We start from the raw sequence: 144179 nt of genomic DNA on the forward strand, positions 1-144179 counted from the left end.
GCAAGCAGGCTCTGTGTCTAGTGCTGGTCCTGGAGACGGTGCATCCTCATCTGCACGTGGCCGTGGGACACGCTTGGCCTTTTTTTCGGCAGCTGGCCGTGTTGAGCCACAACATGTGGAAGACTTGGTCGAGTGGATGACCAAGCCATCCTCATCCTCCTCATCCTCTCTCACCCATGCCCAGGGTACTTTGTCTGGCAAAGCAGCGGCCTCTTCCCTCGGCTCAATGTCATCAGTGACTCATTCCCTAGCCCCACCATGTCCTCCTGAGGAGTCCCTCGAACTGTTTGACCACAGTGTTGGGTACATGCTCCAGGAGGATGCCCAGCGTTTGGAAGGCTCTGATGATGATACTGAGCTCGATGAAGGCAGTAACATGAGCACGGATAGAGGGGGTGCCCAAGAAGGACAGCAATCTGGCAGCCATGCTCCCCCTGCTGCAGCATACTGCCAGGTTTGCTCCAGTGATGAGGAGGGAGGGGATGATGAGGTCACTGACTCAACATGGGTGCCTGATAGGAGAGAGGAGGAGGAGGAGGCGGCACATCCCCAACGAGGCAGGATGCCCTCCAGGGGCCAGCCTAAGGGCAGCACATTGACTGCATCACATCCCAAAGCTCCACATGTGCAGGGCGCTGCAGTCTGTGCGCGTTATTCAAAAAGTTCTTTGGTGTGGGCCTTTTTTGAGACGAGTGCATCAGATCGCACCGCTGCTATTTGCAACATATGTCTGAAGCGTATCTCGCGTGGCCAAAACATCTCCCGCTTGGGTACCACATGCTTGACCAGACATATGTTGACCTGCCATGCAGTTCGTTGGCAAGCGTATCTAAAAGACCCACACCAAAGAACAAAGAGGACCTCTCCTTGCTCCTCATCAGCTGAGATCTCCAACCCCACTATACCTTCAGTCCTCTCTGAGACCTGCACTGAGAGGAATGAAGGTGTAGAATTAGGTGTGTCACAGCCAAGTACTTGTGGGCAATCTGCTTTCGGTACACCGACATCAGATTGTACCAGGCAAATTTCCCTGCCCCAGCTGCTGCACCGCCGAAAGAAGTTTGCTCCCAGCCATCAACATGCCCAGCGGTTGAATGCTAGCTTGGCAAAATTGCTAGCACTTCAACTGCTGCCTTTTCAGTTGGTAGACTCTGCCCCCTTCCGTGAGTTTGTGGAATGTGCGGTTCCTCAGTGGCAGGTACCCAAACGCCACTTTTTCTCACAAAAGGCGATTCCAGCTCTCTACCGGCATGTGGAAGGCAATGTCCATGCCTCGCTGGACAGGGCGATCAGTGGTAAGGTGCATATTACCGCTGACTCATGGTCCAGCAGGCATGGACAGGGACGTTACCTAAGTTTCACTGGGCATTGGGTGACTCTGCTGGCAGCTGGGAAGGATATAGGACAAGGTGCAGTAGTGTTGGAGGTTGTTCCGCCACCACGCCTCCAAAATGCTAATGATTGTGACACACCTCTCTCCTCCACCCCCTCCTCTTCTTCTTCCTCCATGGCCTCTTCCTGTGCTTTGTCCTCGGAACCAGCGGTGCTCTGTAGCCGTTCAAGGGACTGCGCAAGTACGCAGGCCAAAAGATGCCATGCAGTGCTTGAGCTGGTGTGCTTGGGGGACAGGAGCCACACTGGGGCAGAGGTTCTGTCAGCTCTGCAGGGGCAGGTTCAGAGGTGGTTGACACCACGCCAACTTAAGGCAGGAATGGTGGTTTGCGACAATGGCACCAACCTCCTCTCTGCCCTCCGACAGGGACAAATGACCCATGTGCCCTGTTTGGCTCACGTCCTTAACTTGGTGGTGCAGCAGTTCTTGGGCAGGTACCCGGGCTTACAGGATGTCCTGAGGCAGGCCAGGAAAGTCTGTGTGCATTTCCGCCGGTCATATAGTGCCAGTGCTCGGCTGGCGGACCTCCAAAAGGAGTTTAACCTGCCCAAGAACCGCCTAATCTGTGACATGCCCACCAGGTGGAACTCAACATTGGCCATGCTGCAGCGGCTGCACACGCAGCAGAGGGCCATCAATGAGTACCTTGCGACTATGGCACCAGGACAGGGTCAGGGGAGCAGTGACAGTGCATGCATCAGTGACACTGTCCCCCTTGTCCACCTGTTGGAGCACACGCTGCGTGGAATAATGGACAGGGCACTTGAGGCAGAACAGAGGCAGGAAGAGGAGGACTTCCTTAGCTCTCAAGGCCCCCTTTATCCAGACAGTGTTCCTGCGTGCCCGCCGATCACACAGGAAGAGGACGAGGAGGAGGAGGAGGAGGATTGTGTCAGTATGGAGGTGGAGCCTGGCACTCAGCATCAGCAGCAGTCTTTAAGGGATCAGTCCCAAGAAACACATGGACTTGTACGTGGCTGGGAGGAGGTGGCTGCAGACCATGTCGTTCTTAGTGACCCAGAGGACTCCGGACCGAATGCCTCAGGAAACCTACGCTGCATGGCCTCCCTGATCCTGCAAAGCCTGCGTAAGGATCCTCGTATTCGTAGTATCAAGGAGAAGGACCAATACTGGCTGGCAACCCTCCTTGATCCACGATAATGTTGCGGACCTTATCTTGCCATCGCAGAGGGAGCAGAGGATGAAACATCTTCGGGAGTCCTTGCAGAAAGGTCTGTGCAACGCATTCCCAGAGACTGGGAGGTTACAAACTCCTGTTTCTGGACAACGTGTTGCCGAGGCTTCGGTCAGTCAAAGAAGGGGCGGTGGAGAAGGTGGCCGTCTGACCGATGCGTTCAGACAATTTTTTGGTCCACAGCCCCAAGGTATGATCGGTTCCAGCAACCGTCGCCAGCGCCTGTTTTACATGGTGCAGGAATACCTAGGGGCAAGATCTGACTTGGACACCTTTCCCACCGAAAATCCTCTGGGTTACTGGGTCTTGAGGATGGATCACTGGCCAGAGCTTGCACAGTGTGCAATTGAGCTACTGGCCTGTCCTGCATCCAGCGTTCTTTCAGAACGCACATTCAGTGCTGCTGGAGGCTTTGTAACCAATCACAGGGTGCATCTGTCCACCGACTCGGTCGATCGACTGACCTTCATAAAAATGAATCAGTCTTGGATCACCACCAGCTACCAAGCACCTGATGCTGATGTAACCGAATTATTTTTTTTTAAATCTCAGATCCCTTCAAAGACTGCCTATGCTGATGCTGAGTGACTATCCCTGAGTAATTATCCTCTTCTTCCTCAATGATCACGCTGATAGCTTGTAAGAACATTTTTGGTTCTGGGCGCCACCACCAGTGCCTAAGGCCCTATTTTTCAGCCCTTGTTTAACAGGGGCGTGTAATTACAATTTTTGATGCAATACTTTGCAGCAGGGCTCGTTTCTGCGTTACAACTAGAGTATCTGTGAGGGGTTGCAGTGTTGTGGCACCAGCACCAGTGCCTAAGGCCCAATTTTTCAGCCCTTGTTTAACAGGGGCGTGTAATTACAATTTTTGATGCATTACTTTGCAGCAGGGCTCATTTCTGCATTCCAACTAGAGTATCTGTGAGGGGTTGCAGTGTTGTGGCACCAGAACCAGTGCCTAAGGCCCAATTTTTCAGCCCCTGTTTAACAGGGGCGTGTAATTACAATTTTTGATGCAATACTTTGCAGCAGGGCTCGTTTCTGCGTTACAACTAGAGTATCTGTGAGGGGTTGCAGTGTTGTGGCACCAGCACCAGTGCCTAAGGCCCAATTTTTCAGCCCTTGTTTAACAGGGGCGTGTAATTACAATTTTTAAAGCAAAACTTTGCAGCAGGGCTCATTTCTGCGTTCCAACTAGAGTATCTGTGAGGGGTTGCAGTGTTGTGGCACCAGCACCAGTGCCTAAGGCCCAATTTTACAGCCCCTGTTTAACAGGGGCGTGTAATTACAATTTTTGATGCAATACTTTGCAGCAGGGCTCGTTCCTGCGTTCCAACTAGAGTGTCTGAGAGGGGTTGCAGTGTTGTGGCACCAGCACCAGTGCCTAAGGCCCAATTTTTCAGCCCCTGTTCAACAGAGGCATGTAATTACAATTCTTGATCTAATATTTCACAGCAGGGCCCTGTGAGGGCTTACAGTGTTGTGGCCACAACAGCACCTAAGGCCCAAAGTATATAGGGCAGGCCCCTACTTTCAAACATCTAACTTACAAACGACTCCTACTTGCAAACGGAAGGAGACAACAGGAAGTGAGATGAAATCTACCCCTAGGAAGGGAAATTCTCTCCTGTAAGATTCAATATGGGAAAAACATTTCTCCTTTCCACTGATGCTTTCCAATCCTTGTTCCACAAAAAACCCCAAATTTTCAAAAAACATTTGTCATTGGGACAAAAAGTGAGGTGAAATCTTCTGAAGAGGAGGACAGACAGCAAAACAGATGTCACAGGGGTGATAACCCTTCCCTATGTTTTCCAAAAAGCTTAAAAAAGATTTTTTGGCTGGAGCTAAACACGTTAAAAATGTACCTGTTCAAAATTACAAACAGATTCTACTCAACAACAAACTTACAGTCCTTGTCTTGTTTGCACCGCCTGTATACTGCTGTTCACAGTATATAGGGCCTGGTGGCCCCACACCTTTCCTTTTTTTAATTTGGGTGCGGGGTTCCCCTTAATATCCATACAAGACCCAAAGGGCCTGGTAATGGACTGGGGGGTACCCATGCCGTTTGTCTCACTGATTTTCATCCATATTGCCAGGACCCGACATTACATTAAACCCGCAAGCAGATTTAAATGAGATTTTTTCCTTTAAAAATGACATTTTGTGCTGGGACTGTTCTAAACACGGGAAACATGCGCCACTTTACAGGCATACTATAGACACACCCCAGGTACGATATTTAAAGGAATATTTCACTTTTTTTTTTTTTACTTTAAGCATCATTAAAATCACTGCTCCCGAAAAAACGGCCGTTTTTAAAAGTTTTTTTTGCATTGATACATGTCCCCTGGGGCAGGACCCGGGTCCCCAAACCCTTTTTAGGACAATACCATGCAAATTAGCCTTTAAAATGAGCACTTTTGATTTCGAACGTTCGAGTCCCATAGACGTCAATGGGGTTCTAACGTTCGTGCGAATTTTCGGTTCGTTCGCAGGTTCTGGTGCGAACCGAACCGGGCGGTGTTCGACTCATCCCTACTGGAGAAGGGACGCTTGAGAGGGGATATGATTTCAATTTACAAATACTGTACTGGGGACGCCACAATAGGGATAAAACTTTTTCGCAGAAGAGAGTTTAATAAGACTCGTGGCCACTCATTACAATTAGAAGAAAAGAGGTTTAACCTTAAACTACGTAGAGGGTTCTTTACTGTAAGTGCGGCAAGGATGTGGAATTCCCTTCCACAGGCGGTGGTCTCAGCGGGGAGCATTGATAGCTTCAAGAAACTATTAGATAATCACCTGAATGACTGCAACATACAGGGATATACAATGTAATACTGACACATATGCCCTGTACACACGGTCGGACATTGATCGGACATTCTGACAACAAAATCCATGGATTCTTTTTGACAAATGTTGGCTCAAACTTGTCTTGCATACACACGGTCACACAAAGTTGTCAGAAAATCCAATCGTTCTGAACGCGGTGACGTAAAACACGTACGTCTGGACTATAAACGGGGCAGTAGCCAATAGCTTTCGTCTCTTAATTTATTCTGAGGATGCGTGACACTTTGAGCGTCGGATTTGTGTACGCACGATCGGAATTTACGACAAAGGATTTTGTTGTCGGAAAATTTTATAGCAAGCTCTCAAACTTTGTGTGTCGGAAATTCCTATGGAAAATGTGTGATGGAGCCTACACATGGTCGGAATTTCCGACAACAAGGTCCTATCACACATTTTCCATCGGAAAATCCTATCGTGTGTACGGGGCATTAATCACACACATAGGTTGGACTTGATGGACTTGTGTCTTTTTTCAACCTCACCTACTATGTAACTATGTAACCATGTAACTCTGGCAATCCTTGGGGAGACCCTGGATACGATCGGCTCTACAAAATTCTGCCCCTCAGTAACCACTTCAACCAACGTTTTGCAGACTTGTTTACTCCCTATCAAATTGTCTGCGTTGATGAGTCCCTGATTACGTTTTCTGGCCGCTTGTCAAGGGTCAAGATGTATAAGCTCTGTGACAGGGCCACAGGCTATATATGTAGTTTTATGGTTTACGAGGGAAGAAATAGTCACGTAGAGCCGCCGAACTGCCCATATTACGTAGGGAGCGCTGGCAAGATTGTGTGGGACTTGGTGTCACCCTTATTCGGAAAGGGGTACCATTTGTATGTGGACAATTGTTACACGAGCGTGCCACTTTTTAGTCACTTGTTTGATCATCAGATTGGCACATGTGGCACCGTGCGATATAATCGCTGGGGCTTACCCCAGAGGTTTGTAGATTCCCGTCTTAGGCTGGGGGAGAGAGCCTGATTGAAGTGTAATAACTTGCTCGCTGTGAAGTGGAGGGATAATAAGAATGTCTTCATTCTTTCCTCCCTTCATGCAGACACGACAGTCCAAATTCCTACGGTGACTGGTGTTGTGGAGAAACCCCTCTGTGTCCACGAATATAACCAAAATATGGGAGGGGTGGACCTCAATGACCAGTTGTTGGCGTCATACCTAGTTGCCTGTAAGGCCAGACGCTGGTACAAAAAAGTGTCTGTTTATTTATTTCAATTGGCTTTGCTGGACGCTCATGTGCTATACAGAGCTTCAGGATGGACTGGATCCTTCCTTAAATTCCAGGAAGAGATTGTCAGAGCCCTTCTGTTTCCAGTTGGTACTCCACCTCACTTTCCCAATCCAAATGCAGTAAGCTGGCTGCATGAGAGGCATTTTCCATATGTCCTCCCAAGTACCCCTACCCAACAAGCCCCCCAAAGAAGATGTCGCGTCTGCAGCAAGCGCGGATATAGGCGTGTCCCTCCTGTCCTGACAATCCTGGTCTTTGCATAGGTGAATGTTTTGAACGCTACCATACACTAGTTGAGTATTAGCGAAGGGTACAGCACTGCACAGACTAGGACACTTTCACAGGGTCTCTCAAGATGCCATTGTATTTTCAGAAACCCGAACCTGGAACCGTTACAGTTACAACCGTTACAGTTACCAAAAAAAAAGTGTAAAAAAAAAAAGTAATAAAAAAAACACAAAAAAAATATAAAATGAAAAAAACAAAAATAGTTGTAATTTTATTGTTCTTTCTCTCTCTATTCTCTCTCTATTGTTCTGCTCGTTTTTACTGTATTCTATTCTGCAATGTTTTATTGTTATTATGTTTTATCATGTTTGCTTTTCAGGTATGTAATTTTTTTATACTGTAATGTTACTTTGTTTTATTGTTAACCATCATTTGCTTAGCAGGTACGCCATTCAGTTGCAGCGCAGATTTATTTATCTTGACAGCAACAGCGTTTGCTCCCACGATACATAAAGCTGTGACTCCATCGCTGTAGGAGGTGATTTCACCACCACAGTTAAAAACAAAATGGTGCATGAATGCCCATCATTAGAAGTGATGGATGAAGAGAGATTTTCTAATGGTGGGCATACCCACTGATCAATCTCTTTTTTTCATTCAGCCCACAGGCTGCATGAAAAAAAAGATTACAATATATGCCCAACAAGGACCAGCAACATACTGGTATGTTTCTGGACTGTGAGTGGTTATACCAGAGTGATGACTGCAGGTTTAGGTATCTTCTTGGTATCATTCTTTTCAGCCAGCGGTCGGCTTTCATGTAAAAGCAATCCTAGTGGCTAGACTGCTTTTACAAGCAGTGGGAGGGAATGCCCCCCTCCCCCACTGTCTTCCATGGTTTTCTTTGGCTCTCCTGTCCCAACAGGGAACCTGAGAATGCAGCTGGTGGTTCTGCCAGCTGACCATAGAGCCGTTCGGGGACCCGAATGGCTCAAATCACCTCTATGGCCTAAGAAACCGAAAGCTACAAGCATTTCATGACTTACATTTCGCTGGATGTAAACAGCACCATTGGGAAATTGGGAAAGCATTTTATCACACCAATCTTGGTGTGGTCAGATGCTTTGAGGGCAGAGGAGAGATCTAGGGTCTAATAGACCCCAATTTTTAAAAAAAAGAGTACCTGTAACTACCTATTGCTATCATAGGGGATATTTACATTCCCTGAGACAATAAAAATGATAAAAAAAATGAAAGGAACAGTTTAAAAATAAAATAAAAAAGCAAAATAAATAGCACCCCTGTCCCCCCCTGCTCTAGCGCAAAGTCAAACGCAAGCGTCGGTCTGGCGTGATATTTAAACAGCAATTGCACAATGCATTTCAGGTATCACCACAAAGGTCAGATCGAGGGCAGTCATTTTAGCAGTAGACCTCCTCTGTAAATCTAAAGTGGTAACCTGTAAAGGCTTTTAAAGGCTTTTAAAATGTATGTAGTTTGTCGCCGCTGCACATTTGTGCGCAATTTTAAAGCATGTTGTTTTTGGTATCCATGTACTCGGCCTAAGATCATCTTTTTTATTACATCAAACAGCTGGGCAATATAGTGTGTTTTATTGCATTAGAATTAAAAAAAGTTTGTTTTTTCCAAAAAAATGCATTTGAAAAATCGCTGGGCAAATACTGTGTGAAAAGAAAAAGAAACACCCACCATTTTAATCTGTAGGGCCTTTGCTTTAAAAAATATATAATGTTTGGGGTTCAAAGTAATTTTCTTGCAAAAAAAAATATTTTTTCATGTAAACAAAAAGTGTCAGAAAGGGCTTTGTCTTCAAGTGGTTAGAAGAGTGGGTGATGTGTGACATAAGCTTCTAAATGTTGTGCATAAAATGCCAGGACAGTTCAAAACCCATTTTGGAAAGTAGACACCCCAAGCTATTTGCTGAGAGGCATTCTGAGTCCATGGAATATTTTATATTGTGACACAAGTTGGGGGAAAAAGACAATTTTTTTTTTTTTACACAAAGTTGTGAGTAAATAATATATTGCTCAAACATGCCATTGGCATATGTGAAATTACACCCCAAATATATTCTGTTGCTTCTCCTGAGTACGGGGATACCACATGTGTGAGACTTTCTGGGAGCCTAGCTGCGTACGGGACCCCGAAAACCAAGCACCACTTTCAGGCTTTAAGGGTGTAAATTTTTTATTTCATTCCTCACAGCCAATCCCAGTTTCGGAGGCCACGGAATGCCCAGATGGCACAAAACCCCCAAAATGACCCCATTTTGGAAAGTAGACACCCCAAGATATTTGCTGAGAGGTATGGTGAGTATTTTGCAGAAGTCGCTTTTTGTCACAAAGTTTTGAAAATTGAAAAAAAAAAAGAAAAAACATTTTTCTTTTCTTTCTTCATTTTCAAAAACAAGTGAGAGCTGCAAAATACTCATCATGCCTCTCAGCAAATAACTTGGGGTGTCTACTTTCCAAAATGGGGCCATTTGGGGGGTTTTGTGCTATCTTGGCATTTTATGGCCTTCGAAACTGTGATAGGTAGTGAGAAGTGAAATAAAAAATTTTCGCCCTTAGAAATCCTGAAGGTGGTGATTGGTTTTCGTGGCCCAGTACGCAGCTAGGCTCCCAAAAAGTCCCACACATGTAGCATCCCTGTACTCAGGAGAAGCATCAGAATGTATTTTCGGGTGTAATTACACATATGCCCAAGGCATGTGTAAGCAATATATCATTTAGTGACAACTTTGTGGAAAAAAAAAAGTTTGTCGTTTTCCCGCAACTTGTGGCAAAATATAAAATATTCTATAGACTCAACATGCCTCTCAGCAAATAGCTTGGGGTGTCTACTTTCCAAAATTGGGTCATTTGGGGGGGTTGTGCCATCTTGGCATTTTATGGCCTTCTAAATTGTGATAGGTAGTGAGGAGTGAAATAAAAAATTTACGCCCTTAGAAATCATGAAGGCAGTGATTGGTTTTCGGGGTCCTGTACGCGGCTAGGCTCTCAAAAAGTCCCAAACATGTGGTATCCCCATACTCAGGAGAAGTAGAAGAATGTATTTTGGTGTGTAATTCCACATATGCTCATGGCATGTGTGAGCAATATATCATTTAGTCTCAACCTTGTGCGAAAACAAAGTTTGTCATTTTCCCGCAACCTGTGGCAAAATATAAAATATTCCATGGACTCAACATGCATCACAGCAAATAGCTTGGGGTGTCTACTTTCCAAAATGGAGTCATTTGGGGGGTTTTGTGCCATCTTGGCATTTTATGGCCTTCAACACTGTGATAGGTAGTGAGGAGTGAAATCAAAAATTTTCGCTCTTAGAAATCCTGAAGGCGGTGCCTAGATTTCGGGGCCCCGTACACGGCTAGGCTCCCAAAAAGTCCCACACATGTAGTATCACCGTACTCAGGAGAAGCAGCAGAATGTATTTTGGGTTGTAATTCTACATATGCCCATGGCATGTGTGAACAATATATCATTTAGTGACAACTTTGTGCAAAAAAAAAAAAAGTTTGTCATTTTCCCGCAATTTGTGGCAAAATATAAAATATTCCATGGACTCAACATGCCTCTCCGCAAATAGCTTGGGGTGTCTACTTTCCAAAATTGGATCATTTGGGGGGGTTTGTGCCATCTTGCCATTTTATGGCCTTCTAAACTGTGATAGGTAGTGAGGAGTGAAATAAAAAATTTACGCCCTTAGAAATCCTGAAGGCAGTGATTGGTTTTCGGGGTCCTGTACGCAGCTAGGCTAACAAAAAGTCCCACACATGTGGTATCCCCATACTCAGGAGAAGCAGCAGAATGTATTTTGGGGTGTAATTCCACATATGCTCATTGCATGTGTGAGCAATATATAATTTAGTGACAACTTTGTGCAAAAAAAAAAGTTTATCATTTTCCCGCAAATTGTTGCAAAATATAGATTATTCCATGGACTCAACATGCCTCTCAGCAAATAGAGTGTCTACTTCGGATGTCTACTTTCCAAAATGGGGTCATTTGGGGGGGCTGTGCCATCTTGGTATTTTATGGCCTTCTAAACTGTGATAGGTAGTGAGGAGTGAAATAAAAAATTTACGCCCTTAGAAATCCTGAAGGCAATGATTGGTTTTCAGATCCTGTACGCAGCTAGGCTCTCAAAAAGCCCCACACATGTGGTATCCCTGTACTCAGAAGAAGCAGCAGAATGTATTTTGGGGTGCAATTCCACATATGCCCATGGCATGTTTTAGCAATATATAATTTAGTGACAATTTTGTGCAAAAAAAAAAGTTGTGGCAAAATATAGAATATTTCATGGACTCAACATGCCTCTCAGCAAATAGCTTGGGGTGTCTACTTTCAAAAATGGGGTCATTTGGGTGAGGGTTGTGCTATCTTGGCATTTTATGGCCTTCTAAACTGTGATAGGTAGTAAGGAGTGAAATAAAAAATTTATGCCCTTAAAAATCCTGAAGGCGGTGATTGGTTTTCAGGGTCCTTTACGTGACTATGCTCCCAAAAAGTCCCACACATGTGGTATCCCCATACCCAGGAGAAGCAGCAGAATGTGTTTTGGGGTGTAATTCCACATATGCCCATGGCATGTTTTAGCAATATATCATTTAGTGACAACTTTGTGCACAAAAAAAGTTTGTCATTTTCCCGCAAATTGTGGCAAAATATAGAATATTCCATGGACTCAACATGCCTCTCAGCATATAGCTTGGGGTGTCTGCTTTTCAAAATTGGGTCATTTGGGGGTGTTTTGTGCCATCTTGGCATTTCATGGCCTTCTAAACTGTGATAGGTAGTGAGGAGTGAAATCAAAAATTTACACCCTTAAAAATCCTGAAGGCGGTGCTTGGATTTCAGGGCCCCATAAACGGCTAGGCTCCCAAAAAGTCCCACATATGTGGTATCCCCATACTCAGGAGAAGCAGCAGAATGTGTTTTGGGTTGTAATTCCACATATGCTCATGGCATGTGTGAGGAATATATCATTTAGTGACAACTTTGTGCAAAAAAAAAAAAGTTTGTAATTTTCCTGCAATTTGTGGCAAAATATAAAATATTCCATGAACTCGACATGCCTCTCAGCAAATAGCTTGGGGTGTCTACTTTCCAAAATGGGGTCATTTGGGGGGTTTTGTGCCATCTTGGCATTTTATGGCCTTCAAAACTGTGATAGGTATTGAGGAGTGAAATCAAAAATTTTCGCTCTTAGAAATCCTGAAGGCAGTGCTTGGATTTCGGGGGCCCCGTACATAGCTAGGCTCCCAAAAAGTCCCACGCATGTGGTATCCTCGTACCCAGGAGAAGCAGCAGAATATATTTTTGGGTGTAATTCCACATATGCCCATGGCATGTGTGAGTAATATATCATTTAGTGAGAACTTTGTGCAACAAAAAAAAAAAGTTTGTAATATTCCCGCAACTTGTGGCAAAATATAAAATATTCCATGGACTCAACATGCCTCTCAGCAAATAGCTTGGGGTGTCTACTTTCAAAAATTGGGTAATTTGGAGGAGTTTTGTGCCATCTTTGCATTTCATGGCCTTCTGAACTGTGATAGGTAGTGAGGAGTGAAATAAAAAATGTATGCCCTTAGAAATCCTGAAAGCGGTGCTTAGTTTTTGGGCCCCGTACACGGCTAGGCTCCCAAAAAGTCCCACACATGTGGTATCCCCATACTCAGGAGAAGCAGAAGAATGTATTTTGGGGTGTAATTCAACATATGCCCATGGAATGTGTGAGCAATATATCATTTAGTGACAAGTTTGTCATTTTCCCACAATTTGTGGCAAATTATAAAATATTCCATGAACTCAACATGCCTCTCAGTAAATAGCTTGGGGTGTCTACTTTCCAAAATGGGGTCATTTGGGGGTGGGATTTGCCATCTTGGCATTTTATGGCCTTCTAAACTGTGATAGGTAGTGAGGAGTGAAATAAAAAATTTACGCCCTTTAAAATCCTGAAGGTGGTGATTGGTTTTCGGGGTCCTATACGCGGTTAGGCTTCCAAAAAGTCCCACACATGTAGTATCCCCGTACTCAGGAGAAGCAGTAGAATGTATTTTGGGGTGTAATTCCACATATGCCCATGGCATGTTTAAGCAATATATCATTTAGTGACAACTTTGTGCAAAAAAAAAAAGTTTGTTATTTTCCCGCAACTTGTGGCAAATTATAAAATATTCCATGAACTCAACATGCCTCTCAACAAATAGCTTGGGGTGTCTACTTTCCAAAATGGGGTCATTTGGGGGGGTTTGTGCCATCTTATCATGTTATGGCCTTCAAAACTGTGATAGGTAGTGAGGAGTGAAGTAAAAAATGTAAACATTTAAAAATCCGGAAGCGGTGATTGGTTTTCAGGGTCCTTTACGCGGCTATGCTCCCAAAAAGTCCCACACATGTGGTATCCCCGTACCCAGGAGAAGCAGCAGAATATATTTTTGGGTGTAATTCCACATATGCCCATGGCATGTGTGAGTAATATATCATTTAGTGACAACTTTGTGCAACAAAAAAAGTTTGTCATTTTACCGCAACTTGTGGCAAATTATAAAATATTCCATGAACTCAACATGCCTCTCAACAAATAGCTTGGGGTGTCTACTTTCCAAAATTGGGTCATTTGGGAGGGTTTTGTGCCATCTTGGCAGTTTAAGGCCTTCTAAACTGTGATAGGTAGTGAGGAGTGAAATCAAAAATTTACGCCCTTAGAAATCCTGAAGGCGGTGCTTGGATTTCAGGGCCCCGTACACGGCTAGGCTCCAAAAAAGTCCCACATATGTGGTATCCCCGTACTCAGGAGAAGCAGCAGAATGTGTTTTGGTTGTAATTCCACATATGCCCATGGAATGTGTGAGCAATATATCATTTAGTGACAACTTTGTGCAAAAAAAAAAAAAGTTTGTTATTTTCCCACAATTTGTGGCAAAATATAAAATATTCCATGAACTCAACATGCCTCTCAGCAAATAGCTTGGGGTGTCTACTTTCCAAAATGGGGTCGTTTGGGGGTGGGGTTTGCCATCTTGGCATTTTATGGCCTTCTAAACTGTGATAGGTAGTGAGGAATGAAATCAAAAATTTACGCCCTTTAAAATCCTGAAGGCGGTGATTGGATTTCGGGGTCCTGTACGCGGCTAGGATTCCAAAAAATCCCACACATGTAGTATCCCAGTACCCAGGAGAATCAGCAGAATGTATTTTGTGGTGTACTTTCACATATGCCCATGGCATGTGTGTAAGCAATATATTATTTAGTGACAACTTTGTGCAAAAAAAAAAAAGTTTGTCATTTTCCCGCAACTTGTGGCATATTATAAAATATTCCATGAACTCAACATGCCTCTCAACAAATAGCTTGGGGTGTCTACTTTCCAAAATGGGGTCATTTGGGGGGGGGGTGGTGCCATCTTGGCATGTTATGGCCTTCAAAACTGTGATAGGTAGTGAGGAGTGAAATCAAAAATGTACACATTTAAAAATCCTGAAGGCGGTGATTGGTTTTCGGGGTCCTTTACGCAGCTATGCTCCCAAAAAGTCCCACGCATGTGGTATCCCCGTACCCAGGAGAAGCAGCAGAATATATTTTTGGGTGTAATTCCACATATGCCCATGGCATGTGTGAGTAATATATCATTTAGTGACAACTTTGTGCAACAACAAAAAAAAGTTTGTCATTTTACTGCAACTTGTGGCAAAATATAAAATATTCCATGGACTCAACATGCCTCTCAACAAATAGTTTGGGGTGTCTACTTTCCAAAATTGGGTCATTTGGGTGGGTTTTGTGCCATCTTGGCATTTTAAGGCCTTCTAAACTGTGATAAGTAGTGAGGAGTGAAATAAAAAATGTATGCCCCTAAAAAATCCTGAAGGCAGTGATTGGTTTTCAGGGTCCTGTACATGGCTAGGCTCCAAAAAAGTCCCACACATGTGGTATCCCCGTACTCAGGAGAAGCAGCAGAATGTGTTTTGGGTTGTAATTCCACATATGCCCATGGCATGTGTGATCAATATATCATTTAGTGGCAACTTTGTGCAAAAAAAAAAAGTTTGTAATTTTCCCACAATTTGTGGCAAAATATAAAATATTCCATGAACTCAACATGCCTCTCAGCAAATAGCTTGAGGTGTCTACTTTCCAAAATGGGGTCATTTGGGGGTGGGATTTGCCATCTTGGCATTTTATGGCCTTCTAAACTGTGATATGTAGTGAGGAGTGAAATTAAAAATTTACGCCCCTAAAAAATCCTGAAGGCAGTGATTGGTTTTCAGGGTCCTGTACGTGGCTAGTAGGGATGAGCCGAACACCCCCCGGTTCGGTTCGCACCAGAACCTGCGAACGGACCGAAAGTTCGCACGAACGTTAGAACCCCATTGATGTCTATGGGACTCGAACGTTCGAAATCAAAAGTGCTCATTTTAAAAACTAATTTTCATGGTATTGTCCTAAAAAGGGTTTGGGGACCCGGGTCCTACCCCAGTGGATATGTATCAATGCAAAAAAAACTTTTAAAAACGGCCGTTTTTTCGGGAGCAGTGATTTTAATGATGCTTAAAGTAAAAAAAAAAAAAGTGAAATATTCCTTTAAATATCGTACCTGAGGGGTGTCTATAGTATGCCTGTAAAGTGACACGTGTTTCCCGTGTTTAGAACAGTCCCTGCACAAAATGTCATTTTTAAAGGAAAACATCTCATTTAAAACTGCTTGCGGGTTTAATGTAATGTCGGGTCCTGGCAATATGGATGAAAATCAGTGAGACAAACGGCATGGGTACCCCCCAGTCCATTACCAGGCCCTTTGGGTCTTGTATGGATATTAAGGGGAACCCCACACCCAAATTAAAATAAGGAAAGGTGTGGGGCCACCAGGCCCTATATACTCTGAACAGCAGTATACAGGCGGTGCAAACAAGACAGGGACTGTAGGTTTGTTGTTAAGTAGAATCTCTTTGTAATTTTGAACGGGTACATTTTTAACGTGTTTAGCTCCAGCCAAAAAATCTTTTTTAAGCTTTTTGGAAAACATAGGGAAGGGTTATCACCCCTGTGACATTTGTTTTGCTGTCTTTCCTCCTCTTCAGAAGATTTCACCTCACTTTTTGTCCCAATGGATTGGAAAGCATCAGTGGAAAGGAGAAATGTTTTTCCCATATTAACTCTTACAGGAGAGAATTTCCCTTCCTAGGGGTAGATTTCATCTGACTTCCTGTTGTCTCCTTCTGTTTGCAAGTAGGAGTCGTTTGTAAGCTAATTGTTTGAAAGTAGGGTCCTGCCCTATATACTCAGCAGAAATTTGGGCCTTAGGTGTTGCTGTGGCCACAACACTGTAAGCCCTCACAGGGCCCTGCTGTGAAATATTAGATCAAGAATTGTAATTACATGCCCCTGTTGAACAGGAGCTGAAAAATTAGGCCTTAGGCACTGGTGCTGGTGCCACAACACTGCAACCCCTCACAGACACTCTAGTTGGAACGCAGGAACGAGCCCTGCTGCAAAGTATTGCATCAAAAATTGTAATTACACGCCCCTGTTAAACAAGGGCTGAAAAATTGGGCCTTAGGCACTGGTGCTGGTGCCACAACACTGCAACCCCTCACAGACACTCTAATTGGAACGCAGGAACGAGCCCTGCTGCAAAGTATTGCATCAAAAATTGTAATTACACGCCCCTGTTAAACAGGGGCAGAAAAAATGGGCCTTAGGCACTGGTGCCACAACACTGCAACCCCTCACAGACACTCTAGTTGGAATGCAGGAACGAGCCCTGCTGCAAAGTATTGCATCAAAAACTGTAATTACACGCCCCTGTTAAACAGGGGCAGAAAAAATGGGCCTTAGGCACTGGTGCTGGTGCCACAACACTGCAACTCCTCACAGACACTCTAGTTGGAACGCAGGAACGAGCCCTGCTGCAAAGTATTGCATCAAAAATTGTAATTACACGCCCCTGTTAAACAGGGGCAGAAAAAATGGGCCTTAGGCACTGGTGCCACAACACTGCAACTCCTCACAGACACTCTAGTTGGAACGCAGGAACGAGCCCTGCTGCAAAGTATTACATCAAAAATTGTAATTACACGCCCCTGTTAAACAGGGGCTGAAAAATTGTGCCTTAGGCACTGGTGGTGGTGCCCAGAACCAAAAATGTTCTTACAAGCTATCAGCGTGATGATTGAGGAGGAAGAGGATAATTACTTAGGGATAGTCACTCAGCATCAGCATAGGCAGTCTTTGAAGGGATCTGAGATTTAAAAAAAAATTATTCGGTTACATCAGCATCAGGTGCTTGGTAGCTGGTGGTGATCCAAGACTGATTCATTTTTATGAAGGTCAGTCGATCGACCGAGTCAGTGGACAGACGCACCCTGTGATCGGTTACCACGCCTCCAGCAGCACTGAATGTGCGTTCCGAAAGAACGCTGGATGCAGGACAGGCCAGTAGCTCAATTGCATACTGTGCAAGCTCTGGCCAGTGATCCATCCTCAAGACCCAGTAACCCAGAGGATTTTCGGTGGGAAAGGTGTCCAAGTCTGATTAGGTATTCCTGCACCATGTAAAACAGACGCTGGCGATGGTTGCTGGAACCGATCATGCCTTGGGGCTGCGGACCAAAAAATTGTCTGAACGCATCGGTCAGACGGCCACCTTCTCCACCGCTCCTTCTTTGACTGACCGAAGCCTCAGCAACACGTTGTCCAGAAACAGGAGTTTGTAACCTCCCAGTCTCTGGGAACGCGTTGCACAGACCTTTCTGCAAGGCCTCCCAAAGATGTTTCATCCTCTGCTCCCTCTGCGATGGCAAGATAAGGTCCACAACCTTACCCTTGTAACGTGGATCAAGGAGGGTTGCCAGCCAGTATTGGTCCTTCTCCTTGATACCACGAATACGAGGATCCTTACGCAGGCTTTGCAGGATCAGGGAGGCCATGCAGCGTAGGTTTGCTGAGGCATTCGGTCCGGAGTCCTCTGGGTCACTAAGGACGACATGGTCCGCAGCCACCTCCTCCCAGCCACGTACAAGTCCATGTGTTTCTTGGGACTGATCCCTTAAAGACTGCTGCTGATGCTGAGTGCCAGGCTCCACCTCCATACTGACACAATCTTCCTCCTCCTCCTCCTCCTCCTCGTCCTCTTCCTGTGTGATCGGCGGGCACGCAGGAACACTGTCTGGATAAAGGGGGCCTTGAGAGCTAAGGAAGTCCTCCTCTTCCTGCCTCTGTTCTGCCTCAAGTGCCCTGTCCATTATTCCACGCAGCGTGTGCTCCAACAGGTGGACAAGGGGGACAGTGTCACTGATGCATGCACTGTCACTGCTCACCATCCTCGTGGCCTCCTCAAATGGTGACAGGACAGTGCATGCATCCCTGATCATGGCCCACTGGCGTGGGGAAAAAAACCAAGCTCCCCTGACCCTGTCCTGGTGCCATAGTCGCACAGGTACTCATTGATGGCCCTCTGCTGCGTGTGCAGCCGCTGCAGCATGGCCAACGTTGAGTTCCACCTGATGGGCATGTCACAGATTAGGCGGTTCTTGGGCAGGTTAAACTCCTTTTGGAGGTCCGTCAGCCGAGCACTGGCATTATATGACCGGCGGAAATGCACACAGACTTTCCTGGCCTGCCTCAGGACATCCTGTAAGCCCGGGTACCTACCCAAGAACCGCTGCACCACCAAGTTAAGGACGTGAGCCAAACAGGGCACATGGGTCATTTGTCCCTGTTGGAGGGCAGAGAGGAGGTTGGTGCCATTGTCGCAAACCACCATTCCTGCCTTAAGTTGGCGTGGCGTCAACCACCTCTGAACCTGCCCCTGCAGAGCTGACAGAACCTCTGCCCCAGTGTGGCTCCTGTCCCTCAAGCACACCAGCTCAAGCACCGCATGGCATCTTTTGGCCTGCGTACTTGCGTAGCCCCTTGAACGACTACGGAGCACCGCTGGTTCCGAGGAAGAGGCCATGGAGGAAGAAGAAGAGGAGGGGGTGGAGGAGAGAGGTGTGTCACAATCATTAGCATTTTGGAGGCGTGGTGGCGGAACAACCTCCAACACTACTGCACCTTGTCCTGCATCCTTCCCAGCTGCCAGCAGAGTCACCCAATGCGCCGTGAAACTTAGGTAACGTCCCTGTCCATGCCTGCTGGACCATGAGTCAGCGGTAATATGCACCTTACCGCTGACCACCCTGTCCAGCGAGGCATGGACATTGCCTTCCACATGCTGGTAGAGAGCCGGAATCGCCTTCCGTGAGAAAAAGTGGCGTTTGGGTACCTGCCACTGAGGAACCGCACATTCCACAAACTCACGGAAGGGGGCAGAGTCTACCAACTGAAAAGGCAGCAGTTGAAGTGCTAGCAATTTTGCCAAGCTAGCATTCTACCGCTGGGCATGTGGATGGCTGGGAGCAAACTTCTTTCGGCGGTGCAGCAGCTGGGGCAGGGAAATTTGCCTGGTACAATCTGACGTCGGTGTACCAAAATCAGATTGCCCACAAGTACTTGGCTGTGACACACCTAATTCTACACCTTCATTCCTCTCAGTTCAGGTCTCAGAGAGGACTGAAGGTCTAGTGGGGTTGGAAATCTCAGCTGATGAGGAGCAAGGAGAGGTCCTCTTTGTTCTTTGGTGTGGGTCTTTTAGATACGCTTGCCAACGAACTGCATGGCAGGTCAACATATGTCTGGTCAAGCATGTGGTACCCAAGCGGGAGATGTTTTGGCCACGCGAGATACGCTTGAGACATATGTTGCAAATAGCAGCGGTGCGATCTGATGCACTCGTCTCAAAAAAGGCCCACACCAAAGAACTTTTTGAATAACGCGCAGAGACTGCAGCGCCCTGCACATGTGGAGCTTTGGGGTGTGATGCAGTCAATGTGCTGCCCTTAGGCTGGCCCCTGGAGGGCATCCTGCCTCGTTGGTGATGTGCCGCCTCCTCCTCCTCTCTCCTATCAGGCACCCACGTTGAGTCAGTGACCTCATCATCCCCTCCCTCCTCATCACTGGAGCAAACCTGGCAGTATGCTGCAGCAGGGGGAGCATGACTGCCAGATTGCTGTCCTTCTTGGGCACCCCCTCTGTCCGTGCTCATGTTACTGCCTTCATCGAGCTCAGTATCATCATCAGAGCCTTCCAAACGCTGGGCATCCTCCTGGAGCATGTACCCAACACTGTGGTCAAACAGTTCGAGGGACTCCTCAGGAGGACATGGTGGGGCTAGGGAAGGAGTCACTGATGACATTGAGCCAAGGGAAGAGGCCGCTGCTTTGCCAGACAAAGTACCCTGGGCATGGGTGAGAGAGGATGAGGAGGATGAGGACGGCTTGGTCATCCACTCGACCAAGTCTTCCGCATGTTGCGGCTCAACATGGCCAGCTGCCGAAAAAAAGGCCAAGCGTGTCCCATGGCCACGTGCTGATGAGGATGCACCGTCTCCACAACCAGCACTAGACACAGAGCCTGCTTGCCCTCTCTTATTGGCTTGTGACTGTCTGCCTCTCCTTCTTGGCCTTCCAGACATACTAATGGCCTGTAGCTGCACTAAGCTGGGATATATATATATATATATATATATATATACATATATATATATGTACTGATACTGCAGCTAGCAAAATCAACTGCCTGCCTGTAGTATGAGAACACCACCAACCTTCTACAGGTAGCTTTAGCTGAACACTGTGAGGTGGACGCACCCCACTAACTTGTAGGTTTAGCTGAACACTGTGAGCAGGACGCACTGCACTAACTGTAAATAGTCTAGCTGCCTGACTGTGGTACTAATAGGATCAAAAGAACACCAGCAATTTTCTTCAGGTAGCTGTATTTACTGTAACAAGACAAGCCTGCCTGTCAGTAAGAAGATAACAGAAACGGATCTAGCTGAACACTGTGAGCAGGACGCACCCCACTAGCTTGTAGGTTTACCTGAACACTGTGAGGTGGACGCACCCCACTAACTTGTAGGTTTAGCTGAACACTGTGAGCAGGACGCACCCCACTAACTTGTAGGTTTAGCAGAACACTGTGAGCAGGACGCACTGCACTAACTGTAAATAGTCTAGCTGCCTGACTGTGGTACTAATAGGATCAAAAGAACACCAGCAATTTTCTTCAGGTAGCTGTATTTACTGTAACAAGACAAGCCTGCCTGTCAGTAAGAAGATAACAGAAACGGATCTAGCTGAACACTGTGAGCAGGACGCACCCCACTAGCTTGTAGGTTTAGCTGAACACTGTGAGGTGGACGCACCCCACTAACTTGTAGGTTTAGCAGAACACTGTGAGCAGGACGCACCCCACTAACTTGTAGGTTTAGCTGAACACTGTGAGCAGGACGCACTGCACTAACTGTAAATAGTCTAGCTGCCTGACTGTGGCACTAATAGGATCAAAAGAACACCAGCAATTTTCTTCAGGTAGCTGTATTTACTGTAACAAGACAAGCCTGCCTGTCAGTAACAAGATAACAGAAACGGATCTAGCTGAACACTGTGAGCAGGACGCACCCCACTAGCTTGTAGGTTTAGCTGAACACTGTGAGGTGGACACACCCCACTAACTTGTAGGTTTAGCTGAACACTGTGAGCAGGACGCACCCCACTAACTTGTAGGTTTAGCAGAACACTGTGAGCAGGACGCACTGCACTAACTGTAAATAGTCTAGCTGCCTGACTGTGGTACTAATAAGATCAAAAGAACACCAGCAATTTTCTTCAGGTAGCTGTATTTACTGTAACAAGACAAGCCTGCCTGTCAGTAAGAAGATAACAGAAACAGATCTAGCTGAACACTGTGAGCAGGACGCACCCCACTAGCTTGTAGGTTTAGCTGAACACTGTGAGGTGGACGCACCCCACTTACTTGTAGGTTTAGCTGAACACTGTGAGCAGGACTCACCCCACTAACTTGTAGGTTTAGCAGAACACTGTGAGCAGGACGCACTGCACTAACTGTAAATAGTCTAGCTGCCTGACTGTGGTACTAATAGGATCAAAAGAACACAAGCAATTTTCTTCAGGTAGCTGTATTTACTGTAACAAGACAAGCCTGCCTGTCAGTAAGAAGATAACAGAAACGGATCTAGCTGAACACTGTGAGTAGGACGCACCCCACTAGCTTGTAGGTTTAGCTGAACACTGTGAGGTGGACGCACCCCACTAACTTGTAGGTTTAGCTGAACACTGTGAGCAGGACGCACCCCATTAACTTGTAGGTTTAGCAGAACACTGTGAGCAGGACGCACTGCACTAACTGTAAATAGTCTAGCTGCCTGACTGTGGTACTAATCGGGATCAAAAGAACACCAGCAATTTTCTTCAGGTAGCTGTATTTACTGTAACAAGACAAGCCTGCCTGTCAGTAAGAAGATAACAGAAACGGATCTAGCTGAACACTGTGAGCAGGACGCACCCCACTAGCTTGTAGGTTTACCTGAACACTGTGAGGTGGACGCACCCCACTTACTTGTAGGTTTAGCTGAACACTGTGAGCAGGACTCACCCCACTAACTTGTAGGTTTAGCAGAACACTGTGAGCAGGACGCACTGCACTAACTGTAAATAGTCTAGCTGCCTGACTGTGGTACTAATAGGATCAAAAGAACACAAGCAATTTTCTTCAGGTAGCTGTATTTACTGTAACAAGACAAGCCTGCCTGTCAGTAAGAAGATAACAGAAACGGATCTAGCTGAACACTGTGAGCAGGACGCACCCCACTAGCTTGTAGGTTTAGCTGAACACTGTGAGGTGGACGCACCCCACTAACTTGTAGGTTTAGCTGAACACTGTGAGCAGGACGCACCCCATTAACTTGTAGGTTTAGCAGAACACTGTGAGCAGGACGCACTGCACTAACTGTAAATAGTCTAGCTGCCTGACTGTGGTACTAATAGGATCAAAAGAACACAAGCAATTTTCTTCAGGTAGCTGTATTTACTGTAACAAGACAAGCCTGCCTGTCAGTAAGAAGATAACAGAAACGGATCTAGCTGAACACTGTGAGCAGGACGCACCCCACTAACTTGTAGGTTTAGCTGAACACTGTGAGCAGGACGCACTACACTAAATGTAAATAGTCTAGCTGCCTGACTGTGGTACTAATAGGATCAAAAGAACACCAGTAATTTTCTTCAAAATACTGTAACAAGACAAGCCTGCCTGTCAGTAAGAAGATAACAGGAACGGATCTAGCTGAACACTGTGAGCAGGACGCACTGCACTAAATGTAAATAGTCTAGCTGCCTGACTGTGGTACTAATAGGATCAAAAGAACACCAGTAATTTTCTTCAAAATACTGTAACAAGACAAGCCTGCCTGTCAGTAAGAAGATAACAGGAACGGATCTAGCTGAACACTGTGAGCAGGACGCACTGCACTAAATGTAAATAGTCTAGAAGATAACAGGAACGGATCTAGCTAAACTGAATACAGTGTGTATATATATATATATGCAACACCAGGGATGCATATATATAGACAATACACTTTAAGTGCAGCTAACTGACTGACTGTCCTGCCTAATCTAGCTAACTCAAATGAAATGACACTGTCTCTCTCTCTCCCTATTTCTCAGCACACCGGAACACACTGCACAGGGCCGCCGTGCAGGCGGCCTTATATAGTGTGGGGCGTGTACTAAATCCCCTGAGCCATAATTGGCCAAAGCCTCCTTGGCTTTGGCCAATTACGGCTCTCTGTTAAGGCGGCGCTGTGATTGGCCAAGCATGCGGGTCATAGTGCATGCTTGGCCAATCATCAGCAAGCAATGCACTGCGATGCCGCAGTGAATTATGGGCCGTGACACGCCACACGAATTTGGCGCGAACGGCCCATATCGTTCGCAATTCGACGAACGATCGAACAGCCGATGTTCGAGTCGAACATGGGTTCGACTCGAACACGAAGCTCATCCCTAGTGGCTAGGCTTCCAAAAAGTCCCACACCTGTAGTAGCCCTGTACTCAGGAGAAGCAGCAGAATGTATTTTGGGGTGTAATTCCACATATGTCCATGGCATGTGTAAGCAATATATCAATTAGTGACAACTTTTGTGCAAAAAAAAAAAGTTTGTCATTTTCCCGCAACTTGTGGCAGAATATAAAATATTCCATGGACTCAACATGCCTCTCAGCAAATAGCTTGGGGTGTCTACTTTCGAAAATTGGGTCATTTGGGGGGGTTTTATGCCATCTTGGCATTTTATAGCCTTCAAAACTGTGATAGGTAGTGAGGAGTGAAATCAAAAATGTACGCATTTAAAAATCCTGAAGGCGGTGATTGGTTTTCAGGGTCCTTTACGCGGCTATGCTCCCAAATAGTCCCACACATGTGGTATCCCCATACTCAGGAGAAGGAGCAGCATGTATTTTGGGTTGTAATTCCACATATGTCCATGGCATGTGTGAACAATATATCATTTAGTAAAAACTTTGTGCAAAAAAAAAAAAAAGTTTGTCATTTTCCCGCAACTTGTGGCAAAATATAAAATATTCCATTAACTCAACATGCCTCTCAGCAAATAGCTTGGGGTGTCTACTTTCCAAAATTGGGTCATTTGGGGGAGTTTTGTGCCATCTTTGCATTTCATGGCCTTCTAAACTGTGATAGGTAGTGAGGAGTGAAATCAAAAATGTACGCCCTTAGAAATCCTGAAGGCGGTGATTGGATTTCGGGGTCCTGTACGTGGCTAGGCTCCCAAAAAGTCCCACACATGTGGTATCCCCATACCCAGGAGAAGCAGCAGAATGTGTTTTGGGGTGTAATTCCACATATGCCCATGGCATGTTTTAGCAATATATCATTTAGTGACAACTTTGTGCACAAAAAAAAAAGTTTGTCATTTTCCCGCAAATTGTGGCAAAATATAGAATATTCTATGGACTCAACATGCCTCTCAGCATATAGCTTGGGGTGTCTGCTTTCCAAAATTGGGTCATTTGGGGGTGTTTTGTGCCATCTTGGCATTTCATGGCCTTCTAAACTGTGATAGGTAGTGAGGAGTGAAATCAAAAATTTACACCCTTAGAAATCCTGAAGGCGGTGCTTGGATTTCAGGGCCCCATAAACGGCTAGGCTCCCAAAAAGTCCCACATATGTGGTATTCCCGTACTCAGAAGAAGCAGCAGAATGTGTTTTGGGTTGTAATTCCACATATGCCCATGGCATGTGTGAGCAATATATCATTTAGTGACAACTTTGTGCAAAAAAAAAAAAAGTTTGTAATTTTCCTGCAATTTGTGGCAAAATATAAAATATTTCATGAACTCAACATGCCTCTCAGCAAGTAGCTTGGGGTGTCTACTTTCCAAAATGGGGTCATTTGGGGGGTTTTGTGCCATCTTGGCATTTTATGGCCTTCAAAACTGTGATAGGTATTGAGGAGTGAAATCAAAAATTTTCGCTCTTAGAAATCCTGAAGGCAGTGCTTGGATTTCGGGGCCCCGTACATGGCTAGGCTCCCAAAAAGTCCCACGCATGTGGTATCCCTGTATGCAGGAGAAGCAGCAGAATATATTTTGGGTTGTAATTCCACGTATTCCCATGGCATGTGTGAGCAATATATCATTTAGTGACAACTTTGTGCAAAAAAAAAAAGTTTGTCATTTTCCCGCAACTTGTGGCAAATTATAAAATATTCCATGAACTCAACATGCCTCTCAGAAAATAGCTTGGGGTGTCTACTTTCCAAGATGGGGTCATTTGGGGGGGGGGGGGGGTTGTGCCATCTTGGCATTTTATGGCCTTCAAAACTGTGATAGGTAGTGAGGAGTGAAATCAAAAATTTACGCATTTAAAAATCCTGAAGGCGGTGATTGGTTTTCGGGGTCCTTTCGCAGCTATGCTCCGAAAAAGTCCCACACATGTGGTATCCTCGTACCCAGGAGAAGCAGCAGAATATATTTTTGGGTGTAATTCCACATATGCCCATGGCATGTGTGAGTAATATATCATTTAGTGAGAACTTTGTGCAACAAAAAAAAAAAGTTTGTAATTTTCCCGCAACTTGTGGCAAAATATAAAATATTCCATGGACTCAACATGCCTCTCAGCAAACAGCTTAGGGTGTCTACTTTCCAAAATGGGGTCATCTGGGGGGTTTCTTGCCATCTTGGCATTTCATGGCCTTCTAAACTGTGATACGTAGTGAGGAGTGAAATCAAAAATTTACGCCCTTAAAAATCCTGAAGGCGGTGATTGGTTTTCGGGGTCCTTTACGCGGCTATGCTCCCAAAAAGCCCCACACATGTGGTATCCTCGCACCCAGGAGAAGCAGCAGAATGTATTTTGGGGTGAAATTCCACATATGCCCATGGCATGTGTGAGCAATATATCATTTAGTGACAACTTTGTGCAAAAAAAAAAAAAGTTTGTCATTTTCCCGCAACTTGTGGCAAAATATAAAATATTCCATGGACTCAACATGCCTCTCAGCAAATAGTTTGGGGTGTCTACTTTAAAAAATGGGGTCATGTGGGTGGGTTTTGTGCCATCTTGGCATTTTATGGCCTTCTAAACTGTGATAGGTAGTGAGGAGTGAAATCAAAAATTTACGCCCTTATAAATCCTGAAGGCAGTGATTGGTTTTCGGATCCTGTATGCGGCTAGGCTCCCAAAAAGTCCCACACATGTGGTATCCTTGTACTCAGGAGAAGCAGCAGAATGTATTTTGTGATGTAATTCCACATATGCCCATGGCATGTGTGAGCAATATATCATTTAGTGACAACTTTGTGCAAAAAAAAAAGTTTGTCATTTTCCCTCAACTTGTGGCAAATTATAGAACATTCCATGGACTCAACATGCCTCTCAGCAAATAACTTGGGGTGTCTACTTTCCAAAATGGGGTCATTTGGGGGTTTTTGTGCCATCTTTGCATTTTATGGCCTTCAAAACTGTGATCGGTAGTGAGGAGTGAAATAAAAAATGTTCGCTCTTAGAAATCCTGAAGGCGGTACCTGGGCCCACACATGTGGTATCACTGTACTCAGGAGAAGCAGCAGAATGTATTTTGGGGTGTAATTCCACATATGCCCATGGCATGTGTGAACAATATATCATTTAGTGACAACTTTGTGCATAAAAAAAAAGGTTTGTAATTTTCCTGCAGTTTGTGGAAAAATAGCTTGGGGTGTTTACTTTCCAAAATGGGGTCATTTGGGGGGGGTTTGTCCCATCTTGGCATTTTATGGCCTTCACAACTGTGATAGGTAGTGAGGAGTAAAAGCAAAAATCTACGCCCTTAGAAATCTTGAAGGGGGTGCTTGGATTTCGGGGCCCCGTATGCAGCTAGGCTCCCAAAAAGTCCCACACATGTGGTATCCCTGTACTCAGGAGAAGCAGCAAAATGTATTTTGTGGTGCAATTCCACATATAAACATGGCATGTGTGAGCAATATATCATTTAGTGACAACTTTTTGTAAAAAAAAAATTTTTTTTGTCATTATTCAGTCACTTGGGATTCAATGGGCTCAACATGCCTCTCAGCAATTTCCTTGGGGTGTCTACTTTCCAAAATGGGGTCATTTGGGGGGGTGTACTGCCCTGCCATTTTAGCACCTCAAGGAATGAGATAGGAAGTCATAAACTAAAAGGTATGTAAATTCCTGAAAATGTACCCTAGTTTGTAGACGCTATAACTTTTGCTCAAACCAATGAATATACGCTTATTGACATTTTTTTACCAAAGACATGTGGTAAAAAAAACAAAAATTGAGTTTATTGGATTTTTCTTATAACAAAAAGTAGAAAATATCATTTGTTTTCAAAATTTTCGGTCTTTTTCCATTTATATCGCAAAACATAAAAATCGCAGAGGCAATCAAATACCATCAAAAGAAAGCTCTATTTGTGGGAAAAAAAGGATGCAAATTTTGTTTGGGTGCAACGTTGCATGACCGACTAATTACCAGCTAAAGGAGCGCAGTGCCAAATTGTAAAAAGTCCTCTGGTCTTTAGGCAGCCAAAAGGTCCCGGGCTTAAGTGGTTAAATACCACCAAACAAAAGTTTTATCTGTCTGAAAAAAATGATAACATAATTTGGGTATAGTGTTGCATGAATTGTCATCCAAATTGTGACAGCTCTTAAATCCGAAAATTGGCCTTGGCAGGAAGGGGGGTGAGAGTGCCCAGTATTAAAGTGGTTAAACTAACCTATGTCACTGGCTTAATATGGCACATGCACTGGTGGCTCCTTACCATCCACTAGAAATTATAGGATTGGTTTCTTTTATGAAATCCAGATCTAGATAGTAATAAAAATAACTAACAAACACCATAAAGTATTTTTATATATATATATATATATATATATATATATATATATATATATATTTATTACATAAAATAAAATAAATATTTTTACACATATTTATTACAAAGAATATTAATCTATTTTAATAACAGTAATCACATAAAATATACATGTTTATTTTATGCCAGCAATCATCAATTATATGTGATTTATTTTCCAATATCCAGTAATCATGGTTTGATCTTCACAAAATAACAAGTACACATAATTATAAATAGATCATATTAAATGTATCCTATATGTGATGATATTATTTATTTATTTATTTCCTTATATGATAGAATATATTTATTTCTCCTTGAATTTATCATTCTTTTCATGTACTGTATCTCTTCACCTTGTCTAACAGAGTACCAATCCTAAATGCTTAAAATCTCAGTAATGTAAATATATATATATTTTTTTACTTGGGTCTTTATAATACCAATATACTGTACCTTTACTTAATTCCCTAAGTATATGATCATTGCATTAGTGATATGCGTCGAGTGTGACCACCCATTGACTTGAGAGAGAGACATATATTCTCCACAAGCCCTCAGATAGGTTGTCTTATCCCTGGATGAGTTTTCCACAACTTTTACAGATGTGAGTACAAGCACCATACTTCTACTGATCTTTTAGAAAAATCCTATAATTTCTGGTATTAATCACCAAATTTAGCTTGATCTCTTCCATGGTCTTTTATCCTCTTTTTATACTCTGTCTCCTGATGACTTGGATAAGTTCTGCTTATTACTCTCATAGCAGGTCTTTTTTAATTGTATGCAAAGGGAAGGGGGTGGCATACATAGACTCCTCTCACTGTGGGTTTATAAGGGGAACTCTAGGGTATCATGACCTGTCCAATCATAATATCCCCTTAGGAGCCACATCTTTGTTCAGGTACCTCCCAGACATGTGACTTCCCCCAATCTGGTCTTTTCTTAATGGATTAGATGACAGAGTCACATTTATGAGGGTCTTTGTCATGTCTTTGGGTCCCCCTTTGTATTATAACCCATCAACCCTACACCTCCTGAACTGTACTGGGAACTATCCAGGCTGTGTTTGGTGAAGACAATACTGCTGTTATCACCAATATCATTTTATGTTTGTGATTTGTATTTCTTAAGACCTGTGTCTGCTGATACAGAGACTGGTGGTGAGAGATCAAAAAGAGAGTCAGTGTGTCCTCATCCATTCACAGAGGAGAACTAGGATGAAAGATGGTGATCACCCCTACCATTCTCACTGCATTGTCACTGTGTGTTTAGTGTCTTCGACTTGTGTAGGATGAAGCTTTATGTCATGAACAGGAATTTCCCAATGTGCAGTCTCATCAGTGGTGGTGTGAAGATTCAAAAATCACATTTTATTTTGTAGTAATGAGTACATTAAGAAGTAACAATACAATATAAAATGGTGGAATTGGAGAAATGACAGATCGCTGCTCAAAACCTTCCAGAATAACATTCAGTAGGTATCTCTCAGTAGAATCACTCATCATCTGAATGTGAAGAAAAGGAAAATTATATGAATAATTAATTCTGATATAATTACATTCTGGACATTCTCTTCATATCAGGATTCATGCATTACCTGCAGAGGAGGAGACGGCTTCACAAGGACCATCTTCTTTCGTAAAAAAATTTAATCCAGTGTCTACCCCTTCATAGAAGAATAAAATGAGAGTGTTAGATCAGGAAACATGCCTGTTATGGATGGAAAAGAGGGAGCTTGTACTGTGGTCTGTAAGAAATTATGGTCATTTTTATACACACTAATGCAAACTATGTTTATGTCTTCCTGGAAATGTATGCAATGTGTAATGTACAAATCCTTATCTGTACAATGTCAGTGGTCTCCTATGCTGGGTGTAGATCTGAAGTAGTTTGTATGTAGATGGCGGGATGTGTGATTTCATCTCATCATAACCCCAGTATGCAAAAACACCAAATCATCCCCTCTGTCCTTACACTTTAGGGGTTTGAAAAGTGTCCCCAATTAATAGGACCTAATACTGAGGGTCTGTCACTATGGCAGGGGCCCACACACATTTATGGTTGTCCAACCATTGGGATACCAAATTGTATACCTAGTATGCTAGACTGTCATGTGTACAGGCAGAGAACCCACATCTGATTTTCTCAGTTATACTGACAAATTGGAAAGACAGCTGGGGATAGGGGGATTTTTGTTAAATTGAAGTAAAGTTATATTTCTTTAAAGGTAAAACCTTGTGGAAGATTGTGAGATCTGACTATTGGGATTAGCAATAAATTCACCATCATCTAGGAAATCTTTGACTGGCACAGGAAATCTCAATGGTCTCTTTTGTTATCTTTATAACTACAGAAACCTCCAATGAGTTCTAGTAGAAAATGAATAAAATGTTTGTCACCCAGTCCTTTGATTTTTCATTACAGTGAAGCCCAGGTTTCAGAAGATCGCACAACAATATCCCACTTCCAACAACTCATCAACATTAAAAATTGTGTACATTTTTCTATTCAGATTCTAAAGGCCCATACACACACACTTTGATTTGCTGACGTCAATTGTGTTACGACAACCGATTGTCCGCAAATCTTACTGTTAGTACGGTGCTTTCAAAAGCCAATTTCACTTTTTCGTCAGACAAAAGCTGGATGTGCAGACTATAAAATTTTTGTTGGATGTGGACTTAACGTCTGATTTTCGTTTCATTAGTATGGTTTTCATACAAAAAAAAATTGTAAGAGCAGGACTACGCATGCTCAGAAACGAAAGAGTACACACAAAACTATTCAACACATTACGTCACTTCTGACGTTGTATTCTGTCAAACGAAAATTCTCGTATTGTTAGTAACCTCTTCACTTTCGACATGAGACTAGCATGCCACAAAAAATTGGACGTTCTGTCGTCTGAAAATCAAATCGTGTGTACGAGGCTTAAGACTTAGTATGTGTTTTACCCCCGATATATGTCTCTATACACAGTGAAGCCCGCTTGTCGTAGGACCTCACAACAATGATCTACTTCTGAGTCTGACATCTTCTCATTAACATCCAATGTTGCCTCCAATCTGGTCAGAGTTCGGTTTGTGGTGATAGCTGAACAAAGATCATCACAGCACAATAATGTTGCTTTACTGTCACAGACTCTGGTGGGAAAAACAGGAGACAAACCTAAAATGTTTTTCCAGTGATTACAAAGAAAAATCAGCATTTGGATTATTAGTAAATGAGATGTTTGGACATTTGGATGAATTATTTCATGGAATATTGGTTGGATTTCCCCTGAAATGTAGGTGAGTTGTCACCCACCTGAAAAGTCTAAGTCTGTATTCACACTGTTCCATGTACAGTACATTGCAGCCTACGTGGTAGTTCATCTACATGGTAATACATGTTATGGGACCATATACTGTAGATTTCCACATATAACCAATGATGAACTCCTTAACCTTAAAACTGATTTGATAACCACACTTGGGTTTTTGGTGGGTTTAGCTCCGCTTTAATATTAAAAGTGGTGGGTTGGCAGTTTTAGCCAGGTGGTATAAATTTTTCATGCAAAATTCAGTTTTTTGAACCATAAATCAATGTGTGGCATTTGAACCATTGCTAGTAGGCTCAGAAGAGTTATTAAGGGGTCTTTTGGATAAACCAGTCCCCTCATTATAAAAAAAGAAGGGTCACAAATCAGCCATAATAGTTTTTTTTTTGAAGCTTCTATAGGGTAGGATGGGGAAAGATGGTTCACTTCTCAGGGAGAGATTATGGCAATCTAGAAAACTGTATTTTACCTTTTATTGCAATTTGTGGAAGCAAACCCTCTAGAGCCTTTTTACCCTATTGTCGGGCGCCTTTTTTTAAAATTTTAGTTTGTGATTGTTTTAAGGGGCGTAATCCCTTCTATGCTGTAAGGCTTTTCTTTAAAAACAAAGGGGGGCTTGTTTTGATGGTATTTTGAGATGTGATGATCTATTTTTCGGGTATATTGGTATTTGTTTTATATCAATAGGGACTTTTTATGTCTGGGTTGCTCAACACACAGCATTCTGTTGGAGCTGGCCATCTGTTCCTGAAGATGCATTTGTTTGCAGAATGCTACTGCATTATGTGAAAGAAAAAATAAAAAAAACTAGGCACAGGAAAAGTGTGCACCTAAAAGACCTCACATAATATGACTTACTTTCCCCATAGTAAAAATAAAAGTTAGGCATACACCAGTTAGTCCTATTCTCCATGATTAAAACTGTCCTGCCACTGGTCAGTTTACACTGCTGTATCATCTGTGGTCTCTTAATTCCTGCAGTTATATACCTACCTGAGCCTTGTGTCTCTAGTACATTTCAGACTCTTCTTGCTTACTTAAAATGTACTGGTGCTGGTCAGTGCTGCACTACTTTACCATCTGTGGTCTTTTAAAGGTTTCAGTAAAACATCTGCTTGTGTCCTTTGTCTCTAGTAGATTTTGGCTAATGCCGCGTACACACGGGCAGACTTTTTGACCGGACTGGTCCGATGGACTTTCGGCGGACTACCAACGGACTTTCCCAATGAACGGACATGCCTACACACGATCACACCAAAGTCTGACGGATTCGTACATGATGACGTACGACCGGACTAAAATAAGGAAGTTGATAACCAATAGCCAAAAGCTGCCCTAGCGTCGTTTTTTTGTTACGACGTAAAGATTTGAAGCATGTTCCAAATCTAAAGTCCGTCAGACTTTCCACAGAAAAAGTCCGCTGAAGGTCCGATGAAGCCCACACACAGTCGGATTGTCCACCGAATTCAGTCCGTTGGACCAGTCCTGTTGAAAAGTCCGCCCGTGTGTACGCGGCATTAGTCTTGTTTATTAAACCTGTCCTGCTGCTGGACAATTTTTCTCTGCTCTATCATATTCAGTCTCCTTATTCTTACATAGCATTAGAACCTGTCCAGCAGAACGACAATTTATTCTAATTACTATCCACCTTAAATGCAAGCTGATTAATACTCAATTAAAAATATGTGTTATTGTTAAAATTACCCATAAGAAAAAAAATATGCAAAAAAATTCAAACAATTGAGCCCAGGCAGATGCACTCCTCTCTAGTAGTCACTAAACTTCTGCTGCTCTAATTTACATATACTAGAAACATTTGGTAGGTCGGTGGATAGATTTAGACTTTGTTTTATTCGATGAGAAATGTTATCACGTTGGGCCAAAAAACCTTGATTTTTTTATTTTTATATCATCCAAGCAACAATCCAACGCAACACAGATAGTCAGGAGGGGGTTTATAACAATAGCAAGTGACCTGAAGGACTATGATGACAACTCTCAGTGCAACATGCCAAACAGCAGTCTGTCTTTGTTTAGCTTTCAGCTACATAACATCTCAGGATCCCTCACACAGAAGTTTTATTCGAAAATCCAGCAGAATATTATATCATAATAATATAAGTGCCACCTCATCTCCTCAGAGTACAGCATACAGTAGATCTTGGAGTCCCTTACACAGAAGGATTATTCCAGAGTTCTGGAAATTATTATAACATTTAGAGTAGTCAGTTTCTGCAGGGTACAGGATCTCTGAGTCCCTCACACAGAAAGTTTATACCCGAATCTAATAGTGTATATATGACGTATATAATTTGCAGTACAATGCTCACCTCAGTTCCCGTAGGATACAGCCTGAATGTTTAAGTCCCTCACACAGACATTTAATTCCAGAGTCTTGCAGATTAATATGTGTTAAATCCAGTTTGACAAGGGATCGGTTAGTGATAAGAATGGAATGGAGATCATCACAGCGCAAGGGGGCCAAATCACATCCATTGAAACTGCAGAGACAAATAGAGACACATGATAGTATACCAGAGAAATTGCCAAAAGAGCTTAGGGCATTGCCATCACAAAACTAATACAAAAAAAAACAAAAAAAAAAGAAGGAAGAAGACAGCAATGGTATCTCATCATCAAGGGGAGAAAAGTCAGCAAATGATATTCCAAGGAAAAATATTCCAAGCGATGATATTCCAAGGAAGAGTGAATGTAAATATCTTAAAGTGGAGTTCCAGCTTAATCCTAACTGCTCTTAAAACTGTCCACTCTCCCCTCATAACACCTATGTTTACTATAAAGAAAAAAAGAAATAACCGAGCTAAAAAGCTATAAAACACCTTAAATTGCAGCTGCAACAAAAAACACTAATAATGGTGTAATAGGCTAAGAAGAATATACTAAGTGTGCTTGCGATCCAGTGATCAGAAATGTGAATAAAATGTGACTGAATAAGTTATAGAATCAATATAAGGTGAGTATATTAATTACCAATAATAAGTATTACCAAGTTCAAAAAGCGCTTGCAAATAAATTATACAATCAAATATTGAGTGAATATACATTCAGTGATCTAACACAAAATTAATCAAATCCATAATTGCTAAATAAAAAAATTCCAAAGTTCATGGATAGCTAGTACACATCAGTGGATCCAGACGCCGCCATCCATCTGTCCCTGCAGAGGGCTGTATCTGCACACGCATAAAACCTTGCTATTAAGGAGGTCCACCATGTCTGGTAAGGGTCCATCCTTATTGTCCCCTGGATTCACTGGTTGATGGTATTCCTCTTCACACTTCCTTCCTCCCTCTCCACTCATATGGGCTGTGTCTAAACGAACTGTGGATATATGATTCCCCTCCATGTGATTGGTGTACCTTCACTGAACTCTCTATGAATGGACTGAACTTATCTCTACTACTACTACTTTTTAATATACTGGCTATCCATGAACTTTGGATTTTTTTTATTTAGCAATTATAGATTTGATTATTTTTGTGTTAGATCACTGAATGTATATTCACTCAATATTTGATTCTATAATTTATTTGCAAGCACTTTTTGAACTTGGTAATACTTATTATTGGTAATTAATATACTCACCTTATATTGATTCTATAACTTATTCAGTCACATTTTATTCACATTTCTGATCACTGGATTGCAAGCGCACCTATGTTTACTACCATATCTTGTGTAAAAAAGATGTGTATACTTACATATTTTCAGGCTGCTCCAGTCCGGTGACATGACCCTGCTCCCCTGTGTCAGTCAGCACTGGATGCAGGGGAGAGGAGTGAGCGCCAACAACGGATGGGCCATTAAAGCCTATGGGTGATGTCTCCACTTCAGGCTTTACTAGCCAGAGGTGAGATTATGTGACTAAACAGGAGTTGGCCGAAAATAGGAAAGTATATGCATCTTTCTTACACAAGTTAGTAAGCATAGGTGTTAGAAAAGGGAAGGGGATATTTTTAAGAGTAGTAGGGTTAAGCTGGCATTCCACTTTAAGCAGTCAATTGACTGTAGAAAGCTTTCTGTATGAATAAAACATGACCTATATTATTATTGAGTTCTACAAAGAGAAATAATAAGTGCATATTGAACAGGGGCAAACAAGGCCTACATAGGTGAAACTCAGGCAAAACTTGGTTAGGAAATGATTTACAGTGGGGACAGAAAGTATTCAGACCCCCTTAAATTTTTCACTCTTTGTTATATTGCAGCTATTTGCTAAAATCATTTAAGTTCAATTTTTTCCCTCATTAATGTACACACAGCACCCCATATTGACAGAAAAACACAGAATTGTTGACATTTTTGCAGATTTATTAAAAAAGAAAAACTGAAATATCACATGATCCTAAGTATTCACACCCTTTGCTATGACACTCATATATGTAACTCAGGTGCTGTGCATTTCTTCTGATCATCCTTGAGATGGTTCTACACCTTCATTTGAGTCCAGCTATGTTTGATTATACTGATTGGACTTGATTAGGAAAGCCACACACCTGTCTATATAAGACCTTACAGCTCACAGTGGATGTCAGAGCAAATGAGAATCATGAGGTCAAAGGAACTGCCTGAAGAGCTCAGAGACAGAATTGTGGCAAGGCACAGATCTGGCCAAGGTTACAAAAAATATTCTGCTGCACTTAAGGTTCCTAGGAGCACAGTAGCCTCCATAATCCTTAAATGGAAGAAGTTTGGGATGACCAGAACCATTCCTAGAGCTGGCCGTCCAGCCAAACTGAGCTATCGGTGGAGAAGTCCCTTGGTGAGTGAGGTAAAGCAGAACCCAAAGATCACTGTGGCTGGGCTCCAGAGATGCAGTCGGGAGATGGGAGAAAGTTGTAGAAAGTCAACCATCACTGCAGCCCTCCACCAGTCGGGGCTTTATGGCAGAGTGGCCCCGACGGAAGCCTCTCCTCAGTGCAAGACACATGAAAGCACGCATGGAGTTTGCTAAAAAAACACCTGAAGGACTCCAAGATGGTGAGAAATAAGATTCTCTGGTCTGATGAGACCAAGATAGAACTGTTTGGCCTTAATTCTAAGCGGTATGTGTGGAGCAAACAAGGCACTGCTTATCACCTGTCCAACACAGTCCCAACAGTGAAGCATGGTGGTGGCAGCATCATGCTGTGGGGGTGTTTTTCAGCTGCAGGAACAGGACGACTGGTTGCAATCGAGGGAAAGATGAATGCGGCCAAGTACAGGGATATCCTGGACGAAAACCTTCTCCAGAGTGCTCAGGACCTCAGACTGGGCCGAAGGTTTACCTTCCAACAAGACAATGACCCTAAGCACACAGCTAAAATAACGAAGGAGTGGCTTCACAACAACCCAGTGACTGTTCTTGAATGGCCCAGCCAGAGCCCTGACTTAAACCCAATTGAGCATCTCTGTAGAGACCTAAAAATGGCTGTCCACCAACGTTTACCATCCAACCTGACAGAACTGGAGAGTATCTGCAAGGAGGAATGGCAGAGGATCCCCAAATCCAGGTGTGAAAAACTTGTGGCATCTTTACCAAAAAGACTCATGGCTGTATTATCAAAAGGGTGCTTCTACTAAATACTGAGCAAAGGGTCTGAGTACTTAGGACCATGTGATAGTTCAGTTTTTCTTTTTTAATAAATCTGCAAAAATTTTGTGTTTTTCTGTCAATATGGGGTGCTGTGTGTACATTAATGAGGAAAAAAATGAACTTAAATGATTTTAGCAAATGGTTGCAATATAATAAAGAGTGAAAAATTTAAGGGGGTCTGAATTCTTTTCGTCCCCACTGTATATGGCTTCGGTGAAGTCACACATATGCAGATAGAACTAATAGCACAGACAGACATGTAGTTGAAAAGCACCTATAGCACAATCAGTACAGACTTTCTCCTGGATTGATGGAAACTTCTACATCAGTGAGGATGGAAGACACCCAAAGCTATAAGGAAACACACAAAGAGAAGAGCATTCACAAGATGTCACATTTCCTGATCACTCATAGATTTCTCCTACCATAACTTCCGAATTTTACTCTCAGGTTTAATCAGCCAGGAAATAGTAGAAGGCTTAATTTCATCTTCTGAAGAGGAGGGAACTTCTTCATCTTCTGCTTTGTCTTCTCCCATACAATTTTTACTGGAAATAATACAATCCTGAAATCTATAATACATTAATTACATAATAATTACCACCAAGAATGTATTATGTTTGACACAAAGAGTAAAATGTAAAATTAACATTTAACTTCAACATGGATGCCTTCCCTCTGAGTCTGCAATCTCATACTGTACCTAATGATGACTTTTCATTGATAGGTATGAACAGTTTTTGAATTCACACTCCATCCGAAACTTAAAGGAAGCCTCTGATATCTATTTATCTGTCTATCGATCTATACACTATATTGTCAAAAGTATTGGGACTCCTGACTTTACACGCACATGAACTTTAATGGCATCCCAGTCTTAGTCCATAGGGTTCAATATTGAGTTGGGCCACCCTTTGCAGCTATAACAGCTTCAACTCTTCTGGGAAGGCTGTCCACAAGGTTTAGGAGTGTGACTATGGGAATGTTTGACCATTCTTCCAGAAGCGCATTTGTGAGGTCAAGCACTGATATGGACGAGAAGACCTGGCTCGCAGTCTCCGCTCTAATCCCAAAGGTGTTCTATCAGGTTGAGGTAAGGACTCATTTGGTGGATGGGGGATTATGGTATGGGGTTGTTTTTCAGGGGTTGGGCTTGGCCCCCTAGTTCAAGTGAAGGGAAGAAAAAGATCCTGGACGGCCGCACACCATAGAATAAATTTAGGCTAAGGTATCAAGATAGACACGCATGTATGTGAAATATTGTGGGAGTCAATACTGACATAAATCAATCAATGTGTTGTTTGGATTGAATTGGGGATACACATGGGCATAACACAGTACGTATCTATTGATAAAAATGGGACACGTCCCATTCAAAATTGAGGCCAGTGGGACGTCTAGTGTTTAGATTAAAAATCCACCGAACCTCTTGTTTGCACAATATGCCAAATTTGTCCCCACCTCTAGGAGGCTTAACAATTTTTTCAATGCCTTGAATGGTCAGGCTGGATGTATCCTTAGGATGAATATCATTCCAATGGCGAGCAATGTTAGTGGCATGTTCCTTCTCTATGTCATAGAGGTGATCGTAAAGGCGATCCTTCAGTCTGCGAGTGGTCCTGCCAACATATTAAATAGAGCAAATGGTACACGTGATGACATAGACTATGTAACGCATATTACAGTTGATGAAGGACTGTATTTTATATGATTTGCCTGTTGAAGTAGATGTAACAGTGTCACCCCCTTTAATGAAGGGGCAATATGTGCAAGACCAACCACCGCATCTGTATGTTCCCTTAAACTGTAGCCAATGAACAGTTTGTTTTTTTCTAATGTAAAGGCTAGGGACCAAAGTCCACCTAGAGAGGGTGCTTTCCTTGATACCGTACGTATGCCTTTCTTTAAAATTTGAGAATAGATATGATCGTTAGACAACACCAGCAGATATTTGGTGACTATTTTCTTAATTTTAAATTTAGCAATGTACAGAGTGGAAAATGTTGGAACAAAATGGGATTTTTCTGAACTATTCCCTCTACTGTAGTTACTGGGTTTGTCCATTAGCAAATTAGCCCGAGGTGTTTAATTTGCAATGGACAAAGCCCTATTAATAGCTGATCTGGGGTCCAGTGAAGGGAAAGCTTAAGGTGTTAGCATACTAAGACATTTTGGACAATTTCATGCTCCTAACTTTGTGGGAACAGTTTGGAGATGGCCCCTTCCTGTTCCAACGTGACTGCGCACCAGTGCACAAAGCAAGTTTCATAAAGACATGGATGAGCGAGTTTGCGGTAAAGGAACTTGACTGGCCTGCACAGATTCCTGACCTCAGCTCAATAGAACACCTATGGGATGAATTAGAGTGAGCCAGGCTTTCTCATCCAACATCAGTGCCTGACCTCACAAATGCGCTTCTGGAAGAATGGTCAAACATTCCCATAGACACACTCCTAAACCATGTAGACAGCTTTCCTAGAAGAGTTGAAGCTGTTATAGCTGCAAAGGGTGGGCCAACGGATAATTCAACCCTACAGACTAAGACTGGGATGCAATTAAAGTTTATGTAAAGGCATGTGTCCCAATACTTTTGACAGTATGGTGTGTGTATATATATATATATATATATATATATATTTGTAGTCAGAGTCTTCAAGTGGGAGATACGAAACTCCTAAGAACCAAGGCCTGAGGTGTACCATGGCTTGGCTGGTCAGTATGCCTGAAAAGAGGGCATACCCTGAATGTAAGAAAAGAAAAGAAAGAAAAAGTACTATGAGTATGTATGAAGGCTGGGGGAAACGGGTGGGTGGGAACCCAGAAATGCCGACAACACCTTCCCTGACCGAGGAGGAGGATTAAATAGTCCTCTAAGACTTCTCCCACAAATACAGGCTAGCCTCCGGCCAGCCTTACACTTGTCAGTATGCCTGAAAAGAGGGCAAAAAGACACAAATTTAGGTGAAGAAGGGAAGGTAACAATCCATCAAGTGGAGTAGCGTGTGCCAGGATGGCAACAGTATGTATCTGGTGAGTGTCCGCTGTGACAGGAGAAACCCACCGACTCCTGACTTGGTGATGATAAGGAACCCCTATAGAATCTGCGAAGCTACCCAGAACTCAACTGAACGTCCTGTGAAAGATTGGATTGAGCCTGATGCCCGAGAGAACCCAAACATGAGAATGAACTGCTTGTGACTGAGAGAATACGTGGGGGAAAGGGAGTAAGGGTTGGCCCAAGGAGCCCCTGCAAAATGATGGCCGAGAAGATCGAAAACACACCAGTGAAGTAGCTCAGTGAAGTAGCTCAGTGAAAAGCCCCCAACCCCTGGCCTACCCATACTTGGTATGGGGGAGTGAGAGGGTGAGTGCAAAAGGACAACTTGCACGAGTGCAAAATGCTGGATACCTGATGGATGTGATGCGGGGCGGATAAGGCCCATGCGCTATGGCACTAAGCATTGTCAAACATGGAGAAACCATGCCAGACTCAGAACACTGGTCCCACCTGATTCAATCGTGACCTGACGACCGAGTCTGAACCCTAAACAGAGGAAGTTGGGCCAGACTCCATGCCGGGGAAATAGGTCCCATGGCATGATACAGTCACACCCAAAGTGACTGAAGCCTTCCCTACCTGAAACATGCTGGGGATCGGGAAAGATGACTGGACTGACGTCCTTGAGCAGTTCTCCAGGCAACATCCTAGACAAGAGATCAGAGCCGAGAGTGGAATCCAGAATCATGACGACGTTTGCCCAAACCTACCACTTAAGGACCGTCAAGGGGACGATGGATGCCAATACAGCCCAACCTGAGAACACAAACTAGAGAATGACAGACAACCAGACATGAGAACAACAACGCCCCTCTGTGCCTACCTGTGTGTGAGTGCGAGAAGTGTGAGAACATGAGCGACTCGAACATCGACTGTTTGATCGTTCGTCGAATTGCGAACGATATGGGCCGTTCGCGCCAAATTCGTGTGGTGCGTCACGCCCCTTAATTCACTGCGGCATCGCAGTGCATTGCTGGCTGATGATTGGCCAAGCATGCACTATGACCCGCATGCTTGGCCAATCACAGCGCCGTCGGTAGAGAGAGAGTAGTGTGTTCCGACGTTGAGAGACAGAGACAGTGTCATTTCATTTGAGTTAGCTAGATTAGGCAGGACAGTCAGTGAGTTAGCTGCACTTACAGTGTATTGGGTACATATATGCATCCCAGGTGTTGTGTATATATATATATATATATATATATATATATATATATATATATATATATATACTGTATTCAGTTTAGCTAGATCCGTTCCTGTTATCTTCCTACTGACAGGCAGGCTTGTCTTGTTACAGTATTTACAGCTACCTGAAGAAAATTGCTGGTGTTCTTTTGATCCTATTAGTACCACAGTCAGGCAGCTAGACTATTTACAGTTAGTGTAGTGCGTCCTCCTCACAGTGTTCAGTTAAAGCTACAAGTTAGTAACCTCTGCATAGTGTTCAGCTAAAACTGCAAGTTAGTGTAGTGCACAGTGTTCAGCTAAAGCTACAAGTTAGGGTAGTGCGTCCTCCTCACAATGTTCAGCTAAAGCTACAAGTTAGTTTAATGTGACCTCTGCACAGTGTTCAGCTAAAGCTACAAGTTAGTGTAGTGCATCCTCCTCACAGTGTTCAACTAAAACTACAAGTTATTGTAGTGCGACCTCTGCACAGTGTTCAGCTAAAGCTAGAAGTTAGTGTAGTGCGTCCTCCTCACAGTGTTCAGCTAAAACTACAAGTTAGTGTAGTGAGACCTCTGCACAGTGTTCAGCTAAAACTACAAGTTAGTGTAGTGCACAGTGTTCAGCTAAAGCTACAAGTTAGGGTAGTGCGTCCTCCACACAGTGTTCAGCTAAAGCTACAAGTTAGTTTAGTGTGACCTCTGCACAGTGTTCAGCTAAAGCTACAAGTTAGGGTAGTGCGTCCTCCTCACAGTGTTCAACTAAAACTACAAGTTATTGTAGTGCGACCTCTGCACAGTGTTCAGCTAAAGCTAGAAGTTAGTGTAGTGCGTCCTCCTCACAGTGTTCAGCTAAAACTACAAGTTAGTGTAGTGAGACCTCTGCACAGTGTTCAGCTAAAACTACAAGTTAGTGTAGTGCACAGTGTTCAGCTAAAGCTACAAGTTAGGGTAGTGCGTCCTCCACACAGTGTTCAGCTAAAGCTACAAGTTAGTTTAGTGTGACCTCTGCACAGTGTTCAGCTAAAGCTACAAGTTAGGGTAGTGCGTCCTCCTCACAGTGTTCAGCTAAAACTACAAGTTATTGTAGTGCGACCTCTGCACAGTGTTCAGCTAAAGCTACAAGTTAGTGTAGTGCGTCCTCCTCACAGTGTTCAGCTAAAACTACAAGTTAGTGTAGTGAGACCTCTGCACAGTGTTCAGCTAAAGCTACAAGTTAGTGTAGTGCGTCCTCCTCCCAGTGTTCAGCTAAAACTACAAGTTAATGTAATGAGACCTCTGCACAGTGTTCAGCTAAAGCTACAAGTTAGTGTATTGCGTCCTCCTCACAGTGTTCAGCTAAAACTACAAGTTAGTGTAGTGCGACCTCTGCACAGTGTTCAGCTAAACCTACAAGTTAGTGTAGTGAGACCTCTGCACAGTGTTCAGCTAAAGCTACAAGTTAGTGTAGTGCGTCCTCCTCACAGTGTTCAGCTAAAACTACAAGTTAGTGCAGTGCGACCTCTGCACAGTGTTCAGCTAAAGCTACAAGTTAGTGTAGTGCGTCCTCCTCACAGTGTTCAGCTAAATCTACAAGTTATTTTTTTTGCGAGCTCTTCACAGTGTTCAGCTAAAGCTACCCGTAAAAGGTTGGTGGTGTTTTCCTGATCCTATCACTATCGCAGGCAGCTAAATAAGCTACAAGTTATTTTTTGGCAAGCTCTGCACAGTGTTCACCTAAAGCTACCTGTAGAAGGTTGGTGGTGTTTTCCTGATCCTATCACTACCGCAGGCAGCTAAATAAGCTACAAGTTAGTGTAGTGCGAGCTCTGCACAGTGTTCACCTAAAGCTACCTGTAGAAGGTCGGTGGTGTTTTCCTGATCCTATCACTACCGCAGGCAGCTAAATAAGCTACAAGTTAGTGTAGTGCGAGTTCTGCACAGTGTTCAGCTAAAGCTACCTGTAGAAGGTTGGTGGTGTTTTCCTGATCCTATCACTACCGCAGGCAGCTAAATAAGCTACAAGTTATTTTTTGGCGAGCTCTGCACAGTGTTCACCTAAAGCTACCTGTAGAAGGTTGGTGGTGTTTTCCTGATCCTATCACTACCGCAGGCAGCTAAATAAGCTACAAGTTAGTGTAGTGCGAGCTCTGCACAGTGTTCAGCTAAAGCTACCTGTAGAAGGTTGGTGGTGTTTTCCTGATCCTATCACTACTGCAGGCAACTAAATAAGCTACAAGTTATTTTTTGGCGAGCTCTGCACAGTGTTCACCTAAAGCTACCTGTAGAAGGTTGGTGGTGTTTTCCTGATCCTATCACTACCGCAGGCAGCTAAAAAAGCTAAAAGTTAGTGTAGTGTGAGCTCTGCACAGTGTTCACCTAAAGCTACCTGTAGAAGGTTGGTGGTGTTTTCCTGATCCTATCACTACCGCAGGCAGCTAAATAAGCTACAAGTTAGTGTAGTGCGAGCTCTGCACAGTGTTCACCTAAAGCTACCTGTAGAAGGTTGGTGGTGTTTTCCTGATCCTATCACTACCGCAGGCAGCTAAATAAGCTACAAGTTATTTTTTGGTGAGCTCTGCACAGTGTTCACCTAAAGCTACCTGTAGAAGGTTGGTGGTGTTTTCCTCATCCTATTACTACCACAGGCAGCTAAATAAGCTACAAGTTAGTGTAGTGCGAGCTCTGCAGTTTTCAGCTAAAGCTACCTGTAGAAGGTTGGTGGTGTTTTCCTGATCCTATTACTACCGCAGGCAGCTAAATAAGCTACAAGTTATTTTTTGGCGAGCTCTGCACAGTGTTCACCTAAAGCTACCTGTAGAAGGTTGGTGGTGTTTTCCTGATCCTATCACTACCGCAGGCAGCTAAATAAGCTACAAGTTAGTGTAGTGCGCGCTCTGCACAGTGTTCACCTAAAGCTACCTGTAGAAGGTTGGTGGTGTTTTCCTGATCCTATCACTACCGCAGGCAGCTAAATAAGCTACAAGTTTGTGTAGTGCGAGCTCTGCACAGTGTTCACCTAAAGCTACCTGTAGAAGGTTGGTGGTGTTTTCCTGATCCTATCACTACCGCAGGCAGCTAAATAAGCTACAAGTTATTTTTTGGTGAGCTCTGCACAGTGTTCACCTAAAGCTACCTGTAGAAGGTTGGTGGTGTTTTCCTCATCCCATTACTACCGCAGGCAGCTAAATAAGCTACAAGTTAGTGTAGTGCGAGCTCTGCACAGTTTTCAGCTAAAGCTACCTGTAGAAGGTTGGTGGTGTTTTCCTGATCCTATTACTACCGCAGGCAGCTAAATAAGCTACAAGTTATTTTTTGGCGAGCTCTGCACAGTGTTCACCTAAAGCTACCTGTAGAAGGTTGGTGGTGTTTTCCTGATCCTACAAAAATGGCAGGCAGCTAAATAAGCTACAAGTTAGTTTTTTGCGAGCTCTGCACAGTGTTCAGCTAAAGCTACCTGTAGAAGGTTGGTGATGTTCTCATACTACAGGCAGGCAGTTAATTATATATATATCCCAGCTTAGTGCAGCTACAGGCCGTCTGGAAGGCCAACAAGGAGAGGCAGACAGTCACAAGCCAATAAAAGAGGGCAAGCAGGCTCTGTGTCTAGAGGCAACAGTGCTGGTAGTGGAGATGGTGCATCCTCATCAGCACGTGGCCGTGGGACACGCTTGGCCTTTTTTTCGGCAGCTGGCCGCGATGAGCCGCAACATGCGGAAGACTTGGTCGAGTGGATGACCAAGCCGTCCTCATCCTCCTCATCCTCTCTCACCCATGCTCAGGGTACTTTGTCTAGAAAAGCAGTGGCCTCTTCCCTCGGCTCAGTGTCATCAGTGACTCCTTCCCTAGCCCCACCATGTCCTGCTGAGGAGTCCCTCGAACTGTTTGACCACAGTGTTGGGTACGTGCTCCAGGAGGATGCCCAGCGTTTAGAAGGCTCTGATGATGATACTGAGCTAGATGAAGGCAGTAACGTGAGCACGGACAGAGGGGGTGCCCAAGAAGGATAGCAATCTGGCAGTCATGCTCCCCCTGCTGCAGCATACTGCCAGGTTTGCTCCACTGATGAGGAGGGAGGGGATGATGAGGTCACTGAATCAACATGGGTGCCTGATAGGAGAGAGGAGGAGGAGGAGGCACATCACCAATGAGGCAGGATGCCCTTCAGGGGCCAGCCTAAGGGCAACAGACTGACTGCATCACACCCCAAAGCTCCGCATGTGCAGGGCGCTGCAGTCTCTGCGCATTATTCAAAAAGTTCTTTGGTGTGGGCCTTTTTTGAGACGAGTGCATCAGATCGCACTGCTGCTACTTGCAACATATGTCTCAAGCGTATCTCGCGTGGCCAAAACATCTCCCGCTTGGGCACCACATGCTTGACCAGACATATGTTGACCTGCCATGCTGTTCGTTGGCAAGCGTATCTAAAAGACCCACACCAAAGAACAAAGAGGACCTCTCCTTGCTCCTCATCAGCTGAGATCTCCAACCCCACTATACCTTCAGTCCTCTCTGAGACCTGCACTGAGAGGAATGAAGGTGTAGAATTAGGTGTGTCACAGCCAAGTACTTGTGGGCAATCTGCTTTTGGTACACCGACGTCAGATTGTACCAGGCAAATTTCCCTGCCCCAGCTGCTGCACCGCCAAAAGAAGTTCGCTCCCAGCCATCCACATGCCCAGCGGTTGAATGCTAGCTTGGCAAAATTGCTAGCACTTCAACTGCTGCCTTTTCAGTTGGTAGACTCTGCCCCCTTCCGTGAGTTTGTGGAATATGTGGTTCCTCAGTGGCAGGTACCCAAATGCCACTTTTTCTCACGGAAGGCGATTCCGGCTCTCTACCGGCATGTGGAAGGCAATGTCCATGCCTCGCTGGACAGGGCGGTCAGCGGTAAGGTGCAAATTACTCATGGTCCAGCAGGCATGGACAGGGATGTTACCTAAGTTTCACGGTGCATTGGGTGACTCTGCTGGCAGCTGGGAAGGATGCAGGACAAGGTGCAGTATTGTGGAGGTTGTTCCGCCACCACGCTTTCAAAATGCCACTACTAATGATTGTGACACACCTCTCTCCTCCATCCCCTCCTCTTTTTCTTCCTCCATGGCCTCTTCCTGTGCTTTGTCCTCGGAACCAGCGGTGCTCCGTAGGCTTTCAAGGGGCTACGCATGTACGCAGGCCAAAAGATGCCATGCGGTGCTTGAGCTGGTGTGCTTGGGGGACAGGAGCCACACTGGGGCTTAGGTTCTGTCAGCTCTGCAGGGGCAGGTTCAGAGGTGGTTGACGCCATGCCAACTTAAGGCAGGAATGGTGGTTTGCGACAATGGCACCAACCTCCTCTCTGCCCTCCGACAGGGACAAATGACCCATGTGCCCTGTTTGGCTCACATCCTTAACTTGGTGGTGCAGCGGTTCTTGGGCAGGTACCCGGGCTTACAGGATGTCCTGAGGCAGGCCAGGAAAGTCTGTGTGCATTTCCGCCGGTCATATAATGCCAGTGCTCGGCTGGCGGACCTCCAAAAGGAGTTTAACCTTCCCAACAACTGCCTAATCTGTGACATGCCCACCAGGTGGAACTCAATATTGGCCATGCTGCAGCAGCTGCACACACAGCAGAGGGCCATCAATGAGTACCTGTGCGACTATGGCACCAGGACAGGGTCAGGGAGCTTGTTCTTTTTCCCCACACCCATTTCTGCGCCCATCAAGAGCGAGTGAGGACTTACAGTGTTGTGTCACCAGCACCACCACCAAAGGCCCAATTTTTCTGCCCCTGTTCAACAGGGGCATGTAACTACAATTCTTGATCTAATATTTCACAGCAGGGCCCTGTGAGGGCTTACAGTGTTGTGGCCACAACAACATCTAAGGCCCAAATTTCTGCTGAGTATATAGGGCAGGCCCCTACTTTCAAACATCCAACTTACAAATGACTCCTACTTGCAAACAGAAGGAGACAACAGGAAGTGAGATGAAATCTACCCCTAGGAAGGGAAATTTTCTCCTGTAAGAGTTAATATGGGAAAAACATTTCTCCTTTCCACTGATGCTTTATCCCCAATCCTTGTTTCACAAAAAAAAACACAAATTTTCAAAAAACATTTGTCATTGGGACAAAAAGTGAGGTGAAATCTTCTGAAGAGGAGCACAGACAGCAAAACAAATGTCACAGGGCTGATAATCCTTCCCTATGTTTTCCAAAAAGCTTAAAAAAGATTTTTTGACTGGAGCTAAACACATTAAAAATGTACCCGTTCAAAATTACAAACAGATTCTACTTAGCAACAAACCTACAGTCCCTGTCTTGTTTGCACCGCCTGTATACTGCTGTTCAGAGTATATAGGGCCTGGTGGCCCCACACCTTTCCTTTTTTTAATTTGGGTGCGGGGTTCCCCTTAATATCCATACAAGACCCAAAGGGCCTGGTAATGGACTGGGGGGTACCCATGCCATTTGTCTCACTGATTTTCATCCATATTGCCAGGACCCGACATTACATTAAACCCGCAAGCAGTTTTAAATGACTTTTTTTCCTTTAAAAATTACATTTTGTGCAGGGACTGTTCTAAGCACGGGAAACACGCGCCACTTTACAGGCATCCCATAGACACCCCCCAGGTATAATATTTAAAGGAATATTTCACTTTTTTTTTTTTTTTTTTACTTTTAACATCATTAAAATCACTGCTCCCGAAAAAACGTCCGTTTTTAAAAGTTTTTTTTGCATTAATACATGTCCCCTGGGGCAGGACCTGGATCCCCAAACCCTTTTTAGGACAATACCTTGAAAATTAGCCTTTAAAATGAGCACTCTTGATTTCGAACGTTCGAGTCCCATAGACGTCAATGGGGTTCTAACGTTCGTGCGAATTTTCGGTCCGTTCGCAGGTTCTGGTGCGAACCGAACCGGGGGGTGTTCGTCTCATCCCTAGTGAGCACGAGTAACCTGCAGTGCAGACAGGTAATTAAGCTGAAAACTCAGGGCTAGTGTACCCACAGGCCATGGTGGGTAGTCGTACAAGTGTGGTGAATGAACATGCATCGTATGATGTATGGTATACGGGCGAGAAGATTGTGGTCAACAATCATTAACAAATTAAACCTCAGCCCATATGGATCTGTAGACATGACAGATCCTGACATGTGAGCCCTAGCTAACTGATCCAGGTACAAACATGAACAAAGATACAATGAGACATGACAACCAATGAAGATGAAAACAGCTACTGGAGTATATGCCATGACTGAACAACAACGCCCCTCTGAGAAACAGTGAAGGCTGAAACACAGAGCCTGAAACGCTATGAGAGGAATGCTGAGACTGAACGCTGAGGCAGAAACGCTATGACAGAAATCCTGGGGCAGAAACGCAAGGACAGTAACACTATGACAGAAAAACGCTATGACAGAAATGCTGAGACTGAATGCTGAGGCAGAACGCTATGACAGAAGTCCTGGGGCATTAAACGCATGGACAGCAACGTTATGACAGAAACACTATGACAGAAATGCTAAAACTGAATGCTGGGGCAGAAACGAAATGACAGAAATCCTGGGGCAGAAACGCTATGACGGAAACGCTGAGACTTAGACGCTGAAGCAGAAATGCAATGACAGAAATCCTGGGGCAGAAACGCTGAGGCAGAAATGCCATGACAGAAATCCTGGGGCAGAAATGCAAGGACAGCAACGCTATGACAGAAACGCTATGACAGAAATGCTGAAACTGAACTCTGAGGCAGAAACGAAATGACAGAAATCCTGGGGCAGAAACGCTATGACAGAAACGCTGAGACTTAAACGCTGAAGCAGAAATGCAATGACAGAAATCCTGGGGCAGAAACGCAAAGACAGAATGCTGAGGCAGAAATGCAATGACAGAAAACCTGGGGCAGAAGCGCTATGAAAGAAATGCTCAGACTGAACCCCGAGACAGAAATGCTGGGGCAGAACACTATGACAGAAAAACTCCATGACAGAAATCCTGAGGCAGAGATGCCATGACAGAAATCCTGGGGCAGAAACGCTATGACAGAAATCCTGGGGCAGAAACACTATGACAGAAATCCTGGGGCAGAGATGCCATGACAGAAATCCTGAGGCAGAAACGCTATGACAGAAATCCTGGTCCAGAAACCCTATGACAGAAATCATGGGGCAGAAAACGCTATGAAAAAACCCTGGTACAGAAACGCTATGACAGAAATGCTGGGGCAGAACGCTGTGACAAAAATGCTGGGGCAGAACGCTGTGACAGGAATGCTGGGGCAGAACGCTGTGACAGAAATGCTGGGGCAGAACGCTGTGACAGAAATGCTGGGGCAGAACGCTATGACAGAAATGCTGGGGTAGAATGCTGTGACAGAAATGCTGGGGCAAAACGCTGTGACAGAAAAGCTGAGGCAGAACACTATGACAGGAATGCTGGGGCCAAACGCTACGACAGAAATGCTGGGGCTCAATGCTACGACAGAAATGCTGGGGCCGAACGCTACGACAAAAATTCTGGGGCCGAACTCTACGACAGAAATGCAGGGGCTGAACGCTATGACAGAAATGCAGGGGCAGAAAAACGCTATGACAGAAACCCTGATGCAGAAAAACGTTATGACAGAAACCCGGGGGCAGAAATGCTATGACAGAACTGGGGCAGAAACGCTATGACAGAAACCCTGGGGCAGAAACGCTATGACAGAAACCCTGGGGCAGAATGCTAAGACAGAAATGCTGAGGCAGAACGCTAAGACAGAAATGCTGGGGCAGAAATCGCTATGACAGAAACCCTGGGGCAAAAATGCTATGACAGAAATGCTAGGGCAGAACGCTATGACAGAAAAGTTGGGGCAGAACGCTATGACAGGAAAACTGGGGCAGAACGCTATGACAAAAATCCTGGGGCAGAAACGCCACAACAGAAATGCTGAGACTGAACGCCGAGACAGAAATGCCGGGCAGAACGCTATGACAGAAATGCCGGGGCAGAACGTATGACAGAAATGCCGGGGCAGAACGCTATGACAGAAATGCAGGGGCAGAATGCTATGACAGAAACGCTGGGGCAGAAAAACGCTATGACTGAAAAAACGCTATGGCAGAACTCCTGGGGCAGAAACGCTATTATAGAAACACTGACCAGAGAAACAAAATAACCAAGTAAAAGCAGCAATGTATGTGGTTTACATCCTCCCCGTCTTGCCAAGTCAAGCCCTGCTGACAATGACTGACTATATGTAAGCTTGAGAATGACATGCTACTAAAAACCACAATGAAAATTGATAATAATAAATGATAAACAATCCAGCATGGTACATCTACTGCAAGCCACAACAGACCCGTCACCTCACGTCTGGCCGTTGCCATGACTGCTGTGTGTAGGTCTGATGTCCTCTGTGGCTGTGCTGCAGCGATACCAATTTTGGGGTGAGAGGAGCAGGCGGGGGGGTGGCCGCCCAACCCCCGTGTGAGCACCGGGAGAAATGGGTGGGCGGCCCCCTCGTGGAGCCACATTAGGAGAGGAGCAGGCGGGCGGCTGGCTGATCACCCCCCCGCGTGAACACCCGGAGAAGCGGGCGGGCGGTTCCCACATGGAGCAAGATGTGCATGGGGAGAGAGGAGATGGCAGGCGGTTGGCCGATCAAACTGCCCCAGGGGGGGACCAGGCGGACGGCCCCCCATGGAGCTGGATGTGCATGGGGAGAGGAGTCGGCGGGAGGGTGGCCGATCACCCCCCCGGCGGGAACACCGGGAGAAGCGGGCGGGATGTTGTGGGATGTGCCCAGGGGTAACAAGGTGGGTGGGCAGGCAGACTCCCCAGTGGAGCACAGTGTGAGCACCGAGAGAGGCACCTCCACCATAATATCAGCAGACCGTGCACAGCAAGGACCCGGAAGTGAAGTGTCAGCCCCACCCCCTTCTGAACCCAGAAATGCCGACAACACCGGCCCTGACCAAGGAGGAGGATTAAATAGTCCTCTCAGACTCCTCCCACAAATACAGGCTAGCCTCCGGCCAGCCTTACACATATACATACACACACACACACACACACACACACAGTTGTGCTAACAAGTTTACATATCCTGGCAGAATCTATGATTTCTTGGCCATTTTTCAGAGAATATGAATGATAACACAAAAACTTTTCTTTCACTCATTGTTAGTGTTTGGGTGAAGCCATTTATTATCAATCAACTGTGTTTACTCGTTTTAAATCATAATGACAATAGAAACTACCCAAATGACCCTGATCAAAAGTTTACATACCCTGGTGATTTTCGCCTTGACCCAATGGCAGCCATAAACGTATCTATACATGTGACAATTGGCTTTACCCATACCCATCATAGTTTGTCACCATTTCCCACCTTGAATGCTAGATATATTTGTTGTTTATTAGCACAGTGTTATATTTTATATTTAATGGGGAGTTTGAAGATTATATTGTTTTTGTGTGCGCTAAAAATAATTTTACATGTCTATTTTAAAAAAATGCTGTGTGAATGTCTCAACATTTGTGCAAAAGTCCTAAATAATACCTTTAGTGTGTGTGTAATATGTGCTTCAATTCTTAACTAAAAAATGTTTAGGCATCAGTTTTGGCCCCTCAGCACCCTTTCACTTACCTGAGCCCTCATTCTATCCAGCGCTGTGCAAGTCTTCAGCTCTTCTCTCCCCTCACTTCCAGGTCTCACTGGCTTTGCTGGGGCATCAGGAGCCATTGGCCCCTGCTGCTGTCAATCACAGCCAGTGATGAGGGAGCGAGGGGCAGGACCAATTCCCGCTGTCTGTGTCAATGGACAGAGCAAGGGGGCTCAGGAGCAAGCACGCACGAGTGCCCCCATGGGAAGCGGTATCATCCTGATATAACCAATGAAAGCCCAGTACGTCATATGATGCCCACCCGGGTGAAGTGGTTAATAACCACTTCAGCTACGGAAGATTTACCCTTTTCATGACCAGGCCATTTTTTGTGATACGGCACCGCATTATTTTAACTGAGAGATGCGCGGACATGCGACAATGTACCCAAATAAAATGTATGTTCTTTTTTTTCCCACAAATAGAGCTTTTTTTTGGTGGTATCTGATCACCTGTGCGGTTTTTCTTTTTTGCGCTATAAAAGACCAACAATTTTGAAAAAAAAAACACAATATTTTATACTTTCTGCTATAAAACATATCCGATAAAAAAAAATAAAAAATTTAATTTCTTCATCAGTTTAGGTCAATATGTTTTCTGCTACATATTTTTGGTAAAAGGATCTCAGTAAGCGTCTATTGATTGGTGCAAAGTTATAGCGTCTACAAACTATGGGATATATTTATGGAATTTTTATTTATTTTAATTTTTTTTACTAGTAATGGTGGCAATCAGCGACTTATAGCGGGACTGCGATATTCGTGATAACAACATCACCCCTTTTATCAGAGGGCTTTGTTCTTATCCTATAGCGTTTGGCTTTTTTCTTTAGTGGTCATATATTCTGTACCTTCTCCAGTTGAATTTTCTGAAGGCTTTTTCTTTTAGAAAAGAATGTTAAGGAAAGTTTACCCTATAAAAGGGAATGGATAGACACGGACACATCACACATATTACAAACATTGTAGCGATTTTTCATAATGCATGCAAGGGTGCTAAAACATTTTCCCCTGAGTGATTTTTTTTTTACATGTTTTACAAAATTTTGTACAAATATCATGCGACATAAAAATGCAATGATCATCTTTTTATTCTAAATAGCAACAATGGCTTCTTATAACAAAAAAGTCCCTCCTATTGGTATTAATGAATTAACTCTCACAGGGTGTGCCTGCCCACGCACCAAGAAACCTAGGGACGACACCTAAAAATGTTTAGGACTTTATTAAAGTAGATTTGTTTGATGTGTGTTTTTTTACTTATAGGAAGGTGTAAACTGAGAGATACCTCTCTACCTCAATTTTCCATTCTCCTCTTAGTGGCTCTGTCTATACTGCAGTAAACAAATGAAGGAAGTACAAAAAGGAAGCATAAGGGTTCTAATCACCTGATAGCAATCACCCTACTCTATGCTCCCAACTTCATTCTATTACTTCCATTCTTCCTAGACTTAAAAAGCATCCTGACTGCAAATAAAATACTGACTCCTGGCCACTAGTAACTAGGAGATACGAGAACAATTTAGAAATAAAACCCCTCCCCACCAACCAAAATACCATATCTAAATGTGATAGTGCATCAAAACTCAATAAGAAAAAACAAAATACCCTACATGTTTCACTCTGAAAAAGAGCTTCATCAGGGTGGTATAAATGAAAAAAAAAGTGTTCAAAATGAAAACTGCTATAACCGCCACATGGCAAATGGCGGCTCTGCTTGTCTATAGCTTATATTTATACATCTCAACACAGCCATCTAGTGGATTTTAAATAGAATGTATTTCCCTACGGATTGATGGGGAAAAGAAATCTCTCACTCTCACCATTTTCATTCTTACTCATTCTATATTTCTACCACTTACAGTATCTCACAAAAGTGAGTACACCCCTCACATTTTTGTAAACATTTTATTATCTTTTCATGTGACAACACTGAAGAACACTTTGCTACAATGTAAAGTAGTGTGTGTACAGTTTGTATAACAGTGTAAATTTGCTATCCCCTCAAAATAACTCAACACACAGCCATTAATGTCTAATGTCTTTTGGCAACAAAAGTGAGTACACCCCTAAGTGAAAATGTCCAAATTGGGCCCAATTAGCCATTTCCCTTCCCAGGTGTCATGTGACTTGTTAGTGTTACAAGGTCTCAGGTGTAAATGGGTTGCAGGTGTGTTAAATTTGTTATCGCTCTCACTCTCTCAGACTGGTCACTGGAAGTTTAACATGGCACCTCATGGGAAAGAACTCTCTGAAGATCTGAAAAAAAGAATTGTTGCTCTACATATAAGAAGATTGCCAAGACCCTGAAACTGAGCTGCAGCACGGTGGCCAGGACCATACCAGACATGGTCGACCAAAGAAGTTGGGTGCACATACTCAGCGTCATATCCAGAGGTTGTCATTGGGAAATAGGCGTATGAGTGCTCAGACCATACCTCACACACTGCATCAAATTGGTCTGCATGGCTGTTGTCCCAGAAGGAAGCCTCTTCTAAAGATGATGTACAAGAAAGCCCGCAAAAAGTTTGCTGAAGACAAGCAGACTAAGGGCATGGATTACTGGAACCATGTCCTGTGGTCTGATGAGACCAAGATAAAATGATTTGGTTCAGATGGTGTCAGATGTGTGTGGTGGCAACCAGGTGAGGAGTACAAAGACAAGTGTGTCTTGCCTACAGTCAAACATGGTGGATAGAGTGTCATGGTCTGGGGCTGCATGAGTGCTGTCGGGACTGAGGAGCTACAGTTCATTGAGGGAACCATGAATGCCAACATGCACTGTGACATATTAAAGCAGAGCATGATCCCCTCCCTTCGGTGACTGGGCCGCAGGGCAGTATTCCAACATGGTAACGACCCCAAACACACCTACAAGACGACCACTGCCTTGCTAAAGAAGCTGAGGGAAAGGTGATGGACTGGCCAAGCATGTCTCCGGACCTAAACCAGACTGAGCATCTGCGGGGCATCCTCAAATGGAAGGTGGAGGTGTGCAAGGTCTCTAATATCCACCAGCTCCATGATGTCATCATGGAGGAGTAGAAGAGGACTCCAGTGGAAAACTGTGAAGTTCTGGTGAACTCCATGCCCAAGAGGGTTAAGGCAGTGCTGGAAAACAATGGTGACCACACAAAATATTGACACTTTGGGCCCAATTTGGAGTTTCTTCACTGTTGAGTTATTTTGAGGGGACAGCAAATTTACACTGTTATACAAGCTGTACACTCACTACATTACATTGTAGCAAAGTGTAATTTCTTCAGTGTTGTCACATGAAAAGATATAATAAAATATTTACAAAAATGTGAGGGGTGTACTCACTTTTGTGAATACTGTATATCACCTTCTAAATTTCTCTGTTGTAGAAATAATTCCTATGAGTCACCTTTAAAGGTTTACACACATCTATTACCATATCACTATATAGATAATTTGTAGACACTATCAATAACTATTCTCCCACCAAAGGTAAGTAGGTAGTAGTTGTCTACTGCAGTACAAACAGAACCACTAAGAGGAGAAGAGTTCAATGACAAATTCATAGCTCCCAACTGTTTCGAGGGACTGTCCCTGATTAGGTACAAAGTCCCTCTGTCCCTCTTTCCTCCTCATTTGTCCCTCATTTGGTCTGATCTATATAGTTGTATATAACATACACTATTTATCTTTCAAAAATGTGTTTCACATTGCTAAACCTTTCATGTAATTTCTAAATTGCTGCATTTGAAAATTTCAAAAGCCAATATAAAGGAATAGTAGTGGTAAAAAAGTACTTGTGAGTTTAACCAATCATTTTTTTTTTACAATTCTCCTTTAAGGGGGCATGGCAGGTGGTGTGTCCTATGCCTACATACTTTTGCTAATAGGTGTCCCTCATTCCTATCTAAGAAAGTTGGGAGGTATGCAAATTGAGCTAGAGCAGTATCTCTCAGTTCACCCCTTCTTATAAGTAAAAAACACAAATCAAACAAATCTACTTTAATAAGTCCTAAACATTCTAAGGCGTCGCCCCTAGGTTTCCTGGTGCTTGGGCAGATGCATTAAAATTTACAGATGGTCGCTTATTGGGCAGAGGACTACACGGGGCAGTTAGGGGTTGTTTGTATTGGTTGTGTCTGTGAGTGCTTTAAAATGTGAGGGCCAATGATGAAGGCTGTGAAAGGCCTTATGTAATGTATCATCTCTGCTTTTTTGCTTCATATGCTCTGTATTACTATTTTTATGTTAGTGTTCCACTTTCTTTGTAAATGAATAAGACCTTTGCTTCTTTGAGCATTGTGTTTATTTTTATGTTTATTTTTATAGCCAATATTGGTATTATATCAGTATCATTAATGTTATCAGAGCTTTGATAGACTAATTATAGGAACAGACAAGATAATACATATTTATAATTTAAGTAGGGGGAAGCCAAACCACCCTTATGTATTTCACTGCCTATTCTATGAATTCAGCTAGGATATCCTCATACTCACTTACCTGACCTCTTGACACCGGTGTAGTAATGGAGATAGATTTTTCTGGCACTCTGGATCCACAGTGAGCGATCCAAAATATAAAGACTGAAAACATTCACTCTTCAAAGTCTTCAAACAATAGCTCAGCTGCTTGGAATAATTAGTGTTCATCCACAAGTGACCAGTACGTGAGCCATGTAGCAATAAACTTGATTTAGACATGACACTTCTAATGATGTCATCATCCTGAGTCTCATAAAGACAGAAGATAACATAAGTAGGGAAAACCTTCTTAATGTCCTTCACAGTCCATTCTTTCATTGCAGATCTTGCTCGCAGTGAGATGTTGATGCCTGTGCTCTCTGAGAATGTCATAACCTGCTTTTCATTTAAGAGACCAAACAGGAATTGTACTGCTAAAGCTAAATGTGGGTAACCTGAACTAAAGCCATCTAGTGATTTCCCCTTACAAATCTCTGGAAGAAAAGTGCCTTTTGTAAATCCAAAACCATCATCCAGCACATAAAACAGAGCAGCAAGGAACTCCTGCACACTCAGATGGATGAAGCTGTAGCAAGTCTGGGTGCGAACTTCCCAGTCAAAGATGTTCTCATTCAAAAATACAGACTCCACCTCAGACAGAGAAAGTCCATGTCTTTCTAGATCTTTGTTCTCAAATAATATTTGTTGGTTCAAAATGCCCTCATTGGCCAGAGCACACAGCTTCTTCAGACAGATGTGTATGGCATGAGGTTTCTTGTGTACAGACTGGTCTTTCTTGCTGTGATGGGTTATTAAAACCTCCAGGTAGAGAAGGTAAATTGAAGTCATTGTTTTAAATTGAATTAAACCCACATCTTTTTTTATTTCTTGTTTCATTACAGTGCATGCAATCCAGCATATGATGGGGACAGCACACATAGTGTACAGAACTTCATTGTCTTTTAATATACCGAGAACCTTGTCTGCATCTTCTTTATTTCCAAAGAATTTATGGACATATTCCTCTCGATCTTCCCTTGTAAATCCCTGGATTTCCACATTGCGAGAATCATCAATGAATGTGTCAAGTTTATTTATAGCCAGTGACCTTGTAGTGATGATCAGAGAAGATTGTTGGAGAATCTGTTTCCTAAGCAGTCTTTTAAGAATTATTTCTTTGTGGGTTTCCTCAAAAACATCATAACAAACCTCAGATTCTTCCTCAACAGTCCACCTCAGTTCATCGAACCCATCAACTATAAAGAGAAGTTTTCTATGACTTTCAGGATCCTTCAGAATAGACACCAGGTCATCTGAACACTGTAGTCTGCAGGTTCTGGATAAAAGTTCCACAAGACTTATGTTTCTATTGATGGTGTTGATTTCTCTACAGCTCAAATAAAACACAAAGTCAAACTTGTCTTGGTAAAGATTTCCAAAGGCCCAGTCCAGCATAATCTTCTTGGAGGTCATTGTTTTTCCAATCCCAGCAGGTCCTTGTAACACCACAATGTTGGGGATACAACCATCTTCATCAGGATCAAAGAGGGCCTGGATTGTGGTTGGGTAGTATTCATCAGAAGGTCTTTTCTCCATGACCTGTAGATGTCTTCTGCCTGTACTCCTTATTTCTTGTTCTTTTTCTTTTTTATTTGGGGGTCCATTTCTCATGAATAACTTGGTGTATCTTTTCCGTAAATTAATAGCCTCTCCCATACGTGAATTATATTCTTTATTCCTCTGAAGTATCCCCTTCACAGACTCTCTGTATTCTTTTGGTAATTCTTTATGAGAGAAACAAGAATATTTTATTCTTCATGCAGACACAAAATAATATGTATAAGACAGAGATGTAATTATTGTATTTCAACCATAAACCCTGAAAGGTCACTATGAAAGAAAATATCCCATGAAATACATGGATATTGTAGAAGCTTTCAAACTAATACACATCATATAAGTTGAAAGAGAACAAATGATCATCCACAAGAGTTTTCATATCAAACATAGATTTTCTACTCACCTGATAATTTGTTGTTCTGTGTCATAGTCTTCATTTTAGCTAAAAAAAATTAGGTAACTGTTTAGTCTTGACAAACCTTTGAAATGTGTAAAATAATAACAAAGATAGATATGAGTGTAGCAGATACTCACAGACACCATAATCCCAACAACCCTATGAAGATTGAAGATTTATACAAAAATTTGTAAAATCCTTAATCCCATTTACCCCTGCAGGTGATGGGTAGGGTCTTTGTTTACTGAAAGAAAATAGTGTTGGGCTGTCAGGAAAACTTTGAATTCAATATACTGTGTATAACAAACAAATCAAAAAATAATAATAAAGTCCTATAAACACCGTGGATGTGGTGTATCTGGATTTTGCAAAGGCATTTGACACAGTTCCCTACAAACGTTTACTGTACAAACTAAGGTCTGTTGGCATGGACCAAAGGGTGAGTACCTGGATTGAAAACTGGCTACAGTGGCAGGTCTAAAGGGTGGTGATAAATAGGGAGTACTCGGAATGGTCTGGTGTGGTAAGTGGGGTCCCCCAAGGATCTGTCCTGGGACCAATTCTGTTTAATTTATACATAAACGATATAGAGAATGGGATAAACAGCTCAACCTCAATATTTGCATATGATACAAAGTTAAGCAGGCCAATAACTTCTTCACAGGATGTGAAAACCTTACAAGACCTAAATAAAATAATGGGGTGGGCAGCTACATGGCAAATGAGGTTTAATATTGAAAAATGTAAAGTAATGCATTTTGGTGCTAAAAATCTGAACGCAAGTTTCTCGCTAGGGGGAGAACCTCCAGGGGAATCTAGGATGGAAAAGGACCTGGAAGTCCTAGTACATGACAGGCTCAGCAATGGCATGCAATGCCAAGCTACTGCAAGCAAAGCCAACAGAATATTGACATGCATTAAAAAGAGGATTCACTCCAGAGATAAAACGATAATTCTCCCACTCTACAAGACTCTGGTCCGGCCGAATCTTGACTATGCTGTCCAGTTCTGGGCACCAGTCCTCAGGATGGATGTGCTGGAACCTGAGAGAGTCCAGAGAAGGGCAACAAAGCTAATAAAGAGATCAAAGTATCTCAGCTATGGGAAAAGACTACAAGCATTGAACTTATTCTCTCTGGAGAGGAGACGCTTGAGAGAGATATGATAGCGATGTACAAATAACGTACTGGTGACCCTAGCATAGGGAATTTTTTTTATGTGAAACAGAATTTAAAAAGTCATGTGGCCATTCACTGAAATTGGAAGAGAAGCGGTTTAACCTTAAACTGCATAGAGGGTTCTTTACTGTCAGAGCAGTGAGGATGTGGAATTCTCTTCCACAAGCAGTGGTATCAGCAGGGAGCCTCGATAGTTTCAAAAAACTATTAGATGGGCACCTTAATGACCACAACATACAGGGGTATACATTGTGCTATTGACATAAACACAAGCACACACACACCTACACAGATTGAGCTGGATGGGCTGGTGTCTTTTTTCAACCTTACCAACTATGTAACTGTGTTTAACTATGTAAGTGTGCATGCAGCTGCTATGGACCAACCACCAAGTGATTATAATACTTCTTATCAAAACTTTAGGCTCCATTCACAGGAAAGCGTTTTTTCATGCTTTTTGCAGAAACCCAGGAACCTCCTATGGAACACATTCTCATTAATGCATTTTTGTGCCTCTGCATTTTTGAAAAGGGTCAGGGGCTTTTTTCAATGCAAAACAAGACTTTTTGGTGTTTTTGGTTCAATAGACTTCAATGGAGAAGATGCAGAAATGCATGTAGTGCGTTTTTACCACGATTTTGCCACAATTTGCGTCTTGCATTTCTAAATCTTCTCAACAAATTTTTTAAAAGAAAAAAAAAGCATAAAAAATGCAAATCACTGCAAAATTGCGGTAAAAAAACCATGGAAACACAGCAAAAAGCACTGCAGAAACGCTCAAAAGCCACATGCATAGTTGTGAATCAAGCCTGAGGCTTCATTCACACCATGGTGCTGCAATTCTGGCAGCAATTCCTAATTGCCGCAAAACGCGGGACACACTTACAATTCTTGTTACTTTCAATGTCACCCAAATCGCAGCACATTTTTACCGCAATTTGTCGGGTGACGATTGCGGCAAAATAAATATGTTTTTTACATGTAGGAGAGGAATACCAGAATTTGCCCAGACTGGAAGTGGTTAAAAGATGACAGATCCTGCATAGATGAATGGATGGCATCAGCTCTCTTTCTCTCACACCTCAGCAAGCCTCAAGCCTCACTTTCTCACGAATGGCATGCCCCAAAAGTCTCAAAAAACTCTGTTGGCCCATGGAAGACGTCCCATCAAACTAAACATGTGTAGGGCAGAGTTTAGCGGTGATGTTATCATGTCCGCCCAGAGAGTCGGCGGTCCTGCACAATATGCTCACACAGATATTTATCAGGAATTGTTAGGAAATGGTCATTATAAACAAGAACTCACCATTTTGTGCTCTTCTCTCCTGGAGGTCATTTGCAGGTCCCATCAAATCAGTCAGTGTAAAGACTTTAATCATGACATCCAGAGCCCCTTCTTCTCCATATGTGTTTATCAGAACATCCTTGGTGGTGATCCAGTCCGCATTTTCTAGTCTTCCTCTGGGAATGGGAAGTTTATCTCCAAAGGGAAAATCAGACAATTTGTTCTTAAATTTCTTGAAGTCACATCCTTTGAGATCCTCCAGAGAATATATCATAAGATCTCCTGGGGTTTGTGGGCCCTTTCCCAGGACACCTGGATCCAACCCTGCAGAGCGGACATTCAGTAACCATAAACATTCATTCTGATTGGACAGTTTCTGATGCATTACAGAAGATATGTCTGTGCTGTGAGTTGGCTGCCTCTGACTCTGGCTGATGTTTCCCCTTCATTTCCAACTTTTGGGGTGGCTCTCCCCAAGAGTTGCATGGAATAGACCAAGTATAGTCTACATATATGACTCCAAGGACCTGAGATCCTATTGGGTGGACTGGGCCTCTCATGACCAGAGTGGATGGTTAAGTATCTTCTTACTATGCTGGGCCTATTAGTGCAAGTGACTTCCATTAGCTAGCTTGTGTCTCCCTCTCTGGGCAACTACAAGTTCTACAGTTTTGAAGTTTTGCATGATTTGTGTATATAACCTTGCTGGGAGGATTTAGAGTGTTCTTACCTTGGAGTTTCCAGCCTTATTTACATGTATATGACACAGAGCTTTTGGGACTAATAAGAGGTATGAGTGAGGCCTCTATTTGGGACTGGCCTGTTATCTCAATGAGAGCCCAATGCACAGGCCTTCTATGAGTGGTCTGTTCCCTGCTTAACTACAGTTTGGAATCACACATACTGCACAAGTTCAATCCATGTGGAATGTTATTATGGACTATGTCCCCGTTTTGGGCGTCACACCTAATTAGAATCATTTTGGGTGATACACCTTATTAGAATCTAGAATATATTCCTATGATGTGTACTGGGGATAACCCTGTAATTTTTTCACAGCTGCTGGTTTTTATAATTGGGCAATTATGATTTTATCTTGGTATTTAGTATTTATGTTGTATTTATATATTTTGATACAATAATAAAACTAAAATTGTATACATGTTGAGCTGTCCCCCGAGTCTCCTATGTAGGCAGGAAAGGTCTTGGATGGGTTAAATTGTTATATTGTGCAATTAGAGGGTGAGTCTCAGCCAGGCCTTTTATTGTTTTTGTCAATGCTATAAAGATCTTATAGAAGGGCAAGGCAATTATCCCTCAATATGTATATGTACATTATCCTAAGAAGGGATTGGCTTCCCTGTGATAATCTCACATGACTGTCTCCATGATGGGAAGTTACATCCCAGATGAATGAATTTTAGCTATTATATGCAGCTAATATTAGCTGAATATTAGTTGCATACATCTAAGGGTCTAACACTATTATGAATAATCCCCATAATGTGTCTATGTTTATTTTATAGAATTGTCAGTGCCATCAAGTGGACATAATTCTGTATCTTCCTGATTAAAGTATTTAAAGGATACGTTTTACTTTTCAGAAAAAAGAATAAATTCACATTTTTTTGCAGGTAAAAAAATGTGTATTTAATATTTTTGTTGCAGGAGCCTGTAAAGCATTGCACCAGCGATCAGCAGATCACTGATGCCATGCAGGGCTCCTGCAGACCTGTCAGTGTATCTGCTTCCTCGAACCTCCTACGAGGAAGCCAGTACATGCTGATAGGAAAGATGAATGAACTACCACGACGGCGCTCACAGCACCGTGGTAATTCATTGAAAACTACAAGCTGACAGCCGCAAAGTCTGCCAGGCCTTGTAGTTACTATGTAAATGAGTGACACAGCTGGGTGGGCGGAGCCCCGAACGGGCACTTTTTTTTTACAGGCACATTTTTTTTTTTCATGTTATCAGCTAGCGGGTGGAGAAGAACACCTGCTAGCTGGCACAGTGGGGATCGGGGAGGTGCACGGGCCAGTGCATTCATAACAAGTTACATGTTACACCCCAAATATGGGTGTAACATGTTATGAAAGGTGAACTTATCCTTTAAGAAAATGCTGTATTATGGGCAATAAATAAAGTTGATGATCATAAGAAATAAACCTATTAGACATATCATGGCGATTATTCGCGACAGCTTTGCAAATGCTGACACAAAAGCAACATTTCCATACATAGACCTCCTAATATAATGAATATATAGAAATGACCATTTTTAAATATCATATTTAGTGATCATTTCATAAAAAACAAAAAAAAAAATTGAAATACTTTAAAAAAAAAATTACATCCTAAATAATGAGGAGTCTGATCACTGTAAGTTAACAACTATGATTAAACCCAAATTTCCCAGCAGTATGTACCGTGGGCCTATATTCTCTTTAGGATTATTGACAAAGGATTACCTCAACCACCTCACAAATCATCCAATTTGTGGGTAATCCAGTCATTATGAATTGCTGGGCCATCTTAGTAGATCATTTCCATCAATGCTAAATAAAATATGAAGACACAATGTGATGGTGGAGTTTATGAATGCTCCTGAACTCTTCTAATAGGTGGACTGACCAGATGTCTATAGGACATCTTACGTATCCATATTCTGTACATTTCCTGTAATCTAATTCCAATCTCTGGAGATGTAATATGGAGGGAAACATTGGAAAGTATCATAAATCATACCTTGTGAGGAGGAGGATGAGGAGAAAGAGGTCGCCATGTCATCTGGAGATGACCCAAGATGACATCACCTGGAAGGAGCACAAAGAATGGTAACCTTATTTGTAGTGCGATAAATTAAATCAATAAAGAGGATTGTGTTCCCTTAAGTGAATAACAATTGGCTTCTTGGTTCTACATTTAAAGAAGATCAGAACTGGGTGAACTTCTGTCATTTACAACCCATAACTATGAAGGTAAACCCGTACCTTTATCCTATCATTCATCTAATTGGTGTATCAGGGTCACAAAGGAATTTTACCCTGTTTAGGGTCACAATTTATGTGCTTTTTTTTGCCACCTCCACAAATCTGTGCCATTTATAGCCAAGACTCACACTAACCAACACCAAAGTCTCAGCAAGTAAGATGTATACCAGATAAGTCAAGTGATAATTCAGGTTTGGGAGTTTCCTAGGGGAAGGATGGTTAATGGTTAAGGAACAGTTATGGTAAGGGTGTTAAGTATAAAGTTGTCTTTTCTATTTTATTCCCCACATTTTCTATAAAGTACACATATTCATATGGACACACACATCCTTTCCATTCTAAATCATGTCCCACCAGTAATTGTGTTAAAGTTTGGATAGAATATGCAAGGGTACTCAGGAACCTGAAGTTGAACACTCAGGTGATATTAGGGGAGGGATACAGGGACTTGTAGTTCCCTCTTAGCTGGATACACAGAGGATATCAGGAGAGGGATGATGTGGCTTGTAATTTCCCCATGATATCCATGGATAGGTGGTGGGACTTCTAATTCCCCCATTAGATCATCAGCGGAGGGATGTTGGACACAGGGATATATAGAAAGGTACAGACTCTACTCCCTATACAGTATACATAATCTATTTATACACTATCTATACAGAGCCTACACAAAATACAGACTTCTGGTCAATTTGTAATCACAGTGCTGTGAGCATTGAGTGGAGTTTCCATTGCCAGAATATAAAACTCCACTTTGTTTAGAGTAGTCAGAAGAATGATTGGTCAGGTCTCACCTTGTTAGATCTGCCCATACATCCTCCAATCAAATTGTTCGCACTTCCCATCAACGGGGAGACCTGAAAAGCTTTATAGAAAGGTGAAGAGTCCAAACACAGGAGACTTCTGGAAGGTAAAACTAGAAACTTGCCACTGGGTACCTCTAACAAGAAGACTGGATGTTTGTGAGTGAACAAATAATGAATTTGCACTTTATTTGCAAATTATGATGTTTCTGATTCAAAAGGAGGAAGAGGGGAGGAGGGGAAGGGGATTTTTTATACTTCCTCTATCGGAGTCTGCTCTTCCCTCTGTCACTTCTTACACAACACTGCACTGGCAGGGTCCAACTTCCTCTTTGTATATAGAGAGCAGAACAAGTCTAACCCTTCCCTAAGGCTGTATGTACGTGTGTAAATTTGGACTTTTCAAATTTTGGATTTTTGAGGTGTCAATATGTTGGTAATCAAAAGAATCAACAGAGAATGTCTAAAACTAAATTTTTTTTACAATTTCAATAAAACATCATTGTATAAGAATAAAAATATTCTGCACCAAAAACACACCTAAGACTTTAAAATCGACTAATACAGTTACCGTAATTTGCTGCTGTAACAACAAAAAGATTTGTTTATCACAGAGATACGGTGTTGTAGATGTTTTAAAGAGGTGTGCTTTAAGAAGAATATATCCAATTCAAGAAGAGTTATAAAAGATTAGGGCAGGTTTCTGATAACCAGTAAATAACAAGTTTTGGTATGAATGTGTGGGAGACCCCTTTGTTGGCTTTTTTAGACAAATGTATGTTTATTGATTATCAAGAATAACCAAGGTAGACATAAACAAAAGGGCATGACCTCAAGACCCAGAAAGGTAAAATCCAGGTAGAAACCACATACAGAGTTGTTCATTAGGTAACAATATGACCGGGGTGAACCTGGAAAAATGGCAAGGTACAGACAAACTGGAGCACATCTGTGGTGGTGAAATAGAAACATCTGCTAGGCTGGATGAGTTGGCCTAATCAAAAATAAATAGAGAGAGAAGGAAAGAAAGATAAAGAGGAGAAAAGAGTAAAAATATTAGAAATAAGGTCTAAAGGGCTAAAGAGGTATTGTATAATGCACTGTGAGTCGAATGTTGGGGAAAAAAACCCTGAAGGGTAATATCCAGTACTGAACAGGTGTTATAGTTTCTAGAGAAGGTTAACCAGGAAGGCATGAAATTGAGAAGACACTTTTAACCACACCAACCAGATCTGTCTAAATTTCTCGTAAGATTTGTTGGTTTCAGCTACCAGTTCCTCCATGCGCATTATGTCATTGAGAATTTCTAAACATTCAAGAAACGAGGGTGTAGTAGAAAATTCAAGTACAGAAAGAAAAGGGGTGGGACTTTATATGTGCCTCAATGGAGTTAAATAATAATTTATAACAGTTTTTGAAAAGAATGTAGAAAAACTTTCCCATCTATGGATGGAATTTTTTTTTTAAAACATATTACAGTATGAAGAAGAGTTCAGCTTTCTGTTTCTTTGGTCTAGGGTGTACAGGTCCTGGTATAAGATGTCAGAGATATGGTCTACGGGAAACCCGCTTCGTCAGGGCCCTTATAACAGCACAAACAGCATACAAATGTTAGAAATGTCCTAAAGATGCAGAGTTACATAATTAACTACATTATAAAATGTTGTTAGATACAGTATTAATATTACATTTGCAACATATAAATAAATCTCTGTGTAGCCCCTACATCATCCTCCCTTCCATACCATGACTTCCCCTCCCTATCTTCCCACCCACCCCCAACTTTCTCTTACGCCACCCTTGAACCCTACTCGCACCATAGACAAACAGAAGCCTTATACCCTATTCAGACACATTCCTAACGTAACAATTATGTCCTACTGTCGACATACCAGGCTTGCAAGAAGACAAGATTATCTATACCTCTACCTCTTGACCATTTTCACTGCACAATCACCCACTCTCACTACATACATGCTTGCGATACAATTAATAAACACCAAATCGCCTGCCAATCGTTACGCACTCACCCGACTAAAACGGAAACAAATCCCAATTCTTCCATTTAGGACTGTTTAGTTTCCCCTAAACATACACCCTTATGGCAGCCACAGTAAATAGCTAAAAGTGTTATTAAAGTAATCAATTCCTACTTGACTTGATTCAAACCCTCTCCCGTTTCTAACACCAAATCTATACTATGCTCAGTTTTCCTGTACTGTGTTCTGTTTAGGATAATTGTTGTGTTTCTTTTATATGCTACTACCTGCTTCTGTAACTTACTCTATTATATTGGATCTTTTTACTTTCAATAAAAATCTTTATGGAAAAAAAAAAAAAAAAGAAAAACAGACAAATGGTCCTCATGTATGAAAGGGGCCTTAGGCCGGGTTCACACTGTAACCCGCTGTGGATCGCACAGGAGCGCTGTGCGTCCCTGTTCCCCACTTCAGGGACGAATCAGGGCCGATTCTATGCCTGAATTTGGCCCTGAAACAGAGCCAAAGACGCGCAGTGTTTCTGTGCAGTGCGCTCCGCAGCCGCAACGGAGATATTTGAACCGGCTCCATAGGGAGCCAGTCACATTCTCCTGCTATGCGAATTGGATGCGGAGAAAGCCGCATCTAATTCGCATAGGTGTGAACTTGGCCTCAGACATTTGTGAACATAGCCAAGAACTGCACAGACAACTAAAGTAGCATGATTTTGTCATGTCTGAGCCAGCATCTCAATCTACAAAGTGACCCTGGATGATGCCTGAACAAACACGGTGCTGTCTTTCAGGAGAGAAAGCAGATGATGGCTTTGTTAGGAGAATTACTGTGATAAGTGAAATGTAATAAATACCAGGAAATGTTACACTGACTTCACTCAGTATTCTGCACTTAGCATAAAAAATCTGACAGGTTCCCTCTAGGTCATTGTGATGACCTAAACCTTCACAATGGTTTCATCATTACCACCAATCAGTAGAGATGGGCTGAACGAGCACCTTCATTTGGTTCGCAGCAGAACTCCCGAACCGGGGAAAAGTTCTAACCTGAACGGCGAACCCCATTGAAGTCTATGGGTGCCAAACAGGAAAAATCAAAAGTCCCCATTTTAAGGGCTTTTAAGCAAGTAATTGGCCATAAAAGGGGTATGGGGGTCCGGGTACTGCCCTGGGGACATGTATCAATGCAATTTTTTTTTAACAATAGTTTTTTTCAGGAGCAGTGATTTTAATAATGCTTAAAGTGCAAGAATAAAAATGAAAAATTCCTTTAAGTATCGTGCCTGGGGGGGTTCCCTTAGTCTGCCTGTAAATTGGTGCACCTGTAGCATACAGTATATAGAACATGCCGCAGCAAAAATTACATTTCTAAAGAAAAAAATTAAAGTCAAATCACATTTAAATTGACTCGCGGTTGCAATTGCCGACACCTGGCTATGTAAAAAAAAAAAAAAAAAAAACGGCTTGGGATCAGCATACCAAAATATAAAAGAAAAAAAAATGGCGTGCCCCCCCATCCCAAAACACCTTGTCCCCATGTGTTTATTATAACTTCAAAAAAAAAACCAAACAAAAAAAACAGTTGTGAATAAATACCACCGTGTAATTTTCATTCAAAATGTGACAGCCCTAAAAGCTAAAAATTGGCCTGGGCAGGAAGGGGTAAAATTGTCTGGTATTGAAGTTGTTAAAGGAACTGGACATTTTTAGGGCACTTTCACACTGGGGCAGTGAGAATGTCGGCGGTAAAGTGCCGCTAGTTTAAGCTGCGCTTTGCCATCGTTTTAGCCTCGCTTTTCAGCCGCTAGCTGGGCGCTTTTAAAGCAGAGTTCTGTCAAATGTTTTTTTTTTTTTTTTAAAGTCAGCAGCTACAAATACTGCAGCTGCTGACTTTTAAAATATGGACACTTACCTGTCTAGGGAGCCCGCAATGTTGCCACCCGAAGCCGTTCTGTCCCTCGGCTCTCGGGAAGGAAATCAGGAAGTAAAGCCTTGCGGCTTCACAGCCTGGTTCCCTACTGCGCATGCGCGAGTCGCGCTGCGTGATCCCACCAGTCCCTGTTGTCTTCTGGGACCTGTGTGTCTCCCAGAAGACAATGGGGGGGGACGGAGGAGGCGCTGGATATGGCATAGATAGTCGCGGATACTGCGGCTATCTATGCCCAGAAGTGGGAGCAAATACCTGGATTTTACAGGTATCTGCTCTCCTGAAAGGTGCCAAATGTGACACCAGAGGGGGGGAGGATTCCGAAAAGCAAAGGTTACATTTTTGGGTGGAACTCCGCTTTAACCCCCGCTAGCAGCGAAGAAGGGGTTAATAGCGCCCGCAAAGCACTGCTGCTGCAATGGGCAGGGCGTTTTAGGAGCGGTGCATACACCATTTCTAAACCGCCCCAAAGATGCTGCTGCAGGACTTTTTTAACGTCTCACTCCTCCAGTGTGAAAGCACCTGGGCTTTCCTACTGGACTGAAAGAAGAGGCGCTTTACAGGCGCTTTGCAGGCACTGTTTTTATCGCTAAAATACCTGTAAAGCGCCTCGGTGTGAAGGTGGCCTAATTGTTTGACTGTAAGCATTTAAAAATCACTGTCCCTGCCAACTGCATTTAAAAAAATAAAATAAAATGTTTATTGATACATGTTCCCCAGAACAGTGTCCACCCCCTAGCTATGTTTTACACCCTTTTGCCTATTTGCCTAGAAAATCAGCATTTTTAATTTGACAGATTCAGCTCCCATTGATTTCATTGAGGATTGGGCTTGGCATCCAAACTACTTTGAAATCTGCCCAATCCTGCTTGAATCAAAACCAGGAGTGTTCAGCTCATCACTAGTTAGTTGTTAATGAGCCCATTTTCAGATGTCCTTCTGTTGATCTGCATTTTAGGCTACTTTCACACTGACAGCACACGCCATTAGCGCTGAAGCGCCGCTCGTTTTTGCGGTGCTTTAGCTCTGTTTTAGCTGCACTTTTGTGGTGCTTTTCGGCTGCTAGCGGGGCGGTATTTACCTTAAAAAAAGGTAAAAAGTCCAGTTTTGTGGCGCTTTCAAGGTGCTTTTAAAGCACGTTGGAAGCTCTGCCCTTTCAATGCAATGGGCAGAGGCGTTTTGGGAGCTCTAAATACAGCACTCCCAAACCGCCCCAAAGATGCTGCTTGCAGGACTTTTCCTAATGTCCCGCAAGCACACCGCCCCAGTGTGAAAGCACACACTGCATTGAATGGGAGGTGCTTGTTAGAGGCTATTTCTAGCGCTAAAACACCTGAAAACCACCCCAGTGTGAAAGGGGCCCTACTGCTGCACTAAAATGCAGATCAATGCACTGGTGGGAACTGCCCATTAATGCAATGCAACACAATGCAGGCAAACGCAGTGTTGTAGTGTGAACAGGACACATAAAAAACAATTGTTTTGGGGGTGTGTCCAAGCCGCATCTCCCTGTCACACCGGGTATCTAACGTGGCACAGAGCGCACTAGACAGCTTCTTCCAGCCCCAAAAGGGGACACTAACAGCGGGGATCACCCAGGCTATATCCCGCAGACGAAACCAAACACCGGGACCACGCAGCCTGACAGACTTCTTCACAAAAGCAGCCAGCATGCATTCTCAAGATGGCGCCAGGGAGAACGGCCACTCTCCTCCTCCACCTCACAGAGCCGGTACCTCCTCCAGCCCCAGGCGAGCTCTCTGACATGAAGGAATCACCACAGCAACAAGGCAATCCTCCAGTTTATGACATAGATAAGAGAGCAGCGGAATCCCCTGCACACTCTCAACAGAAACATCCCTCAGCTTAGAAGCATCACTGGGCAGACATCCCTGAGTCAGTGACAGGCACTCCAGCAGAGCACACAGTGCCCCTGGCTGCCTTTCCTGCATCAGACACCCCTGCATCTGAAAACACCATTAAGGCTATGCTATTATACCTCCAAGCTGGCCTGCACTCTGAGCTATGCTCTTCAGTGTCCCAACTTACGCACAGATTAGATGGCATTAAGGACCGCACAGATTACCTAGAATCACAGCTAGGAGTGATCGTAAATGCACATGACAAAATGGTGGTTGCTCATGAGGAATAGATGGACTTGATCCGTAAACTGCAGCTGAAAGTCGCAGATTTAGAGGATCGTTCTCGCCGCAATAATTTAAAAATAAGAGGAATCCCTAAAGCTGTTAAGCCACAAGATCTCATACCTTACTTGCAGCAGCTTTTCCTAAAGCTTATCCCAGATTTCACACCTAGAGATCTATTAATGGATCGAACACACAGGATTCCCAAGCCAACATATCTGCCTGACACAGTCCCTAGACATGTGCTAACAAGGATCCATTTCTATCGTATCAAAGATCACCTGCTCAGAGCAGCCAGATTCACCCATGCACTCTCCGCTTCATTTGCGAGGATAGCCCTATACCAAGACCTATCCGCAGCAACCTCAAAAATGAGAAAAGAATACACCCCCATCACTGCGATTTTGAGGGACCACAATATTGTCTAACACTGGGGTTTCCCCACCAAATTGCTAGTCACATATCAGAGCCAACAAATCACCTCCCCTAAAGATGCTCCACAACTGGGGCCTAACACCTCCTTCATCTACAAATCGGCCAAGTAATGACGTAACCTGTAATTCCTGAGAGAGATGCCATATAGCAATCACAAAACCCGCCTGATGTTTTCAAGACCACAAATTCTGCCTACACTCCCCTCAGAAAAGAGGTCTAGCTCCTCATTACCCACTTCTTCTGAGACCCGGAATGTGGACCAAAATGTCATAACTTGTTTACTTGTTTGATCCGTTTCTGGTTAACACACACCCCCTGGCACGAAGTGTGCTAAGCACACAGCCTACACTAGTTCTAACCTCAGTCCTGGTACCGTTCCTTACCCTCCCATGCACCCACAACTCTGTAGTATTTATACCTCTTTACTCTGCACCTTTCTACCGATACTTTTACTGATCAACATGTCCATCCGTATTACCACTATCAATGCAAATGGCCTTACTAGCCCATACAAAAGGTCCCAATTATGGCGAGAAGCCATCACTCAAAAAACAGACATACTATGCATCGAAGAAACGCATTTTATACAAGACAAAGCTCCCCCCTGTCAGCACTACCTCTACCCCTGTACCTATTTTGCACACAATACCAAAAAGAGGAGAGGTGTCATGATTGCCATACGAAAATCCCTATCTTTCCATCTCCGTCACTTAGAGGCTAATCCCTGTGGCAGATACCTAATTCTAGACGCTCTCTTTGACAACATACCATATGTTATTGCTAACATATATGCGCCCAACTCTCACCAAAAACAATTCTACAAAACGATAATGAATAAGCTTTCTCATTACCCAAAAGAATGCATAAACTTATACAGAGACTTTAATGACACGATTGATAACGCACTTGACTCCTCTAACCAGCGTAGACAAAGATCTATGTCCCTTTCCACACTCACACAAATGGAAGATCTTTATGATCCCTGGCGATGTTTGCATGGGACAGAAAGGGACTTTACCTTCTACTCAGCCGCACAAATATCATACTCCAGAATTCCTTTTCCTGTTAGTCAAAAGTACCCTGCAGATCAAATATAGGCCTAATAACATGGTCAGACCACGCACTGGTCACGATCACCATTTCGATCAACCGGTCCAATAAACAGTGCACCATCTGGCGCATGCACATCTCCCTTCTATCCCAGCCTAAGTGTCAGGGAAAGTTCAAGCAGGAGTTAGAGACCTACTATGCTTGCAATATGAACACTGTAACAGATAATGTACTGCTTTGGAACTCACATAAAGCCTTTATGAGAGGTGTTTTCATTAGGTTTGGGGCCCAGGAGAGACAAGTGTGAAACGAGAAATACAATCACTTTCTTGATCAGATACACAAACTTGAAAAGAAAAGAAAACCTCCCCTAGTGATGCAGACACCACCTGCTTATGTACACTCAGAGAAGAATTCCGCTCATTCCTACAAACCTCCTTTGACCACCACATCAAACGACTAAAAGTTACTTGGTATGCCTCTGACAATAGACCAGGCGCTCTTTTAGCCGGATAAATGAAGCACAAAGCTGCTTCCTCCAAGATCCCATACATGCAGACAGCCCAGGGTCGTAGAGTTAGCAACCCCGAAGACATCGCCAACTGCATTTGGGACTTCTATGCATCCCTATACAACTGGAACACCTCCACAGATACCCCTAATCCAGAAGCCACTCGTATCTCCCAGTTCCTGGATCCATTTTAAATACCCTCCCTTACGCCCGACCAATTAGCAGATCTTAATGCTCTGTTCTCAGTGTTCTCAGTGACAGAAATCCTAAAAGCGATCCACTCACTACCCTTACATAAAGCCCCAGGACCTGATGGCTTTTGTAATGAGTACTTTAAGACATACACAGACACTTTGACACAACACCTCTGTACTTCCTTTAACCGAATTATGCAGACAGGCAATATCCCGAAGGAATCCTTAGAGGCCCTCATTTTCATGATTCCAAAACCTGGTAAACCTCACAATAATTCAGCCAACTATAGACCTATATCACTCCTAAACACTGACCTTAAAATGTATGCATAGATCCTTGCCTCCCGTATATCACTTCACATCCCCTTACTAATACATCCTGACCAGCTCAGATTTATCCCAAGGTGCCATCTGACAGCACTAGGAGAATCTTGGACCTCATACAATGGGCTGAATTCCACAAAACGCCTTCTCTGCTTCTGTCTTTGGATGCAGAGAAGGCGTTTGACAGAGTCCACTGGTCCTACCTTAACTCAGTCCTACAAAAATTTGGATTTATAGGCAACATCAACACTAGTTTTATACTCACACCCATCAGCAAGGGTTTGGACGTCTGGCATGACCTCTGACCCTTTCACTATTTACAACGGCACAAGACAGGAATGTCCCCTCTCCCCATTAATATTTGCACTAGTGGTGGAACTCCATGGGCTGGGATGATAGCCCTATCCAAAATGTTTCTCTTGCCTCACGTGCTTTACCTGTTCCGAACTCTCCCAGTACCGCTACTCTCCTCTCAACTGGAAACACTCCAATGCACCATCAATAACTTTATCTGGGATGACAAACGCCTCAGAATTAAACAATCCATCATGTGCACTGAGACAACCAAAGCAGGGATGGGAGACTCTAACCTCAAGAACTACTACAAAGCAGTCCTTCTCAACCAAACCCAACACTGGTGGTCATCCTCATCTCGCCCTCTGTGGGCACAAATTGAAGATTCCGCTTTTCGCCACCCCACCAAATCTCTTCTAGCTGCCATATGGCTACAACACCAACCAACGCCATCCTTCTTAAGTACAGTAAAAGCAACTCTCAGTCTGGAGTTCAATTCATCAACAAGCTGACAGAATCTCCTTTGTCTGCGTTTGAAATAATATGATCTGATATGTCACTAGCCTCCTGGACAACAGCAGACATTACCAGAATTGGAAGCATTAAACACGAAGGGAAGCTACGCCCCTTCCAACAACTACATGAAGACTTTTTCCAATACCTAAGAGTGCGACATGCTCTGTCCTCTATCACATGGTCAGATCAACCCCTCATGACCGACCTCATACAAATCTATGACCACCCTACATCACTTCTAAAGGGATCTTCTATTTTCTACAAGGCGCTGGACTCCACACAAATCCCAGAGAAAACTTCATCGATGAAAAAATGGGAAAATACCTTGGACTTCTCAACAGACCTAACATCTTGGTACCTCACAACACGCCTCCCCCTGAAAGCCTCCAGATGTATATAGGCGGCACAAAAAATACTCCACCAATGGTACTATACGCCAACAAAAATATCCTGGTTCTGATCATCTTGCTCACCTGCTTGTTGGAGAAATTGCGGAGATATAGGATCCACTGTACATATCTGGTGGTCGTGTCCCCTGCTCCTTCCCTTCTGTCAGTCTGTCCAACATTACTGGCAACTCTACAAAAATCACCCCCCAGCTAGCATTGCTATTGCTAGGCCTGGGATTGGAAACATGGGACGTTTCTCATCATATCATCCTCACCCACATTTTAATTGCGGCCAGACTCTCCATAACAAGGAATTGGAATGACATCTCACCACCTTCATTATAACTTGTCCCCCAACTCCTCAATCAACATCTACAGATGGAACTGATTATCACCAAAGCAAACCTGACACTGCCTAAATTACAGAAAGAATGGGCCCCATGGCTCAATTACACCAATACTGACATTACTTCCTTACTTCGTTAAATACACGGCACTACTATTCATTGAATCAGATGATACTTACCTTACTTGCAGAATATAGCCTCCTCTGTGCCCAATTGCCTAAGTTCAAAGTTATCCACTTCCTCGCCATAACACTCCCTTCCCCTCCCCTATCCCCCCTACCTGTGTACCTGGACCTAAAATCTAGACTGCATAACACATTGTCATAAGAATTATGTTTGACGATGGTGCGTTTTGGCTAAGGTTGAGAACCACTGATCTAAGCAGTACGGACTCATTTACACCATGTGCAGAGTGCTGTATTTTTCTGTACATGATCAGTGGAGGTCTCTGCAGGGACATATAGGAGAAGCAATTCCTTTCCTGAGTCTTGATCACACTGCATGGCAGCGCATCGACACACAAAGTGCCACGCATGCTCAGAAGAAATTCAGAGACGGAACAGATCGGTCTGGTAAAATTAGCATTCGGAATGGATACAGCACTTTCGTCACGCTGCAATGTTTTAAATAGTTTAATACAGCGCACTCTCTTCATCTTTATAATGTGAGAAGAATGAAGTACTTTTGCTGCTCATATTCACACAGACTTCTCACAAACTTATTTCTTTATTATTTATCGGGATTCCCTCAATATATTTTGATTTGTCACATCTGACCAAATTTCTTTTTGGTTATTTTTAAATATATATATATTTTTTTATTCAAGGCTGTTTTTTTTGGGGGGGGGGTTTGTATTTTTTTCAAGGCTGTTTTTTTATTTGTGTTTTTTGTGTTTTACTCCATAATATTTGTGTGTGTGTTTTGTGTGTCAAGTTACCACAACACCATTGATGTATTGTATTATTTAATCTCAAGGAGATTGCTTGGTGTTGGTGTCCCTTGTTAATTTCACATTGTATTTTTGAAATTTACCTGAATCCTCACAAACAAACTGTCCTTTTTGAAGGAAAACACACATAGGCGAGTATAATTGAAACAAAAATTCCTTTATTAAGGGCTCAGAACCAAATAAAGAGGGAGGCAACGCTGGAGAAACAGCAGAACATGGTGAAGCCTTTGACCCCCAGGGCACACATCTTTTACAGCAAAATTGGTGGCCTGAGGAGTCCTTATCTAAGGGAGTGTAGTCTGGTCCAGAAGTCCCAGAGATCCGGAAAGCAGCAGATGACATGTATGTTCCCAGGCTGTGGTCCTACAAGAGGCTGCATATTTTGCCAGACCAGACTGAACCCAGGGCCATCACTCTCTGGTCTTCCTTCCACGCTTCCTTCCTGGCTGTGGCTCTGGTGTTGGAGATGTGGCAGGAGGAGGAGTAGGACCTGGAGGAGGAGGAGGAGGAGGAGGAGGAGGAGAAGAAGAAGGAGGAGGAAGACTATATGTGAGGTCACAAATGTGGGTAGCACATGTTATTTGGCCCCTCAAACCCTTATTGAGAGCTTCCAAAATTAGGAACTCACACAGGAGTCCTTGGCCCTCCTCCATCTGCATCATTTTGCAGGCAGTTATGCCAGGAAAGTCCTCCTCCACAGTGTGGGGGGTTCTCAGGGCCTCTGTAGCCTTCCAAAAGAGGCCTATGGTAGCCTCCTCCAGGTTACTCCTCTTCCTGGCACTTTGTCTTTGAAGGTGTAGGGGAGGGACCTGGATATCAGGCAGCCTGCTTGGCCCGGCCACCTCCTGGCTGAGAATTCCTTGTGTATGAAAAAGGGACATGGTTTTAGTTTTTGCATCATCAATCACAATCATAAATTAGTACTCCAAACTAACATCTAGTTAACATCATTGATTGGACAACCAGAAATATTTAGAAGAATGCTATACCTGGCTCAAGCTGAGCTCCTCCACATGTTGCTGCCTGGAAGGCCCAGGTTGGGTGTCAGAAGCCTCAGCTGGGGGGGAAGGAAGCGTGGAAGGAAGAGAGGAAGGTGCTGGCCTGGGTTCAGTCTGACCTGCCAGAAAATGCAGCCTGTCATAGTACTACAGCCTGGGGACATAAATGTCATCTGCAGCTCCTGATCTCTGGAAATCCTGGACCTTCTTGTGCTCGCTTAGATAAGTGCTCCTCAGGCCACAAATTAGAACCTTCAAATAGGTCATGTCTGCCGTGGGGATCACCTGCTTCACAAATTCCAACAAATGATCCAGCGCTGCCTTCCTCTTTGTTTGGTTCTTATATTTGGGGTGGTTTATCTGCCACAGACAGGGCAGCTCCCTGAACATATCTATGAAGGTTGGCATAAAGTCCTCATCTTTCAAGATATCCATTTTCACTGCAAGACACAACACAAGACAAACCCTAATGTCAGCCTATAAAGTCTTCAAAACTTGTGCAAATACAGGCCTCAATCTAGAAGCAGTATAGGCCTGATGTTAAATCTTACCTTTGCTATCACGATCGGTACCTCCGTTACTCCTTCCTCCGCTCACAGATTGTACGTACTACGCACGCGTGTTACGCTTTATAGACACTGCGCATGCGTGAAACTCCGCCCGCCCCTGACGTACTTTCTATGCTATTCCCCGCCCCTTCTCGTTCGTCGCAGTGGGGGAAGAGCACATGGTGGAGACACAGCAGGTGTCTGATAATTACACCAACGAGGAGGAGGAAAGCCCAGAGGCAGAGACGTCTGGATCCAGAAGGAGACGATATAAGGCATCAAATATGTCCTTTGGGGAGATGTTGGAGATGGTCGACATAATGAAAAGGGCCGACTATGACAGGAAGTATGGACCTTACCCCAACCCCAATGTCAGAAAGGCCAAGATCATGGCGAAAGTGGTCAAGAGTCTGCACCGGAATTTCGGGGTACGGTGATCCAAGGATCAGCTCAGGAAGCGGTGGTCGGACCTCAAATTAAGAGAGCATGAGCAGTACAGAAAGATCCGGAGAGTGCTGCAAAAAAGTAAGTAGTTGTGCTGAGTTCCGATTCTTTTTATATTTATTACGTTCGTGCTGCTCCATGTGCTTTTCTTAACTGTTCTCCATTTCTAAATGTCAACTTTCATGTTTATGGGCACATTATTCGTTCGTATCAAACATTTTTCGTGCGGCCTAGAAAAAACACCATTGTTTTGTCCATATGCATTTGCCCACATTTTTTAGGGCCTACTTGTCTGAAACTAATTTGGTTGTGTAGATGGGTTTGTTACTGGAATGAAATGCAAACTAGATTCTGTGTAAGGAGAGGACACTCAGCAGCAGTTTTCACATCTGGACGCTGGAGCACTAGTGTGGGACACAAGAAGACCCTTTTTATTAGGGGGCCCACACAGGTGCTCCAGTGTAAACTATAGGGGGGTCTCCATCTGTGAAGCTTGTACAAGACAGGTAAAGTATTCAAGCTTGAGAAAGGACAAGAAAAATGCTACATCTTGGAACTCTGCCCAAACAGACAATTGTACCCCACTTCCAAGCAATGTTTCATATTTATAGTTCTGCCATCAAATATCTGTGCGCTAAGTATACCTATTTTTATTTACATAGGGGATAAAAGACTCGGAGGACACCCCTCATCCAAGGAGACCACAGACCCCCCACCTCTGGGAGAAGGGGAAATCCACCCAAGACAAGCAGAGCAGGAGGTGGAAGACGTGGTGGAAATTGTCACCACAACAGGTGAGTGTCTGCGACCACAGGCTCAGGTAAGAAATGGATGCCGGCATATTTCTAATACATGTTGTTTTTTGGTTTCTATCTTTGTAGGTGATCGTGATGTTGTGGATCCAGATCCTTTCACCTCGGAAAGTGCACAGATCCTGATCGGGGAGATCATGAGGTGTAATAGGGACTTGGAAAACATCCCGAAAAACATCAATGATGTTCAGCAAAAAATGAAGAACATCATTGATGTTTTAGGGAGAGTTTAAAACCCCTCCAAATCACTTTGGTTTTTGGTGTGCTAAAAATAATTGTCATTTTTTGGATACATTTTAGAAAAGCCAAATTTTGAAGAGGCACAGTGTGTCAACATGTGCTATCTGCCATCATGGGAGATCAATGGACGCATTTTGGGGGTGCAACCCCTTCCTCAATAATAAAGTAGCCGTGAGGAAGGGGTTGCACCCCCAAAACACATCCCTTGATCCCCCGTGATGGCAGGTAGCACATGTTGACATTCGGAAATTTGTGTGCATCTTCCAAATTTGGCTTTTCCTGGGGTGACTTCACCCCATCTGAACGCAATATCAAACACAGTTTGTAAATACTCATGTCTGATATTGCCTTCAAGTTCTACCAAATGTGAACTTTGTAAGTTCAAGATTTGTGTCTTTCTTGTTGTTTTTAAACATGCCTGTTTTATCTTAAATGGACATTTCTACTTTTTCTAATGTGACCCCAAAAATTGTTATACAACAAACATGTTGGTTTGTTTAAAAAACCTTTTCTCAATGCACATGTGATTGTGCTGGTATTAAAAAGATTGATAATCAAGATTGTGTGGATTATTGTCTCAATGCTCCAACACTTTTGTGGTGCTCTAATTGGTGTTTTCTGTGACAATGGGTGTTATTTCCTGAGGGCAAATCCTCTTTGCACTACAAGTGCAGTTTCAAGTGCACTTGTAGTGCAAAGTGTCTTTGCCTTTAGTAAATAACACCCAACAGTGCTTTGTAAGGTTACACAATCACGCCATTTTCAGGACTCACCACATTTCTGTCAGGGTCAGCTAAAACAAACACAACCAGTAAATGTCACCAAAGATTTGATTAGTTTTTTTTATTTGAAAAAGGTTTTACACATTGTCTGGCATATTGATAGCCCCCCTAGCTGCAAAGTATTCAAGGTATCTTAGCCAGACATCACAGGCACTCAGGGGGGGCAAGCCAGGATGGCCACTTTCAAGCGCCGTCAGGGTTGGTTCATTTGGAATTGCAGCCTCAGGCCCAACTGAGCCAGAATAGTTGGCAGAATGTTGCCATAAAAAGTTGTGTAGAATACAGCACGCCAGGATTATATGATTCAGTTTATACCCCGCCATATGTATGGGTGTAAGAAATAGGTGGAACCGGCTGGCCATGATTCCAAACGTGTTCTCCACCACTCTTCTGGCTCTGGCCAGCCGGTAATTAAAAACCCTCTGGTCCGGGGTGAGGGTCCTCATCGGAAATGGCCGCATAAGATGGTCCCCCAGCGCAAATGCTTCATCCGCAACGAAGACGAATGGGAGTCCTTCCACATTGTCTCCTGGAGGTGGCAAGTCCAAGCTGCCATTCTGGAGATGCCTGTAGAACTCTGTCTGGGCGATGACTCCACCATCGGACATCCGGCCATTCTTCCCCACGTCCACATACAGGAACTCATAAGTAGCCGACACCACCGCCAACATCACAATACTATTCAACCCCTTATAATTATAATAGTACGACCCCAAGTTGGGTGGTGGGACGATGTGGACGTGTTTCCAATCAATTGCCCCTCCGCAGTTAGGAAAGTCCTACCACTGGGCAAAGTGGGAGGCCACAGTCTGCCATTCCTGTGCCGTGGAAGGAAACTGTGGAGTCAAAACAAAAAAACTAAATTAGTCATTTTGCACATAAACGGGAAAGCAGATTAGATCAAACATTCTTGGCCAACATCAAGATAACATTTATTTAAGGGAGTTTTTAAAGACCACAGTATAAGGTACACCAATCAGATTACCCCTCCCCCCCTCTCATGGGCCATTTCTAACATTATAGGGGGGGGGCTCTTGGACAGCTAACCCTCTCCACTTCATTGAGAGATGAATGCCTAAATAATGGGTATTACTCTGGCCAGCCCCTCCTTAGTTACACTATTGGCAGCCCACTGGACAGGTAAGAAGTGTCATAATACAAAGATATAAATACACATTGTACACATTTGAGCACATTTGGACATTCTGCTATTACCTAGCAAGATAATAATAGGATACAAAAACTTTAAACATTACCATTTGAAAGTATACAGGCAGGCCCTTGCACTACATGCTTTGGGGAATTCATCCATAAATCTGACCACAAAAGAGATGGGTATAGTGTGTATAGGTTTGGCAAAGTCAGCAGATAGATAATTGAGGATAGATAGAGAATTGTTATCAGCTGACTTAGCAGTTGGGGGAAGGGAGGGTTCCAAATGATTTGGGGACCCCCCAAAAAAGCCTCTGGCACTCTGCCTGAATTTAAAACACAAATTACATTTAAAAACATTTTAGGGGGTGTTTGGGGTAAAGCACTACTATGGAGCTGACAAAATACATTGTTAATTGAGTAGATGAGGTGGATATAGGGCCAGGAGACCATGCTGGGGAGGTAAGTGAAGGCAAATATGTATGAAGGACAAAAAAAATAATTACATAAAAATCCAGCATGCATGAGGACAAAGGGGACATTCACAGCATATTCCAATCATGGTAATTAGGGAATGAGGAAAGAAATACAATATATTAGCAAACATTAAATACAATAAAATGTGATGTTAAAGGATAAAAATCTTACCTTAATATACTCCTTCTGCAGGACCTGGATGATGGCAGAACAGGTCTCTGGGATAATGATCCCCAGAGCCTTGGGGGAAATGCCTGTCGAGAACTTCAAGTCCTGCAGGCTTCTCCCCGTCGCCAAGTACCGCAGGGTGGCGACGAGCCTCTGCTCCGGAGTGATGGCTTGCCTCATGCAGGTATCCTGCCTGCTGATATAGGGGGTCAGCGAAGCCAACAAACGGTGAAATACAGGGTCTGTCATCTGGAGAAAGTATCTGAAATCATCAGGATTATTCTCACGGATCTCACGGAGCAAAGGCATATATGACAGAACTGGTCACGCTGAAGCAACCAATTTTTGGTCCATGAACTCCTCCCCACCCTGTTCATGGACTGGACTTGTGTCAAGGTCAGGACCCCAACACCAAGCCCCCGCACAGCACGAACTCTATGAGGAGTACGTATATGCAACATGGCTAGAAAAAGGTCGGCTGCTCAGACAGAAGTAACAGAACGCACTGAAGAACAGAAAGGCCTGTGAAGAGCGACCTGAAAAACAGTAACGAACGAACAAGAACACAATGACTGAGTCACGCGTAGCTTGCTGCATGCATTGAAGAGCAGATACAAACCCACAAGCACAAACTGAACAGCAGAAAACGATCTGAAAATCACGAGTCTGAAAAAGCGCGAATTGTCTTTCACCAAACTTTTACTAACACGAGATTAGCAAAAGGAGCCCAAAGGGTAGCGCGCTTGGTTCTGAAATGGCCTTTTCTAGTCTCGTCGTACGTGGTGTACGTCACTGCGTTCTTGGCAAGCGGAAATTCCGACAACTTTGTGCGACCGTGTGTACGCAAAACAAGTTTGAGCCAACATCCGTCGGAAAAAATCCATGGATTTTGTTGTCGGAATGTCCGATCAATGTCCGATCGTGTGTACGGGGCATTATGCCGCGTACATACGATTGCACATTACGTCAACAAAATCCATGTTTTTTTTGACAGCTGTTAGCTCTAACTTGCCTTGCATACACATGGTCACACAAATCTTGTCAGAAATTCCGATCGTCAAGAACGCAGTGACGTACAACACGTATAATGACAAGCCGAGAAAAATGAAGTTCAATAGCCAGTGCGGCTCTTCTGCTTGATTCCGAGCATGCGTGGAATTTTGTGCATCGGAATTGTGTACACACAATTGGAATTTCTGACAACGCATTTTGTTATCGGAAAATTTGAGATCCAGATCTCAAATTTCGTTTGTCGGAAACTCAGACGAAAAATGTCCGATGGAGCCTACACACTGTCGGAATTTCTGACAACAAGCTCCCATCAAACATTTCCTGTCGGAAAATCAGACCGTGTGTATGCGGCATTAGGGTCTTGTCTGCCTGTACAGGATGTACAGGTGTTCTGTGTATCCTCATGCAGGCAATCCTATTCATTTCACATTGTCTGCATTCATGGCTGCACACCCACACCCACATTGATGTCACACATGGATGTCACACTGGGAGCAACAGCTTTGTCCCAGTTTTTGTAAATGGGAATGCCTGCATGGGGAATACAAAGAACACCTATATATTCCTGTTAAGGCAAACGCGGCTCTCACACTGATGTACGCCCCATGTGAACAAGGCCATAGACTTTAATTGGTATTCCTGAAAACACTTGAATCAAGTGATTTTTTTTTCTTTATGTGTATTTCATGAATATTTTTAACCTGTAAGAACTGTTCCTCCCCCCTGGGGCTTTCCATTGGCTAAAACAAAAACAACTGAAGCTGGAATATATATGTAAAATGCTTGTATACCTGTGCAAAAATGCTCAAACAAAAAACATCTAAAAAACGCTCTGCAGAGTAGTGACTGCAGCCTATGGCCTTACATAGATTAGCAGTTGAGGGGCATTAAAAATACATGGTTAAGCCACGGTTTTAGTGCCCCTCTTGAGCTGCAATGGCAGGCGACGGGGTGTTTTACATGTCACAGGCACGCAGATAAGCGTCTATCCAGTAGTCATTTCCTTTGCAAAGTGTTGCAGATCGTTTCTCTGTGTTTGTGACAGAGTGCATGTCATTGAAATTACTCACAGTTATCTTTATAAGTTCTCAATAGCGATCAAAGAAGTTTAAGGAACCTTTATGGTAGTAGTTCTGGAGCGGTCCGTCTTCTTTAGGAGGAGTAGTCATTACCTGGTTTTCTACCTGATAAACTCAAGGTAAGAAAGAAAAAGTTTAGTTGTGAAACAAAGTAGAAAAAATTAGTGAGAACAATCCTCGTATAACTGTTCTTAGTGGGATGGTTCCCTCTGGTGGAGGGAAAAATAAATTGCAGTGACAACTTTGTCGGTAGTCTTTCTTGAGCAATATATTAAGGCGGTGGTGCCATCTAGTGGTTAGAAAAAGGAATTGTCAACTTTGAAACTTTTTTGTTTACAAACTTTTTTATTTGGTACAAAGAAATAGTACAAAAAGCTTATTGACATATGTCATAAAATGTACAATCAAAGTAATTTCTACAAAAAGGAATAACAATATATATTAAACGGTTCTTGAATGGAGTATAAATTTATATATACATATAGCAATTCCTATTATACATTAAACTCTATATTCATATAATACTCTTCAGTGAACTTCAGTATTTGGTAGAATTATTCGGGGTTAAAGAAGAGATTAGCATGGTTAAACCATGGGTCCCATTTCTTTGTGTAGAATTGGTTAGTGTTTTGTAGTGTGTGGAATATTTTTTCCATTAAATTAATATTGTTAATTCTGCTTTTCAAATGTGAAAGAGGAACTGTGGGGGATTTCCAATGGTATGCTATCAACCAGTGTACAGCAGCACATATTGTGTGGATCAATCTCATATTATGTATGGAGAGACCGATGATAGGGGAAAATAGGAGACAGTTATATTTAGTGAGGTTTATGTTGCTATTTGACATTTTGGAGGCAAATTTTTCCAGTTGTTTCCATATCTGAGTAACTCTATCAAAATCCCAGAAGATATGAGAAAAGGATCCTGCTGAATTGCAACCTCTGAAACATGTATGAGGGGTGTCAGGGAAAATAGCATGAATTTTAACTGGAGTATAATACCACCTTGTAAAAAGTTTGATTGCAGTTTCTTTGATCGTAATTGATCTTGTGCATTTGTGTAAATTAATGATACATTTGTCCCAATTTTCCATTGTAAATGAGAAATCACATTCTTGTTCCCACTTGAGCATATAGGGAAGTTTGGATTGTTCTGCATTATTGACTAGATTAGAGTAGATTTCAGATATAAGGCCTGCTCTCCTAGGTGTTTTTAGACAAATGTTTTCAAAAAATGATGGTGGGAGTGAGTTTACTGTTTGGAAATATGTACTAAAAAAATGTCTGATTTGGAGAAATTTATTAAACTCACTATTGGGGATCTGATGTCTAGATTTCAATGAAGAGAATGAAGTGAAGTTGTTGTTTTCTAAAAAATTATAGAGGGATATTAGGTTATTATTTGTCCACCATGAAAAGTCTCCTCTCTCATTTGAGGAAAGGGGGAATTTTGGGTCACCAATAAAAGATGCAAGTCTAGGTGTGTTAGAGGTTAAGTTATATTTTTTGTTATGTAGTTTCCATAATTGATATGAATGTGAGACTAATTGATTAAGGTTGTCTAGGTTGTGAGTTGATACTTTATTACCCCATAATATACTTGAGATAGAATATGGTTGGATGGAATCTTTTTCAAATCTAACCCATGGGACTTTGGGGCTGGGAATGTGCCATTGTGCAATTTGTGACCTCTGGCGGCTAGGTAATAAAGCCAGAAGTCTGGGAGACCCAGACCACCGTTTTTATGTGGATTGTGTAATACTGATCTAGATAGACGTGGGTGGGAGTCTGACCAGATAAATTTATTGATTTCTGTTTGGAATTTAGTAATTGTTACTTTATTTAATCTGATTGGGAGAGCTCTAAATAGGTATAAAATTTTTGGTAAGATTGTCATCTTAATCGCTGTAATTCGGCCAAGGAACAATATTTTAAAAGATTTCCATAATTTGAGCATCAATCTCATTTTTTGTATTAATGGGGTGTAGTTTTTTAAGGAAAGGTCATTAATATTTGGTGTAAGAAATATACCAAGATAAGGGAGAGAATCCATTGACCATGAGAAATTAAATGTGGAACGTAAGGAGTCTAATTGGGATGATGGGATGTTAATTGGCATACCTATAAATTTGGTGACATTCACTGTTAGGCCAGATAGTGAGGCAAATGTTTTAAGAGTGTGTAGTAAATTTGGTAAAGCAATATTGGGTTGTGTGAGGAATAATACCATGTCGTCCGCATACATACTCAATTTATAGGTATTATTGTTAGAGTTATAACCTTTTATATCTGGGTTGTGCAGTATTGCTGTAGCTAAGGGTTCAAGCGCTAATGCGAATAATAAGGGAGATAGGGGACAACCCTGTCTTGTTCCTCTGCCTAGTCTGAAAAAGTCTAAATTACAGCCTAGTAATCTAATCCTAGTAGATGGGTTATGATAAAGAGCGTGAAAGGCGTGGAGAAATTCTCCTAAGAAGCTGTATCTTTTCAGAACTAAGTCAAGGAAATCCCAGGATACACTATCGAATGCTTTATTGATATCGAGACTAAGAAGTAAAACAGATTTGGATTTGATATTTGCGTCTTGTATTATGTTAGTGGCTAATCTAATGTTGTCTGTAATTTGTCTACCAGGTATGAACCCTGATTGGTAGGGGGAGATTAGTGAGGGAATTATTAATGCAAGTCTATTGGATAATAATCTACAGAATATCTTAAGGTCATTGTTTATTACAGAAATTGGTCTGTAGTTTTGTGGCAATGTATGGTCTTTGTTTGGTTTTGGGATAAGAGACATATTTGCAAGAAGCATTTCTTCTGGGAACTGTTCTCCTTTAAGAATCTTGTTATATAATTTTGCTAAATTTGGTGTTAATAATTGTTGATATTGTTTATAATAGAATGAGGTGAAACCATCTGGGCCCAGGGCTGAGTTTTTTTTAAGGGATTTTATTATATAATGTATTTCTTCCTCTGTGCATGGGGCGTTTAAAGCATCTATTTGTGTTTGGGTTAGCTTTGGAAATGGGATTTTCTCCAACCAGGACATTGCTGTGGGCGGGATCGATGATTTAGGAGCTGAAAGTAGGTCAGAGTAGAATTTTTTTAAAGATAGATAATATTTCTTGGGGATGAGTGGCTAGTTGGTTTGAGTTATTTTTTAGTTTATATACATGGTTGAGCTTGCGGGCAAACATTGACGAGTATGCATTACTTGACAGGAGAAATTTTGCTTTTGACCATCTAAGGGACTTTTCCGCTTTATATGTGAGTAATGAGTCTAATTCATTGCGTTTTTGGGATATTAATGAATATATGTTTGGGTCGTGCGTGTTGGTATAAATTTTGTATAGGTTGTGAAGATCTTTAGTAAGGGTATGGATTTTTTCCCATTTTAGTTTATTACATCTTGCTGCTCTTTTGATGAGAAGGCCTCTCAAAACAGCCTTATGTGCTAACCATAATGAAGTTGGAGAGATCTCTGGGGTGGAATTTAGATTGAAATAGTCTTTTATTTCTAAAGCAATCTCCTGGTTGTGTATGGGGTCTGTTAGAATTGATTCATTAATTCTCTACGAATATGGAGTAGAAGTGAGGCCTATAAATTGAGTATTAAACGTTGTGATTTGATGGTCTGACCAAGCACACGGGTGTATTGAGGCGTCGTGGGAGCTGGCAAGGATTATTGGAGTGCAAAAGATGTAATCGATACGTGAGTATGAATCGTGTGGGTGAGAGTAATAGGTATACTCACGAGCACCTAAATTCAATGATCTCCACGTATCGATTAGTTGTAGACTATTTATGTGCGTTATAGTTGTTTTTGAGAAAGTTTTGGAGTTTTGATTTTGTTTGCTGCGGTCTAAGTTAGGTTGGTAGGCCGAGTTAAAATCACCACCCAAAATAATATGTGGTGAGTAGTGTTGTTGTAGTATATTAAAGAAATTTGTGAAAAAAGTAGTTTGTGAATCATTTGGTGCATATACGTTAGCAATCGTTAGTTCTCTACCGGATAACATTCCTTTTATGATGATGTACCTACTATCTTGATCTTTATAAACCTGTTGAACCTCCAATGGAAAAGAATGGTGGATAAAAATGGCCACACCTTTAGTTTTGGAGGTGAATGTGGTATAAAAGGATTGATTAAAAGCTTTATGGAAATATGTGGGGTGTCCATCTTTCATGAAATGTGTTTCTTGTAACAATAATACTTTGGCATTTAGTTTTTTATATTGCAAGAATGCTTTTTTCCTCTTATGTGGTGAATTAAATCCTTGGACGTTTTGAGATAAGATTGTTATAGTCATGTGGTTGGAAACAAATTTGGGGGCTCATCAGGAAGTAATAAGATTTGATAAAATAAGGGAGATATGGTGTATAATTGATGAATTGTAATAGGGATAGATACTGTAAAATAGGCGTACAAGGATTTAATCCAGTGAATAATCTTTACAATCAAGTGCAGCTTGAGGCATAACAAAAAAATTGTACCATAATTTTTCTGTATAGTGTCTAAGAGTAACATAACATTAATTAAGAGTAAACAAAGTTTGTAGTGAACAAACTGTATGGGGTTGGAAAGAAAATCATTTTCCAACCGACCGAGAAAGTTAAATCGAACCATAGAATTTAAACTCAGTCTTTGAGTATATGAGACAAAATTTTTGCGTCTAACAAGAGTTAACATTAATAAGAACATAAAAAGATATATGAATAATCTTTTAGGAAAAACAGAACACATTTCTCTAATGAGAGAATATGTAGAGACTGAGAGGGGATCAATCATGTCGGCATAGGCGGGACGCCACCTCCAATGTCATAGAAAAGTATAACTGTGCAGCTTATGTCTAGTATTCTAGAGCTTAAAGACGGTGTAAATGTATCTATTATTGATACCTGAGGGAAAGGGAGCTAAGGAAGAAAAAAACAAAAAAAAAAAACAAAAAAAAACCTAGGAATAGATCCAAAAATCAAGTGATGTTGAAGAACACACACATATAGATCAAACTTTAGATCTACTGTACGGTTGTATACTAAAACATAATGAATAGTATGCATTACTACTACCATACCGGAGAATGAAGCGTGTAATAGTAGTATTAACTGTTATATCCAATAGGTATATTGATCTACTAAAGGTCCGGCCAAATTGTTGGTTAGTATAAGAGATGCAAACCATGTTGCTGCATGGGCACATGTCTAGTGAGGATTGTGAGAAGCATACCTGTAAGAGAGCAAAAAGTGCCTATGGTATGGTTCTTTTAATTGGTATGTCTTTCTAATATATGACATAATATGGCAGTGTTGTGGTATGGTATAATATATAACAAAACTGCATTGAGACTAATAAAAGCCTGTGTAGAGAAAGATATTTAAGGCTTGTAGTGCCATGTAGCAACTGTAGATGTCAGTGTAGTGCCATTATTCAGATGAGCTTAGAAAGTCCATCTGAATATGCTTGCCTTATTATGAAGACATACATTGAATTAATACTGAATTACCATTAGTTACTCATAGATGTATGTGATTGCAAGGTCTCGATAATTAGTAAGGTTGAGTAGACACATACCAGTTATGTAATAAACTGTAAATAATACTGAAATATATATATTAAAAAAAAAAATTAAATAGAATTAAATAAAATAAAATAATATAATATGGAGTTTGCAAAAATACGTAAAAATGCATGTGTCAAAATTCCCACATCTGCATAAATATAGTGGCAGATGCACAATGACTTATAATAAGCAGTGTATTGAGGAAGTAGAAAAAAAAACACAAAAAAACTCCAGAAAAAAAATAAAAAAATAAAAATTAAAAATTAAAAAAATTGTCTTCCTGTTAAAGCTTTATGAGAGAATGAAAAGGGGAACTAAAAATTTTTAGTAGCTCTTCTCTAGCTCCATTGAGCGGGATCGTGTCTGTATCTGCGTCTGTTTCCACGTGAAGCCGGGGTGTTCCAGATAGGCGCCGGGCTGTTTGTAGAGGGAGTACGTGGGAGGTTGCTGGGGTTTAGAAGACCTAATTTTATCAGGATGTCTTGACCTTCGGTGATGTTGGTGGCTACGTAGGTGGTACCGTTATGAGGAATTATTAATTTAAAGGGGAAACCACATCTGTAGCGGATCCTTGCTGTAGAGAGAACTGAGGTGATTTCTTTCATTTCTCTGCGTCTATCAAGCGTTGCCTGCGAGATGTCTGGATAAATCTGTAGCTGAACTCCATCTAACGTGATGTTTCTGGTGCTCCGTGCGGCACGCATTATTTCTTCTTTAATTAGGAAATATTTCATACAAAGTACAATATCTCTGGGGGGTTATCAGGCGGAGGTTAAGCTCTAAGTGCACGATGTATGCGGTCACATTTGAAGGTTTCGGGGTTTTGCTCTGGTAATAGAGACTGGAATAATTTTGTGGAGTATGCGATTAAATCTGTGACAGATTCTGGAGCTCCTCTTATTCTAAGATTGTTCCTTCTGTTTCTATTGTCCAAATCCTCCACGTGTGCTTGCAACTGGGAAAAAGCTGATGAAAGAGATTCATGTTCTCTGGAGAGATCATTATAAGCAATTGATAGTTCATCATGCTTATTTTCTAGCAGGTCAGTACATGTTCCTATTGCTGCTATTTCCTGGGATAAGGTACACGTGAATTTCTGTATCTCTGTTTGGAATTTAGTGAGCAGTTTAGAGTACAAAGCTTCTAAGCTGTTGTCCAAATCTGATTTAGATAAGGGAGTGTACTCACTGCTTTTTGAAGATCCTGTGTCCGTCTGTTGTAGTTCTTTAGCAGGGGGATGGGCGGCAGATGATGTAGGCAGGGTGCCAGCGCCATATTTAGCCATGCTTTTCTCCTTTGATCTGAGCAGATAGTGAGTGAGAGAGTTCTGTTGGCTTTTCTGTCTCTTTTTCTGAGAGTTCGGCATGCACAGATGATAGTCCGAGGGGTTAACTTACTTTCAGGCAGTTTTTATGAGTTTATGACTCCATTTAAGTGGCTTTAAGCCCTGAAGGAGCTCTGATTAGAAGCAGCCACTCCGTCCCATGCCGCACATGCGCCCTCATCAACTTTGAAACATTTACATTTTTAAGCAGCACATCCATTAAGGATGAGCTCTGGCGTGTTCGCACTCTCCAAGTGCATAGCCCGCCAGGAAGTCGGCACGGCGCTGCGCTAATCACAGGCAGTGAGACATTTCCCGATCTCTGCAGCTGCACATTGGGAAATGTCTCACTGCCTGTGATTAGCGCAGCGCCGTGCCGACTTCCTGGCGGGCTCTGCACGTGGAGTGTGCGAACACGCCGGAGCTCATCCTTAACATCCATTTTATTTGTGAGTGGTTAAAATGGTGTTTGCATAGTTTTGTTAACAGATCAATCAACATGTAATAACATCCAGGATATCAGTTTGATGGTGAGTAGAGAGTCTTGGGGTTTATCTGGGACCACTCATGCCAGGGTTTTTGGAAGCAGGGGAATTGTGATTCATCTGTTTGTATTTCTGCGATGTTTCCCAGGTTGGTAAGGTGATTTTGTATTGAAAATGCCTTGTAGAAAAGGGGTGTTATTGATGGCTGGAGGTATGCGGAACTCTTCATACCATTCTGGCAGCACTACTGGGGCTATCTGCACATCCTCGTAGAATTTCTGAAAATCCTCAGGGACCCTGAGCATGTGTTGCCTGCCATTATGGTGAACTTGTAATGCAGAATTTCCATCTGTAATTGATTTTTTTTCTCCTTCAGGATTTCAAGTAATGGTCTTAAAGCTCTCCTGTTTTTCAGTGTAATTGGGGATAAATCCTGGAACAATTGGACATCTATGCCGTTAAATGTGGCTTGTTTGTTTATTCTGACTTTTTTCAGGATTTCTTCTTTTAAACAGAAATTAGGGAGGCAGCAGATTATGTCTCTTGGCGGGTTGTTATCTGGTGCTCTGGGTCTGAGGGCCCTGTACGCTCTATCGTATTCAATAGGGGAATCTTCAGGTCTGGAGGAGAGGGCTGGTTTTATTTGCTCAGGGGTTACAGACTCTGGGACACCCCTCACTCTGATATTGTGTCTCCTTCCTCTATTGTCCAGATCCTCGATCTGTCTATTCATGTTAATGAGGTGTTGTGAGTGAGTAGTAGTGATGTCATCCAGTCTGAGAAGGGCCCTGCCTCTCCTCTTCCCTGCTCTCTCATTGATCGCCATCAGCTCTGACATTCTAAGTAACTCAGTTTTTATGTCAGTAATGGCAGCAGAGAATGAGTTTTTTATATCTGCAGCAATCTCAGTCATAGTGGAATAAATCAGGGGGGATCGGTAGCAGGGTTACCTCTGGAGTCTTCAGAAGCAGGCAGGGAGATCTCATCATCCTCCATTTCCTCAGCGCCCATCATCCTATGAGTCGGCGCCATCTTGGAGCTGCTCTCCTCACCACTGTAACGGTATTTATTACATTTTGCCTGCGATGTTTTGTTCCTCGGGGTCCCCAACGAGTGCAGGGTTCTGTTGTGCATTCCCCTCTTTATCAGGGAGGACAAAGTCTTTTTGCTTCGGTCAAAAAGAGCTTCCTGGGCCTCACGGAATGGCGGAGCTCCTTCATTCAGCGTCCATCCACGCTGCGCGCCAAGCCACGCCCCCGATAAGCATCTATCTAATATGATATGATTGGCGGGTGACACACATATCTATATGTATTATATAATACCTTAAGAGAACAGTGGATGAGTTTATAGGTCTCATTCACACGGGCATACGACAGAGTATACCCGTGTGAGGGCCGTGTTTCATGCATCCCTGTGAAGGCAGTCCCATTCATTTTAATTGGGATGCAGCAGAGACACAGACACAGCCCTGCTCCCAATCCTAAGCTGTTTCTGCACTCACTGTCCACATTTGGGACTGCACACCCACATGGATGTCAGGTTGGGAGCAGCTGCTGTGTCTGTGCAGGAGCTATCGGTATAGTATGCCCAGGGGAATGAGGCCTTAGCTGGACCAGACCACCTGGTAAATGCCAGACCACCTCGTTGAAGGCCAAACAGGTGACCCCATTAGGCAAAAACATTTTTCATGCGCTAGTGCCAGGGGCTAACCTAAGGCCTCAGGGTTTATACCAGACATTTTGTCCTGCCAGGTATAGTTGCCTTAGCTAATTGTTAGGGATCACTGCACTTCTCTCTTCTGTCACTAGATGGCCAGGTATCTGGTGACATTAGATAAGACAAGGGCATTGCAAGGACAGATTAGGAATAGATAGGTTACCTCAGCCAATGGGCAGGGATTTTCTTGAGTCACTTGGCCTGCTGGGAGAGCCTATTTAATGGGTGAGGTCAGGTGATCAGCAGTCTGTGCCATTTGGACGGCTGTTTGGGTGGACGTGTGTTGTGCTCTCCGGGGCCTATCCCAGGCATATCTGGCTGCTAGGCTGTCCAGAAGCAAGAGAGCAGCGTAGGATTTGTACTGTGGCTTGCAGCCCAACCAGAAGTGGCGGTTCTGCTGGCCGGAGAACCTGTCATGGTTGGAGGTAGAGGGGAAGCTGTCGCCACTAAGGGACCAACCACCTTGTTACCAGAGACCACAGTGAGCATCTGAAGAAAGTACCGGAGCAGTATTCTCACCAAATGGGGACGGTGAGGAACCGGGAAACTTTATCAGATGCCAAGCCAGGGACCCAGCCAGTGGGGTGACACTTGAGGAGTATTTGGAGTGCCAAGCCAGGGACCCAGCAGGGAAGCAGGGAGACGCTTGAGGAATATACTAAAGTAAGAAGATTAGAAGAGCTCACAAGATTCAGAGGCAGTGAATCAGCAAGTCTAGTGAGAGAGACTGAGATCTCAGTGGGTTGAGAATCTACAAGAAGTGATTGTATAAAAGTAAAGGAGTTTGTTAAAACCTGTGTTAACAACTGTTCTAAGACTGTTGCCATAGAAGACAGCGCTCCTATACAGGCAGATGTGGTGTCTTGCTGGATGCCTTTCCCTGCATGCCTGTCTACCTGCAGAAGTCTTGGAGTCTGCTAATTGACATTGCAACTTTCTAAGGGTGTCTTGGCCCTAAACCCTCTCTCCCACTGTTCTGTTTAAGAAAATAAATCTCTTTGCATTCAAGAAGTGTCTGGCGCCCATGAATCTACCTTACATTATACCCACTATGTCTTGCAACCCACCCTATACAGAAGGATGTCATCTGTCCTTGGCTCTGGAGGTTCTCATTAGACTAAAGGAGGCCTGGGACCTTGTTGCATATATATATATATATATTTTTTTTTCTTTGAAATGCAGAAGTAAGGGGCTTGTTCACATGGGGGGGGATGAATGTGTAGAGTTTACCCACATGGAGATGCACAAGTGTTCCATACATCCCCATGCAGGCCCATTGATGTCAATTGGGACACAGACACTGCTCCACAGGCTTATACTTTAGTGCACCTCATGGGAACGAGGCCTTATGCTATTTCTTACCTACAGTTTCTTGATAGGGAAAAGGGATCCACTTAGTCATCATGTGGCAGCACTGCCCTATCCTCTGAAAACTATCCATATTCAGAACATTTTTCAGAGGCATTAAAGAGACGATATGTCACAACACCGCATCGCAGCCATGAGCATTGCACACAGTTGCAGCACCTCCCTATTTGCTGATGTAGCACCCTCTAGTGTGTGCTTCTACTATAGAGTAGCTAAATTATAGTCTGGCCCAGGGATAAACCTGAGTCAATACATCTGGGTCAGGGTTATTAGAGGCCAGGGCTGGACGACTCATCCTGGCACAACTTTGGTGGCTCTTTGGTGACTTCCCCTGTTTCTAGAATGTTGGAGAACATTCTAGAAGATAGCGGGCAGAGGCTGGGAGTTGAATATTTATGGACCCTCAGCCAACCCCCAGGAGTGGGCCTTGCAGAGGACTGAGGAGCCCATAAATAGGAATGCCAGCAGAGGAGTCGGGTGGAAGATGGAGAAGCAGTGCTGAGGGAGACTGTCGGTGGCCCTTGATGGACTCCTGCTGGGGAGGGGTTTTACCTCAGGAGGCTGGCCTTGAATGATCCTACCATAGGAGACAGTTGGAGGGGTTCAAGCCAGAGAGGCAGCAGAGAGATCAAGGAGAGACAGCGAGTAGATCAGCACGGTGCAGGGACAGACAATGAGAGAGACAACCAGCTGTAGCAATGCTCTCTTGAAAACAGCAGTATGCCAAGTCTCCGTCCAACCTTGCCCTGGGAATCTTCATGTGTGTGTCAGTAAGGAAGACTGGGAAGAGGGGTCAGCCAGGTGGGCTAGCATTTCTGCAGCAGTGGAACTGGGTTCAGTGTCTACAGAGAAGCAGAAGGTGATGAAAGGTGCTGTTCACTCCACATGTACTACTTTACAAAAAGGGACGGCAAGTTCCTAGCCTGTAATGGGCTGTTGCAGAGCTAACAAGTGCTGTGTGACTGGCTGTGCAGCAGTGGAGAACCCAGACATCAGTGACTCCTGGGTAGTAGTTCTACACTTGATTGCGTGGTGTCCACATGCTGTGGCCATGATGCTTTGGTAGGCTGTTATGACCTAACTCCCACACATACGCACAGGAATTCATACCTCCCAACTTTTTGAAATGGGAACGAGGGACACCTATTAGCAAAAACATGCTGCATGGGACACACCCCCTGCCACGCCCTCTTAAAGGTGAATTATCCCAAAAAAAAAAGATTAGCTAAACCCTCAAGTGCTTTTTTTAACCACTGCTATTCCTTTATACTGGCTTTTGAAATTTACAAATGCAGCAATGTATAAATTGGATAAAAGGTTTAGTACTGGGAAACACATTTTGAAATACATATAGTGCATTTTCTATACACCTATATAGATCAGACCAAAACGAGGGACAAATCAGGAGGACAGAGGGACTTTGTTCCAAATCAGGGACAGTCCCTCTAAATCAGGGACAGTCGGAAGCTATGGGAGTTACTTTGTCTTGGCACAGAGTCATACAGTGAATATACTCTGTGCTGCACATGCGTGGCTCAGTGTACACAAATGCTGACAGGCAGGAAGATGCAATTATTCCACCTGTCTGCCAGTCTTTTTTTTTTACTTTCAATTTTTGGCTCATTCACATTCTGTGTGGTGACCTGCATTTTCCTGCAATTGGATAAGTCAATGTTTCTATGTGCGCGGTTTACACCACAATGCTGGTGTGATGTGCAGTGCATTGCAGAAGGGTGAACTGCATGTCATCTCACAGCAGAGAAATACACTGAAACCCGCATCACACTGCTCCTAGCTGGAGCCAGCCTTGTACCAGCCTGAATGGTAAAACACTGCATTTTACTATGCAAGAATAGGCATGTTACCTAAATAGGATCCTTCACCCACAAATAGCACTCCCTCTCTTCTGCCTATTCCACCTCCTTCTAAGACCTCTTTCACACGGGGGCCGTGGCCACATTTTCCGGTAAAGCGCCGCTCGTTTTAGCAGTGCTTTAACACTGTTTAAGCAGTCCTTTTCGGCCGATAGCAGGGTGCTTTTAACCCCAAAGAAGGAGTTGCAAAACTCCCGTGTTGCGACGCTTCCGAAATCGCTTTTCATGTGTTTCGAAAGCGCTGCCCATTCATCCCAATGGGCAGGCCATTTTGGAAGCGCTAAATACAGCGCTCCTAACCTTCCCCAAAGGTGCTGCTTGCAGGACTTTTCAGAACGTCCCGCAAGCGCACCGTCTGAGTGTAAATCAACACTGGAATAAATGTGAGGCGGTTTTCAGGCGCTTAGCAGAGGCCATTTCCAGCACTAAAGTGCCTGAAAACCACCCCAGTGTGAAAGTTGTCTAAAGCCTAGTACACACTTTGAGAAAATCGGTCGAATGATCGTACAATTTTTAATGAAGGTGCGTATTATGATGTAAATGAGAATATTAACTTGTACGAAAATGTTCAAATGACAGTGGAAAATGTAGCTACATACTAGCATCTTCTGGGTCATTCTTTGCTTCCAATCATGTGCAGCATTTTATATTTGATTATTTTAGTATGATTACTGTACACAATAAATGAAAATCGGATGCTGTGTTCACTTCGGCTATTGAAAGCACTATACTAACGAACAGATAATGGACCGATCGCTCCTCTTAAGGAAATTTTTGTCTGATTAAAAAAGTAACCACTTCCCGCCCGGCCTATAGCAGATTGGCATCCAGGAAGTGGTTCTGTTATCCTGACTGGGGGGGTCATACGACGTCCAGCAGGATAACATGCCGGTGAGCCCCCGGGGGGGCGCGCAGTGCGGCGATCGCAAGTGTGACGTGTCAGTGTGACATTCCGCATCTCCGATTGTGGTAAGAAGCCTCTGACAGAGGCCTCTTACCACGTGATCTGCTGTGACCCATCACAGTTGATCATTGTGTAAACCAGGAAGTGCCGGTAAACGGCATTCCTCGGTTCTCGCTGACAGGGAGAGCTGATCAGCGGCTCTCCCTGTCAGAGGGGGGGTTTGTGCTGATAATCAGCATATTGATTATCAGCACAGCCCCATCAGATGTGCCACCATAGCTGCCAAAAGTTGTCCATCAGCTGCCAGTCATTGCCCCCTCAGGATGGCCTGTCAGTGCCCAATAAAGTGCCACTTAGTGCCCACCACATTGCCAGTCAGTGCCCATGACATTGCCAATCAGTGCCTTACAGTAACACCTGTCAGAGCCTCTTCAGTACCTCATCATCAGTGCTGCCCATCGGTGCCACCTGTCAGTGCTACCTGTCAGTGCCAATCAGTACCGCCTATCAGTGCCAATCAGTGCCGCTTGTCAATGCCCATCATAGCCGCCTGTCAGTACCCATCACAACCGCTTGTCAGTGCTCATCACAGTCGATTGTCAGTGCCCATCAGTGCCGCCTGTCAGTGCCCATCAGTGCCACCTATCAGTGCCGCCTATCAGTGCCCATCAGTGCTGCATATCAGTGCCGCCTATTGGTGCCCATCAGTGCTGCATATCAGTGCTGCCTATCAGTGCCCATCAATTCTACATATCAGTGCCTCCTCATCAGTGCCATCTTATCAGTGCCAACTCATCGGTGCCGCCTCATCAGTGCCCGTCAGTGAAGGAGAAAACTAAATTTTATAACCGAAACAGAGAAAAACTTTTTTTTTTTCAAAAATGTCTTTTTTTAGTTTGTTTAGCAAAAAATAAAAACCCCAGAGGTGATCAAATACCACCAAAAGAAAGCCCTATTTGTGCGAAGAAAATGATAAAAATTGAGTGTGGGTACAGCGTTGTATGACCGCGCAATTCTCATTCAAAGTGCGACAGCGCTGAAAGCTGAAAATTGACCTGGGCAGGAAGGGGGGAAAGTGCCTGGTACTGAAGTGGTTAAACATCAAATACCTTTGTTTTTGAACAAATCCTTGCCTAGGCAAGAACCACATGTCCAGTCACCTGTTGTCTCCTGAGATGTCTATGGCACATCCCAGCAGACACTAATTTAATGTTTCAGCACATGGTCGTGTGCAAGCCCAGAGCCCTTCCACACATGACTGAGGTATCCCAGTTTATGGGTACTGACAGGGAACCACAGAGGTCTGCGCATGCATGGGGGAGCTTGTGCATGCACAGATGTGCTGTGGATCTATCAGGTCACATAGACCTGGCAGAAACCCATGGTCTGTCTCCTCATGTATTGGATTTCCTTCCAAGATGGTGGTGTGGGAGTGGCTGAAAAAAAACAACGCTGGACACAATGGACTAGTAAGTATGTTTTCTTTACATACATGTACAATTATCAGGGATGGGAAATAACGTTTTGGCTAGGTAGGGTGAAGTTTATCTTTTAGCCAACATTCACTTTGACTGCGGCTTTGAAATTGTGTGACTTCATCTGAAATCACACAATGTCAAAGCTGCATGACAGTGAGACTTTGAGTACGACTTAGGAGACTTCCGTGGCTGTGCCACTATTCAAGACACACCCGAAATTGCCAAAAGTAGTGCAGGAACTTTTTTTGCAAATCGGTGCAACACTGCAAAGTTGGCGTCGCACCGAAACAGTGCCATTGACAGCAATAAGCTACAACATATCATGTGATTTGAGTAGGGTTGTCACTTGTCCAGGATTCATCCGGACAGCCCGCCTGAAACCCGAACACAATATTCAGACAGGAAGGTGAGGGGGCACTATGCATGCCGCATTACTATTTTCTTTGGAGCACCAAAGGTGTCCCAGGTCTGTAACAATCCTATAGTGTATGCTAAAAAAAAATAAAAATTGATGTGTGCCACTAAAGTGTTCGGATTTGGCTTGAAGAAAAAGAGATAATCATAGATTTGACCTGTCAATTTGCATGTGATGTCATCTCCTGGGGCATGATGGGGCAGTGACATGATGACAAGGGGCCATGCCCCATCTTTACATGGCCATGCCCCATGTCTAAGAAATGGCAGACAGTGGGAGCCGACACAACAGCGAAAGCTAGCGCTGAGAAAAGACATCAGCGGAGGGCGAAGAACCAAAGAAGAACCAAAGAAAGAAGACATCAGTGGATGGAGAAAAATCGGCAGAAGAATCAGAAGAAGAAGACATCAGCGGAGGGAGAAGAACCGGAGATAGAAGATATCACCAGAGAAAGACGACATTGGAGCTCCAATGGGGGACATTCTTAATTTTTAATAAAGGACTTTGTCAAAATTATGTGTACTGTTTTTATTTATTTTTGACACTTTTTGGGTAAATGATTATGGGGTACAATGTACCCCATACTCATTCACATGGGGGGCTGAATATTGGGGGCCCCATTGTTAAAGGGGGATTCCAGATCCTGATAAGCCCCCTTCCTGCAGACCCCCACAACCACTGCTCAGGGTTGTGGAGATGAGGCCCTTGTCCCCATCAACATTAAGCACCCACCCCCCCATGTTGAGAGCATGTGGCCTGGTATGGTCTGTTCCTGATCTGTTGGGCTGCATGTTCGGATAAGGGTCTGGTATGGATTTTGGGGAGGGCCCCATGCCGTGTTTTTTTTTACATTTTGGCGTGGGGTTCCCCTTCAAGATCTCAGAGCACATGTCGCTTGCCACAAGTCGAATCAGTTAAGATGATGATCCATTGTCAGCTGTGAGGCCTTTTATAGAGAGGTGTGTGCCTTTCCAAATCATGTCCAATCAATTGAATTTACAAATGGAATTTTTCCAATCAAGGTGTAGAAACATCTCAACAATGGCCAAGAGAAATGGGAGGTACCTGGCTCAAATTTCAAGTGTTGTTGCAAAGAGTCTGAATACTTATGCCAATGTAATACTTAATTTTTTTATTTTTAATAAATTCACAGACATTTTTTAATTTCTGTTTTCACGTTGTCATTATGGGGTACTGAGAAGATATATATGAGATATTTAAGAGATCTGATGTTGATAGGGGGGGGTAACCATCTTGTTCTAGGAGCAAGTGAACCTCCGTCTGAAATATCTGCCTAGAGTGTTCTTTCAAACCCAATCAGGCCCGGAGATCATTCCAGTAAGAAAATAATGACACAATAGTCAATGCCTGGAATGTTCTGCTTTTACTTCCGTAGACGGTCACTTATATAACCAAAATGACATCACAAAAAAAGTTCAACCCTTTCATTAATATATGCTAAAATTACAGACATTACGTATATATCAGATGTTTAAAAACCACCGAAAATAGGACATGATTTCTTCATACAGAAACTGTCAACAAGGAAAAAACTTCATGCGTCATTTCGGGGAAATCATATCATTTACAAGAATTTGAAACTAACTTTTGATAGACGTCACATATACATATTATTCTAAAATGGATACACATTTTTATAGATTTTTATAGCTAAAATAAAGGACAGCAAGCTAAAATATCCCTACAATCCCCTCTTTGATCATATATGTATATATATATATATATATATATATATATATATATATATATACATATATATATGTATGATCTCACTTCCTTATCATGGTGGTATTCTCAGCTTGCTTCTGATGATACATACTGAGATAAGTTTTATTGGGAGATGAGGGATCTGAAATGCGAGTGGCCCTATTAATAAGGCACATAATAAGCTTGTACACAAGATAAAGGAAAAGGAAAAAGAACACAATAATGATTAAAATTATGGCAATATCCCTAATCCAAGAGAATATCCCTCCAAATCCAAAATCAACATTTCCAAAAGGACTCCAGGTCTGGGCTATGTCACCAATGACATCCCTTTTAAACATACATTATCTTACAAAAGTGAGTACACCCCTCACATTTTTGTAAATATTTTATTATATCTTTTCATGTGACAACACTGAAGAAATTACACTTTGCTACAGTGTAAAGTAGTGAGTGTACAGCTTGTTTAACAGTTAAAAGTTGCTGTCCCCTTAAAATAACTCAACACACAGCCTATAATGTCTAAACCACTTGCAACAAAATTGAGTACACCCCCAAGTGAAAATGTTCAATTTGGGCCCAATTAGCAATTTTCCCTCCCCGGTGTCATGGGAGTATTACAAGGTCTCAGGTGTGAATGGGGAGCAGTTATGTTACATTTGGTGTTATCGCTCTCACTCACTCACACTGGTCACTGGAAGTTCAACATGGCACCTCATGGCAAAGAACTTTCTGAGGATCTGAAGAACTGAATTGTTGCTCTACATAAAGATGGCCTAGGCTATAAGAAGATTCCCAAGGCCCTGAAATTGAGCTGCAGCATGGTGGCCAAGACCATACAGCAGTTTAACAGGACAGGTTCCACTCAGAACAGGCCTCGCCATGGTCGACCAAAGAAGCTGAGTGCCCGTGCTCAGCGTCATAGCCAGAGGTTGTCTTTGGGAAGTATGAGTGCTGCCAGCATTGCTGCAGAGGTTGAAGGGGTGGGGGGTCAGCCTGTCAGTGCTCAGACCATACACCGCACACTGCATCAAATTGGTCCGCATGGCTGTCATCCCAGAAGGAAGCCTTTTCTAAACATTTTGCACAAGAAAGCCTGCAAACAGTTTGCTGAAGACAAGCAGACTAAGGACATGGATTACTGGAACTATGTCCTGTGGTCTGATGAGATCAAGATAAACTTATTTGGTTCAGATGGTGTCAAGTGTGTGTGGCAGCAACCAGGTGAGGAATACAAAGACAAGTGTGTCTTGCCTATAGTCAGCATGGTGGGGGGAGTGTCATGGTCTGGGGCTGCATAAGTGCTGCCGGCACTGGGGAGCTATAGTTCATTGAGGGAACCATCAATGCCAACATGTACTGTACTGTGACATACTGAAGCATAGCATGATCCCCTCCCTTCAGAGACTGGGCCACAGGGCAATATTCCAACATGACAATGATCCCAAACACACCTCCAAGACGACCACTACCTTGCTAAAGAAGTTGAGGGTAAAGGTGATGGACCGGCCAAGCATGTCTCCAGACCTAAACCCTATTGAGCATCTGTAGGGCATCCTCAAACAGAAGGTGGAGGAGCGCAAGATCTCTAACATCCACCAGCTCTGTGATGTCGTCATGGAGGAGTGGAAGAGGACTCCAGTGGCCACCTGTCAAGCTCTGATGAACACCATGCCCAAGAGGTTTAAGGCAGTGCTGGAAAATAATGGTGGCCACACAAAATATTGACACTTTGGGCCCAATTTGGACACTTAGGGGTGTACTCACTTTTGTTGCCAGCGGTTTAGGACTTCCACAAAGTATTACATTGCAGCTCAATTGGTCACTGCATTCTGGTGGCTTGTTCCAGACAGATCCGACCCGGCCTGGGCCACAGAGGCTGCGGTGTTATGGTCTGCGGAGTCTTTGTCGAACCTCCTTTTGCGGGGTCCAAAGGCTCCGTACGACCTGACCCCCTCCATGTGTACCACCTTTAGGGCCTGGCTGGAGGGCTTGGCCTGTGAAAAGTATCCTTCGATTGTGGTATCCCCGAATGCCCCCCTCTGGAACAATCCCAACCTACATCACCTTTTCAAAATTCCAGACCCTGTGGTGTGGACCAAGTACCGTATCAAAGTTCTCTCAGATGTCACCTCAGACCTCTCGATCTTCCCCTTCGATCATTTAATATCTCACCACAGTGTCCCACCCTCGCACAAATTCAGGTCTCTTCAGTTGTCCCATGCTTTCAGGGCCCAGTTTCCACCAGGCGAGGGGCAGCTGGTGCAATCTGACTTGGAACAGATTTTGCACTTTGACTGCACCAATAAGCCCACCTCCGTGCTCTACGCACACCTCCTCCGGGCCTCATCTCCTGAGTTGTCCAGGCTCCGTCAGCAATGGGGCCAGGACGTTCCGGAGCCCCATACTGGTTTCCCTGAGAAATCGCCTCATTCAGTACAACATTGTTCACAGAGCATATCTCACTCCCGCTCGGGTGCAAAGGATGAGGTCTTCCCTCTCCCCGAAGTGCTGGCGGTGTGACCATGCTCCGGGGGACTACATTCACATCTTTTGGTCCTGCCCGGTAATTTCAGTTTTTTGGTCACAAATTCTTACGGAGGTGAATGAACTACTAAGTATCTCTATTGTCCCATCCCCAAGAAAGACCTGGTGTCCAAGGTGGCTGAGAGAAATCTGTTGGGTCTCGTTCTATGCCAGGAAGTCCATCGTCCTATGCTGGAAGCAGAAAACTCCTCCCTCTATAGGTCTATGGAAAACACTTGTCAGTAATGTGATACCCCTGTACAAAGATACCTATATTCATAGAGGCTGTCTGAAAAAATATGACAGGGTCTGGTCTAAGTGGTTGGCGGAACCCTCCACTGCTGCAGCAGACTAGAAGGTCTCTCGCTATCTGATGACCTCCCTTGAAGTCTTGATAAACCAACCCTTGCCAGCACAATAACTTAGGTGGGCTAGTTAACTATCAACCTATCCCTGGAGCGTGAGCCAGGTCAGCACATGGATGATGGTACATTATGGTAGTCACAAATAATCTAACGTTTCTTGGTTTTGTTATACTGACTTGCGACCCCTGTGCGGGTCCCACCCCTGATGTTAGCCAGGTGTTGGCTGTACTGTTGTATGTTGTTTTTTCTATGTATTTAAAAAGATTAAAAAGATTATACAGATTATAAAGATTAAAAAAGATAAAAAAAAGATTAAAAAAAAAAAACATAATGTTACATTTTTTGAAAGATAGGTACAGTAAACATAATAGTGCATACAATCTATAAGCAACAACAATGCCGGCATGTACAGTATGTAAATATCAATTGGACCATACATGTGAGGTATCGTAGCAACTGTCAGAGTGAGAGCAATAATTCTAGGACTATAATTCATAATTACAGCTAAATTGATAACCTGCAAAATGCTTTGAGCCCCCATTCACATCGGGCGATTTGACATGTGATTTATATGGCAAATCACAGCCTATTGTCGGCAACAACACCATCCGAATCGGTGCAATGCTAACTTTTCGGTGCTGCACCGATCTCCAAAAGTAGTTCCTGCACTACTTTTAGCAAGTTCAGGGGCTGCACTACTTTTGGCGAGTTCAATAGACATCTGTGCATGAACCCACCCAGATGTCTTTCAAATCGCCCCCAAACTCGCAATGAAATGCGGGTTTTAAATCGTGGGAGTGCAGCTAAACTCACACGGTTTTAAGCCTGCCTCCATTGTGAACATACCCTTAAAGTATCACCTAAGGAGAATTTAGAGTGTCATTGTTTTTTGTGATTTCATGGGAGAAATTTTAAGCTTAACATGTTTGTATTTTTATTACTTACTCAACGCAACCCAATCTTTTTATATTTGACAAAAAAAATTAGTTATTATTTTGTGTTTGATTGCACTAAAATTCCAATTTTTTCCTGAAAATATGTGTCTGATAAATAGTTGCACACATATCATTGCAAATACCACCATTTTATTCTCCAGGGTCTCTTTTTTCAGAATAAAACTGTATATACTTTTGAGGGAAAGTTCTACAAGGACTGGTGTGGGTAATATGAATCCGTGGGTGAAAAAGTGAAATTAGTGATATGCGTTGTGAATCCGTGAATGAAGAACAACATCAGGGGTATAAAACATCAATGAGTAGAGAAGGGTGGGTACTCTTACTGGATGGAATGGACTCCCATGTCTTATAACATGGAGTCAATGAAACATTGAGCCCCACCGAGGCGATGAAGAGATCTCCGGAAGGCTGGAACTTCTACGGTACACTTCGACTCCACTGAAGCGATGATGGAATATCCAGGAGACTGGAGCTGACCCAGTATACTTCGACCAATGGGCATCAAACAATAATCTGGAAGGATCATCAAACCAGGCTTTCAGGACCTTGTAGTGAAAATGGCCAGTGGAATGCGATCTCTCTCATCAAGGTGGTATGTAAAAGAGAAATCAATACTTCCGCATAGTGCAGATAAACCAGGGATTTTTATTTCTAAAAACCATACAAATAAAAAAGTGATCACTATAAAAACAAGCAAGGGCAGCATGAGGAGGGGAAGATCGTCCGACGCGTTTTGACCCAGGGGTCTTCAACAGGGGCATGAGCTACCCCCTCCACGCTGCTGATATTTATAAATGATGTGTCTTAAGGGGTAAGAACCTTGGACCAATCACATTGGATCCATGGTGTCAGGTGAACCGGAAATGCATCATGGTAACACACAAACCAATCAGAGTCAAGAAAAAATGACGCACGGGTGTATGCTCCAATGATGCGGTCTCCCAGTCTAAACCGCGCCCAGGAGTCAGTCAGCCACACGTGTGAAACAAAAGATGTTAACATTTAGATCTACTGTGACTTCTCATGTATACCATATGAAACAGTTTGCTACGTGTTCTTCCCAATATATTGTTTATTTAATAATATGTCCTTGCCATAAACAATATGTTGGTCGCACTATCAGGACCTTTTCCATTCGTGTTAATGAACACATGGCTGGAATTAAGGGTGGAAAAAGCAAACACACGGTACCACGACATTACTTACAACATCATAATAAAGATCGTTCTGGTACACTTTTTCAAGTTATAGATAGATTCATCCCTCATTGGAGGGGAGAATTGCGACTTCGAGGCGTTTCACGCCTCGAAACTTACTGGATCTACGAGCTGAGGTCCTACTTCCCATTCGGTTTGAACGTGGAGTGGTACCTCAACTCTTTCATTAATCTATCTTAGTGGCTATATTGGTCATGTGATTGGTCCAAGGTACTTTTTAGAAATAAAAATCCCTGTTTTATCTGCACTATGCGGAAGTTTTTATTTCTCTTTTACATACCACCTTGATGAGAGAGATCGCATTCCACTGGCCATTTTCACTACAAGGTCCTGAAAGCCTGGTTTGATGATCCTTCCAGATGATTGTTTGATGCCCATTGGTCGAAGTATACTGGGTCGAAGTGGAGTCGAAGTGAACCGTTGAAGTTCCAGCCTTACGGAGATCTCTTCATCGCCTCGGGGGGCTCAATGTTTCATTGACTCCATGTCATAAGACACGGGAGTCCATTCCATCCGGTAAGAGTACCCACCCTTCTCTACTCATTGATGTTTTATACCCCTGATGTTGTTCTTCATTCACGGATTCACAACGCATATCACTGATTTCGTTTTTTCACCCACGGATTAATATTACCCACACCAGTCCTTGTAGGACTTTCCCAACACTCAGTTTGGATTGATTTCTTTCTACAGTGTGGACTCATTACACTCCTTTGCATACTAGTATTTTGGATTTTATGAACTCATGTTTCATCACCAGGTGTAATATTTACGGACTGGTTACATTGTTACTTCACTTTTTGAGAGCTGCATTTCCCTTTTTACTTGTATTCCATTGTTAGTCACAATGTATGCGGTGGCTGTTTCCTATACATTTTTGTTTTCACTTTAGAGCGCAGTGTTTTTGTATTTTTTCTATACTTTTGAGGGGTTTAAATTAATTTCTAACAAAAATTCCTGATTTAGATCATGTGTTCAGAAAAATTGTAAAATTGCTCCGGCAGGCAAGTGGATAAAGATTTCAAAATTCTCCTCGTGCCTAAGAAATCTTCTCTGTTCAGTCTGAATGATTATTGTCTTGTGGCACTTACAGTACACTATTTATAATAAATGCTTTGCAAAACTGGCTTTGCAGCATGTTAAAGGAAGCATAACAGTAAGGTTAGATTCCTTGCAGTTTGCATTCCTGTCAAACAGGTCAACTGGGGATCCAATTGCAATAGCACATTATATTGCCTTTATTTACCTTGAGGGGAAAGATGTCACATTGATGTTTGTGGACTTCAGGTCTCCTTTTAATGATATTTGCCAAATAAAAATTGTATCTAAGCTTGGTTTCTTGGGCGTGGGGTCCCCAATCTGCAAATGCATTTTGGATTTTTTAATAAATAGGCCATAGGTTGTCAAAATTGGTGAACAGTCTAATTCTGTGTTATTTTTTTGTTTCATAAAAGTTTTATTGCAAAATATAAAGATATACAGAAAGCTAAATCTTAGGCAAGGATGAATTACAGTTGTAACATATACTGCTTCAAAATTTAGGTAAAATCCAATGACAGCTACACAGATGGACAACGTTATCAAAGAGGCTAACACGAGCAACCAAAATTAGCAAGTATGTAATATTAAAAACAAAAACAAAAGAGAACTATTGTAAGATGGACAATCCACGCTACCCTCAAAACAAATCAATAAATCATGTGAAATAATACTTGCTGAAATAATTTAAAAAATTGTAGTGACAAAAGGTGATGCAACATAGAAAAACTTGAATATGAGGTTTAAACTAAATATAAAAAAGAAACTAAGTGCGCTACCTACAATAGTGTAAGTGAAATTAAATAAATTGTGAATGAAGAAATGAACAGTCCATCCTCTCCCAGTCTATGTCTCTTACGGAGAAACGCAGTGTCAGGTGGAACCTGAGGACCTGATGTCACCACATACCAGCTGGTCGGCTTCAGCTCCGGCTGTGTAGTTTTCGTTTGCAACTGTGTTTGCTTTGCTTCTGATGTCAGTCGTCCATTATGTGGAATAAAAGATTTTAACCTACTACACCATGAAGCATCTCTCTTCCTCTTCTTAATGTTTTACTATATGTCATGAGCTGCACTGATGGAGCAGTGGATATAAAGAGAACATTCCTAGCTGCCGCTCCAGCGCTGAGAATTGCCAGACGTGGAGGGAATTTTGATCAACTGTTTTCTAATAGCAGAGCCAATTATCCTGAGCCTGAAAGATCTTTGTAGTAGGGATCCAGCATATCTGGTAAGCAGCCCATCTTTACCTTTACTTGAACTGTGAAGAGTTGTGGTGAAGACGGCACTGTTTTAAGTGAAGAATTTGACCTTAGAACACCTCCAATAATAGGACATCACTTAACTTTTTGATGGACTGTTCATTTTTTCATTCACAATTTATTTAATTTCACTTACACTATTGAAGTAAGCGCATGCAGTTTCTTTTTTATAAAAAGAGAACGATTATATAAGGTAAGTTGGCCATAACAATTAGTCTTGCTAGTCAGAAGGATAAGGCTAACAGAAGTTATGACAATAGCAACTGTAACTCCAATTGGGATTATGCACTAACGAGGAAGGAACCCTGGGCGGAGAATAGAGAAAAGAAGACAAAAGAGAGAGAGAGATAGAGGAGGAGGAAAAAAAGGGGGGGAATAAGAGCATAGCAAGGGAAATGGGCAAAATGTTAGCATTATCGAATGTGGACAAAGTAGTATCGTGCAACCACCGGGATGGGGGTCGTCGGCCACACTAGTTGGTCCAGGACTAAGGAATCCAAAAAAGTTTTGTTCATGGCCAAGTGATTACTTAGGTTGACCTACAAATATACTATATTCCGCAGACTCTTTATACGTTATCCAGCTGTATGAAGTCTTGGTGAATTTGGACATCTTATCAAGTGATCTATGTTATTTTTATGTGTGTTAAGCCCACTATTATTTAGCTTGTATATATCTGATTGTGCTGCTCAATAAGAGGGAAATTGTGTCAATAAATTTACAGATTACACTACTATTGTAGACAGGATTTAAAATAATGATATGTAGAGAAAGGCGCTTCAAAGTGCAGTATGTCAGCAATTTTATTAAAAGGTGGTTAAAAACACTTACAGGATTATCAAGTAAACAGGCTCATCACTGTATGAAGTCCTCCTGAGATGGTATGCCCTGCCACTGTGCTGGCCAGCAGCTGCAAGAACCAAGGGTCTGGAGGAGCAAGATGGCTGCCGCACTTCCTGAAACCACCATGGAACACAGGGGGTGAAAGTAACATCAGCAAAGGGCGGTGACCAGTTTCAGAGCATGCTCTAAGGCTCCTTCTCCAAATATATATAGCATCTGGAGGACCCTTCTAGCAGAAGTGCTTCTACTTACCATTCTCCATTAAAAATAATGATGAGGCTCAGGGGCAGACTGACAACTCATGGGGCTCCCGGGCAATAGGAGATTATGGGGCCCCCAGGCAATAGGAGAAGATTATGGGGTCCCCGGGCAATAAGAGATTATGGGGCCCCCAGGCAATAGATTATGGGACCACACAGTATACACATACACACATACAGTATACACACACAGACACAATATACACACACAGAATATGCATACACACACTGAAAAGGTACTGGAGAAGTGTGGCAGCTATAATCTTGGGATTTTTAAAAAAAACACAAATTTTTACATACTGTCCCTGGTTTTATTTAGGCTGGCAACCCTGATGGGGCCCCTTAGTGGCATGGGGCCCTCGGGCAGTGTCCGAATGGTCAGTCCGCCCCTGATGAGGCTCCATATCAGGCAAAAGTCAATACTTTGTGGGGGTGGTGCAAAGAAAATGATCTGCAGTAAAACTTAGGGAGGATGAGGGCGCTTCTGTAAGGAAGGAAATCCAGGCCCGGATGGTAGTGTCTATAAGTGCAGTATTTTAAAATGTATTCATGTGGAAGAAGGGGTTAAAATACTTACAAGAGTCACAATAAATGCAGGCATATCAATGTAAATATCCTTTTAAGCCATATGATGCTATGTCTCTGTTGGGGGGAGAGAGCCATCCAGCAGCTGTCATGAACCCAGAATGACACAGAGGGGTGAGGAAGCAAAGATGTGGCCTGGCTTCCGAAACCACACTGGAATGCACGTGGGCAGTAGTGTCGTTGGGTAGTGACAGTGGGCAGTAACCTGTTTTGTAGCATTCGCGGCTCCTTCTTCAGACCTATGCCCATTCTTACTCGATTGGCTTATGAAGGGGGAGGGGGAGGAGAAAGGGGAGGGGCTGGGGCTTGGTACATTGGATGAATTGAGTAAAAGCCTTAGTGGAAAGCCGAGGATTGTTGATGATGACATAATGGAAGCGTGATCTGTCAAGGGCACATATACAGAACGATACTATTGTGACAGAAATGCATAACAATGATAACAAGCAATATTAGGAACGACTAAGTGTAGAATATAAACACATGAAAGAGGTTTTAAGAGGGGATAAACATACAGTAGATGGGAGTAAACATGTATTAAGCATCATAATGGGATGTTGGTACTTCTTAAAGGGCCAGGCCATAAATAAAGAAAGACCACGATTGATGATAATAGTAAAACTAGTTAATAGGAAAGATAAAATCCTAGGACTTATTTTATGGTGCATTAGGAATGCTTTGTAGCCAAGAGTGAACTAATAACTGGATAAACAATTTAAAAAAATATATATTAATAAAAAATTAATAATAAAAAAATATAAAATTAATACAAAAATAATAACAATGAAATAATAATAAACTGAGCAAAAGATTGTTATTTTTTGACCAATCTGAGAGGTCCAATGGCATTGGTTATAAATGTGTGCAACAATAGGTTGTATATAGCCACTCTTTGTGTAAACGTCTGTATAGTATAGAGTTGTCATAACTATACGTGTTATACTTTATCTCTATTGTATGTCGGTTTTCAGATGATGTATAGTAGTTGAGACGATGTCTCCTGTGGAAAGCTGATGTTAGGGGAAACGTTATGAGTGATCCAGGTTATGCATACTACAGTAATATATAATATCAATCCTATAATATAGTGCTGATTTCTAATTCTTCGTTCATTCCCCTGGTGAGAGCACATTCAGGGCATAAATCCAGTATGTTTTCCTTTCGGCAGAGACGCTAGAATCTCTCTGCCTCAGAGAAACTAGCAGGGATGGATTCGATGACCCACATTTTTAGACCAAATGTAGATTTTTTATAGTATTCAGCAAAGTGTTTGGGGACACTATGTTCATCCTTGCCGGCTTCAATGGACCGGCAGTGTTCACCAAAACATTTCCGTAAGGTGCGTATTGTCCTGCCCACGTTGTGGAGACTGCAGGGGCAGGACTAGCAGTAAACCACATACTCTGTAGATCAGGTGTAGATCTTTCTAATTTTATATGTGTTCCCTTTGAATGTAAATTCTTTTTGTCCATGATCGATGAAGCTACACAAGTGGGTAGTGAAACAAATCATGTTTGATGCGTTGTCTACCCAGTTTACTGGGGTGTTAGGGTTTATGTATGTAGTATATGCCTCTTCGATTAGGGGTGATTGATATCCTTTTTCCTAAAATTTCTGTTTAAGGGTTTCACTCTGGGTTTTATAGTCATCTTATTTCGTACAATTATGCCTGAGGTGGCAGAATTGACTCTTGGGGATGTTGTTTAGCCAGCGAGGGTGGTGACAGCTGTTATAGTGTAAGAAAGTTTCCTGCGGTGGGTTTGTTACACTTTCTAGCATGAATTTGACCATTATCATGGTATAAATCAAGGTTCAGGAATGCCAGATGTTCATAGTTTTGAACAGAAGTGAAGGATAGGCCCATCAAGTTATCATTACAGTGGGAGACAAATTTGTTAATTGTTAATTTGTTGTTAATTTCTCTGTCCCAAATAATTATTATATTGTCGATGTATCAACCATAGAAGATGATGCTGGGCATAAAGGGGTTGTTATCCCATATATATGGTGCCTCCCAGTGACCCGTGGTTAAGTTTGCATAGGAGGGCGCAAAGTTGGTTCCCATGGCTGTGCCACAGGTTTGAAGTTAGTAGTTATCTTTGAACTGGAAATAATTATGTGTTAAGCAGAACATTGTGGCATCTAGGATGAATTAGGCCTGGTTTGGATGGATGGACTTATCTTCGATCAAGAGGGTATGTAGGGCCTGCATAGTGATATTGCGGGGGATGGATGTGTATAGTGATTGAACATCCAAGAAGAGCCATTAATAGGTGGGTTCTAGTAGCTCAAGCAGGTGTATACCATCTCTAATATAAGATTGTAAGTTCTGTACCAGTGGTTGCAAGAAATAGTCTATGTTTTAGAAGAACCCACTGGTGATGCTGTTCATTGAGGCTACAATGGGTCTGCCTGGGGGGTTGGTGATATGTTTATGTACCTTAGGTAGGTAGTAAAAATATGGTGCGTGGTGGTACTTCTTGACTAAAAGGAAGCTAAATTTTTAGTAATGACATGGTCCCGTAATGCTCGCTTGACTAAGGCAGTAGCAACATTTTTTCTTTAGATGGCTCTGGTGTTCAGCTTCCTGGCACTTAGAAGCATAGCCACCACTATCTCTGAGAGCCCTTTTGACCTTAGAAGGTCCTCCTCAGTTGCCAGGGTGTCTAGTTGAAGCTCTCCTGCTTGAGGCCTGCTAGGGGTCCCTGATGCATCAGATCTTCCCTGGGAGGAAGTGGCCAGGGCTGTTTGGCTGAAAGGCTGAGTGGCTGAGAGAACCAAGCCCTTTTTGGCCAGTATGGTGCAATCACTATTAATGTCATCTATTTCTGTAAGAACTTGTTCAGGACCCAAGGAATCAGATGCACTAGGGGGAAGGTATTACATATCCTGAAATGCTAAAGATGTTTAAGTCCCTGAATCCCCAAGGCCCAGTCTTGTGGGTTTAGCGGGAAAAAAATTTGACTTGGTATTTTTGTGGGACCCAAACAGGTCTATGTCTGGCACTCCCAATTGTGCTGATTTCTTGGTGACTGAGAAAGTCTGCCACTTGGTTGTAATCCCCTTTGATATAAATCGCTGTCAGAGGTAGCAAGTTCCTCTCTGCTCACTGGCAGATCTGATTGGAATTGTCTGACAGTATTAGGACATGGTGACCCCTCAAATGATTTTGGAAATGATTGCTCTGGCAACTCCCATATGTTCCCTCCAATTGAGGATGCCTTGGCTTCTTCCAGGGACCACTTCCCCTGAGCAGACTGGTCTGTCCGATGGGCCCCCCAATCCCACCTGTTCGCATTCGTTGTCAGTTTGTGAGAGATTGGAAAAGACCAAGCCGGGCCCTGATTTCAATTTGAGTGTTTCCTCTACCACCATAATGCTCTTTTTACTGCTGTTGGGAGAAGGACTGTTCTGTGTAGATCTTCCTGGTCTTGTTCTTGGAGAAGAAAGGCTTGTAGAGGCCTTAAGTGGAGTTTTGCACACTGGACAATTGGAAATGATGATGACCCAGAACTGACATCAGATTCCTGATCCAAACTGTAGGTTGTTCTTTAGAAAACTCACTCTTCTGACCAGGTTCTGGACCTTATTTTCTGGCAGTACGATCTGCTGCTTCACCGAACCGAGGTGGTACCTTATAAAAATAGTATTCTGGGTGGGACAAAGATTTGATTTGTTGAGATTGAGTATCCACCCCAGTGACTTCAGCCATTGTTGGGCTCCAGTGAGATCTTTTGCCAGCTGCACTTCTGTCGAGTGTACAAAGAGGAGATCATCCAAATAAAGGGACTATTGTCACGGTCTTCAACCTTAGAGTGGCTAGGGCTTCTGTTAAAATCTTAGTGAATATCCTTGGCGCTCCACTGCCAACCTTAGGTACTTCTGGGAATTTTCCTATATGGGGACATGGAGATAGGCATCCCTGAGGTCCATGGAGGCCATGAAGACTTTTGGTTGAAGGATGTTTCTTAATGGAAAAAAAACTATTCCATACAGAACTTCTTGTAACGAATCACTTCGTTCAAGGGCTTTAAGTTTAGAATTAAGTAAAACTTTCCCAATGGTTTCTTGATGATGAATATGTGCGAATAGAAACCTTTGCCCTTCTCCCCTTCTGGGACTGGAACAAGGACCCCCTGGTCTACCATTTCTCCCAGAAGAAGGGGGAGAGCTCGAGCCTTCTCGGGATCCCTTGGAAGCTTCAACAGGAAAAAATCTCTGGTGGAACGCTGCTGAATTCTAAAGAGTAACCCTTGGCGATGATCTTCACCACGTAACCATTGTGTCACGTACCTGGTAGGTTTTGAGCCTGAAGTGCAGAGAAAGACCTCCCTTACAGCTCCCACTCCCGTTCCCCTGGAATGGAGACAGAGGGCCTGGGAGTGAGGAGTGGTATGGGTGCCTGGCAGGATCAACAGTCACCGGAAGTTCAGGAGTGGTGGCACCCTCTGGAACCTGAAGCTGAAGGGGAGACTGGAGACTGGAATGCAGAGAGGACCAGGAACCACAGCAGGTAAGTAAGCAGGACTGAAGAGCTGGACTGGAACCAGGAACAAGCAGCAGGTAGTAGACTGGAAGGCTGAACTGGAACCAGGAACAAGCAGCAGGTAGTAGACTGGAACGCTGGACTGGAACCAGAAACAAGCAGCAGGTAGTAGACTGAAACGCTGGACTGGAACCAGGAACAAAGCAGCAGGTAGTAGCCTGGAATGCTGAACTGGAACCAGGAACAAGCAACAGGTAGTAGACTGGAACGCTGGACTGGAACCAGGAACAAACAGCAGGTAAACAGACTGGATACTGGTATCAGATGGTCAAACAAGCCGGAGGTTGGTATCGGTCGATCAGAAGAGGTACCAGGGATTACACAGAGGGATGGTCAGGCTAGCCAAGAGGGTCTGGTGCAGGCGGATAGCAGGATGGTCTAACAGGAAGCCGGGTCAGATAGCAGAGTATACAGGTCAGATCAAGATAAGGCACACGGAACGCTGTAGAGCAGACAGCGGGGATTAAATGTGACAGGCCGGTTTAAATAGCCCGCATGGCACTAGCAGGAGTGCGCGTGCACGTGCCTGTGTGTGACAGCACCCGTGAACGCGTGCGCATGCGCAGTGGAACCCGTGGCCGTGTTCCCGTGCGTCTGAATCGCCGATTACTGGCAGGATCTTCATGACACATTGGCTGTCATCTTCTGCTATTGAGGTAGAAAGGTAGCCAATCTTCCCCCTACTGGCATCCTGTAGTCACTGTTCTTTTGGGGTTTTGCCAGAAGAACCAAAGAGGACATTGCTCTTTGGCTTCCCCTTGTGGCCTGACCAGTGATTTTTGGGGTGATTGTTCCTGTCTTCTTGAAATTGCTCCTTTTGCTCACGAAAAAACCTCTTCTGAACAGGCTTCCGTTTTTCAGTGGGAAAGGATTTCTTCCTGTCTGCTGTTCTTTCCAAGACCTTGTGCAGTCCTGCTCCAAATAGCAAATCTCCAGAAAAGGGAATATTGCATAATCTCAGCTTGGATGCTGGGTCTCTAGACCAGGTTTTGAGCCATCTGGCTCTATTTGCTGCCACTGCCAGGCCTCCTGATATTGCAGCGAGTTTTACCATTTCTGTGGAAGCATCCACTATGTAGCCCACAGCCTTAAAGAGGACAGGCAAGATCTCTTCCCTGGGGGTACCATTTTTGACGTCGCACTGTAGCTGGGATAGCCAGAAATGCAGATTTTGTGCTACACATATTGTGGCTAGTGCTGGTTTCAAGCTGGCAACACTAGTCTCCCATGCTCTCTTCAGGGTAACACCCCCCCATTTATCCATGCAGTCCTTCAAATGGCCTATATCTTCAAAGGGCAACACTGACCTTTTAGAGACTTTTGACAAGGGAGCATCCAGTTTTGGATTTTTGTTCCACACTGCTTGCGGGTCTTCGGAAATCTCCATTTATGACTTTCTGCAAAAAATGGTTTCTTCTCAGGGTCTGCCTATTCCTTATGCACCACCTCAGACATTACCTAGTGGACTGGGAATACTTTGGATTCTTTTTCTATAGACTCTGGTACATCATGTCATGCTTGGAGGATTCTTATCTTCTTCAATTTCCAGCATCTCATAGATGGCCCCTAAAAGGACCTCAACATCATCTAAAGACAGTTTAAACTTGAGGCCCCTTTTTTCTTCCTCTTTACTTTCTTCCTGCTCCAAATCTGATCTAGCATTGGCCACTTCACTGGTTGCAAGGTTACCTGCTTGATCCTTTACAGTCTCCTGAGACAACGAAGTGACCGGCCTTGGTGAGTCTACAGGAGAGGGATAACTAGTAGAAGCAGCTGGAGTTCTGACATCTGCAAACAGCTTCTTGAACTCCTTAAAGGTAGATGTAATTTCATCCTTAACAGAACCAAAAAAAAAAAGTCATAAAGGACATCTGACTCTTTTCTGAGCAACCGGCCCACACAATTTTTACAAAGTAGCTCTGTGTTCTCCGAAGGCATCTTCGTTCTACACTTGGCACAACGCTTTTTGGAAATTTGTTTGGGCTCTTTAAGTGGCTTAGCCTGCTAACAGACATAAACACAGGAGCCATGGCGGTGAGAAAAATCCACACACACCATGTAAGTGCATACCCCATGACACCTGACAGACAATAACTCCTGCCATGCCCCAGCCTGCTAGGAACCACCGTCACCTAGCTGCTGTTCCACTAACTGGACATCAAAGGACACCCCCGGGTGCCTACCTGTGTCCCGCATGCATCCCCTGGAGCCTGGGTGGATGGTAGATCATCGTCCTCCTGCATCCTAGGGTCTGTCTGTGGTGCTCACGCTGTCCCCTGCAGCTGCATCCACATGTAGCACCAGCCAGCCATTCCGGCCTCTCTGCGCCTTTAAGGGGTCGGACCGCTTCCCCCAGCGCACAACGTTGACGTCACCCCACCCTGGAAATTATGCCCCGCAAGGAGCATGTCTTGGGAGATGGAGACTCCGGCGGTCCCTCAGGCAACATATCTCCTCCGGATAGAGAAAACACAAAGACTGACCAGGGACCTGAGGGACCGCCTTAAAAAAAGAACATGGCAATGTTTTTCCTGATTAGAGGGAGGAACCCCATCTCTCAAGGGCTGGCCTGGAAGACGATGGGGGGAAAATAGCATAGTATAAGCTAGGAACATTTGTTTAAGTGTATGGGGATTCCTATGCTCAACACTGACAGGGTAATATATCAGCTACTGCAGAGGGAGAACTACCATACAGAGTTGGTACAATGTAGCAAGTTTGCATTTACCATTTGGTTTGGGAGTGAATGGACTTTCCCAAACAAAAATCGCATTTGCTGTTCGAACTTAGTTTGAGAAATACATTTCCATCTTACGCCTTTGAATTTTCTCATCCCATGTAAGCAACATTTGAGAGTAAGCAGACCCTCATTCTATTGTGATTCTGCTTCATTGAGAGAGTCAGTCTGCATGCTCTCCAAATGTTGGGTGTTTTTTTGCTGGTGTGGGACTTCAGGAAATGGCTATTCTGTAACATTGCTGAAGTGCTAGTTTTTCACTACGTTTGGATTTGTGTGGTGCCAAGCACCCACCATTTAACCCCTTGCTGACCAGCTCACGCCGATATACGTCGACAGAGGGGCACATACAGGCATATTAGCGTACCTGTTTGTTGCCCATTAAGACGCAGCATTGTGGGTGCGCACACGCCCGCTGCGAGCTCCGTGAGTGTGATCGAGGATGCCTGCGATCGTCTCACGGAGAGGAAGAACAGGGAAATGCTGATGTAAACAAGCATTTGCCCATTCTGCCTTGTGACACTGACACTGATCACCGCTCCCTGTGATCGGGAGCGGTGATCAGTGTCCTGTCACACGTAGCCACGCCCCCACAGTTAAAATCACTCCCTAGGACACACTTAACCCCTGCAGCGCCCCTAATGGATAACCCCTTCACTGCCAGTCACATTTACACAGTAATCAGTGCATTTTTAATCGCAATGATCGCTGTACAAATGTGAATGGTCCCAAAATAATGCCAAAAGTGTCTGATCTGTCCGCCATAATGTCGCAGTCATGATAACAATCGCAGATCGCCGCCATTACTGGTAAAAAAAAAATTATTAATAAAAATGCCATAAAACTATCCCCTATTTTGTAGACGCCATAACTTTGGCGCAAACCAATCAATATACGCTTATTGCGATTTTTTTACCAAAAATATGTAGAAGAATACGCATCAGCCTAAACTGAGGAAAAAACGTTTTTTATTAATTTTTTGGGGATATTTATTATAGCAAAAAGTAAAAAATATTGCATTTTTTTCAAAATTGTTGTTCCTTTTTTGTTTATAGTGCAAAAAATAAAAACCGAAGAGGTGATCAAATACCACCAAAAGAAAGCTCTATTTGTGGGGAAAAAAGGACGTCAATTTTGTTTGGGAACCATGTTGCTCAATCGCGCAATTGTCAGTTAAAGCGACACAGTGCCGAATCACAAAAAACGCTCTGGTCTTTGGGAAGCCAAGTGGTCCGGGGCTGAAGTGGTTAAAAAGTGCTACATGAGGTCAGTGCGGTGTGGTTTTATGAATTATAAAGTTTAGGACTTAAGTGGGGAGATTTCTTTTCACTTTTTGCTACTGTGAGTGAAAAGGAAAGACCGCAATTTAAACCTTCCCTAGGTTTACAGCCTCCTAATGCCGCGTACACACGAGCGGACTTTCGGGCAGACTTGGTCTGGCGGACCGGACTCCGTCGGACAATTCGATCGTGTGTGGGCTCCAGCTGACTTTTTTTCCCAAAAGCCAGACAGACCTAGAAATAAAACATGTTTCAAATCTTTCCGATGGACTCGAGTCCGGTCGAAAAATCCGCTCGTCTGTATGCTAGTCCGACGGACTAAAACCCACGCTAGGGCAGCTATTGGCTACTGGCTATCAACTTCCTTATTTTAGTCCGGTCGTACGTCATCATGTATGAATCCATCGGACTTTGGTGTGATCGTGTGTGGGCAAGTCCGTTCATTAGAAAGCCCGTCGGAAAGTCTGTCGGAAAGTCAGTTGGAAAGTCCGTCGGACCAGTCCGGTCGAAAAGTCTGCCCGTGTGTACGCGGCATTATTCTAGCTTACCCTTCCCCACTCTTGCTGCAATCTGTGCCACCACTGAAGAGATTTCCATATCTCTTGTTCCCGGTCACCAGGACGAGAGGGAACACAGTACAAACTGAACAGGAGGTTCCTACTGGGGAGATATTCCCTTACATCCTGTTTTTTGTGACACCCATTGGCTACACAGGAAATAGGGACAGATTTTCCAAAAGTAGACAGGAGCAGAGGGCTAACCTTTCCCCATGTTTTCTGAAAGAAGAAAAACAGTTAATTACATATTAACTGACTCTTTTTTCAAAAGTACATTTTATTGATTTTGATATGTAAGAACAGAAACAATAGACATACAGACATTGCAATCTGAAAGTAATATAGGATATCAAAGCTAAAAGACATATCATACCAAGAAAAAAAGAAAAGCAAACAAAAACATTGCAGTTGGGCATAGAAAAAAGTTTTTTTCACATTTTATAGACTTTTATTTGCCCTTACAGTATTGTGACAGTATCAATAAACCTAAAGAAAGCATTTGTTTCAGTGTATTATCCTTCATTATGATGGTTTATATAAACCTTACTTGTTCCCAGTCCAATTAAATATGAAAGTCGAATAACTACATACACTATATTACCAAAAGTATTGTGACACCTGCCTTTACAACGTGAACTTTAATGGCATCCCAGTCTTAGTCCGTAGGGTTCAATATTGAGTTGGCCCACCCTCAGCAGCTATAACAGTTTCAACTCCTCTGGGAAGGCTGTCCACAAGGTTTAGGAGTGCATCTATGGGAATGTTTGACCATTCTTCCAGAAGCACATTTGTGAGGTCAGCAAATGATGTTGGATGAGAAGGCCTGACTCGCAGTCTCTGCTCGAATTCATCCCATCAAGGTGTTCTGTTGGGTTGAGGTCAGGACTCTGTGTAAGCCAGTCAAGTTCCTCCACCCCTCACTCAGTCATTCGTGTCTTTACGGACCTTGCTTTGTGTACTAGTCCAAATCATTGATGGAGGGGGGTTTATGTTGTGGGGTTGTTTTTCAGGGTTTGGGCTTGGCCCCTTAGTTCCAGTGAAGTGAACTCTTAAGGCATCAGCATACCAAGACATTTTTGACAATTTCATGCTCCCAACTTTGAAGGAACAGTTTGTGGATGGCCCCTTCCTGTTCCAACGTGACTGCACACCAGTGCACAAACCAGGTCCTTAAAGATATGGATGAGTGGGTTTGGGGTGGAGGAACTTGACTGGCCTGCACAACGTCCTGACCTCAACCCGATAGAACACCTTTGGGATGAATTAGAGTGGAGACTGCGAGCCAGGCCTTCTCGTCCACATCAGTGCCTGACCTCACAAATGTGCTTCTGGAAGAATGGTCAAACGTTCCCATAGACACACTCCTAAACCTTGTGGACAGCCTTCCCAGAAAAGTTGAAGCTGTTATGGCTGCAAAGGATGGGCCAACTCAATATTGAACCCTACAGACTAAGACTGGGATGCCATTAAAGTTTATGTGCGTGTAAAGACAGGCATCACAATACTTTTGGTTAGATAGTGTATATACAGATAACAATAAGATCTTAAAATGCAACACCAACAAAGATCAAAGCACCATGCCACAGAGCTAATCAGTAATAATAAACATGTATAGCAGCCACTATAGAAGGAAAAACATTAAAAGACAATAGATTACCTATATATATGTAGTAAAGGTAAATAGTAGCACTAGAAGATAAAAATATATTTTATATTAAAAAAAAAACACAGTGATAGGGTGTGAAGAAGTTATTAGTCCATAAGTAACTTCATAATCAAACATTAGACCGTAGATGTAATGCTATGTTTAAATAAACATTTATATATACGGTATCACACTATCTGGAGTTTATTTTCTCCACATATTACGATTTTCCTTGGACCTCTATCTGATGGGATGTCGTTTTAACCCTGAGGGTTCCCCGCATCCAATTAGCAATAGCAGGAGATTGTGACTGTCTCGCTATGGAGGAGGTACACATATCTCTGCAGAGGCTCCGGTGCGATTTGCACAGGAATGTGCGTCTTTTGGTCCATTTCAGGTCCGAATTCAGCCAAAAATTAGGGCTGAAATCAGACCTGAATCAGTGAACAAGGATGCACCAGACTGCTGCTGTGAGCCGCTGCGTGCTCATATGTGAACTCAGCCTAAAGCAGGGTTAGGTTATACAAAAATATCCCAAGCTTTGAACATCTCATGGAGCACTATTCAATCCATCATCCAAAAATGGAAAGAGTATGACACAACTGCAAACCTACCAAGACATGGCCGTCCATCTAAACTGCAGGTCGGGCAAGGAGAGCATTAATCAGAGAAGTAGCCAAGAGGCCCATGGTAACTCTGGAGGAGCTGCAGAGATCCACAGCTCAGGTGGGAGAATCTGTCTACAGGACAACTATTATGCCGCGTACACACGGTCGGACTTGCCAACAGGATAACCTCCGTCGGCATTTCCAACGGAAAAATTTAGAACGTGTTCTTTATCTAAGTCCATCGGAAATTCCGACAGAAAAAGTCCGATGGGGCATATACACGGTCGGAATATCCGACCAAAAGCATCCATCTGACTTTTTCTGTTGGAATTTCCGACCGTGTGTAAGCGGCATAAATCGTGCACTCCACAAATCTGGCCATTTTGGAAGAGTGGCAAGAAGAAAGCCATAAGAAGTCCCATTTGCAGTTTGCGGTAAGCCATGTGAGGGACACAGCAAACAAGTGAAAGAAGGTGCTCTGGTCAGATGAGACCAAAATTGAACTATTTGGAAAACACTATGTGTGCAGGAAAACTAACACTGCACATCACTCTAAACACAACATCCCTACCATGAAACATGAGATGGGAAGATGGATGGAGCCAAATATAGGGCAATCTTAGAAGAAAACCTGTTAGTGTCTGCAAAAGACTTAAGCCTGGGGCGGAGGTTCACCTTCCAGAAGGACAACGACCGTAAACATACAACCAGAGCTACAATGGAATGGTTTAGATCAAAGCATATTCATGTGTTAGAATGGAACAGTCAAAGTCCAGACCTAAATCCAATTGAGGATCTGTGGCAAGACTTGAAAATTGCTGTTCACAGACGCTAGACGCTCTCCATCCAATATGAAAGAGTGGGTCCTGAAACCCATCAACCGATTGGCCACGAGGAGAAACGATCCTATTGGCCGCCGAGGAGGGAGGAGATGCAGGGGAAGCCGCTGAAGACAAGGAGGAGACGCAGAGTAAAGCCCCTGCCCAGGGGAAGCACCGCCCGCAACCTAGATGGGATAAGTGCAGGGCTGGTGACTGACTGACCGGGGGGGGGTGCCTCTGACCCGATTGGATTGACCTGGGGGGGGGCATGCCCAAGAAGATTGTGCTGTGATTGCAGAGCAAAGTGGTTCTACAAAGTAAGTATAGACTCGGGGGGGGGGGGGGGGTGTGGCTGAATACAAATGCACGCCACACTTCTCACATATTTATTTGTAAAACATTTTAAAAACCATTTATCATTTTCCTTCCACTTCACAATTATGTGCCACTTTGTGTTGGTCTATCACATAAAATCCTAATAAAATACATTTACGTTTTTGGTTGTAACATGACAAAATGTGCAAAATTTCAAGAGGTATGAATACTTTTTCAAGGCACTATAGTTTATATAATGGGAGAGCTAGATTAAGGCTGGGTTCACACTGCCGCACAGATGCGGCTCACAGCAGGGGTCTGGTGCGCCCCTGTTCACCGTTTCAGGTCCGATTTCAGTCTGAATTTTTGGCTGAATTCGGACCTGTGCAATTCGCTCCAGAGCCGCTCTGGAGATGTGTGAGCTGACTCCATAGAGAGCCGGTCACAATCTCCTGACATTAGGATTGGATGTGGGGAAACCCGCATTCTAAGTCGCAATAGTGTATACCCAGCCTAAGACTTTTCCAACTATTCCATTTTGAGCAATCTAACCTTTACATCTTACCAAATTAGGATAGTAAAGCTTTTGCTATATAAAAAAAAAAAAAAAAAGATGAAGGAGCATTTGAATTATACACATGAGAGCCTTCAAAATATCTCCAAAAATACCAGATGAATGTGAGCAGCAATAAATCCAGTAGCCTCAGATCAGAAGCGGCTGATTTTGAGACAGTCTCTAACCATGTGTAGAAGTCTACCTTGCTCCTGAAGACATTTGTAACATGTAAGTGACTTTAGTTTACCCATCTCATTAAGCTTGCAGAGGTTATAAGTTATGTGATGTAGATATGAGGTACTAGTTCACTTCAGTTGCGAGGAATTGCACATATCTCATGCTTCAACGGAGCAATTGTGAAGCCAGCATCGCCTGTGAGGTCTAATGTAGCTCCTGGGGGAGCCTGGAACGTGAAGTTTTGCAGTAGTGTGGTAAAGAAGAGGAACAGCTTCATTTTAGCCAAGTTCTCCCCGACACAACTTCTCTTACCTTAAAACAAAAGTAAAGTAAAGAAATCAATTTTCAAAGACAATTGCTCCCTTTCCCCATGTGTAGGCATGACATACTTCCAGCCCAGGCTGGGTTTATACTGATGCGATGCATCATATTGCGTGTCACACTGCATTCCTGTGCAAATCACATGCAATTCTATGTGGTAAAATTTGAGCCCATCCTTTTGTATTGCTCAAATTGCACCGCATCCGTATGAAAAAGGAGCTGCCACTTTTATTTTGCTGCACTGAAATCAGATTGCATGGGTGTTCATACCCATGATATAATTCAAGCGAATGCACTGCGTTCTGCAACCTGCTTTTGGGGTGTCGTTAAATTTTAATTGACACCTGCAGCAGATCGCTTGAACACAGTGTGATTGCTATGCGGTGCAATGCGGGAAACGCAGCGTTTTCTGTGCGTTTCCCGCATGGCATCAGAATGAACCGAGTCTCAGTGTCTCTAAACTGTCAGTTCTGATGCCTACATTAAGTGTTCTTTAGATTTAAGCTCTGTTCACAAAGCTAACAGGTAAGGATCCAAAACCCACCCTACCTATAAGGTTTCTCCCTAAGGGCTGCCTTAGGGCCCCCCTCCACTTAATAGATTAGAACTTTAGTAATAGCCCTGGGGACCATTGTTATTCTTTGTAAATGTTTGGAAACATGTCTCTTGCACATATCATATTATAGAACTATGGTCGAAGTGTGCTGAAGACAATTTATTTACAAAAACATTGTCACTATAAGGTGTCCATGTTGCCATTTGAGAAAACTAGGTGATATGAAATGATTGTCTGTGGCCCCGGTTTAAAAAACATTAAGATTTCACCTCCTTTTTTTTTTTTTTTTTTTTTTTTTTGACAGAAAAGATTTTATTTATCTCCAACGGGAGATATATTGTCACATATAGTTACATACAGACATAAAGCGTTATATAATAACGGACATTACATCATATTTCAAGGCGTAGAAGTGCATTACAACAGAATGTTAGGAACCAGTCATCTGTGCGAAAATTGTATAGGTCTATAAGAGGCTCTTGTGTACTCAATTGCTCATATGAGTTAACTTATGTGGTTGGACGTGGAGGATTAATACCGGGGTAAATCCCCTGGGGGAGGTGTATAGTGAGAGTAGGGGGAGGCCCCATACACAGTGTGCTGTGGTAGCTAGGCATCATGGGGCTAGCGTCGGGGGGGAGACCTATATGACATCAGCTCCATGCACAGTCCCTGGCCAAATGGGGTTTCTTCTCAGAGTGGGGTGGTTTTTAGCTTTTGACCCAAGCGCACCATATTTTCTCAAATTTTTTTGGACATTTACAACTCATGTACATAAGTTTGTAGAGAGGGAGGGTGGAATCAATCAAAGCTCTCCATTGCGCAACCGTGAGGGGTCCCAGCTGTTTCCATTTAGTTAAGGTAGCTTTTCTGGCATAGAACGAGGCATAAAAAATGAACAATCTTTTGTGTGTGTTATGCCGCGTACACACGAGCGGACTTTACGGCAGACTTTGCCCGGCGGACGGGATTTCGTCAGACAATTCGATCGTGTGTGGGCTCCAGCGAACTTTGTTTTCTCAAAAGTTGGACAGACTTAGATTTGAAGCATGTTTCAAATCTATCCGACAGACTAGAGTCTGGTTGAAAAGTCCGCTCGTCTGTATGCTAGTTCGACGGACAAAAAGCCACGCTAGGGCAGCTATTGGCTACTGGCTATGAACTTCCTTATTTTAGTCCGGTCGTACGTCATCACGTATGAATTAGACGGACTTTGGTTGATTGTGTGTAGGCAAGTCCGTTCATTCAGAAAGTCTGTCGTAAAGTTCGTTGAAAAGTCCGCCGGGCAAAGTCTGCTGTAAAGTCCGCTCGTGTGTACGCGGCATTAGTCGTAACAGTGTCACAGATACCCAAAAGGAGGATGAGAGGGTCAACTCTTATGTTTAGTCCCCCTACAGAGTTAATGTTGTGAACCACATCTCTCCAGAACTGTTGGATAAGGGGGCGGGACCACACTACATGCAAGAATGTACCCATTCCAATGGTGCATTTTGGGCATCTATAGGATTGAGCTGGGCATATTCTTGATAGCCTTTGGGGGGTGTAGTATGCCCCGTGGAGGAACTTTAGCTGGATGTATCTATTCCTAGCTGAGATCATTAGAGGTATATATTGTTGAATCCCTTCCTCCCAGTCATCATCCGCAAGGGTGGGTAGCTCCTCTTTCCATTTATGGAAGAGTTTAGTCCCTCTGCCATTGTCCTCACAGGGTATTCGAAGATACAGTGAAGATAGGATGTGATCGGCATTACTGGAAATCAGAAAGCGCTCTACCACATGTGACTGTAGTTGTATTTCAGCAAGGAATTGGGCTTGTACTACATGCCGCAATTGCAGGTATCGGAAAAACATCTTTGGTGGGAGTTAGAAGGTGTGTCTCAGGTCATCATAAGAGAGAAGTCTACCCTCTGGCATAATCTGTTGTAGTGTCTTAATGTTATATGCAGCCCAGATCGCTGGGTCCGGGATAGACTGGAGGTGGTGTAATCCAGGATTGTCCCAGAGTGCAGTGTATGGGGAGAGTGGGTTAGTCGTGTTGAGTTTAGCAAACATTTGTTCCCAAACCCGGGTTGTCATGCGCATTGGAGTTATCATTGTTGAGTGCGGTTTTGGACCTCTAAACGCCAGGTTACTCAGTGCTGAGTAGGACCCCAAGATGGCCCCTCTAAGTTAACAGACAGGTTAGTACGTTATTGGGTGAACCACCATCGTACTGTTACCGCCACTGCTGCCTAGTAATATTGTTTGAAGCATGGAAGCGCTAGTCCACCACGGGAGAGGGGCAGTTGCAAGGTAGTTTTAGCCACCCTGGGGGCCAAGCCAGCCCAAATAAAGGTGTTCACCACCTGGTCTAGTTTTTGAAAAAAGGATGCAGGAATAGGGCCCGGGGTGTTTCTAAATGCATATAGAAATTTGGGGAGAAACGTCATTTTGAGGAGGTTAATCCTCCCCACTGGTGTCAGGGGCAGGGATTTCCAAGTCAGGCATCTACACGTGAGTTGTTCGAGAATTGGGTACACTTTGTCTTTTAGATATGAAGAAAGATCTTTCTGTATTTCAATACCTAAGTATCTGAATTTAGTAACAGACGTCAGGGGTATGTGAGCCGGTGGGGGGGATGAGTGGGCTAGTGGGAAAAGTATTGATTGGGCCCAGTTAATGCTGACCCCCAGAGAGGGAACCATACAGGTTGATAACCCGCAGGGCCGCCTCAAGGAAGCCGAGGCATCCGGGAGATAGAGGAGGGTGTCATCCACGTATAAGGAGAGCTTCTCCGTCAGCGCCCCCACTGCTATCCCCCTTGTTGCATCAGAAGATTTGATTCAGAGAGCCAGTGGTTTGATGGCCAGTGCAAATAGTCCTGGGGACAGCAGGCAGCCCTGCCTAGTACCTCCATGTAGATAGAAGGGGGGGTGAAAGAATACCATTCATTCTGACTCTAGCTGAGAGGTTTTTGTACATTAGTTGTATCCAGGAAATAAATTTAGGACCGAAGTTAAACTTTTCAAGGAAGTTAAACTTCTCAAGGACCACAGTGCTGCTGCATATTCACAGTAAAAGTTCCTGTGTAAGGTTCAGGCCTGTCAGTGTTCAAGGCCGGGCAGATAAGGGAGTTGATGGGAGACTTTGCAAAAATAGAAATGGAACAGGTAGTATCATAGCAAGAGGGGGCATTTTACCGTCAGGGTCATGCTCTCGGTAGTGTCTCCAGCTAGCGGGACGCGTCTTCAGGGGAGGTAAAGAAGCGTACCGTCTCCCCACCCTGGACCCTCAGTCAGGCGGGGAACAACATGCTGTATTTGTATCTTCATCTTGCGAAGGTTGAGCTTCACATGGTCGAATGATCTCTGCAGCTTTTTTTCGTGTCGACCGAGTAGTCGGGAAAGATCATGAATTTTACTCCATCATGGCGCAGCACATTGATCTTCCTCGCTTTCCTCAGGACCAGGTTACAATCCCTGAAATTCAGGAGCCTAAGGATAAAGGTGCGTGGAGGAGCTCCCAGGGGGCCCCCGGGTAGCAGGCATTCTGTGTGCCCTCTCCACGACAAAGAAAGCAGAAAATTGGGCACATGGGAGGAGGGCCCTCAGAAGGTGTTCCGTAAATGCTGTAGGATCGGCACCTTCCACTCACTCTGGCAGCCTCACGATGCAGAGGTTATTCCTGTGAATACGATTTACGGTGTCATCCGCATGTGCCTCCAGGGTCTTCATCTTGGTCTGCAGCATGCGCAGTGAGGCACCATGTTCCTACAGCGTGTCCTGTGTGTCCCCCTCGTGGCGCTCAGTCTCTATCAGTCTGGTTCGGAAGCAGTCCATATCTCTCCAGATCAGGCTGATAATAAGCTGCATAGTTTCAATTTTACCCGTGAGGGTGGTCTGGCAAGTGGTAATGGCCTGCATAAGGGCATTGAAGTTAGTCTGCTCCCGCAGCTCTGGATCTGTGTCCTCTGTCTGAGACGCCATGTTGGCTGCGGAAGGAGGCTGCTCCTTGGGAGCTGTTTTAGGGGTGGTATGGGCCTTGCGGAAAGCCGAAGCACCATTGCCCTTGGTCATTCCAATCCTGCCTGAAGTCACGCCTGTTTAGGTCAGGAAGTGGATGGCAATCTGCAGGAAAACGGGTAAGAGTCAGCGCTCGGAGCTCTCTTAAGGCATGTCTGCTCCGTGGCCATCTTGGACACGCCCCCTAAGATTTCACCTCTTTAACCTGTTGCCGACTACCCCACATATATGCACTGTGGGGCGTTGGCTCCTACAGGCAAAATGATGTACCTGTACGCGATCTTTACTTCCAGGTTTATGGCATGCATGTGCACCACTGGCGACCAGCTAACACTGTGATTGGACACAGCGGAAGCCAATCAGCAGGTCCCGTGGACCCAATGTCCACCATAACCCACCGATCATTCCCGACAGAGACAGAATGGCGGTCTGCCTATGTAAACAAGGCAGATCACCGTTCTGTGACAAGGGAAGACAAGGAACCTGTGATCCTGCTAAGCAGGAACACAACTCTCTGTCGCCCCATAGTACAAGCACCCCCTCCTAGTTAGAAAGCACTCCCTAGGGACACATTTAACCCTTTGATCACCCCTGATGTTAACCCCTTCCCTGCCAGTGTCATCAGTACAGTGACAGTGCATATTTTTTAGCACTGATCACTGTATTGGTGTCACTGGTTCCCAAAAAGTGTCACTTAGTGTCTTAATTGTCCGCCGCAATGTTGCAGTCCTGCTATAAGTCGTTGATAGCCTCCATTGCTAGTAAAAAAAAAAATTCATAAAAATTTCCTATATTTTGTAGTCCCTATAACTTTTGTGCAAACTAATCAATAAACGCTTATTTGGATTTTTTTTTTTTTTACAAAAGACATGTAGCAGAATACATATTGGCCTAAATTGATGAAGAAATTAGATTTTATTTGGGTATGTTTTATAGCAGAAAGTAAAAAATAGTTTTTTTTTTTTTCAGAATTGTCAGTCTTTTTTGTTTATAACACAAAAAATAAAAACCACTGAGGAGATCAAATACTATTTGTGGGAAAAAAGGACATCAATTTTGTTTGGGTACAGTGTCTCATGACCATGCAATTGTCAGGTAAAATAACGCAGTGCCGTATCACCAAAAATGGTCTGGTCATGAAGGGGGGTAAACCTTCCGGAGCTGAAGTGGTTAAATTACTCACCAGCAGAAAATGATAAAAGCGCTTCATTTTTAACAAAGTTTCCATCGGAGTCCAGAAAATGCTGAGGGTAGAATTCATCTGGTTTCTCAAAATACTTTTTGTCTTTTAGTACAGAATATAGTAATGTCATAACTGATGTCCCCTGCAAAGGATAAAAAGAGAGACGCTCAGGCAGGACATAACTAATGGGTAGTGTACATGAGCGTCAAAGTCAAATGCAACATGCGTTCAGGTAAATAGGGGTTGAATTTCGGATACATTTACAAATCACATTGTAATTCCAGCGACTTGTGTCGAGTAATAAAAGTCATTTGACACCTGACCATCCTACCCATATGAGCTTGTTGGACATCCTATTCCAAACCCACAGGCATTATTATGGAGTTTACTCCTATCCCCCCCCCCCCCCCCTTGTGGTTATAACAGTTTTCACTCTTCTGGGAAGGCCTTCCACAAGATTTTGGAGTGTGTCTGTAGGAATCTGTGCCCGTTTAGCCAAAAAAACATTTGTGAGGCCAGGTACTGATGTTGGACGAATAGACGTGGCTCACAATCAGGATTCCAATTCATCTTATGAAAGACTTTTCACAAGATTTTTGAGTATGTCTGTGAGGATCTGTAGCCATTTAGCCAAAAGAACATTTGCGAGGCCAGGTACTGGTGTTGGACAAAAGGACCTGGCTCACAATCGCCATGTCAATTCATCCCAAAAGTTTTCAGTAGGGTTAAGGTCAGGGCTCTTTGCAGGCTTCATCTGAATGCCATTAAAACAATTATCAAGATGAATAAAACAGTGCACTTACAAAGAGAGCCTCCAGTTCCAAGCATGGAAAAGGCATTGTGTAGCTTCTGTCCCAATGTGTTTCATGCAAATGCACGTCTTTAGGGGACACTAGTACTTTGTAAGTTCACTGTTTTATTTATTTGACATGACAATTGTTTTACTGGGATTTGGATGAAGCCTTATACTTTTTTATGTGAAATCTATACTTTTTAACAAATATACTACACTTTATGTGGGCCCCTGCTTGTGGGTCCGTGTGGTGAGCACTTTGTTCCCAGACAGTATCAATCAAACCTCCTGACTGTCCGCAGTGGTGAGAAGCGGTTCTGTGAGGTGTCTCCATTGTGAGAATGGAAGTGGTCGACCACATGTGAAGGATCCCATTAACACAAATGTGCATGTTGCTCCTTTCCTCTGGAAGCTTTAGGCGGAGTTCACACTGCTGCACAGAGCGGCTCACAGCAGGGGTCCGGTGCATCCCTGTACACAGTTTCAGGTCCAATTTCAGTCCTAATTTTAGGCTGAATTTGGACCAGAAATGGACCAAAACATGCACAAGGCTCCTGTGCAATTCACTCTGGGGTCGCTCCAGAGATGTGTGAACCGGCTCCATAGAGAGCCGGTCACAATCTCCTGACATGCAAATTGGATGTGGGGAAACCACATTTTTCCCCACATCCAATTCGCAATAGTGTGAACCCAGCCTCAATGTTGGTGAGATATTTTAGCTCTGTTCCTCACGCGTGGTAGAGAGGATATCCATTAGCTGGTGGAAGACTCTTTCTTTGTGATAAAGTTTTTCACATATTTTGGACTCTTTTGCATTAAACTTTATTTACAATGATATAATTAATTTTATTATATTTGAATATTGTGGATGCTTTTTGGACATTATAAATAGTGTGTTGTTAACACTTTAAGCCTGTAATATTCTATATTTGGAGGTACAGCATTATTTTCTTTGATGATAATATGAGTATTTTCCGACAAGTTATGTTAAAGTAAAACAAAAAGCAATCCAAATCCAACTTAAAATTCTGTGTCTGTAACGTGCTGGGATGTGAGGCTCCTAATGGGCTCTCTGGAGACAGAATAGTTGCCCTGTACAAGGGAGGGCACTTTGAGGGAATAAAGCTCTTGGGTCTTCCACTAGCTAAAGATGACCAAATGCTCGGGGCTGCAGCATCCTGCTGGATAATAGAGTGTTGGTCTCTTGCACAATGTCTGGAGCTACTGGAAACAGAGAGGTCTCTCGAGTCAAGGAGTACCCCTTATGATGTTTAACTGTGTAATAGTAAGCTATGGATATGGCCTTGGTTACCAACCCTCCTATCACTGAACTGTCAAAGCCATTGCAGGATTCTTAGACTAATGCCCCGTACACACGAGTGGATTTTCCGTCAGAAAAAACTTGGATGGTTTTTCCAACGGAATTCCGCTCAAGCTTGGCTTGCATACACACGGTCACACAAAAGTTCTCTGAACTTTCATCAAGAACGCGGTGACGTACAACACTACGATGAGGCGAGAAAATTAAGTTCAATGCTTCCGAGCATGTGTCGAATTGTTTGCTCGTCAGAATTGCTACAGATGATCGGAATTTCCGATCAGAACTTTTTCCGACCGAAAAATAGAGAACCTGCTCTTAATGTTTTGCTGGCAGGAATTCCGCCAGCAAAAGTCCGATGGAGCATACACACGGTCAGAATTTCCGACCAAAAGCTCACATCGGACTTTTGCTGGGGGAATTTCCGATCGTGTGTAAGGGGCATTAACTGATAGATGGGGTGGTTGCAATTTACATACCTCAGTCACTAGGAGGAAGCCCGGTCTTAACAATCTGCTACACATGGGTCGTAGGTCACACCCTACAAGTTTTTTATTAGAGGTCTACTCTTGGTCCTCCATATAGGGTATACAATTGTACTGTAAAACAATGTAGTGATAACCTTAACTGGTTAAAACAGTGTGGTCACCAACACCCCCTCTCCATTTCCACTATGTCACCAGCCCACCAGGCAATCAGAGGGATTGCACTATGTTCTCCCATGCTGAGAAGTAGTAGGTTATTCTTGCATGGACTAGTGTAGTAAAAACAAATTAAATGTTCATGTCAGTGCCACAGATAAGAAAATAATTTTTAATGCTAAGGGTCCAAGTAGAAGCCCAGAAAGAACTGCTCTTCTTTATTGTGGATTCCAATGTACATTTGTGAGTACATTGAAATTCGTTTTTTTTAATAAAAGGTCTCATGGTAGTGTACTAGGCTAGTGTACCTTCTTGCTTTTGCTTTTGTTCCAGTATGGACTAGTGTGGGATTGGAAATGGGGGGCAAGAGGCAAACAGAGGGCAAGTACATGCTGCTTATTCTCATTACAGTAAAGTCAACCTGTTACTTTGCCCGGTTTGCATTTGATATTTAGCTCAGTTCTTGTAATGAATATAGGATAATATTTGATACTTACTTTGGGTATGAAAAATTCTTTTATAGTCACATCTTGACTAGTATAATGTGGAACACCTGTTGGTGCAATATTACCAAATCTTAGGATTTCATGGATGACGGCATCAGTATATGGCATCTGCTTTCTATGCATTAGGCAAGGTTCTCCTGAACCAATTACTCTTTCTATTTCATTCTGAACGTTTTCTGTCATCAAAAGAAAAACATAGAATCTTATTTAAAAAGGGCTTGCTTACCTTGAGATACCTTCAGCCTCACTTCGTGTTTGTTAAAATGTAATGGTGCCCATTGTAGAAGTCTTAAAGTTTTCAGATAATCATCCTAAATGGGCCCACTGCCCATGGAGTTGATTCTATATTAAAGAGGAACTTCAGTCTCCTGTGTATTGGCTCTGCAACCCCTCTGGCACCACCATTATGGCACATGTGCAGATGTGCCAAAGAGCTCTATCTGGTCTTTAGGTTCTGGCAGAGCCGTTTGGCACATTTGTTCACGTGAAGGAGATTCCCTGTACATGCTCAAAGATGGCAAAGGTTTAGGATCTCCATAACTGCCAGGTGTGCACATGCACAGGTAAACCCGTGCCTGCACAGATACTCAAGGAAATTTGCAGGTGCACAGATGTGCCACAGGCTCACTTGGGATCCAAAGCCCTGCATCACATCTGTGCATGCGCAGGGTGGCGGGCCACACAAACATCATTATCGCATAGGCGAGAAATGAAGGAGTGCAGTTTTGCAGCACAAATAAATGTCATAAAAATGCATACAATTACTTACATACTTCCTTCACATCGAATCAATGATGATATGCATTTAGGGAATTATACAAAGTGACGTATTGCGTCAACCATTGGGAGATGATGCTTGAAATAACTAATAGATGGCATTATACCCCCTATAGACTAGCAAAATTCTCCCCCACTAAGTTCCCCCTTTGCCGGGACAACTGCGGCCAAATAGGTCACTTACTACACAACTTTTGGGATTGTCCAAACCTAAAAAGCTTTTGGAAGCAGGTTTTTCCACTTTTATCCTCACTCACGGGGATTATCTCACCACCAAGTCTAGGCCTAGCAGTCCTCCACGTTGGTATAGATGCATACCCAAGCTCTTTTAGAGCAGTGGTTACCCATGTGTTGTTGGCAGCTATAAAACTCTGGAAGTCAACGGACGCCATCAACATATTGGACTTTAAAAGCATTAGTCCAGCAAAACTATACCTTTGAGCATATGTTGGCCATCAACTCTCTCCACTGTGAGAAGTTTCAAATTTGAGAAGTCATGGGAGAGCTGGATGAACAGAAAAACCATGCTAAGATAGGCTTCTGTATATAAGCTGTAGCATGTTACAATTTCCCTAATAATCTGTTGCACTTACCCTAAATGTGTACCTACCCTGTTTGTAATCTGGAAAAAATCTTTAATAAAGAGTATTTAAATTAAAAAAGCATACATTTATATCCAATTGTGAAAGAGGAAGGTGGAGGAGTCAGGGCAAAATGACATTTGCATAAGGGAGAAGGTCTACTTTAACTGGTTCCCGACCAGCTCACGCCGATATATGTCGGCAGAATGGCACGGGTGCACAAAACCATGTACCCGTACGTAGCTTGTGCCCCCCGCCGTGCCCGCGCCGATCGGATTTGTTGCAGAACCGATCAGTCTTCAGGTCCAGGCCAGTAATTTCTAGCCTGGACCTGCTGATCGGTTCTCTCCAATAAAATGCCACCTCTGCCTCTGTAATGTAAACACAGGCAGAGGAAGTGATGTCACCTCCCGTCCTGGAATTCGTTTTGGTTCCAGAGCGCGGAGAGAGGACATCTAAAAGTGAGATGCACCAACACTACACTGACACAGTACACATAGGCACACATTTCGACAGTTAAAGTTACAGTTACAAATAAAAGTGTAAAAAAAAAAAAAAAAAAAGTTAAGAAAAAAAAATATATAAAAAAAAAGCCCAAAATAGTTGTCGTTTTTTTGTTCTCTCTCTATTGTTCTGCTCTTTTTACTGCATTTTTTAACTGCAATGTTTTTATTGTTTATCATGTTTGCTTTTCAGGTAATTCTTTTATACTTTACTGTTTACTGTGTTTTATTGTTAACAATTATTTTCGTTTCAGGTACACCATTCAGGTGCAGCATTGATTTATTTATCTTGACAGCAACAGCATTTGCTCTCACGATACGTAAATCAGCGACTCTAGCGCTGTAGTAGGTGATTTCACCATCACAGTTTAAAAAAAAAAAGAGCATATATGCCGAAGCATGGGGGCAGGGGTGGAGGGGCCGATTTGGCCCTAACATTAGGGGTGGATTGCCCCCATGCTTCGACATATATTTTTTACTTTTTTTTGGCACAGATTGTTGTTGTTTTATTGAGTTAATGTTTTATTGTTATCATTGTTTGCTTTTCAGGTACACCATTCAGCTGCAGCACTGATTTATTCATCTTGACAGCAACAGCGTTTGCTCTCACAATACGTAAATCAGTGACTCCAACTCTGTAGGAGGTGATTTCACCACCACAGTTAAAAAAAACGGTGCATGTTTTAGAAGTGGGTGGATGCTGGGCGGTATTCTAATGGTGGGCAGACCCACCGATCAATCTCTTTTTTTGTTCAGTCCACAGGCTGCATGAAAAAAAAGAACATTACAATATATGCCCAACAAGGACCAGTGACATACTGGTATGTTGCTGGACTTTGAGTGGTTATGTGGTATATATGTGACTATAACTGTAAATAAAACCTATATCACAATAACATGTAGGGTCAAAAACAGCTCAAGTCCCCTTTTTAAATGGAATTCCATATGTCGGGTGGATCACTGCTCGAGTTCCCTTTAAGTGAAATTCTTTATGCCAGCTGGATCAGAGCACAAGTGCCTTTTGATTGGAATCCTGTATGTCCAGCCAACTACATGCTCTCCTTTACACCACATTGCATCACCAAGGGAAAGAAACAAACACTTAATAGTGTTTCACCTTTTAAGACCCTTTATTCACAACACACACACATTAAAATGCCACTCACATATCCCAGTGCATTGCATGCACTCACATGTGCAAGCAACAATTCATGACACACTGGCCTTATTCAGCCTCGGTGGGCTGTATTAGATATGCACTTCCTGGTCTTGTAGTGCACGATGATGTAATTCAATAAGTCCTGCCCCTACATTTTTCATCACCCGGACACGTGACATTCTCGGTGAATATATCAAAAAATTTCTTCATTGTATAGCACTACTGAGTTATCATAGCACTTAAAGTGGTTGTAAATGAAGAAGGTGTTTTGCTTTACTGCAATATACTGTATGTAGTAAGGTAAAAAAAAACTTCCGCATGCAGCATTCCCCACAGCCCCCCTAAATACATACCTAAACCCAATCTCAATCCAGCGTTGTGCACAAGACCTGTGGATCTCACGGCTCTCTCACTCTTCATTGGCTCAGATACAGCAGCAGGAGCCATTGGCCAGGCAAATAGTACTCTTATGCAGCGTACACACGGTCGGACTTTTCGACCGGACTTGTCCGACGGACGCCGACGGACCAAATCCGGCGGACAATCCAATCGTGTGTGGGCTTCACCGGACCTTCAGCGGACTTTTCCAGTCGCAAATCTGATGGACTTTAGATTTGGAACATGCTTCGAATCTTTACGTCGTAACTCCGTCGGACCCAGAAATCCGCTCGTCTGTATGCTAGTCCGACGGACAAAAAACGACGCTAGGGCAGCTATTGGCTACTGGCTATCAACTTCCTTATTTTAGTCTGGTGTACGTCATCACATACGAATCCATCAGACTTTGGTGTGATCGTGTGTAGGCAAGTCCGTTCGTTAAAAAGTCAGTCGGAAGGCCATCAAAAGTCCATCGAAAGTCCGCTGGAAAGTCTGTCGGACCAGTCCGGTCGAAAAGTCCGACCGTGTGTACATACTATTGTGTTTTTTTTTACCATTTACAGTGCCTTGCAAAAGTATTCACCCCCCCCCCCCCGCATTTTTCGTTTTTGTTGCCTCACAACCTGGAATTAACATGGATTGTTTCAGGATTTGCATCATTTAATTTACAGAACATGCCCACAACTTTAAAGATTTATTTTTATTATTGTGAAGCAAACAACAAATAGGACAAAATAACAGAAAAAGTCAATGTGCATAACTATTCACCCCCCTAAAGTCAATACTTTGTATAGCCACCTTTTGCGGCTATCACAGCTCCAAGTCGCTTTGGATAAGTCTCTATGAGCTTGCCACATCTTACCACTGGGATTTTTGCCAATTCCTCCTTGCAAAACTGCTCCAGCTCCTTCAAGTTGGATGGTTTGCGCTTGTGAACAGCAATCTTTAAGTCTGACCACAGATTTTCTATTGGATTGATGTCTGGGCTTTGATTAGGCCATTCCAATACATTTACATGTTTCCCCTTAAACCACCCAAGTGTTGCTTTAGCAGTGTGTTTGGGGTCATTGTCCTGCTGGAAGGTGAACCTCCGTCGTAGCCTCAAATCGCACACAAAGTGGTACAGGTTTTGCTCAAGAATATCCCTGTATTTAGTACCATCCATCTTTCCCACAACTCAGACCAGTTCCCCAGTCCAAACTGCTGAAAAACATCCCCACAGCATGATGCTGCCACCACCATATTTCACTGTGGGGATGGTGTTCTTTGGGTGATGTGATGTGATGTGTTGGGTTTGCGCCAGACATAGCGTTTTCTTTGATGGCCAAAAAGTTCAATTTTAGTCTCTTCAGACCAGAGCACCTTCCTCCATACATTTTAGGAGTCTCCCACATGCCTTTTCACAAACTCAACCCGTACCATTTTGTTTTTTGCTGAAAGTAATGGCTTTCTTTTGGGCACTCTGCCATAAATCCCAACTTTATGGAGCCTACGGCTTTTTGTTGTCCTATGTACAGATACATCAGTCTCTGCTGTGGAATTATTCAGCTCCTCCAGGGTTACCTTAGGTCTCTGTGCTGCCTCTCTGATTAATGCCCTCCTTGCCCGGTCTGTGTGCGGCCGTCTCTTGGCAGGTTTGCTGTTGTTCCATGTTCTTTCCATTTGGTTATGATAGATTTGATGGTGCTCCTAGGAATCATCAAAGATTTGGATATTTCTGACTTGTACTTCTCAACAACATTGTCCCTTACTTGTTTTGAGAGTTCCTTGGTCTTCATGGCAGTGTTTGGTTAGTGGTGCCTCTTGCTTAGGTGTTGCAGCCTCTGGGGCCTTTCAAAAAGATGTGTATATGTAGCGGTGGTGGATCAAAAGTTTGTGTCATACAGCAGATGAACAGTTCCCTCATTTGGATGAACCTGATTCCCATTTTGTGCACGGGTGGACGTTGTTCTTTTTTAGCCACTCACTAAGACTATTTTTAGTTTCACTCTAATTTTTATGTATATTTATGTTTGATTCACAATTCCATACCTTAGTAATTTGTTCTCCCAATCACAAGTCATTGAGATTGGGTGTTTATGGGATGCATGGACTATTATATATGTTTCACTTATTTACATTGTACTGTCAATGATTCACTATTTTATTTTATTCAATTTATATTTTTTAACGTTGATACACATTCACAGGTTAGCGCGATTCTAATGTTTCTAAATTCTATATGTAATGACAGATCATGTGACACATAGATTACACACAGGTGGACATAATTTCACTAATTATGTGACTTCTGAAGGTAATTGGTTGCACCATAGCTTTTTATGGGCTTCATAACAAAGGGGGTGAATACATAAACACATGCCAATTATCATTTTTTTATTTCTGAAAAATAGTTTTATGTATATATTTTTCTAATTTTACTTCACCAACTTAGACTATTGTGTTCTGATCCATCACATATAATTCAGATTTAAAAAAAACATTGAACTAAAGGCTGTAATGTAACAAAGTAAGTAAAAAGCCAGGGGGTGAATACTTTTGCAAGGCACTATATACTTGAGTCAAATCTGGAGGTTGTGAAAAGCCCCGGGAAAAGATTATTGTGGCCGCTGGTGACATCATACTCTTTTAAATCTTTATCTGGTGAGTGTAGACCTAGCCTTTTGTGATAGTGTGTACCTTACAGTCATTGTCACCCACTGCTTGGCCTGGATTTACTGCTGCATGAATTAATATATGCAGTTATTAATTCAGTCATATGGTTTAGGTCATTATTATTATTATTATACAGGATTTATATAGCGCCAACAGTTTGTGCAGTGCTTTACATTATAAAGGGAGACAGTACGGTTACAATACAATAAAATATAAGAGGGTTAAGATTGCCCTACTCATAAGAGCTTACAATATAATAGGGTGGGCCAAGTGCTACATGAGTTTATAACTGTGAGGATGAGCTGATGGAAGAGATACAAGTTCAGTTAGTTGGAGGAGTGATAAGTTTCCCTGAAAAGATGAGTTTTGAGGGATCACCTAAAGGCAGCCAGGGTAACAGATAGCCGGACAGATTGAGGTAGAAAGGATGGGAGAGGCTTTGGCGCATTTGGATAGCTAGGATTACTGATGTTAATGGATAATACCCCACCTAAATAAAGGTCAAAAGCAATCAAAATAATTTACTTACTCTGAATTTCAGGGTATTTTGCCATTAGCAGGAGGCCCCATCGGAGGACTGTTGAGGTTGATTCCATTCCAGCGGCAAATATGTCCGACACAAGAAATACCAAATTTACATCAGTGAAATGTAACTTGGGATTTGGCTTTTCCTGAAAATTCACACAGTTTACAGTATATATTTGTCTTAGAATGTATATAATATGGAGCTACAAATGGCAAATTTGGACATTTTCCAGAAAAGTTTGTCAATGTTTCAACCTACTCCCACATTACTGTATGGCCACATAGTATGGCCACATATTATAGTAACAAGCCAATAGGAACATACTGGAGGTGATAAGAGGCAAGTACAGCGATTGTCAAAGTTTTCTGGATACAGCAATCCAGAATTTAAGGCACCCAGTATGCAGAAGAATACTTTGAAACGGTATATCACTGTAGTGCAATTGAGAACTGTTTCAGAAGCAACAGTTAATTGATCATATATCAATTTTGAGGACAGACTTAAAAAACCTTTAAAAAAAAAAATATCAAAAACTCAGGTAGGTTAAAAAAAATAGGTTATACCTCTTTTTGCTTGACAAGGAAAGCATCAATTAAACTCCGCTGATCATTAACATCCAGTTTTTTCTTCTGGTTGGTGATGGTTTTTGTAACAAACTCTTGCATCTCAGCAAGGTTTGTATAGATTTCTTTATTGCTTCCAAGAAACAGTCGGAACAGGGATGGAAATGTATTGTACAACTGAAATTAAATGAGTTGAGTTCAATGTTTTACACATCAGATCCCATATGTTTTAAAGCAGCAGGGGAAGCACAATAAAAGTACATGCTAACTTGCACAGTTGCCAAATGTTCCAGTACAATGCAGTGGGGTATGTTCAGGTAAGTAACTACTGAACACTAATCATTTGGGGCTTGTTTTATCCCACTGACACCAATAATGTGGCTTATCTTATCCCACTGGCACCAACAATGGGACTTGTTTTGCTTCCACCAACACAATCAATGAAGGTGATTTTATACCACTGACACCAACAATTTGGGGTTATATTGCGCTTCCACTGACACCAACAATTTTGGGTTAATTTTACTCCTATCGACACCAATAATTTGGAATTCATTTTGATCCCACTAACACCAATGGCTTGGGGCTTAATTTATCCCATTGACACCAACAACGGGACTTGTTTTGCTTCCAATGACACCAGAAATTGGGCTTCATTTATCTCATTGGCCAACCATTGAAGGTTAATTTTGCTCTTACTGACACAAGTGATATGGGATTCATTTTGCTTTCATTGACACACATTATTTCAGGGGTTTATTTTATCTTTCTGAAACCAATTATTTGGGGTTATTTTTGCTTGCACTGACACCAATGATTTGACATTCATTCTGCTACAGTTTTAGGTTCAGAAGTAATCTAAACCAGCCCTTTTCAACCAGGGTGTCTTCTGGGTTTTTCAGGGGTGCCTTGACAAAATGCCTACAAATTGCCACAAATTGTCCAAGAACTGTCAACAAGTGGGTGGATGAGGTCTGCTTTTTTGCAAAACAAAGCCACAGGTTTATATTATGCAGCTCTAGAACCTTGGGCACTGTATGGGCCAGACACCAGTGTCTAAGAACCAATGACATCATAGGTTGATAAGGTAGATGTCAGGTGCCTGAGGATACCCTAGTTTGCCCCTCCTCTGCTCCTCTATTTCCGCACTTGGGTCAAGTTACCTAAGTGAGGGAGAGAAGCTGAGGGAGAAGAGAAACACTAAATACTAGTCAGTACCAGTGTGCAAAGGTGTATTTGTTTTGTAAGAATAAATCACCTCTAATGCTGGGTGTCCTACATGCATGCTGTGAATGTAAGAATATTAGTTTACTTTTTAAAATTTTAGAATGGGATGCCTCGAGACTGTGCAACATTTTTAAGGGTGAAAAAAGGTTGAGAAGCCCTAATCTAAATGATTGGGACCTTTCTTCAATAACATTTTTTTCTTATGATACCACCAGAACACCACAAGTCTTCTGAATGTCAAAAATTGATCAATGAAATGAAACAATAATGACATTCTGGTGCAGCCCCTTCCCCAGGCAACAGTGAAAGATACTAAACAGACAGCTGTGCTTAAAGCGGTAGTAAACTTTCACAAAAACAAATAAAAAATCCTCTTGCAAGGTAATGTCATAATGTGCTAGGAAACATTGCATACTAGGACATTATGAAAGACTTACCTTAAAACAAAGCCCTCCAGCGGTGCACTGTCACCGCTGACAGGGCTTCCATCTTCACCCAGTATTCCTTACGGGTTCATGGGTTGTGGCCCTATAAATGGGTGAGCCGTGATGATGTTAATCACATGCATGTGCACAGGAGTCACGGCTGTGGCACGGAGCTCTGAAGGGATGGCATGATTGTCAGTCACCAGCTCTCAGCTCTGGCCCTCCTGTGCTGCACTGTGGAGGGGGCGGGAGCAGCTGGCTCAGGCTCTCACCGACTCTCTGGGAGGCTGAGACAGCCTCCATATAGTTGGAATTTTTTCAAAGCTTGGACCGGCTAAGTGACGTCAGAACAAACTCCACTCCTATGATCCATAGGAGATGTACAGCCAAAAGGTGTTTAGTACCCATATGCAAACTGATGCAGCCAAATGGTGGGTGGTTCCACTGATTCAATAAGGCCCAATAAGGGGTGGTTAATCACTCAAACAATCAAGGATGCAGATGCTTGTTGTATATGGCTTCAAACAATCATAATGTTTCTTGCTTGGCTATTTGGTCTCACAGTGGGGCATTATTCAGAATGGAGGGTAGTTAATCTTATTTGGTGTTTTGTGCAATTTAAGTACCAGTAATTGTTAAGTAGCTGCTACTGTTCTTTGAAGAAGGAGCTGCCTTGCGCCCAAAACAACATTATTGTCCCATGTGATTGATTACATTTTCCCATACATACAGTAAAGACTTGTGGTGTGTTGGTGATACCATAAGAAAGCAAAAAAATATTTTATCCCACTAATACCGAAAATAGATTTTTTTTTATCCCATTGACACCAGTGATGGGGCTTATTTTACTTTCACTTTCTCTTTAATGTACCCCCAGGCCTTATTTTCTACAAAGTTTTTATTTTTGAACCCTTCAAGGTGTCCTTCCTAATCATTTACAAATGTTGGCAACTATGAACTTACTAACACAGTAATTAAATAGAATTGATCACAGCAATCTTCCATCCATGGTTTTTAATAGCGGGATGTAGAAATATTTATGTGTTTAGTAGGTAATGTGCCTGTAAAGGTTAAAAACAATTTCAATTGATGGATTGGATATTAGATCATGTTAGGTTGCAACTCATGAAGGGATTGAGCAACCTGGAGGTTTGCAGAGAATATGACTGGGGCTGCATATTATGAGGTTATGTTTGAAGCTTTTTTGTTATTCGGAAATAGCTTAAACTGTGTGATGATTGATTGGATCCTGATTTGGATTACAGTATGGCAATGGATTTGCCCCAAAAAGGAACTGCAGTTGGAGCTGGCAGTGGCCCCCCATGTGGAAAGGAGATACCTGAGAGCTATTTCTTCAGAAAGTGGATATTTATTTTTCAATAAAACATTCAAAAGAACACCACCTATGCATTGTGAAGCTTTAGGTGGCCACATCTTCAGTATAGGATTATTGGTCATAGGAACGTTCAAAAGAGTAAAAATGTTTTATTTTTTATTTTTTTTAGCTGCATGAGTTTTCTTTTCTTTAGCTTTTTAACTTTGTTTACACCTGGTATTCTGGCAAGTAACACACATTAGTGAGACACAACTCTGGAGGAATGAGCACAGGAGGAACAACTGCATTGTCAGTCAGGGGGAGGGGTGTAGTGTTATGTGGATTAGCAGATTTAAATACACTAAACAAACTGAACCAAACCCTAGCTTACACTTTATAAGAAGTTACAGCAAACAGTTTTTTTTTTACTTTTGGAATACAGGTTTTACATGAATAAATACAAGATGATCATTTTAATCACCCCTGCCAGTGTTAAAGAATATTGTAACCGACCATTTCATATTTCTGATATGTGCCTGCTGTACCATGTACATGTATGAAAAAGTATCCTGTTCTCTTTGTATTGCATCTTTTGTATCAAATCTCTGCTGTTCCTGCCAGTCCCTCTGCTATCCTATTAGAAATTGACCACACTAGGCACAAGAGAACAGTGTGGTCAGTTTTCTGGCTGTGCTGAGAACTCAGCCTTCTCTCCTCCTCTGATGACATCCCCCCCCCACACCACACACACACACACACACACACACACAACCATTCAGAAGATCAGTGTGCTGCTGTTCCTCCAGCCCTAACTCTCTGAGCTTCTTATGCAGCTGGGAACACTTTCCTGGTGCCTATCCATGGCAGCATACATATGGTTGGTTGATCCGCCCACAATCAACCCGCAGGACCGCGTTAACTCTATAAATAAAAGACAGCATACTCCCCACTCCATTCTAGTAACTAGTCTCAAAAACTGCAGAAAACAGATTAAGCAAGAAGAAAGTAGAGAGAGGTGTTTGCTGCCATTGACAGGCACTAGGAAAGGAAAAATTACGAAAAGGTAAGTATTCAAATTTTTCAGTTACCCGGTGCCTCCATGGCAGCATACATATAGTAAATACCTCACTTACGGGGGGGGGGATTGCTGCAATTTTTTTTTCTAATTCAGTGTTTTATAAAATTGAAAATTGCAAAGTCCTTTTCCTGAAGTCTAGGGAAATTAGGCCCCTTTCACATGGGTGTCTCCGTTCTGTGGGATCGGCTTTCTCAGCGGGGGATCTCTCCACTGATCCCTACTGAGCAGGCGGATGACAGGTCCGTCTCCGCTTACTGAGCAGAGTGAAGATGGACAGAGTCCCACTCTCCATTATGGGGAAATTGGATAAAAACGGACCGCTTATCCGGTTTCATCTGATTCCATCTATTCCATTCACCAGACAGATGGAAAATAGGACCTTCATCCGTCTGGTTTTGGCGGAGAGGAGAGGATTGGATAGCAGCGGGTATAAGCAGAAATATCACCGCTGACATCCACCACCCCATAGAGGTGAATGGGGTGTCCGATCAGGTCTTCCTGAAAAACTGACAATCAGACCTAATCAGGCAGCCTGTGTGATAGGGGCCTTAGGAAGGCCGGACCTAGACTGTAGTGTGACAGTAGTAAGTGAGGTAAATGAGGACCAGCTTGATGAAAGTGGTAAATGAGGCTTGCTACCTGTCAGATAGTTTAAGGAGAAACCTTAGCCCAAGCTGCCCAAGAAAATATGATCCCTCGAGTTGAGTGAGCATTAACCGACTCGGGTACTGGAAGGCTACTAGACCGATATGCCCTGTGTATTATCCAAACTATCCAACTGGCTATTGTTCTCTTTGATGCTGTCCTTTCCTTTGCTTGTCCTTTCCTTGCTCCATTAGGGATGATGAATAAACACTGATCCTTCTGAAAAGGCTGAGTGACAGCAATGTAATGCTTTAAGGTTCTTGCTACATCTAGTTCATGCAGCTTCGGTGAATTCTGCTCCTCTGAAAAAGCTGGTAGAACTCATTCTCGGTTGAGATGGTAAATGGATGAAACTCTCAGAATAAATTGGTGGAT

The 144179-nt window shown here is 43.1% G+C and overlaps 2 protein-coding genes across 6 annotated transcripts in view; both read right to left on the minus strand.

Moving 5' to 3' along the window:
• Positions 1–28324: 28324 nt before the first annotated feature.
• LOC141139168 (NACHT, LRR and PYD domains-containing protein 3-like) lies at positions 28325–83624 on the minus strand. Of its 5 annotated transcripts, none has more exons than XM_073625062.1 (10): positions 83543–83624; positions 63673–63740; positions 60946–61248; positions 58468–58506; positions 56485–58228; positions 37593–37739; positions 33902–34072; positions 31207–31395; positions 29850–29918; positions 28325–29757 (listed from the first exon to the last, which is right to left on the minus strand). In XM_073625062.1, the coding sequence occupies exons 2-9, from the start codon at positions 63707–63709 to the stop codon at positions 29870–29872; spliced, it is 2679 nt and encodes an 892-aa protein (XP_073481163.1). In that variant the 5' UTR covers positions 63710–63740; positions 83543–83624; the 3' UTR covers positions 28325–29757; positions 29850–29869. The 5 variants fall into 5 exon arrangements, with proteins under 5 accessions (XP_073481163.1, XP_073481162.1, XP_073481160.1 ...); XM_073625061.1 differs by having other exon boundaries at positions 83496–83623; XM_073625059.1 differs by lacking the exon at positions 83543–83624 and adding an exon at positions 64712–65033.
• A 36345-nt stretch (positions 83625–119969) lies between these two features.
• LOC141139171 (cytochrome P450 2K1-like) overlaps positions 119970–144179 on the minus strand; it is a 69664-nt gene continuing 45454 nt past the window's right edge. The window contains exons 6-10 of the mRNA XM_073625071.1: positions 139115–139291; positions 138555–138696; positions 131964–132148; positions 128715–128856; positions 119970–122965 (exon numbers count right to left, since the gene is read on the minus strand). Coding sequence (XP_073481172.1) covers positions 122787–122965; positions 128715–128856; positions 131964–132148; positions 138555–138696; positions 139115–139291 — 825 coding nt within the window. The 3' untranslated portion in view covers positions 119970–122786. The remainder of the gene's footprint in view (positions 122966–128714; positions 128857–131963; positions 132149–138554; positions 138697–139114; positions 139292–144179) is intronic.

Source organism: Aquarana catesbeiana, linkage group LG04 (genome assembly GCF_042186555.1).
Source record: "Aquarana catesbeiana isolate 2022-GZ linkage group LG04, ASM4218655v1, whole genome shotgun sequence".
Classification (NCBI taxonomy): Eukaryota; Metazoa; Chordata; class Amphibia; order Anura; family Ranidae; genus Aquarana; species Aquarana catesbeiana.

Coding starts and splice junctions, on each gene's coding strand:
- LOC141139168 (XM_073625062.1), bottom strand. CDS start 63,709: ATGGCGACCTCTTTCTCCTCATCCTCCTCCTCACAAG. Junction 58,507..60,945: donor GGAGAGAAGAGCACAAAATG/GTGAGTTCTTGT, acceptor AATTTTTTTTAG/CTAAAATGAAGACTATGACA. Junction 29,919..31,206: donor TATAGAGACATATATCGGGG/GTAAAACACATA, acceptor TCTTCTATGAAG/GGGTAGACACTGGATTAAAT.